At 41.5% G+C, this 144,179-nt stretch overlaps 5 protein-coding genes and 1 pseudogene across 18 annotated transcripts; 2 read left to right on the top strand and 4 right to left on the bottom strand.

The window, feature by feature from the left end:
* Positions 1 to 36,382: 36,382 nt before the first annotated feature.
* On the bottom strand, positions 36,383 to 43,237 carry LOC120557341 (potassium channel subfamily K member 15-like). Its single transcript, XM_039797588.1, has 2 exons — positions 42,710 to 43,237; positions 36,383 to 37,563 (listed from the first exon to the last, which is right to left on the bottom strand). Exons 1-2 carry the CDS (start codon positions 43,092 to 43,094, stop codon positions 36,596 to 36,598), a joined length of 1,353 nt encoding a protein of 450 aa, XP_039653522.1. The 5' UTR covers positions 43,095 to 43,237; the 3' UTR covers positions 36,383 to 36,595.
* An 8,069-nt stretch (positions 43,238 to 51,306) lies between these two features.
* LOC120557343 (opioid growth factor receptor-like) lies at positions 51,307 to 54,646 on the top strand. Its single transcript, XM_039797589.1, has 8 exons — positions 51,307 to 52,123; positions 52,422 to 52,484; positions 52,579 to 52,617; positions 52,714 to 52,768; positions 53,181 to 53,259; positions 53,338 to 53,404; positions 53,487 to 53,635; positions 53,739 to 54,646. Exons 1-8 carry the CDS (start codon positions 51,638 to 51,640, stop codon positions 54,106 to 54,108), a joined length of 1,308 nt encoding a protein of 435 aa, XP_039653523.1. The 5' UTR covers positions 51,307 to 51,637; the 3' UTR covers positions 54,109 to 54,646.
* Positions 54,647 to 55,004: 358 nt separating this feature from the next.
* On the bottom strand, positions 55,005 to 77,976 carry LOC120557338 (death-inducer obliterator 1-like). Of its 5 annotated transcripts, XM_039797574.1 has the most exons (18): positions 77,836 to 77,975; positions 76,247 to 76,341; positions 74,534 to 74,608; positions 73,647 to 73,765; positions 72,266 to 73,349; positions 71,236 to 71,617; positions 69,827 to 70,198; positions 66,911 to 67,139; positions 63,463 to 64,018; positions 63,184 to 63,343; positions 62,899 to 63,015; positions 62,618 to 62,779; positions 62,117 to 62,279; positions 61,566 to 62,031; positions 61,127 to 61,274; positions 60,942 to 61,031; positions 60,652 to 60,847; positions 55,005 to 59,423 (listed from the first exon to the last, which is right to left on the bottom strand). In XM_039797574.1, the coding sequence occupies exons 4-18, from the start codon at positions 73,726 to 73,728 to the stop codon at positions 55,627 to 55,629; spliced, it is 8,004 nt and encodes a 2,667-aa protein (XP_039653508.1). In that variant the 5' UTR covers positions 73,729 to 73,765; positions 74,534 to 74,608; positions 76,247 to 76,341; positions 77,836 to 77,975; the 3' UTR covers positions 55,005 to 55,626. The 5 variants fall into 5 exon arrangements, with proteins under 5 accessions (XP_039653508.1, XP_039653507.1, XP_039653509.1 ...); XM_039797573.1 differs by lacking the exon at positions 74,534 to 74,608 and having other exon boundaries at positions 77,836 to 77,974; XM_039797575.1 differs by lacking the exon at positions 74,534 to 74,608 and having other exon boundaries at positions 62,666 to 62,779; positions 77,836 to 77,974.
* An 830-nt stretch (positions 77,977 to 78,806) lies between these two features.
* Positions 78,807 to 96,159, bottom strand: zmynd8 (zinc finger, MYND-type containing 8). 9 transcript variants are annotated; one of them, XM_039797580.1, is made up of 21 exons: positions 96,029 to 96,159; positions 89,379 to 89,446; positions 88,981 to 89,132; positions 86,133 to 86,354; positions 85,519 to 85,632; positions 85,019 to 85,084; positions 84,733 to 84,825; positions 84,548 to 84,662; positions 84,111 to 84,166; positions 83,915 to 83,992; positions 83,584 to 83,699; positions 82,990 to 83,501; positions 82,784 to 82,885; positions 82,468 to 82,623; positions 81,704 to 82,237; positions 81,039 to 81,554; positions 80,670 to 80,854; positions 80,223 to 80,303; positions 80,060 to 80,138; positions 79,711 to 79,950; positions 78,807 to 79,513 (listed from the first exon to the last, which is right to left on the bottom strand). In XM_039797580.1, the coding sequence occupies exons 1-21, from the start codon at positions 96,040 to 96,042 to the stop codon at positions 79,338 to 79,340; spliced, it is 3,675 nt and encodes a 1,224-aa protein (XP_039653514.1). In that variant the 5' UTR covers positions 96,043 to 96,159; the 3' UTR covers positions 78,807 to 79,337. The 9 variants fall into 9 exon arrangements, with proteins under 9 accessions (XP_039653514.1, XP_039653512.1, XP_039653516.1 ...); XM_039797578.1 differs by having other exon boundaries at positions 82,784 to 82,918; positions 83,002 to 83,501; XM_039797582.1 differs by having other exon boundaries at positions 83,002 to 83,501.
* A 5,520-nt stretch (positions 96,160 to 101,679) lies between these two features.
* Positions 101,680 to 138,144, top strand: LOC120557337 (nuclear receptor coactivator 3-like). 2 transcript variants are annotated; one of them, XM_039797572.1, is made up of 23 exons: positions 101,680 to 101,773; positions 121,907 to 121,974; positions 124,624 to 124,728; positions 124,986 to 125,146; positions 126,403 to 126,503; positions 126,926 to 127,100; positions 127,268 to 127,459; positions 127,789 to 127,875; positions 128,271 to 128,414; positions 129,300 to 129,447; positions 129,572 to 130,116; positions 130,832 to 131,814; positions 131,911 to 132,034; positions 132,432 to 132,671; positions 132,833 to 133,039; positions 133,200 to 133,317; positions 133,473 to 133,644; positions 134,222 to 134,584; positions 134,798 to 135,112; positions 135,230 to 135,455; positions 135,562 to 135,754; positions 135,934 to 136,144; positions 136,300 to 138,144. In XM_039797572.1, exons 3-23 carry the CDS (start codon positions 124,643 to 124,645, stop codon positions 136,309 to 136,311), a joined length of 4,803 nt encoding a protein of 1,600 aa, XP_039653506.1. In that variant the 5' UTR covers positions 101,680 to 101,773; positions 121,907 to 121,974; positions 124,624 to 124,642; the 3' UTR covers positions 136,312 to 138,144. The 2 variants fall into 2 exon arrangements, with proteins under 2 accessions (XP_039653506.1, XP_039653505.1); XM_039797571.1 differs by having other exon boundaries at positions 135,230 to 135,464.
* Positions 138,145 to 142,240: 4,096 nt separating this feature from the next.
* LOC120556656 lies at positions 142,241 to 143,548 on the bottom strand (annotated as a pseudogene).
* Positions 143,549 to 144,179: the final 631 nt, after the last annotated feature.

Genomic DNA, 144,179 nt, shown 5'->3' with positions numbered 1-144,179 from the left:
TTTGGAGGAGGGTCTGGCAAAGCGAGACTATTGTTGGAGTAACCAACAGCATGCTCCAAACAAAACATGTGGTGTGTTGAAAAAGACGATTGAAGTGCTGTTGAATAAAGAGCTGCGAGCAAATTCCAGCATGCTGACTGTGACTCAGACAGAGGAGCTTGGGAGATGTTATGATCAATGACCTGGTTGTTCTTTTAGACATATTGGACTTAATGTAGTCCGCTTCCTGCCCTGTTTGTTGTGATATTGCCATACACTTCCCCATGTTTATTACTCTCACAAACCGAACACAGAATAAGGAATACGGAATAAATTGGGACTCAGCTCATCTGTCAATTGAATTGGTTAAAGGTTATCATATAAGAGTCCCGGCTCACACACTATACCCTCCAGCCATATGTTTTCATTCTCAGTTGAGCGTAATAGACAAATACAGAGAGCTGGGGCAATTATTTATGGTTCTGGGGGCATCACCCAATCTAGGAGTGTATCTTTAGAGTACTCGTAAGTGTAATATGTTTCTGAAACAATTTGTCTCCAGCATCAGAAAACACAAACTCTTAACTAAAAATAGTCACACTTTACATGCAAGCACTGCTCATTATTGCATTTTATCCTTAACTATTGCGCTACTGCTTCCTCAGTCCAAACTAAATGCTGCATCTGAGGTGATGCAAAAACAAGAAAATTAGTAATGAGCTGGCAACTTCAAGTTTGATTTATTTCTGCCCAGGCAGTGGAACAAGATGCTGCCAGCCTGCAGTGGCACCAGTGATCAGACACAACCTGCCTGGGCACTGCCTATGTCTTGTCCGACTTAGCTTTGGCTCTGCCTCTCTGAGTGTGTACTTCATCCACAGCTTAGGCAGAAGGCAAATTGGGAGCATTTTCTTGATCTAATTGAGACACTGTATCATTAACAGGCAGCCCCTTTGGCAGTAACCTCGTGATTTATGTGCCTGAGACAAACAGAGACGTATGCCAAGATATGAGACAGTAACAAAGCAGCTGCAAAGCAAGATGATACAAGAAGCTGGAAATGTTGTAAATATGAACAGTTCATTATGCATGTGTTGTGTGATGTTTTTTTTTTTTTAATTTAGGTACGCAGTGTGGCTGCAGGAATGGCAATGTTGGTCCCCAACTTTGGTTCAGAGATCTCAGCTATATGATGGATTGTCATAACATTCATGAGCCCCAGAGAATAATTTCTAATAACGTCGGTGATCCCTTGAACTTTCCATCTAGTGCCATCATCAAAGTCAAACTTGTGTTCAATACTTTCGTTTGTGACCAAATTCCTCAATTCATGACATTTCCATCAGCGGTATTTTGTGTTTAGTGCTAAGTAGCAAATGATTAACATAGTGGGCATCATTCACGCTAGCCTGACCAGTGGTGGGTAAATGGTGGCCAGTGGGCCAAATTCTGTCCTCAAGCTAAAATATTTGTGCCCCTGACAAAAGCTAGGACTGGCTCCGAATATTCGATGGGTAGGTACTCGATTTTCAATTTGGGGATTTGAAAATGTGTTTTTGAGCAGTCTGACGTTTGTAGAGGTGTCGTTTTAAGGCGATTTGATACAGGGTAAACATTCATTCACAAACACTGCGTCGTCTTCACTCGTCAGACAGTCTGGCAAAAACACAGGTCTTCCCATTTATTTTGAATGCCTGCAGCAATAAGTTAAGTCCGATTCAAGTTTTGCAGAAAAGCAACCTGACGTCACCCTGCAGGGGACAATCACGGAACCGGAGATCAGACTCGTCAGTCCGTATCGCGGCGTGAGAGTCCTGTAACGTTTCTGTAAACAGGAAACATCACTGCCTCTATCGCTGCAACAAAAAGTTTTATAAAACTATGAAGGTAAAAAGACGAAACACAAGCACTGAACTGCCCAGGAGTTGTGTCCTGCAACAACAAAGCAAAGTCGCTTCAACTCTCGCTTTTCTTTTTCTCCGCTGCCTTCACGTGCAGTCGAAAATTTTGACAAGCCCCCTGCCGCTGCCGCCGAAGCTTCAAATATTTGCTGTTGATAAACTGTACCGAAGCTTCGAAGCTTAAAAATGGTATTCGGTACAGCCCTAACAAAAGCTTTCACTTTTCATACTACAGCCTATATGAAAGATGTTACATGGTTTTTAATATAAATACTGAAGACAGCAATGCAAATACAAGGATCATGTGCTGTAAATCCCAATAAATGTGACCTCATAACATCTAATACCGCCCCCATGTGAAGTGTCCAATGCAAACCACAACTACTGTGTCTTGTTCTGCACCAGGCTCTTTGAATAGCACAGGGGCCTGGAATGAAGTCTAATTAAGTTACCAGATGAAAAACGCATAAATAATATAGTCTAATTCATTTAAATAAGATTAGTACCATGTGAATTAAACACAGTTGTAATGCCACAGCTTTGGCATATTTCACCAGGCAGTCTGTGTGCTGTGACTTTTTTTCTCAGACAACTACTACTACTACTACTACAAAAACATCAACAACAACAACAACTACTACTACTACTACTACTACTACTACTACTACTACTACTACTACTACTACAATTAACATAAGCTGCTGTGACTAAGGGGAAAATGACATCTGCTCTGGACACAATCTTAACCCAAACAATTTTATATTGTTTTATTTGCAAGTGAATTAAAAGAAATAAACAAAATCTATTGGAAACATACAGTATAGTGCAGTAAAACGTTAGTCCCTCAATGAAAATTAACTGGTCCCTTGATTTATCTAATTTCTGACCCTTTTGTCTTTCTGTAGACTTTGAATGTTGATTCAGGTAGTCTTCTAACATCAGTGTAGCTTTGCTAAAGCTAAAACCAAGCAAGGTGTTAATGAGTTGGGGGTGGTAGATCTATGAGTTTGAATGCTCATCAGATTCAAAAAACACTGCACAATGGACAATCTCACAGCTCTGGAAAGTTAACCTCCATTTTGGCGAAAGTAACACGGGGGGTTAACCCTAACCCGGATGTGCCTCGTTGGATTGCATGCACTGAAAGCTCTATATTTCAATTCAACTTTTTATTAAAGTGCCCATATTATGAAAAAATCACTTTTTCTGGGATTTGGGGTGTTCTTTTGTGTCTCTGGTGCTTCCACACACATACAAACTTTGAAAAAAATCCATCCATGCTGTTTTGAGTGAGATACGGTTTCTGAATGTGTCCTGCTTTCAGTCTCCTAGTGAGCTGTTCAAAATCGGCTCGGACTGTGACGTCACAGTCCGAAATGAGCTGGCTAACCACAACCATTAGCTCGTTAGCATGCTAACCGTTAGCATTAGCATGCTAACGCTAGCATGCTACGTCGTTCTCAATAGCAAAGCACTGCAACAACACACACAAGTTCACCATAATCTACAAAAGAACTACTTACATGTGTGCCCTCATTTAGAAGTCTCCCAGCTAATCCTGCCTTGTAACTAACCAAAGTTGGAGAAACAGGCTTTCTTTTACTGTCTCTAGAGTTAGCTAGCTGACATGATCTACATCTGAACTACTGAGCATGTGCGAGTGCAATCAAAGATAGTACAGAAGAAGAAGATGAAAAGAGGTCTCACTCTGTAGCTAAAACAGAAACCAGGTGAAAAGGGTTGCACGAAAGAGCCGCAGAGTGTAGTAGAAAGAACCATGGTGTTTGGTGGAAAAATGTATACCATGTAAACCTATTCTGGTACAACCTTAAAATACAGTTATGAACCTGAAAATGAGCATAATATGGGCGCTTTAAGACCTTTTTTTTTACTACAGTGTTATGCCTATTTGTCCACCATTAATAAGCTCAGCAACAAATCATAGGGACGAAAAAGAGACAACCTAGGTGAAAAAGTTTAAATATAAAGGTTTGTATTTCCAACCTGCAAGTGCTTCAGGCTGCTCTGGCAAACCCCAGACACAAGGGCTGCTGCAGGCAGCTCAGAGGGATTCACTCTCTTATCTCTGCTTAAAAGAAATGGTGCAGAGTGAGTGATGCTTTAGGGTTGTTGTGGCTGGCGTGCTGGGAGAATTCATAGAATAAATCTCTAGCTGCTAACATGATTTCAATATGTCATGTATTTCAACCTGTTCATATAGCTAACCCACCAGGTCGCCGGTGACCCGGTTAGTAAGTTTGGAAAGTTTGGACGTGTTTCACATTAAGCATTTAACCTCAAAAGTTCAAAACTTGTGTCAGTATGGACATGCTAAACATCGTTAAATCGGTTAGATTCTCCAAAATTCAATCGTTTGGTTCCTTTTACTGAAATCATAAGCACCAAAGCATGATTCATAATCTTAGTGCTAATGAGCAAAAGAGAAATCATGACAATTCCTTACCTGTGAGCTAGTCCTAAACGCTGAATCTGGCATAACGTTGGGCTAGTTATATTCCTCTAGTCCCTAAGTGTCCACCAATCAAAAGATGTATAAAATATATTCAATATATATATTCAAAAAAATGTATCCAAGTTCTGATTATTGTCCTGTAGACAACTTCATTTGCTGAACTTGTTCTGTCTAAAAGACTTTCTCCTCTTCCTGCAGTGTGTCTGCTATGGAGCCATAACGTGAGGTACAAGGTAATGGAGCCTTTTATACATTGTCGTGTTTCTTTAGAAATAAACAATGGATAAATAAAGTCTTTAAATACTTCAGATGTAAAGTTATTTGCTGTCAAAGTGACGTCAAAATGAATGGGAGTCAATGGAATGCTAACGGCAGGTGAGTGCTTGTTAGCATCAAAATGGCGCCATAGGAGCTACGCTTGCCAGATGCTCGCTTACCCCCTTGGGAACATCAATAAGATGCCTCATGTCTTCTTCTTCTTCTTCTTCTTCTTCTTCTTCTTCTTCTTCTTCTTCTTGTAGGATTCCGGCAGTGTAGACCAAGGGGGTAAGCGTCAGTCAACAACCTGTAGCTCCTATGGCGCCATTTTGATGCTACCAAACGATCACCCGCCGTAAGCATCCCATTGACTGCCATTCATTTTGACGTCACTTTGACAGTGAATAACTTTACATCTGAAGCGTTTAAAAACTCTATTTGTCCATTTTTTATTTCTAAAGAAACACGACAATGTATAAAAGTCTCCATTACCTTGTATCTCATGTTATGACCCCGTAATAGACATTTTTGTAAAAATAGGCTAACGATTGTGTCATAACCACGCAACTTGCTGTCGCGCAGTAGAGGAATTACCGTATAGTACAGGAGAAGCTCGCAGGCAGTTTCTCCTTCCATTAGCTGTTTAAGTTTAATTACTAATGTTAACTAGCATTTTAGTTAGCAATAATTAGCCTGTGCTTATGTTATCTCCTTACATATACCTACGCTCTCCGTCTCTACAAGATTGGGAATGATTGAGATTTCTCTTGGCACAGCTACCAGAAGACTTCACACTTTCAGACAGGTTGCTCACGTCACATATACGTTGTATACCAATTTGAGAAACACTGATGTACATAACAACAATTTGAAAATTACAAATATTATAAGTTGCACATGTACTTGGAGACACTAAATGCTGAATTTGCACAGGGATACACCCAGGGTGTGATTTTCCGGGTGGGGGATGTGTGGGATTTCCCCCTTTCTGGTTTACATATCCGTGCCTCTGCTAAATTATTTGTATCCCCAGTGAAAGTGTTTTGTTTTCGCCGTGAAGTGAACTCCGCTTTGCGGCTTGAAGCGTGTTTTATGTTGACACCACATTGTGCTATTTCATTCTGAGATTATTTTCTATTGGATATTGAAGTTCATAAAAAAAGTGTTTTGGCATGGCTGGTCGAGTGGCATTATATCCACGATATAGATTTAATTTAATTTAATTTTTGCATGTTTTTTTGTTTGTTGTGCATGATCAAAAAGTATCCCCCTCCTCTGCTTTCTTCACAAATCACACCCTGGATGCACCTCTATCCTGTGCCTTGGCTTAATGCATCTGCTCAATCACAAACTGGAAATTGGACCAAAGGGAGCACACTTAGGGAGTTGTAGAGCCTCTTGTGAGCCAAAACTGGGAGGTCTGAGATGAAAGGTCAGCAGATTGCAGGAGGTTGCAGCATGAAAGGAAGAGCTCAAGACTGTTCCTGTTCATTCCACCCACAAAAAGCTTCTACCCCTGTCCATGGAGAGCAGTGCACTGGGGGCAGCTAATCTGGACACGTTATTTTGTCAGTCATGATTTAGTCTATATCCTTCGCGTTCCACTTCCGGGATTGCTTCAGTGCTGCAGGGAATTCCACCGGATGCATCTATTTTACGTTTCCGCTTTCTTTGTTTTGGAATTTTAAATAACTATTTTTTTTTAAATACTATTGTTGATTGCTCCTCAGATCTCTGCATGGTAAATTGAGACAGCTAGCTAGACTATCTGTCCAATCTGAGTTTTCTCTCACTCGACTATTTTCCAGCAGCTCTGCGCAGAGTTTAGCACCGCCCATGACGATTCTGATTGGTTTAAAGAAATGCCATTAAACCAGAGCACGTTTTCCTCCCATCCCGAATGCTATGTGGAGTAGCCAGACCCTCCTTCAGCGCACTTCGGAGGAGGGTTTGGCAAAACGAGACCAGTCATGATAAGGCAATCATTAACATCCTACCTCACTGGGCCACTCCTTGGGACGGCACTTAGTCTGTGTTAATGGCCTCATGGCAGTAGGTCATATTGAATATTACATTGTCATATGTAATTCTGCCATATATTTGACCATCATTAAAGTGATGTGATATTTAGGTTGTAAATGATTTGAATAATTTCTAAATCCTTGATAATTAAAACAAAATCATTAATTTCACATGAATTTGAATGTACATGTTTAGACCCTGTCTCAATCAAGTAAACGTTTAGTCATATAACATTTTTTATACTAAAATATAATCTAAGAACGCAAACCGGTACTTCACTGGTTCAAGTCCCCCATTCAAGTCCCCGTATGGACCGAAGTACGGTGGTGGACTGGTAGCTGGAGAGGTGCCAGTTCACCTCCTGGCTCTTGAGCAAGGCACAGATCCACCAACTGCTAAGGGTGCCTGTCCATCGACAGCTGCAGCCCCCTTACTCTGATATCTCTCCATTTGTGCATGTATAGGTTCTGAGCATGTGTGTGTATTTCAGGCCTGTGTGTTGTACTATCTTACTTCATGAAATACACCATAATATTAACAGGTACACTCACACAGGTGTTTTCACTTATTGTGCCCGATTAGACCTATTCTCAGAGGTGGGCAATAGTTGGGAAAAGCACAGATGTAAATGATTAAAAATGAATGATGGCTGAATTCCATTTAGCTGCTTCTGTATTAGGGACACTGTCCCACTGTCATGACTTATTGTGATACTTGAACCATCATTAATGTTTTTGGTAGCACCTTTAATTTCCTTCTGTTACAGTCATTCTCATTGGTACATTGAGTCCGTTAAATGTGTGTAATTCACAGCATAGCTCCAACCAATTTTAAACTGATTCTAATCAACCAGAATAAAAGAAGGCCTGTCTGCGACTAACAGTAAACATTGGTTTCTTTTAACCATGACGACGAAGGTCCCTGAACCTTAACCAAGACGTTATTGTAACCCAAACCATGATCTTTCCCAAACCCTAATCAATGATACTGAAATTGTGTCATAGGCATCTGTTGTTGCTTAAATATGATCAAAGTGAGTGCAAGCAGACTTAAGGTTACAGAACAAGTTTTTTTTTTTCTGTTAACAAAATGTCTCATGTCATCATTGATACTGTGTCATTTTGATGAGGCCTTTTTTGCTTGGTGTAGTGGGTTGAGAACTAATTAAAGTTACAATCTCAAAGATCCCTGTTACGTTCTCTTTGGCGGCACCTATGGCGATAAGCGGTAAATACAGGTGTATTTTTGGATCTCATTTTCATTTGGCCTTGGCCACGTGACCTTCAGCACTCACTGGATCGGTTCGCAGTTGAGTGTGAAGCGGCTGGGATGAGGATCAGCACCTCTAAATCTGAGGCCATGGGTCTCAGCAGGAAACCGATGGAGTGCCTACCCAGGTAGGGAATGAGTCCTTAACCCAAGTGAAGGAGTTCAAATACCTTGGGGTCTTGTTCGCGAGAGAGGGGACAATGGAGCGGGAGATTGGTCGGAGAATCGGCACAGCGGGGGCGGTATTACATTCAATTTATCGCACCATTGTGACGAAAAGAGAGCTGAGCCAGAAGGGAAAGCTTTCGATCTACCGGTCAGTTTTCGTTCCTACCCTCACCTATGGTCATGAAGGCTGGGTCATGACCGAAAGAACGAGATCCAGGGTACAAGCGGCCGAAATGGGTTTCCTCAGGAGAGTGGCTGGCGTCTTCCATTAAGGCACGTCCGCCTGGGAGGAGGCCTCGGGGAAGACCCAGGACTAGGTGGAGGGATTATATCTCCAACCTGGCCTGGGAACGCCTCGGGATCCCCCAGTCGGAGCTGGTTAATGTGGCTCGGGAAAGGGAAGTTTGGGGTCCCCTGCTGGAGCTGCTACCCCCGCGACCCGACACCTGATAAGCGGACCAAGATGGATGGAATGGGATTTTCAATTGGTTTTTAAGTTCCGTCATAGCTCTCTGCTTTGTTTGTTCGGCCATAGTAACCGTTGACTTGAATGACCGAAAAAAAAAAACAATATGCCGCTTGATGCACAAGTGAGTTGAAGACGAGTGTGTTGCGTTAGCTCCGCCTACCCTCTTTGGCGATCCAACTCATACCTGTGTAAACATTGAATGATCAAGCACTTTCTTGTGACTGTTGGTGAGCATGTTGCAGTTAGCTATTTAAATTAGATTGCTCCATTTCTCACCTAAACAAGCTCAGATAGGAGCTGAAATGTGCCGCAGTACTCCATCTGTCTGAGAGGTCAACCCAACACTTTACTCAGATCAGATATTTGATTGTATTTTATGATGATTATCATGTCTCATTTTTTTTTTTTTTATCATTATCCTTTTCATAATTGATACTGTGTCATTTTTATTATGCCTGCTCTGCTTGGTATAGTGGCTTAACAACTAAATTTCGGAACAAACTGCCGGTAATGCTAAGTAGTAATATTTGGTATTTATTAAATGCATCAATTCAAGCTCATCATTCAGTGATGCATTTAGAAGGGTAGGACTGCTGCCAGTACAGCTCGGAGAAGAAAAACAGACGCTACATCATATGTGCTGTATTATTAATGGGTACGCTCCTCAATACTCAATAGCTATAATACAGGGCCGTTCATGGAATTGCCTCGAGTAAATAATGTTGTCTTCTTTTTACTCTGGTACCATGTTGTGGAACAGCCTTCAATCACTAATCCACTTAACACCCGAGGGACAGTGTTTCTGGTGATCAGCAGGTTGTGCAAGTACTCTTAAGAATTAGGGTTAGTGTGGAGAAGTACCTCCCCCCCAGAATTTAAACAATGGCTGGAACTTGTGTCAGAAATTGCATCATATGAACATATATAACATATGCTATCCAGAATTAATAATGAAAATGAAGGATTTAAGAGGTCATGGGATCACTTTTTGCCTATGGTATTGCTGGTATATAGTAATGATAAGAGATTGCTGGACTCATTCTCTTTTGAATTTATTTTTGTTATTTTTTACTATTATAACTTATTTTGATTCCAAGTGTATGTACGGGACTTTATACATATTATTGTACCACAACAATGCTGTCAGTTCTGTTCTGATTGATTAACACTCAATAAAAGTAAAAACTTGAATTATAAAAAAGAAAAGAAAAAGAATTAGGGTTATGATGTCACCTTATTTGTGTCTTTAAGAACAGCTCTGAGCGCACCAGCCTCTGTCTCCATTTGCAATGTAAACCTTTGACGGTGCAGGGAAGTGATAGTACATTAAGGTCCACCTTTGTGCCTTGAACATTTGTTCGTTGTATTTTTCATCCAATAATATTTGGGTTATCACAATGTCTTTTTGTCTAAAGAAGACAGAGAGAAGTCAGTATCCATACAGTATATTCACTGCTGTGTCTCCCTGTGGTATGTTGTCTCTACGCCGAACCACAGACCCTCAGAGAGTTCAACTGCTTTCAATTCCTACAAAGCCTCCAGACAGGCTTTCGCTTTCCATTTTCTGTCAGTTCTCCCCTGCTCTCTCAGTTGCCCCTGTCTTTCTGTGTGAGCAAATGAATTCCCCCCTGATGGTAGGGGATGTGATGTGAGAGCAGCGATCGGGGCACTTTAATCTCAGAGATCCATCCTGGAGGTTTGTGCCCCGCCTCATCACTCTCTGTTCAAACACTGAACTTCCCCACCAAGACGACAAGGATTACTGTGCAACCGTTCCCCCTCCATCTCCTACCCTTTAATGCTCTTGCTCGTTTTATCTCTCTCTATCTCCCTCGTATCATTACATTTTTAAAACACAGGCACAGGAGAGCATTAAACTTTATGCGAACGACTGAGACTCAGACACAAAGGCCAATAATATAACAAATCTTCACACAGAATTGCCTCTTTCCTGATCTGATGATAGATGATGGCGCTCACACATACGCATCACATACAATCATAATGTGCACAGTTCACTGTGTGCATAAAACAACTGGAGATCTGAATATTAGTATGAAGCACAAAACAACATTTTGATGTCATTTTGAAAAATGAGATCAGTGAGAACCATGACAAACTAGGTTACACGAGTGCAGCACTGAAATAAAACCCCATGAGCTGTGAAATTATCTTTTCAGACATCTAACCATCTAAATGAGACAGATGGAGAAAACTGTTTATGAATAAGTTGCTACAATTCTTGTAAAACTCCTGTGTGAATTTGCGTGTCGATGCATCTGTGTTTTGAACTTAAGGTATGTTAATCGTGAATATGAATATTCACAGATCATTTGGAACGTGTACTCTGACTTTTATAGATAACAATTTAAACACTATCTTATGAGTGTTGGTGAGCATACGGCTGCTAGCTATTTTAAGTGTTAGATTTCACCTTTTCTCACCCAAACAAGCTCAGACAGGAGGTGAAAATGTGCTGCTGTGTCAGTTTGTCTTAGAGGTGCGATGTTAGGCCAACCCAAAACATCACTGCATTATATGATCATGTCTAATGTTTTCTTTTTAGAATCATTATCATTAGGTTTTATCATATTTTAGGCCAGAGAAAGAAGATATTTCTGGCAGGATGGAGAATGCTTTGAAAAAGCAATTTAATACAGTAAGACAATCAGGAAATAAAATATACTGCTACATTAAAACTGCTCAGATTTCCTAAAAAGATAAGAACAGAACAACAAAAACATAGGTAGAATTGAATGAAAGTTGTTACAGACTGTGTTCTGCCCACAACTGGGGTGAACAGTGATGAAGGTGAATACAGAAACATGAAATTATATTTAAAGCAACTCTTCAGGTGCTGAGGGTGATAGGAGTGGGTGGATTCTGTGATTAATGCTGTGGTGAGAGGGGACAGAAAGGGGAAATTTCAAAACAATTTCAATAACTCATTGACAGGCATTAAAAAACCAGCTGTGAGCTGTACGCATCCCCCGGCTCATGCACAGCTTCACTCACCGTCCTCTTAGTCCTGTAGCAGTGGTGTCCTCTGTAGGACAGGAACACCTGATTAATGTGTAGCTGAAATTAACAGCTCTCTTAGTCAAAGAGCTAATAATAAAAACCATCACATCTTCATCTAAAGGTATTATATCTCTTTCTTGGGGGCAAGTATGTTATTAGCGCAGAAGCCATCAATATACTGGATTTGTATTGAGTTAACAGTTGATGCTTTCTGTTTCTGAGTTATCGCTTTTGTTACGTTTATTTCATTTTTTTTTTCGCAACATATTAACATAATCCCAAAATGTACATACAATTAGATAAATCAGCCGTTATGAACCAAGTGAGCAACATTTCAACACCTTTCAGAGGCAGAGAGAGCAGCATTAATTAAAATACACTTAATTATGTCGTGCTTAGCTTCACTTTAACTGCTGCTATGAGTAATGGCAGACAGATTATGAATAAACCCCTCAAAGCACTTTACCTCTCAGAGCACCTCTTATCCGGATATGAGGCCCCAGATCTCTATGTAGCAACCTGTTGACATGGCCTTGTCACAGCAGGAGATGGAGTCATTTGGTTTCACGCTGTATGCGCCATTAGAGAGGGAAACCTGCATGAAATCAAACAGTGTGAAATAGAAGAATAGCAGGAGTCAGACCTCCTTTGCGACAAAAGGCCAAGAGTTAAATTGCACATAGCAAACTTCGCTCAGGTGCCAGTGGTGCTGTAGCGGCCTCTGACAAATCTGACGAGTGAGGGCAGCATTGTGGAAAGATGTGGCGACGTGAAAACACACGACCATTTGGCTGCAGACACATCTGCTGTGTAAGTGGTAATCAGTGGAGGCCACTAGCGACAGTATAATGGGTCCAAGCGCAAGGTTTTTTATGGCAGGACATAACATTGCAAACAAGCTCACGTGCATTTGTTACAGGCCTCAAGCATGAGTTACCTGTAAAGAGATGATGTGTCCGGTTGCATACAGGAAGAAGAGACGGAAGACGTCAGCTGTTTTCAATCAGCAGACTGTTTCTGTTCTTTATTAAACACAACTCATCTCCTCCACGTCCCATTTCTATGTCAAATTTCACATTCAGGTATGAGGAGGGTTCACACTAACTGTAAACAGCTGAGCTAGCTAGCATCTCACAGCTTCTGAATATACCGATCTGTTGTTCAGTTTAACAGTAACACTCAAATCAAGCAACGGCTAAATGTGTATTACAACTCACATTCAGTTAAAGCTACTTTAACCAGCTTGCAGAATATTCTTATTCAGTAGATTTTATACTGTTATTAAGTCAGCCTGTTAACCTATCTACCATTTTACTGCATACATAAACAAAATATTAACAACAGTACATACATTACATAAACACCTTTGGCCATTTAACCTTATGAAAATGTAATTACAACCCATTTTACGGCATTACTGTGGTGCACTGACCTGAATGAGCATGAAACATTAAAATAACTATATGCCAGTCATGGAACTCACTCCACCACACTTTAGCTTGTTGTATTTCACACAAACCTAAGCTAAACAGTTGTGTTGAGGCACAGATGTCATGGAGCCAAAGTGACAGTAAAAAAATAAGTGACAGTAACAGCACCATTTTGCCTCACCTGGTTTCTAACCTGACCAGACGTGATTTTCTACATCAAAGAACAGCAGAAAGGTTTTAAACATCTCTAGAAAATAAGTTTGCGATTGAACAACACACACTACTAACCTGTTTTGTACAGGGAAAGGAAGAGACAGGAGACGCCAGCTGTGTTCATTCAGCAGGCTGTGGAAGAGGAGGAATGCTGTAGAGTGAGAGGCTAACCGGAGAATCAGCCTGGAGGACACAAGAGACTGTTGAGTGGTTTGACTGAGTTTCTCCGTCTCATCATCAGGACAGAGGGTATCCCCTAGTTGTCCATCACATCATGATTACTGAAGAAAAGTGAATAAGAAATAGAGAGAACATGGCTCTGCTATAGAGCAAAATGGGCTCAACCTGATTTAACTGAGCATATAGATGAACATTTCCAGTGGAGATAAGGAGATAAGTGAAGCCTAAAGAGCCCCATTAGAGGGGAATATCAGTGTGAAATAGAACAGTAAAGTGTCTTATTATCCCAATGCATATGAAGTATTGAACATCTTTATCATTTATACATTTATTCCAAGCTAAATCCCACTGTACATGCAGCATGGCCGAGTCACATTATTGCAGTCACAATCTCTGCACGCTCACAATTGATTTAAAACCAAAATCCATTTTTTAGAAGGGGAAAAAAAAACATAATGTTACATCATCTGCATGGTCGGGCTTGTTGGAGGAATCGTTTGATATTTTGGTAAATACACTTATTGCTTTCTTGGAAGAGTTAAATGAGAAGGTCAATCCCACTCTCATGTCTGTGCACTAAATATAAGTCTACAGCTAGCAGACAATTAGCTTAGCTTAGCATAAAAGACTGAAAAACAGGGAGAAACGGCTTGGTCTGTCCAAGGGTACCTTCCAGCATCTAAAATACGTACTAATGAACATGGTATATTTTGCTTGTTCAATCTGTACAAAACGTCTTTTACAGGTTGTTATATGATTATTTCTTGGCAAATGGGCATATTTTGTTGCCTTTCGTCAGAGCCATGCTAGTTGTTTTGCCTCTGTTGCCAGAATTTGTGCTAAGCTAACTGGCCTCTGCTTGTAGCTTCACATTTACCGTACAGACATGAGAACACTATCTTCATCTAACTCTCTGCAAGAAAGCGAATAAGCGAATAAGCAAACCAAAATGTTGATCCATCCCTTTAAGAAAAAATGTGGTTTGTTTATTAATGCTGGTCATTTGTTATGTGATTTGGTGTTTTGTTTGCCACATAATAACTTGTGTAATGTTTTATTTATTTCATGATTTTCTCATTTGGTTCATGAAGTGCAGAGCTCCTCCTGGCCGTAATATTGTGGCAACAACTTTCATCCAATATTGGAGGCAGAATAAATATTCTTTACGAGGCGTATATGAGGCAGATGAAAAAAGGATTTTTTTTCTGTTTTTACAGAACGTCTTTTCATCCAAACTCAATTCCTCCCAATAATGACCAAGTTCATACTATCATGACAGCAGCATCATATTCATCAGATGAGCATCAGTCAGCCAGTTCATCGTTGCAGTGAGTCGAACAGAGGAGGGAGAGAAAAACAATAATGTTTCTGAGCTCTAAATTGTGTTTGCTGATAGCGCTACTGCTTGGCTGCCTGTTGATGGATATTACTTTCCATGCCGTTCCCCAGGCCGCCATGTGAAGCAGTGCCTTTTGAAATGAGCGATTGTATGATGCTCCTCTTAAACTAGTTCAGCATGGCATCATTCATCATCAGCGGCACAGCCAACGGGGAGCAGCAGCGTCCCCATGTCTGCCAGTCACAATGGGGTTACAGAGAGAATTGCTGTCTGCAACCTCACAATGCTGCGTTTTGCACTGGACCACTGAGATAGCACTACTTTTACATTTCAAATACATCTGAAACAGCCGAACCACAGTGGTAGCTATTTTAGGAGCTATTTTAAAAGTACTGCCACCCTGCATCTATCCTGTATTACGGTAACACTAAAGATTTGCCAAAGAAATGGAGAACAGCAACGTATCATCTACGCAAAAACTGGGACTAGAACATCTAGGGGTTGTACTCGATATTCAGAACATTAATATGGTCCCAAATAAATATTTTTAGGATATAGTGGAGTAATGGCATCCTGAGCAGAGAATAAAGTCACACTCCCTCTGTGTGTGTTGTAATCTGAGCTTCTCTGTTCTTTGTTTTGATAGCCGGTCCAGCCGCATGTGCATTGGCGAGTTAGGGAAACGGTGTGTGAGAGCCTTGTGAAAGCAATCCCAGTCCACTTTTTTCTGAATATCAAGAACAGCCCCTTTAGAAACATGAATTGCTGTGTGTGCTTGTGCGTGTGCGTGTGCATGTGCGTGTGTGTAGGTGTATGTGTGTGTGCTTAGACAGAAAACATGTTTTTAGCAGTTAATTTAAGGCTGACTTTGGATCGGTTGCTACTGGGAAGCATTACCCACAGAGTAAAGGGCAAAGCTGACCTCAGCATTTTCCAGGCACATCTGAATTTCTAATATCCAAAAGCATTTTTCAAGTCACTTTTCAACACATAATTGTCTCTGAATTGAATGGACTCAACCTGAAGTGCTTCCGAAGTGCAGCTGCTGCACCGACCACTTTTCTACGTGCTGTATACATGGAGCTACAGCTTTGTGGGGAGATAGAGAGCTGTTGTCGGCCATGAGAGACTGGCAAAAAACCTACATAAAACTGGCTGTCCTTTTAATGTGCTGCAGTTTCAGAGTAGTTAAAAAGGAGCATCCACAGTGTGTGTAAGAGTAGGCTACAAAAGACTTAAAGCCTGGTTACACCAGGATTTAGATTTAATTTCAGTGGAATTGCTGTGACCAGTAAACCACCTTCACAGTGCTGACCTCCGTAAGAATAGAGAGCCTGAGAGAAAGAGAAATGGTTTACAGACTGGAGTCCATTGTACAAAAATGCCTCTTCATTAAATGTGTGAAGTTATTGTCCTGTTCTCAAAATCCCCTCGCTACGGGAAAACAACAACAAACTTCAACCAAGCAAGCTACACGCAAAAATGCCATGTTTTGAAGAAAATTTGGATCGTGCAATAGGGCAGGTCTGCTTTGTTCTTTTCGGGAACTGATTGTAAAGATTTTACAAAGAATGTGTAAACGGCATTTACTATCTAACTGGGAAATTTTGGGATTGCTATGAACGAAGTACAACACGATGATACACTGGTAAGAGCAAATTACGTTTAACCATGTATCTAGCTAATTTAAATAGCTCACATTACTGTATTGTGTGAATGGTTAACTTTATTTATTATTGTATGATGAGTTTTCTTTTGCGGGGTGCAAATGTTCTACCAAAACAAGTTCCTTTCTGAGACCATTCTGCAGAGACCCCGTCGCTGCGTCCGGCGCTTAGAGTTGCCAAAGACAATTGTGATTGATTTAAAGAAATGCAACAACCCAGAGTGTTTTTTTTCTCCTATCCTAGAATGTATCTGTGGTGTAGCCAGAAAGTACTCCACAGCGCTGTGGAGATAGGTCTGGCAATGCAAAAATAGCTGTTTTTAAACCCTAAATTATTAATTGTGTTAAAAAAATAGGGTTAGGTAGCCTACACAAATATAAACATTTGAACATTTCAATGTAAATTGCCCACATTGTATAGTGCATGTTTAGCCTGACAAGCCAGACCCACATCAAGATGTTGGGTCTGGGAACTCACCATTGGCAGGGCTCAATCCGAGGGGCGGGATAAACGGTTGTCTTTCAAATTCCCTCTGCACTCATAGCCAACCAGAGCAACGCTAGTTGATAGATTCCACTTTTGCCGTATCCGGTCGGCAAAACTCCGAACACATCTTCCTTTTTTAAGAATGACTTCAGTGCTTAACTTCGAGTCTTCCAGAGTCGCGGCCAAAGCCGATTCGAAAGACCGCTGTTCGCCAGCAGCAGCAGCAGCCATCTTCTTTGTTTTCAAGTAGCGGGGAATTCACGCGGAACCGTCGCAACTCTGCCGTCCTTATGTTAAGCCCTCCCACCGACTCTATACACGATGTGATTGGCCTGACTAGAGTTTGGTTTTTCCAGCTTGCAAGCCAACGGAGGGTTGCTAGACTAGGGTGACCAAACGTCCTCTTTTGCCCAGACATGTCCATTTTTTACTTGCTGTCCGGGGCGTCCGGGTTTTTTTATAAATTCATTAAAATGTCCGGTTTTCACTGTTTTTCATGGGACCATTAAGCGTGTACTTAAATTGACTGGCGCTTTGCACACAATAGTACGGTACTTTGTTGTGTGACGTAATTCCCGAGAGGCTGCCTTGTGGGCGGCTCTGCGACGCGCACATACACAGGGACCAGAGCAGACAGCGGAGCAGCACTGCACACAAAATGCCGAAGCGTTTCCTGCTAAAGATTTCCCACCGTGGTCAGAAAACAGGGGAGACACTTTGTTTCTCTCACTATGACTCTAGCGTCGTACTCGCTCTCCGTCACTCTCACTTCTCCCTCGCTCTATCACCCACTCCCCACACACACACGTGGAGCCTGCGCACAACCATAAAACAAGACTAGTGCAGCTTCACAGTTGAACAGCAAAATAAACGTCCCACGTACCGTCCCGGTCTGGACCGGACAAGTGGGAGGCCGAGTGAACTGTATGAAAAGCTGGCACATATGTTTCAGTGTCTTTATTATTTATCTTATTACATTGAAAAGGTATTAAGAGATATTTTTTAATTAATTTTGTTGAATCTGGATTTTCTAACACAGAAGAAGTCATATTTAGAACATTATTTCATATTATTTATTTATTTTAAAAGAGAGGTATTATTTTGTTACAGGTTGTTACAGATTTTATTTTATTTTATTACAGAAGTTATTTTTGCACCACTGAGGCATAATAAAGCATGTTCATTAACCTCTGAGAAGCCTGTCTGGATTTGTCTCGAGGCCGGGCCGAGTGTCCCCTTTTTTGGAAATCAAAATATGGTCACCCTATAGACTGACCCTGGCTGTGCATGTTATTTTCTAGGGTGAGAAACAACACAGACCGAGGTAGCTTCCACTTTAAGATAACTGGTATTTCATTTATGATGCATTTACTGGTATTTCCATTTATGAGCCACTGAAAAATATGTTTGTGCAAATAAACGGGGGGCACAGTTTTATTTTAGCAGCATAATGCTTTTTATTTGTTATAAAAAAAGACAAGTTGCTGGCACAGTCCTAGCTTGATTATGGTGCCTTCAGCTTCAGTCATTAGGCACAGATAACCATGATTATGACGATGATTTAAGGTTTATAAAATTGTAATTAATGTCTGACTCACCCTGTGGGCCTTGGATGAACATCTCTCCACATGTAGACTCAGTCACTGGCTTGAAAGACCATCTAGAACATGTTTTTTTCTTTTTTATAGATTTATGACTCAAATTTTTGAAGCTTAGTCATCTTGGAGCCAAAAATCTTGTTTGTTTTACTATTTCTCAAACTGATTAAGTGAAAGAAAAATTAGGATGATTTGAAATTCCAAGTAAGCCCTTTTTACATATACTTTATTGCCAACACTTATTTAAAGTATTTTTTTCTGTAATATAATTCATAATTATATGTAAAATAATATAAATTTGACATAATAAATGAATGATGTGATGGCAGTGGTTTGCCTAAATGTCTCAAACAACCCTATGTTTTTCATAGTGTGTACACACCGTACCGAGGTGCAAAAACTGATTTTTAATTATATGAATATATTTAGAACCTGGTGTAAATCTGTAATATAAATGACTTTTCTCTTTACCTCACAGCTCTGCCACTGAATGCTGTTAGCACACACTCTCACATCCCTCAGCTAGCGCTGGTGAGCAGGAAGCATTTAATGAGAGGATATAATTGGTGTTCAGCATTTCGTTTCATTAAACTATATAAGTAAAGTGTGTCCTTTTTCTGGATGTGCAGTAAAAAACTATGTCTGTGAGATGTAAAAGCAGCAAGAATGGGGCAATGCCATCTCTACCTGCCTGTAAAAATTATTTACAGCTTAGCCTGAATGTATGTGGCCCGCTAATTTTCAGAATGTGATTGTTGATCTGGCTAAAATATAGAAAACTTGGATTTTTTTCTCTTACCACTGCTCTGCATTTTTACTTGCTGTAGATGTGGTGTGAATTCTGACCAAGACACCCCAAAACAAGTATAGCTTGGCATTGATTCTTGTGGGCAGGTACAATGCTATATAGCTCCAGCCCTCAAAGGTCATTTACAGCCGTTCATTATAATTTGCCAGCTATTTTGCATGAGCACAATGACATTAAAATTAATGTTCTTTTCTCCTTTACTCTGGGAGAAAATGCCCCTAAAAATACACGCATACAAACACACTCAGGGGTTATATGTTTGAACATTCAGTGTAATTGACAAACTATATTGCAGAGCCACAGATACAACTTTTATTAAATGTTTAACTGTGTTATGCCATACTGCATTTCATTTCACTACAGCTTCAAATTTCATTACATCAAGTCTGAAGTTCAACTACTTATAAGGGCCATCATCTGACAGTTGTGAAGAAAACAAATACACACACTCTACATAGTTAGGCCATTGATATTTCAGAGCCATGGTCTGGGCCATAGATTTTAACTTGCACAAACCTCAGTCAGAAAAAGGATCAATGAGTCAGGCAGACTAGACTTACATATTCAACTAAACCCTTCTGCCCTTGCACTCTATAGGGGATGGGGAGGGGGGATGGAGCAGGCATTTTGGTCATTTTGCTGACAAGGGGCATAGCATCCCCCCTCGTCCCCCATTAAATCACTTACTTCATATAGCGTAGTAAGACAATGACATTTGAAACAACCGCAAACTACATACTTGAACAAGCTATAAACTTTAACAAAAGCCAGTCTACGTAGGCAGGTTGTAAGCCGTTTTTTGTGTGTCCAGGGGGACTGAGTTCCAAAGTCTGGCAGTTACAACCTCAAAAGAGAGCTTGCCTTTGATGGTCTTAAAGTCTGGTGTGTGATACATGAAACAAGCCCCGGTCAGATGACCTCACTACTGGCGAGATACTGTACACCACCGTAGTTAAGTCAGTATTGTGAGAAGGAGTCAGACCATGTATAGATTCTATGGTGATGACAAGGACTTTGCCGTTGTTGAATTTAATGGTGAGACAGTGTAAGAATATCAATATGTGGGATCGCAAATGTATCTGAGGAAACCATTTGTGAAGCGTGACGCTGACACCATTTGCGACCTCTGTTTAAGCAGTGCTTGCTTTTGTGAGACAAGCCCCGGAACGAAGCCTCCCAGTAGCCCGACCACTCCAGACATCACCTGCAGAGTCAAGTAAACAGAGCTGCAACTTAATATAAGGGTAAGTGAGTTCTCATTTGGAGCGATAATGAGCTTCATGATATTTCTCAGCTGGTAAAAACATAAGCAAATGTCCTATAATTTCACTGTGCTGCAAGTATAAACATGATATTCTAGTAAAGACAGTGAGCCAGTATGTGGGACGTGGGGTTGATATTAAGCAGAACAGTGACATACGTATTCTGCTGGACTCCAACAGAGAGAGACCTCTGGCTCTCAACTCTCTGTTTAATCACCTCTCCAAGGGATACACAGCTCCACTGAGCCAGTTTAGCTGCAGGTGTGACACACACACACACACACACACACACAAACATTTGAACCAAACTACACTGCGGTCAACAAAAATAAAGTGAACCTGACAACTTGAGTTCACCGTTACACTTAGGTGGTATATTCTGAAATTAAGGAACATGGCTCTTACATGGACAAATGAGTGATTGACAGTCATTAGCATTGTTTTTGGAGTTGTGTTGTCATGGCCACCTCCAATATTCACTCTCTTTTCACTCTCTACCAACTCCTGAGGAGAGTATCTGGCTCTTTAGCTGCTAAATGCACCACTGTGTTCACAAGCAGGAGGTGTATGAGAGCGGTGAGAGAATCTGAATTCCCGCTCCATATCGCATCCATCCAGATCTTCAGCCATTTTTCTTCATCCCTTCACCACCTAGACTCCATCGGGAGGATTCCTGTTCAGGTCATGGCATCAACACGCCCTTAAAATAATTAAGTCACGATGGGGTCTAATCGCCAAAGACTCCTATCAAATCTTCAACCTTTCTATTTTGCATGATGCCAAATAAATAAATTAAATTTCTCTTTAAGCCTTTTTTTTCAATTAAGCAAGACACTACAGGCTAAAACTTAGTTTTTTCATGCACTGGTCAATATTGAGATTTTGTCTATTTTGCATTTTCTTTCAAACTAGTGGAACAAAATCATCCAAAATACACATTTAGGGGTTTATTTCACTAAATTTTGTCTTGTTTGTTTGTGTAGATTTCTCCTAAATTCACCACCAATGATCATTAGATGATGCCTAGTTTGCATATTCAATCTAATTTGCATATTTAAACATAATGTTTCAGTAAACACCAGACTGCATGTCTACAGTGAGTGTGAAGTTCAAGTTCCATTATGCAAAACATAAAAAACCTGTATCACTTTCCCACACAGATTTAAAAACACAGTCAGCATCCTCAGTCTAAATTACGAGATCTCAACTTTTTTGTGTATCTTGTGTGTTCGTCCATGTTCTTGTTAGAGAGAGTGAGTGACTTAGAGAATCTCTGCAGGTGGTGGAGCTGTTTGGGGACAATGAGCGATGGTGTGTTATGGGCCCATCTTTAATTCAGATGTCTCGTGGTTCTGTGGTGGAGAGAAAACCAGAGTCTTAAGATTCAAGATTGATGCTCAAGTGGGAGGCATGCACAGCCAGTGTGAGTCACACAGCTGAGGCATCATGCAACAAAACAAGCGGTAGCTTTGCAGTTCCAACGTCATGCTATATATCGATCGACTGGGCTGTCTGGTTTGGTTGTTTTATTCATAAATCACATGAAATGTGCTCAGTAAATTCAATGGCAATCGGCTCACTTTATTATGAGATGTCTTGTGTTTAAAGTTGACATTTTGAACTTATTGTTGGTGATAGAGGAAATCAGGGGTCACCAAAACCAAGCAAGAATCTCATTCAAAAAATCAGTGGGTGGGTATGTGGACACTTACCAACATGGAGTCTTGTATTCAGGTCTTCTATCTGAAGTCTGGCCATCATCCAGCATTGCCTAACAGTCAAAACAAAGACATCCTTCAGAGGATAAAGGGAAGTGTGAGGAGTGGTATGAATGGAGCGGGACTACAGGTGCTTCAATTAATTGTATGGACAGCAGTTCCCATGTTCCCCCTCAGAGACAGCCCACCTCAGAGAATCAAACACAAAGGAAGCACATAAGAAACTCAAATCACAATAAAATGTTTAGTCTCATTTGCTCAACAGATTTCTGCCAGCGTCACATATGTTCACATTTTGGCAATCCCATTTAAATCCTGCTTTTTCCATGTCCATTTAAAAACTATTGTAAAAATGGATTGAACAATAATACAAGGGATATTGTGCCTATTTTAATCCTGAAACACTTCCAAAGCCACCATAAACTGATGTTTTTCTTTCAATAGATTACTGGTTAATCACTTTACCAAGCACTGTGAGGCAGTTTAAGATTCTCTTATGCTGCTGTTTTCTTTGATGCGCCATTGGGCCTATACTAACTACTCGGTTATTCTCTTTTATTGGACGTAAACCACTGTTGCTGCTGTTGCAAAGATAAAAATCTTCCATGAACTGGAATCATTACAATGATAAATTCATGCTATATGATATAAATATGAAGCCATTCATGATGATTATTATATAGTAGAGGAAAAGGGGTAGGATTAAATAAGCTTCCGCTTCTTCCTATTCCTTTTTGGAAATGTTAAATTAATATTTTGTTTTGTTCTCTTAGTTTTTATTGTATTATTTTTTACATGTTCGAAATAAAGCATTCATTCATGCTGGGATATCTTTTGTAGTAATATTCATTTATATAAAGATATAATGGATTCATGATTACCTATTTTGAATCCATAATTGTACATATATATATATATATATATATATATATACACTCACTGGCCACTTTATAATGTACACCTTGCTAGTACCAGGTTGGACTCGCTTTAATTCTTCATGGCATAGATTACACAAGATGCTGGAAACATTCCTCAGAGATTTTGGTCCATATTGACATGATAGCATCACACAGTTGTCACAGATTTGTCGGCCGCACATCAATGATGTGAATCTCCCATTTCACCACATCCCAAAGGTGATCTATTGGATTGAAATGTGGTGACTATGGAGGCCATTTGATTAGTAAACTCAATGCTCAAGAAACCAGTTTAAGATGATTTGAGCTTCTGACACGGCGCGCTGTCCTGCTGGAAGTAGCCATTAGAAGATGGGTACAATGTGGTCATAAAGGGATGGACATGGTCAGCAACAATACTCAGGCTCGTTGTGGCGTTTAAATGGAGTACTGTTGTCTTTCTTTCAGCTCAAACCAGGGCCGTTTCTAGCTTTTTTCCTATGTAAGATGCTGTTTGGGGGCCCCTATTTTGTCATACTACGATGGGAGGGATTCAAACCTTCAAGATGATCTGAGGAGATGCATCAATCTGTTACACTTTAGAAGGAAAACAGGCTAGATTCGTAAAAAAAAAAAAAAAACACTGAAATTCAAATTAAACATCTCAAGTTGAACCCAAGCAATTTAAACCTACAGAAAATGATAATTAAAAAGTTAACAATGAGTCTCCTCTACATCAATAACAGGTTTATTTTGAAATGTTTCGAACAAAGAAGGCTACTTGCTAGTGGCTACAAATAAAGATTGGTAATTTTATTTAAATATTGAATATAATATATTAAAGTGCTCATATTATGCTTTTGGGCTTTTTCCCTTTCCTTTATTGTGTTATAAAAAAAAGCCCAAAGTCCACCCCAAAGGGACTTACCATCTCCAACAGAAAACACTGTTCACAAACTGCTCCAAACACCTCTATTGTAGAGAGCTCAACACACATGAAACCATGTAAACCTGTCCTGGTACAACCTCTAAATACAATTATGAACCTGAAAATGAGGATAATATGAGCACTTTAAGGCTGAACGGGCTGAACTTGCAGCTTAGGGGCCCCGTGGTGGCTCTGGGGGCCCTATGCATCCGCATAGTCCGCCTTTAGGAAGAAACGGCTCTGGATCAAACCGGTCTGGCCATTCTCCTCTGACCTCTGCCATCAACAAGGCATTTTTGCCCAGAGAACTGCCGCTCACTGTGTATTTTTTTTTTTTTAGGTTTAAGACCTATAGTGGGGACATTTTGCAAACCTAATGATTTAAGGTATAGTTTAGATATAGGGAATACCTCTGGTGGATTGTCTTTATAAGTAGAGAAATGCCAGTCTGTATCCACCTTTTTTTTTTTTAGTTAAACTTCTCAGTCCTCAGTACACTCACTATCACATTCCATAAGTTAGGATCGACTGTGATGGCAACACAAACTTCCCTTAGCAAACCAATTTACTCCTGCCACTAGCACTCTTCATAGTTGCCTTGGAAACGAAACTTGTGAAGCCTTTCTGTTTAGTGAAAGTGAAGTAATTGATGCATTATATGCTAATCAGAAATAACAGTGTGGGTAGGATGATGTGGATGTTCACCCAGTTGGCATACCAAGCAGATGCAGATGAGTGTAAAGCTGTCTGTTTCCTGGGCAGACCTTTGATGATGAATGCCAGGCGCAGCTCTGCTGATGGAAACGTCTGCTTCCTGCTCAGCAGACCAGCAAAGACAGTCAATAGAATATTAAAATTATTATATCAGAGAATGGGAAAAATAATAATAAAATATAAAGTATAAGAGGTGGAAAATGGTAGTGCGATAAACAGCAGTGATTGTTCAAAAGGAACCATTTCATCTAACTGAAATTTCTCAGATGCTGCTGTGGTCATCACTGATCTTCCCAGAGCAGGTAAAATGTCTCTATTTATGCTGGACAATGAAACAGTCCACAGAAATTATAACTTTAATTGGTTGTGAGACTGAATAAGGTCTTAAAGTGGCCATATTATGCTCATTTCAGGTTCATAATTGTATTTTGAGGTTGTACCAGAATAGGTTTATCAGGAAATTCTTTTATTAGGAATAACCCATTGAGATGTAGCATCTCGTTTTCAAGGGGGTCCTTACATGGTTTAATTTTCAAAAAACACCATATTTTTGTTGTACTGCACATTGCTGCAGCTCCTCTTTTCACCCTGTGTGTTCAGGTCTCTGTTTTAGCTACAGAGTGAGGCATCGCTAGACAAGCCAGACCCACATCAAGATGTTGGGTCTGGGAACTCACCATTGACAGGGCTCAGTCCGAGGGGCGGGATAAACGGCTGTCTTTCAAATTCCCTCTGCACGCAATAGGATAGCGCTACAACCAGGCAGAGCAACGAAGAAGGAAGAGAAGCTAGTTGATAGATTAAACTTTTGCCGTATCCGGTCGGCAAAACTCCAAACACATCTTTTTAATTTCATCATTTAAGAATGATTTCTGTGCCGTTCTTTGTTCTTTTCTCAAAGAAAAGCTGAACTCCAAGTCTTCCAGAAGACCGCTGTTCCCAGCAGCAGCAGCCATAAGCCCACCCACTGACTATACACGATGTGATTGGCCTGACCAGAGTTTGTTTTTTCCAGCTCGCAAGTCAACGTAGAGTGCCTAGACCCCCCTGGCTGCAAAATAATTTTGCTGCCGCTAGCGTGCGTCTAGATTTCTAGGCTAAGGCACCTCACTTCTATGCCATCTTTGTGGGGAGGCGCACATGCGCAGTAGCTAGGTAAGGATCACATATCAGCTAGCTGTTTGTTTCTACAACTTCAGTTAGTACAAGGCAGGATTAGCCGGGAGACTTCTTCTAAACGAGGGCGCACTTCTAACGTTGCGTGGAATACCTGCAGAACAGGGATATGTAAGTAGTTCTTTTGTAGATTATGGTGAACTAGTGTGTGTTGTAGCAGTGTTTTGCCATTCAGAATGAGTTAGCATGCTAGCGGTAGCATGCTACGGTTAGCCACCTCTTCTCGGCTACTGATGTAGAAAGCCCTGCCGATTTTGAACAGCTCACCCGGAGACTGAAGGCAGGACGCATTCAGAAACCGTATCTCACTCAAAACAGCATGGATGGTTTTTTTTTCAAGTTTGTATACGTGTGGAAGCACCAGAGACACAAAATAACAACCCAAATTCCAGAAAAAGTGATTTTTTCATAATGTGGCCACTTTAATAGAGAAACAATTACAATCATTGTTTCTCTTTGTTGTTATCACCTATTCCCAAAAGGCTGCCCCTAATGAGCACGGCTCCATATCAAAAACAAACTTTATTCTTAATCGTCACACACACAGAGTACAATGTAGTGAAATTCTATTACTGCATTTAACCCACCCTAAGAATTAGGAACAGTGGATAGCTATACATACAGCATCCAGGGAACAACTTGGGGTTCAGTGTCTTGATCAGGGACACTTTGACATGTGGCCAGATGACCTGGGATTGATCCGCCAACCTTTGGTTGTGGGACAACCGTTTTACCTCTTGGTCACACGCCACATATGAATGAAAACAAAATACAGCAGAGTCTCAAAATACAGTATCAATGATTTTGGCTCCTGACAGTTGATAGGTAGAAAAAAAGATGAAAATGGAATAAAACTGAAGTGCAGTATTGTGAATTATTTAGTGCAGGGGCCGTAGCAAAGATCTGACTACTTGCTCATTTATGAAGATTAACAGATGTGGCAAATCACTCTGTTGTCAATCTTTTACAGTTCAGAGCTGAAGAACTATGAATAAATCAGATTTCATATCTCCAATGGGAACTATTCTTTATGAGTCTTTTCCTCTCTTCCCTGCACAGTATGTCTCAAAATAAAAAAGGATGCATTTGTCATCCAACCCGACTAAGTTGCATTTTTTTTCTGTGGCCTTATCTTACTCATTTAAATTCTGCCCTGCCAGCAACTTCTGAATCAGTCTTTACCTACAGGAAGAGAAACATTTGTGCAATTTCTTTATAGAGCTGCACATATTGAGAAAAAGATGACGCTGCTGGGCAGGAGATAAGTGTGACCTGTACGACACTGAGAGGCTACTAGCCACAGATTTTGTAGGATAGACAATGTTTCTTCAAACTCAGCATCTATGCTGAGTACTTTTCCTGTCACGATAAGAGTCCCTCACCTAACTGAGGAGCACAGAGACTCAACTATGGTGCTTTCACACAGACATTAATCTGCCACTGGCCACAGCCTTGATTGGGCGCAGATATACTGGAGAATGAGAACTTCACTGTGCCACCAGTTCCACCTCTCTTTCTCCCATCTCTCACTCCATCTCCAAGCCACTGTTTAGAAAAGAAGCATTGTGCATAGAGAAGCTGTTGTCTTGTTAAATGGTATCTGAGGAGGAAATGGATAACAGCCAACCTTGATCATTTTAAATCCTCTGCCTCAGACAACAGACTGAATCACTGGGAATGATTTGCCTCAAAGGCTATGCTGCTTTATTCGTTAGCACTGTCATGCATTATACAGCTTTAACATTTAGACGACCTCAAAGTCAAAACTCAAAAGAGTCCATAGCCCTGCTAGTGTCTGTGTGACGCTAAATGCTAACATCAGCATGTTAACATTGATAATGCTAATGTGTTTAGCAGGTATAATGTTTACCATGTTCACCATCTTAGGCCACGTCCACACGTACCAAAACAATCTTTTTTTTTACCCGTCTTCCCTGGATTCATTTCAAGAATAGTTGCGTCTGTCACTACCCAAAGTGAGTAGAGTGCAGATTTGAGTAGCGCATGCTCAGATTTAAACGGTTTACGGCATAACGTGTCATACCCGATGTTAGCCGAGTCAGACCGGCTCTGGTCGAGTGCAAATGTGAGTTGCGCATGCTCAGATTTAAACTGTTTACGGCATAACGTGTCTTACTGAAATTTGTGAAATCTGTAAAATAATAAACTTTTCTCTTTACATACAATAACAGAAGATGGAAATCATTTCTAAAAAGTTTTAGCTATCTATGATTATTTGGTTGCTAACGTTAGCTCAAAACGCCATTCAAGTGACAGCCTTTGTTGTGTCTGATTGCTAACTTGTAGCTAGCCGTCATTTCAAAAACGTTTTAGCTATCTATGATTGTTTGATTGCTAACGTTAGCTAAAAACGCCATTCAAGTGACAGCCTTTGTTGTGTCTGATTGCTAACTTGTAGCTAGCCGTCATTTCAAAAACGTTTTAGCTCTCTATTGTTAGATTGCTAACGTTAGCTCAAAACGCCATTCAAGTGACAGCCAATGTTGTTTGATTGCTAACTTGTAGCTAGCCGTCATTTCAAAAAGTTTTAGCTATCTATGATTGTTTGATTGCTAACGTTAGCTAAAAACGCCATTAGCATCTAGTAGGCTACTTGATTGCTAACGTTAGCTCAAAACGCCGTTAGCATCTAGTAGGCTACTTGATTGCTAACGTTAGCTCAAACCGCCGTTAGCATCTTGTAGGTTACTTGCATTGACATATATACTTGTCGCAAAGTGACGCATGCGCAACTCACATCTGCACTTGTCGCAAAGTGACGCACGCGCAACTCAAATCTGCACTCTACTCACTTTGGTTAGTGACCAAGGGGGTAAGCTTCGCTTCAGAACTCAAGCCATCTATGTCGCCATTTTGTGGCTACCTGGCCATCACCTCCTGTTAGCATTCCGCTGACCGCCATTTTTTTTTACGTCACTTGACAGTGAATAACTTTACATCTGAAGCGTTTAAAGACTCTATTTGTCCGTTGTTTATTTCTAAAGAAACACGACAATGTATAAAAGGCTCCATTACCTTGTACCTCACGTTATGGCTCCGTAGCAGACGTTTTTGTAAAAATAGGCTAACGATTGTGTCATAAGACTTACTGTCGCACAGTAGAGGAATTACCGTATAGTACAGGATAAGCTCGCAGGCAGTTTCGACTTACAATAGCTGTTTAGGTTTAATTACTAATGTTAACTAGCATGTTAGTTAGCAATAATTAGCCTGTGCTTATGTTATCTCCTTACATATACCTACGCTCTCCGTATCTGTAAGATTGGGAATGATTGAGATTTCTCTTGGCACAGCTACCAGAAAACTTACAACTTTCAGACAGGTTGCTCACGTCACATTTACGTTGTCTCTCTCAGTTGGAGGCTGCGCAGTAAAGCAAGGGATCACCGGAAAAGTGCTTCTAATATCCTTCACTGGTCTCCGTCCAGAGCAACGGGGTCTATTGGTCCATTATATATATGTCAATGGTAGTGACAGCGTCCAAACGAATCCATTTGTAAATGACTCAACACGCTAATTCATATTCCAGGTCAATAGGCAGCGCTGTTTCTGCTACAGAAATTCACCAACAACGGAGAAGAGCATTGTCACTTCCACTTCCCATCATAACATGACTAGCTAGATTATAACGTTCTCTTCCGTGGACTATAATAACTTTCACCACTGCTCATTTTAATAAGGCCGCCGCAAGAAAACGTCTTTGTTTACATTGTACAATGTGCTGTTGGATTGCTTTTTATTTTACATGATTGCAGCGCGCTAGCAGCGAGCTAACGTTAGCGCTAGCTCTAACTTCGGCAGTCAAACAAACATCAATGATCCATGAATGATGTCTTTTTAATAATCTATACGTTTTTCTTGCAGTAGCCTTTCTACAATAAGCCGTGGTAAAAGTTACTATAATCCGTTAAAGGAGTTGATAAGCAGACAGATTAGCTAGCTAGTTGATAAGTTATCTACTTCCACTTTATAAACAGATAGCCATAGCAGCTAACGTTAACGTTACTTCGCTGCTGGAGCGGTCAGCTACTTTAGCGATGTTTAACATTAGCTGTATAACGTTAGCAATATATCTTGTGTAGAATCCAGAGGGAAGGGTCAGGGAGCAGAGACACAGTATTTAGATGAAGTGAGCTGGTTTGACCATGGAGATGGGATATGCTCGCTTAGCTTCACCGCAGTTGTGTGTCAGTGACCGCAGGTAAGAGAGGGTGTAAAAGGGGGTGTGGCGATGACATCATTGATACGGATTCGTATTCACCGTCCAAACGAAGCCAAACCAGAGCCGTTTTCAGATTTTTTCACCCTGAGACCAGGTTTAAAAAAAGTGCGTTTTCAGGCAGTGCGTTTACAGGATTCGTTTGGACGGTCGGCCCAAACGATGCAAAACATGTGCGTTTGCACAAAAAAACGTTTCCGTGTGGATGGCCCCTTAGTTTAAACTGTTAGCATGATAATGTTTGCTAATTAGAACTTAACACAAAGTACAGATGAGGTTGAGGATGTCATTAGTTTTGAAGGTATTTGGTCGTAAACCAAAGTATTGGACGAATGTCAATTTTGAACCTGATGATCCTGCTGGAGGAAAAGTTAAGGGATCACCAATTCATTACATTTCATCATGAGGGGACCTTGATTATCTGTAGCAGATTTCAAGTCAATCCAACCAATAGTTATAGTAGTAGTGGTCTCGCAGTAGTAGTCTGAGTCAGTAGGCTGACCAAAACAATTGTCAAACATATCTGTAAAACACCTCGGCTTCTATTGCAATAGAACGTATATTCAGTGGGACATTTTGCATTTAAATGGAAGGACGAGGGAATGTTTGACAGTGTCTTGTTTGACCAGTAAAAGTCAAACACCCAGAGCACACTAATTTGGTTACTTGAAGGCTCAGGTCTACTACCCCGGAGGTGATGTGGACATTATGAGCAAACATTCATTTTCATTCATTGTATCATTCATTTTACTTAATTGCCAGTTTATGATTTAAATTATTATTAAATTTTTATTGCAGAGATATAGGCCTGTTGAATAGAATCTGAATCATGTTTATTACCACCATAAGTTTTCACTTGCAAGGAGTTTGCCTTGGTGTATTTAGTGCATACAATAAACATATTAAAAATACACAATAGGGCAAGATACTGCTACAGTCACGGACATAAATACAGAATTACAAGAAAAAGTATGTAAAAAAAAGACACTGTAACAAAATAACAATCATTCACAATATAACTGTTTTAGAAAGGTAATGAAGGAAGGCTGTACGGCTTAGTGCAGGTGTGCCAAAATATTGATCAGGGGATGTGCAAAACTTCCAGTCAACACTGTGGAGTCCATCTGTTTCCTGGGCTCCATTACTGAAGGGTGATTAAAGACTTAATTTAAAGTGCAAGTACAGTGATCTCTTTGACACAAAATGTCAAAGAGACAGAGGTTGTCTAACACAGCTACTGATTGGAGAAGACAACCACGGAGTAAAAACAGCCTTTTCACACTGTTCGACACAAGCCCAGATTGCCTGGAAATTAAAACTAATGAGCAATTACCCCACCAATGAACTTCTATTAATGTCTGTTTTCTCAATGCTCTCCAACTGAATCCGTATTTCTACTTATTTAATCAATCTGAATAAACATGACACTTGTTTTAGGTTCCTTAATCTTTCAATTGTGTTCACTGTGAGCCACAGAGAATGTGCTTTTGCATTCTGATGCACATCCAAGACAATAACTCACAATCTCCGAGCTCCTCCTGAAAGACTGTGAATGCAGTGTACACAGACAAACATATTTCTCCATAATCAAAACCTGGCAACCACTACTGGTTCAGTTTATTTTACATTCAGAATTACTTAATTTGCATGCAGCTTCTATTATGAACCTTTCTGTTCATATTTCTGCCATATAAAATGTATTATAATTTACCCTTTGGAAGGAGAAGAGTTGCACTCTGCGTGAACTGACGGCTTGTTTCCGATTTAATCTGATATCCCCTACCATGCACATGAAAGACCCTTCAACACAGGACAGTAATGACTTAACAGGGTGTGTTCACAGAGAGAAATTTCTAACAATATAATCAATTATTCACCCACTCGCTCAGCCCTGAACAACTATGATACGGCAGAGGATCAGCATGTGTGCATTGCTTTGATGATGGAATTCAACACTGTAATCAATAAACGGTGAGGTAAACTGAAGGTTATTGGGTTTTTTTTATAAACTAAAGCATTGTTGTGTTGGTATTAACATTTTGAATTACAAGTTTATAGATTTGCAGTCATTTTCTCTCCAACAGAGCATAATGTAACCTCAGCAGAGCTTATTGACGAACCTGTGTGGAGATTCATCGTTAAAGAAAACCATCACACCAAAATGACTGCACCTTCCTACAGAACTGCATTTTCGTAAACGTGAAAAGATGCTTGTGTGTGTGCGCGTGGAGACTGGACTCACCTGAAGAATGTGGCTGTTCAAAAAGAACTCTACTACCACCTGTAGCTTGAAGCCTGTAACAACATCCATTATATGAACATAAATTATAATATTTTCTTTCTTATCGTCCTCTTAGAAAACGGCTAAATGATTGCCACTCACTGAGCCACATGGGAAGCTTGAAAAAGTTTGATCTGGGTGGCACTCTTCGCAGCAGTTGTGCATGAGATAACGTAACTGGAAAAAAATCAGCATACAATGGTCTTTGTGTCGGAGAAAAGCTACTAATTCTGTATGTGCATTTCATTTTATATTAGCATTTGCCTCTTCTGTGTTATTGTATTTGTAGATAGGTCTGTGTAGATAGTTTTCAATACTTTCAGGCTCCGAATGCTGGAGCAGCCACAGTCGCAGATATGAGAAGGCATCTGAGGAATCATAACAGAATAAAGTGAACCACCATTTGCAATATTAATGTGGTAATTATGCAAATTAGATACCAGCTTTCATCACTTACAAAATAGAGATCTTTATGTTCATTGTTCAGACTTCTCCTTTCTTGTTCATGATGTCGATATAATGTCTGTACGCTTGACTGGAAAGCTTGCGCTCGCTTATCTAGTATCTGAACATCTTTTTCCACAGAAGTAATCTGTGTCATAGTTCATGCTGACAGATCAAAAAACAAATTCCTGCCGTCATGCTTTAATTCATATACTACGCTGATGGCACGCAGGAGTTAAGCTCCTGTGCTGTGAAACACACACAGATAATATGCGTATATCAGGTGTTTTTACACAAGTGTAATTCTTGAGGTTCCATAAATTCAAATTTTAAAACTTAGCCATACAAAGATTACAGCAAACATGCCTGTGTTGCAGAAGTCATCCTGACGTTTATGTGGACCAATGCTGCTCCCTAGTGTCAGAAATGGAATAAGAGGAAATTAAATGCAAGTCACCGTTGGTTACCACTAGAGGCTCCTGTTAATAATATAATATAATGCAAAACTTGAGTGATCTTTAAATTGACCCTCCACAGGGAGGTCAGAGGACAGGTCAGATACAGGTTACTGAAATATTAACAGGAGGAGATAATAATTGCAAATGAAGCCATCTTGGGGAGCTGGCAGTGGGCAACCTTTTCTGACCTTTAAAATCAGCTACAGAGCAGCACTCCTGGAGCTTTAGTTTAGGGCAGATGTTTCCAATGCATGACCATGGCTCCTCTGGTAAATGTACAGTCCCTAAACCACTGGTTCTTCTTCACAGTTTTTCAAGTACAACATCAAGCGAGGTGTAAATTGGTCGATGATTTGTTTGCTGCAAGCGTAATTGAGGTCAAGAATTTGAAAACGGCTGCTCTCAACACTATGTCACCCTGCTGATACAAGTAGAAATGAGAAGGAATGTGAGGCTACAAAGGAAGATTACTACACAACCTGTTTAAATGTGTTTTACAGATCTGAGATCAAACTATGAACGACATACTCCTCATATTCTGTATGTCTTGTGCCAGATTAAACACTAAACTACAAGTGAAATCATAGATTTAAAGGTGCTCTAAGCGATGTTGGGTGACGTTACTTCTTGTTGACGTTCAAAGTATTTTCAAACAAAACGGAGGCTAGCTCGCCCCTCCCTCCTCCTCATCCCCTCCCCTCCCCCTCCATTCTGTGCTTCTTTGTACTAACCTCCCCCCCAACCCCCACCCCCAAATCCTTCTTGTCGGTTATTGGCTGGAACATTGTGTATGTTTCATGGGTGCAGGTTGGCCAGTATCTTTTTGTTGCCGTTTGTGGAGCCTGGGCTGTCTACAGAGACCGCGTTTTTTTTACAGTGTGATCAGGGGACAGGCAGCTCGCTGTGAGGAGATGTTTTCTGTATGTGACAAAAAATATTGTAGCCTAAAAAACGTGTGACATCGCTTAGAGCACCTTTAAAGGGTCACTCCAACAATTCAAGAAAGTCTGGTAACTCACAAAATTGAAGATGCCAAGATTTCCGATTTCCGAAAGTAATTTGTGCAATCAGCAATTACAACCCATATTTAGGTTTTATTTGTTAGGCGGCGCTGTCCTCTAGTGACCGTAGGTAGCAAAGCAGGGACCGCTAGGGGCACTAATTTATTTAAAGTTCCTGTGGGACATATTAGGGGTAGGAATAAACGACCTCTATTGTCGTATGATTTAGAGGACTTGTTCCAAAAACACCACAGCCTACATTTCCCATATTGCAACCAATAGCAGGCTTTCTGTTATAGGCTTGTTCGGGATGATCCAGATCTGCGCAGATGTTAGTAAATGTCTTATTTTCTACATTAATCAAATAAAAATGTTTTTATTTCAAATATTTAAAAAAGTATTTTTCTTGGTCTCATGGTTAGTATGTAAATCTAATTTAAATAAATGGTGATTTAAAGGTGCTGTAGGTAGGATTGTGAAGATACAGGACTTAGCCAAAGAATTTGAACATCAACAACTTCTCAGTCCCTCCCCCTACAAGGTAAAATGAATGTGTGCATGAGCAGTGATTGACACGCAGTTAGACCCCCCCCCCCCCTCCCTGGTCCTGATTGGTGTAAATGAACAGGGAGCTGTGGATATTTGCAAATCGCAGTAATCATTCGCTAATAATTTTTTTTAAATGAACTGCTTTATGTAGTTCTACTGGAACATAGGGTCAGTTTCAGCAAATATGACTGAATGAATGAAAAGTTAATTTTATAAGTCTTACCTACTGCATCTTTAACCACACATCTTTGAGAAGGCAATTAAACACTCATTTGGAGACATTTCTAATTTGCCACTTTCTGTGCAACTGCTCATTTTCCATTCTTTGTTGACACACTCATTCATCACAGAGAACTTGCAGTGTGGACTAGATGCTGCCGTCAGACAATAACCACTCACTGTACTGTACGTGTCTGTCTCCAGTTTTCCACTGCACTAAGCAATGAGGATGGAAACGTTACCAAGGGAACCAGCCAGAGCCACGGAGTGTACGTTCCTATTAGAAGACACCAATAATTACTGACTGGAAATAACTGAAAGTCACAGTGACCCACAGTAAGTCATTCAAGTAGTTAAATTACTTTCTTGCCATTTTTTGTGTAGTTAACTACAGAAACCTCAAATGGAAGCCATACAATGAAAGGAGTGTTTTTATTTTTATTTTACCATTGCTTCTCTACTGTAATTGAACCCCTTTTGACCAGCACTGCACCTTTTTCTTTCATCCTCACCGCTGTGATGACATGCATTCATCAGACAGCCATTTCTGTTAAGGACAGGTTTAGGTCTCAGGGGTATTTCAGGAAGCTGGGATGTCAGCTCGCCTGTGAAAAACATTTGGCTATAGTTTTTAATGTTATGAATCTGAATGTGGAAAAACTAAACTTGAATATATTAGTTGTTAATTAGTCATACATATTGGTTGCTATTTATTAACCAATGTTGAGATAAATTGCTGCATGATATTTAAGAAGTTACCTGGCTAGTAATCCTGCTTGGTGTACTCACCACACCTGGACTCTAGTTTCTGGAAGGCAGGTGTCTGACCAAAGGTGAAATTCATTGCACATTTCATTTATCTTTTTTTAGTGGCATTTTTTGCTGGCATGTGACTTTTTTGTTTTTATTTTATTATAATTTTCTAGTACAATTTTCAATTTGATTTGTTTTTTACAAAGTAGTTTGAACTACTTGTTCTAAGTAGCTTTACTTAACCAAACTAGATTTCTTTGCTGTATAGTTCAACTTCTTCCAGTGTGAAGTAATTAGTAGCTCGCAAAGCTTTCAAAGTAGCTTCCCTAAAACTGCACATTTTTCACATATTTCCTGTCAATGCCTTTTATATTACATGCAGTACATGCAGTATATTGGGACAGTAATGGTGAATAACATGGGTTTATAGATATCACATACTTTAATTAGTTTTCAACATAATTCTCTTTAGCGGTAATATTTATTGTAGAAAAATACATTATAAACTGTAAAGGATGCTTATGGTATGCTACAATGTTTTCCAGTAGCAAGTATTGCTACATTCATGACAAGGAAAGCACTGAGCAGTTTGTTCCACCAAGAGGAAAATCAGAGGGTTCTGTGGTGTGTACAAAAAGTCCAAAACAAAGGCCACTAGGTCAAAGGTGCAGAGAGTTATAACGACTTCCTCCTGGTGTGAGAATTGTTCTTGCCCAGACAGAGAGCTATGCTGCTGGGGGAGGCCTGTGACGACACGGGGCAGGAGCTGCACGAGGCCTGGTCCACCCTGTAGGAGATGGAGTTGTAAAAGACGGGGTTGCTGTGGCCGCCCGCCTGGTCACGGTGAGGCAGAGAGGAGCTGTCGTAAATGTCCAGGCCACAACACATGCAGGAAAACAAGGCCCTGAGTCTGCTGGGTTCGGAAAGCTTTGAGTGCTCAGATAACACAAGTCTGCGCTCCTCTACAGGAGAGGGGAGGAGATCCATACAGCTGGTGCCCCCCTCCATGGGAAGGCTCAGGTTGCACAGGCTGCTGTGTCCATCTCTGCGCTCTTTAAAGCTATCATCAGCACTTTCTGCTTCTGCCTCCGACACCTCCCTATCCCCCTGCGTGTCCTTAGGCTGCGTTCCCAGCTCCTCTACCCTGGCCTCAGGCCTCAAGTCAGGCTCCTCAGTGCTGACAGTGAGAAACCTCAGGACCACCAGGTTAAGAAAAGCCCCGATGACTGTCAGCCCAACCAAAATGTACATGAAGCTAAATGCCACGTAGGGGGGCCGTTTCTGCAGAGCGTCTGTCTTCTGCAGAGCCACAAAATCCCCAAATCCAATGGTGGTGAGCGTGATGAAGCAGTAGTAGTAGGCATTAAAGAAGGTCCAGTCCTCAAAATGGGAGAAAGCTGCAGCTCCGATACACAGGGTGCTCGTGCACGACAGCAGACCCACCAGCACCATGTTCCACATGGACACCTCCGTCTTCCGTAAACCCAGGCCCTGCTTGGCTCTGCGCAGGAGGCAGCGGACAAAAGTGTTGATCCTCTCGCCCAGGCTCTGGAACATTACCAGTGTCAGAGGAATGCCCAACACAGCGTAAAACATACAGAAGGCCTTGCCAGCATCAGTGCGTGGAGCAGCGTGGCCATAACCTACAAAGTCACAGTATATTGCAGGTCACATAATGTCAAGTTTAATGTCTAGAAAGATTTACAGTCATCAAGATTACTAATGCTTAATGCTCACTAGCACCCACTGCAGAAGTCACGTCTCAAGTCTCTGGTTCTGAGTTTAAATTAGGTCTCAAACATTGGTTAAACCATAACAAAATAGGTTTACTGGTTTCCATGGTTAAACCTATGAATCAATATTTTGACATGATCATTTAATCACATGCCTCTGTTTAAAGTGAAACTGATCATTGTGACAAAATCACTGAGAATTATCACCAAACTCTGGTGCTCTATATATCTATATACATACACTACCGGTCAAAAGTTTGGGGTCACTTAGAAATGTCCATTCCACTCCATTATAGACAGAATACCAGCTGAGATCAGTTGCATTGTTTTTTTAACCAGGGCAGCAGTTTTCAGATGACATTATGTGCTTACATAATTGCAAAAGGGTTCTCCAGTGTTTTCTCAGTTAGCCTTTTAAAATGATATCAGATTAGTAAACAGAATGGGCCTTTGGAACATTGGATGAATGGTTGCTGATAATGGGCAGTGTAGATATTGCTTTAAAGATCAGACACTTCTTTCTACAACAGTTGAGAACCCTCTTTTCCCTTACTTTGGCTAATCCGACCTCTGTTCAGGTTGAAGTTGAGCAGGAATGCTGGAATTGAGGTTACCAAACAACATGAACTAATAAAAATGAACAAATGGTGTAACCTCTCCCACCCTAAAGGTTCAGTCACGTTACACTTCCATCCTACTATTTGCTCTGTCCCCATTCACTTCTGTCAAGGGAACGAGGGACTAATTCAATCAGTCATTTCCAGAGGTCACGTTCTTTTAACTTTTACTGATTGGATGTGGAAGGTTTGCCAATAGAAAAACTGATGCAAAGTGTTTGGAAAAAGTTATTTTTCTAGCATGTTTTATCACCGTGTTTAGTGCATTATCACAATCATTCGCTGTTCAGAGTTAGTGATTAGTGATTAGTTAGCAATTTTGTTGAATGGAAAGTGAAATAGTTGTATTTGGCTCAATTGTGTTGCAAACATACACGTGCCTGCTCTCAAGTTTGAAAGGGTTTTGCATGAAATTTAAGATGGGGAAAGTGTATTTTGCACCATATGCATATGGATGGAAAGCAAAAAAGTGAAATGTATTAATGAAATATATATGAGATGTTTTGAGAAATCTTTTACCCATTTTCATGTAAAAGCTGATCACCATGAGAAATAATTGTAACTGTAACCTGAGTTCCTGTGCACATTTTGGGGTTATATTAATTACTTAAAGGTCCCATGACATGGTGCTCTTTGGATGCTTTTATATAGACCTTAGTGGTTCCCTAATACTGTATCTGAAGTCTCTTTTATATAGACCTTAGTGGTCCCCTAATACTGTATCTGAAGTCTCTTTTATATAGACCTTAGTGGTCCCCTAATACTGTATCTGAAGTCTCTTTCCCGAAATTCAGCCTTGGTGCAGAATTACAGCCACTAGAGCCAGTCCCACAATGAGCTTTCCTTAGGATGTGCCATTTCTGTCTGTAGCTATTGAGGAGGAGAGAGAGGGGGGGCAAGGTGAAGGGTGGGGGTGTGGCCTTGACCAACTGCCACTTTGGTTGTTTGAAAGCCATGATGTCTCTCTCTCATGGGTGGGCCAAATTCTCTGGGCGGGCAAAGCAGAGAAAGGGGAGGTAACCTTGCTCCTTATGACCTCATCACCATTTCTAGCCACTGGGGGACCATAGGCAGGCTGGGGGAACGCATATTAATGTTAAAAAAAACTCATAAAGTGAAATTTTCATGCCATGGGACCTTTAAGTTTACCATACCATACAGACTCCAGGCCCGAGGTTCGGGGGGTTCGAAAGACCCCCTCCCTCACAGCCAGAAGGTCCATAGTTTAAATCAGTTTCTTTTTGTTAACCAAGTTTTTTGTTGTTGTAATAAACAAGTGTCTTTTAAAGTAACAACGGCCAATAATTTGAATCCCCCTCAAATAAAAAAGTATCTAAACCAAGCCAAAGCCCTAATCTTGTTAAAGGGATACTTCACCGATTTAGCATTAAGCTTTGTATCATTAGAAACACGGTAGTATCTTTGAATGACCGTGCTTCCGTCCCTCATGTCCCCCCGAGACGAGAGATCTCTGTATTGTGGGTCTGGAAAAAATCGTTCGATGACGATTTTTGCGTCATCGGAAGATTTTTTGCCCAGAGGCAATGGACTACAGCCAATAGTAGGGGCTACTTCGCATTCTTTCAACCCGCCCATAGGGGGTTGGACTGTCGTCTTTCCCCGAGTATTCCCGAGGCAAAACGAGGGTCAGCCATCTTGAAGCATCGCTAACAGGCTCCGTCTTTTCAACAGAAAACTTTTACAACAATTATGTGCATTCCAACTACCGCACATGTGTACCACCGTGATACATTGGTACAGATCGGAGAATATGCAGGAAACTATATTACAGACGGAATCTGCGGCTGAGTGGGACAAAAAAAATCTACCGGGAAATGTTGTAGACCACCGGCCCTCGGGGGACGGGGGAGAGATGAATGTTCGGAAATAAGAGGTTGCTGCGGCCGGCCGGCCAGGTTAGTTTGATCAGCGGGCAGCAGCGGTGGCCGGAGCGGGCAATCATGGGGGGGCGGGGACATCCTCAGCGGTGAAACGCGGGGGCTGCGTATAACCTAGCTAGGTGGAAAGCTAACGCTAGCCGGCCACCTGTTCCATCAATCCTGCTTGCAAGTGTCCGCTCATTAGACAACAAACTGGACTACATCCAACTTCAACGAAACTCCCAACGCAAATTCAGAGACTGCTGTGTTTTTGTTGTTGTGGAAACATGGCTGAACAACAGTGAACCGGACTATCCAGCTACCAGGCCGGCTGCTCGGTCGCCGGGTAAGACTAGTGGAGGTGGGCTGTGTTAACACGGACTGGTGCAGAAATGAGCTTCTTGTATCCAACTAACTGCTAACTGCTGGTGGACTTTGTGACTATTAAATGCCGACCATTGTACATCCCACGCAAATTTTAGAACTGTGTTTATTAATCGGTGTTTACAGTCCACCAAGCGCTAATGCTAGTATGCGTTAGCTGAACTTTACGGAGCATATGTGTGTGCACTAAATGTAGCCTGTTTCGTAAGTCATTTTTATATAATGTCGTTTTTATATATTTTAAATGTGTAACACCACTTGAGCCACGGTGAAACGTTGTTTCATGTATATGGTTGAAATGACAATAAAACACATTTGAGTTGAGTTGAATGCTGCCTCACTGTCTGTAAACGGTAGGCGTGGCTTGGGAGTGGAGTCTAAAGCAGCGAAGCAAGTGCATTCTGGGATTTGGTGTCTTTCATCCATATGAGCCAAAAACACATTTTCTGCCTAGAAGGCACCAATTTCTATAATTTTTTCACATTTCTACTACATAAGTGACCCAATTTAAAGATATATTAGTCTTTCCAACGGTGAAATATCCCTTTAAAAGCGCCACTTTTGTGAATGTGTTAACTGGCATGCGACAGTTAACGTCTAATTTATCAATAATCCACGTAACTAACTTTATGTACTCATAACTAAATGTTTGAGGCGTGCGTGCATTTGGACTGAAAAAGGTGGCACATGATCTTGGTAAGCAATTTCAAAACATTGTAGTAAATATTTTCGGTGCATCAAAAAGCGTTCTCATTAAGATACCAGCTAATCCAGCACCAATTAGTGCATAAAAGAGTCCCTTCAAGTGGCAGGGTTAGCTCAGTTGGTAGAGCAGGTGCACATACATAGAAGTGTATGCCTCAATGCAGAAGGTCCAGGGTTTGAGTCCAACCTGGACGTTTTCCTACATGTCTTCTCTTTCTCTCAAATCTTTTTATTTTTAAAAGTCACTTAAAAAAATGAAGAATTGTATTCTCATAATTAATTACAAAATGAGGGAAAAACTGCAAAAAGGTCCACGTTTTGAAAACAAGAACCCCCACCACCAGTAAAGCCCGAGACACACCAAGCCGATAATCGGCCATCGGACAGTCTGGCGAGGTTGGTGACTCGAGTCTGTTCGGTGTGTTCCGTGCCGTCGTCCGTCCGAGGGGCCGTCGGCCTTCATTTTGGCCGATTTGACATTTATAATCGGCGGACCTTTGTCGATCTGAAATGAAGACAGATTCAGCAACTGCACGGCCTATTTCTCGCTTAAAATGTTTTCAGAAACATGTTTCGGTGATCTATTTTAGTACAATATGAGATCGTATTCTGAACGAGCCGCCATGACAGTCTGGCTTTGAATTTCCGGAGAAACCAGACCCCACGTGACGCGTTCGTCCAATCAGCTGACGGTTTTCATTTTTTATGGAGACGTATTAGCTATGTCTCGTTGCTTTGGTGTGTTCTGAGGCACTTTTTCGACCAACTCGGGGAGACCGATCAGTCCAACTGCCTTTTTTGCCGAGGGTCGGCCGTCTGGTCGGTGTGTCTGGCCCTTAACGTTGAGTGGGGAGTCTGCTGTGAACCCAGAGAGAGTGAAGTTGGGTGTAGCCTACACTGTCTTGCCGTAGTGGTGTTGATTAGCCTACAGAAGATTATTCAAACACAAAATTGTAGCTCGCTTATTACCCAGACCAGAACACTGGAGAACGCTACCAACCAAGAAAGTCGGGTTACTGTACGTAACCACTACAACGGTTTGTTTTATGGCCAACTGCCAACCCTGCAGGGAATAATGTTTCATATCAAAATATATCAATGAAGGCTTTTGGTGGAATATTCCTTTAAGTGATTGTATGTAGCCTATGTCACATGCCAGTTACTAAGTTGGCGTTTATTGTTTACAAGGTAGTTGAATGACAATGGCAAAGTTCAATTCCCATTTGCAAAATCACACACGATAAGCATTTCCATGCAACACCACACGCTGCACCGCAGCCCTGTAGGAAAGTTCCACCTGTTCCTCTGATAAGTGACCCCAAAAGCTTGGGGGGGGGGGGGCTATCACAGGGCAAAGCACGCCGGAACACATACACACACATGCAGTGACGCAGAATGCTGCTTGCGCCTATGTTTTTTCACATAAGAAGCGGGTATGGAGAAATCATAAAAAGTGTGTAGCCTACTTGCCAATTGTGGTGATAACAGTGATGGCGAAATAAAAAGAGCCGGCGAACTTCCACTGACTCCCGGCGCGGTGCGGCTCCGACTGGAGGACCACGCGCTCAATCTCTCTGTAGTCATCGTCGGTGAAGTCGTACTTGTTCTTCAGCTCGTTCAGCTTCTGCTCCAGCGCCCTTTCCCTTGAATTCTCGCTGTCCGACTCCAGTGCGTCAAAGACGACGGCCCCTATGAGCAGGTAGAAAACAATGGAGAGGATGAGAGAGAGGGTCCTGATGTTCTGCGTCTTCATCCTCAACTCCGGAGTGCGCGCGGAGCGGAGGGAGGGAGGGAGGGTGCCGCCGCCGCCGCCGCCGCCGCCGCTGCTCAGAGGTACGGACGCACACATGATCATCCTCCATCAACTCCATACATCTTTGGTGATGTGTTGAGGCCCCCCTTTTTAGCCTGCTAGGATTACAGCATACGACCAAAATAGGTTGGGTGCTGAAACTGTAGCCCGTTCTGTTGGCTCGTCATCAGGTGAAATGGCACCAAACCCGCGTGTCCGCACTGGTTGTAGGCCTGCCCGAGCTCAGCAGCTGGCAGCATATTGCCTTTCCACGGGATGCTAGTCTGACCTCGTTTACTGGATTTTATTTTAAGTATATCTTCGTTTACTGGATTTTATTTTAAGTATATCTTCGTTTACTGGATTTTATTTTAAGTATATCTTCCAGGCGCACCCCTGTCTGCAGATGCAAATGAACTGAAGTCCCTTTCCTCTCAAAAATGTGGTTCGCTCACTGTTACTTCACTTTGATGTTCCATGATGTGTGTGCACTTTGACACCAGGAGGCTGTTCTTACATGCATCTGCTGAAGAGGGAAGGTTTCTCTGTGCTCACTTTAAATCTGACTTTGCACCAGCGTGATTTTGTGACATCACAACTGCCAGTCGTGATGCAATATCAACTTTACACAAGTGTGATGTCAAAACCTCCAGTGCACATACACTGGTGATGGACTTTTCAGTATTATTTATGTATTCTTTTTTTTTTTTTTCAGGATTTGTCACCGAAGGAGGAGTACGAATTTTGAAAAGGAAATGTATAACTTTTTTTGTGGGGGGGGGGACATAGACACATAGTATTAATTAGTCAGAGTAAATGTGTTAGTTAGCAGTTGTCATTGCTTTTCCTCCCTATTTATTATCCATTTTGTTAAGTATTTATGGTGCACACTTTCTCAGACTTACTCTCTGTTAATAACTGATCGTGTGTTTGGAGAGGTTTGGGATACAAAAGTGTCAGAGTGTGTGTGTGTGTGTGTGTGTGTGTGTGTGTGTGTGTGTGTGTGTGTGTGTGTGTGTGTGTGTGTGTGTGTGTGTGTGTGTTGTGTTGTGTCGTGTCTACCACAGAGCAGCACAGCAGAAACAGCTGTGCTTTCCATACTCTACTCTCTTGATTATTTTGCCCTGTGAAGCGTTCATGTGCAGTCTATTCACAATACGCTCGGCTAAAGTATTACTCTGAGCGATGAAGCATTAGCTGGTGGCGGCGCTGACCTTTATCAAGCACACTTAGTCGCTGAGTGATCCAGCAAGCTTTCGTCATTAACTAAGTCCGCCACACAGTGAGCGAGCGAGAGACAGTAGAGATGATCTGTGCGTCAGTGTAGCAACACAGAGGCCTGGTTCACGGAGCCTCGCTTTGGTTCTCTGTGGCATCTGCTGGGTTGTTTTTTTTTGCTCGATGTCATGCTAATTGGGTTCACAGCGGAGCAACCAGAAAATAGGCTGACTGCTGTATAGCTCCATACTGCAAGTTATTTCACTTTCATATCCTTGCGTGACGTTTCCATCTATTTCAGGAGCCCATTCTAATTTGTGGGACCCATTCATGCACTAAACCAGGGCCATAAAGAGCCTGAGATCTGTCATTTAAATCCACATTTATTGCCTCCATTCCATAAAGAACATATGGCTATCTTTACACCATGTTTTTATCTTCCAGAGACCGTACGGGACCTTATCCCGCTTTAGTAAGCGCAAATAACTCTATTGCTGAGCAGATGTTAACAATGTAACATGCAGACAAGTCTTGATTTTCTCCACTGGCGGTAAGAGCAATTATCTCCTTTTGAAAGGAGTCCCTGAGAGATAATAGCCTTGCCAGAGTCCACCTAATGAGAGCACACAGAGCTTACAGCAGTATTATTCAACATCAGTTCTTTATGTAGATTTCACATTGTATGTATAGGAAACAAATAACCCACAGTGCAAACAGCACTATACTGTGCAATCACTGTGAAGGACAATTGACTTTTTTCACCATGGATCCCAGGGTTTAACAACTCTCCGGCCATGAAATATTGATGCTGTATTATCTGATTTGCTCATCTCATATCTGTCTGCTCTACAGGACGCCTCCGGCATCCCTTTATCTTGCACAGGAAGACATTAAAAGCAGGATGTCCACTGACTGGAGTCGAGACACTCATCTGTCCAAGTGCCATCCCCGTAGAAAATTAGGCGGGGACAGATACTGCAAACATGATGCTATCTTTACACTGATAACAGCGGGTGATGGCAGTGGAGACAAAGATGATGATCACATTACAGAGACACAGTGTATTTTGGTCCTAAAAAACAAAACTTTTCAAAGCTGGTTTAATAAAAAAAAAAAGCTTTATATGAACTTGCAGGCGGGTGTCTCTTTGGGGACCTGTTGTCAGTGTCACAGAGGGAAACAGGCCTGAACTTTACAGCTAATGTGAACAGTCCTTTGAGCCTTATTAGCCAAAAGGGCACGGACGTGGTCTCTAAAATCTGTGTCACCTTCAGGGAGAGGCGCATCATTCTGGTTGACGCACCTGGTGTGAGGATAGAGTGTTGTATTTTTTTTTTGTTATATGGATTACTGCTTTCTCAAATGATGGTAAATTGGAGCTGATTGCGGTCTTTGTTTTTTGAAATGATGGTCATTGTGTCATTTTCTGTGCAAGATCACAGAGCTAAAATAAAAAATGTCTATATTTCGGCACCTAGGTAATTTCCTCCTGTGAATGTCCTGGCGAGTAGACTACCTCGGCTTTGCCGCCCACATGTTATTGTACCAAATGAGTCGGATAGGCAAAGAAAATCAAAATAAAATAAATTCAGATTGAATTCCTTTAACAAAGAACCTTGTTATCGTTATTATTTGGATATTTTGTTGATAATCTTGAAAAGATTAATTTCTGACCAGGGAATTCTTGGATGATGGATGGATGGATGGATGAGAAAAAGGGTACTTTGATGGCTGTCAAATACAATTAGTTACTAATGTCTTTTTACTTTTCATAAACGAGACCCAAGAAGTATAGTTTACATGCACACAAAAAAACATTTAATAATACATAATAGACATATTTTTGAATAACAATCGGAAGGCTTGAGCCCCCCCTAAAAAGGGTCTTAAATCGCCAGTGGCCTACATTAAATTTACAGAATTATTCATGTGTAAATTGAAAGGAGTTTTAAGGTAAAATTATATAATGACAAAGGAATGAGGTCATGGCTGCTCATATTTCCTGAGCTAATTGTGTTTGTTTTATCTCCCACTGTCATAACAACAATGATTTTCCATCAGGAGATGACGGCGCTTTGAAAGGTTGCCCAATAATAGCTAACTCTTAACATCCACTCCTCCTCATGTGCTCCCTGTTTTAAGCCCTATTCGCACGGGATAAGTATTACCTGGGGACCTCTTGTAGTTTATAAATTACCCCCACACGTCTGTATTTCGTCTGGCGCATTCACACGGGATAACTGAAGTCTGTATTTTACTCAAATTTACAGACATTATCCCCCGGATATGATGTCAAAACTTTTCATTTATAATTGACAACGCAGCCAGTTAGACCCCAAATCACAGAGATGCCGATTCGCACGGGACTAATATTATCACAGGACCTCCGTTTTCGGCGAAATATGGTAGGTCATTTGCGGGGGAATTATTACTTTACAAATTACAGACATGACCGATTCGCACGGGATTAAGATCACAGACAACCTCCGCGATTATTACAAATGACTGGAGGTCACCAGGTAATACTTATCCCGTGCGAATAGGGCTTGTAGAAGTGAAAGTTATCGGTTATGTAAGGGCTGTTTTTAGCATTGAAGTAACTACTGCAGTCAAGCCAGCCTCCACTTCAAAATGAGCGGTCAAACTAGCCACCCCTATATTTCGCGGTGCGCGTATACACTTGCTATTACGGTGAGACCGTCAAAACTAAAAACAGGGAATTTTCCGACGAAGGCAATTTCCCATTCATTTATTCTGTCTGCCTGTCTGTCTGTCTGTCTGTCTGTCTGCCTGTCTGTCTGTCTGTCTGTCAGAAAGAGAGAAAGAAAGATTTTAGCACACCTCACAACCTGTCATTGCATGATATGCTGAATTCCAAAATAAGAGCCCCCCCAACACTCATATATATGCTGTTTTGTCTACACATTAAGAAAATCATAAAAATAAAAGTCCTAGCTTCCACAGACCAATTTCACCTCAGATGGAGAGGACACCTTCTCAAGGTGTCAACTACAATGTTTCAGGACATTCTGATGTTGTTTTACAAAATAAGAGCCCCCCAAAACTCATATATATGCTGTTTTGTCTACACATTCAGAAAATCATAAAAATAAAAGTCCTAGCTTCCACAGACCAATTTCACCTCAGATGGAGAGGACACCTTCTCAAGGTGTGATCTACAATGTTTCAGGACATTCTGATTTACAGTTTCAAAATAAAAGCCTGTCAAAGTCAAATATGAGACAAATTAGATATGATTTTGGATTCACTTCAAAAGGAAACGCCCTGTTACCACAGACTAATTCCACTTGAGGGTTATATTACACGACCCCTTGGTGTGACCCATTAAGTATCAAGACATTCTGATGTACAGTTTCAAAAAAAGCCTCTCAAAGTCTGAAATATGAGACTAATTGCATGATGTTGGATTCACTTTAAAAGGAAACGCCCTGTTATCAAAGAATAATTCCACTTGAGGGTTATAGTACACGACCCCATAGTGTGACCCAGTAAGTATCAAGACATTCTGATGTATAGTTTCAAAATAAAAGCCTGTCAAAGTCTCAAATATGAGGCATAGAACATATGATTTTGGATTCAATTTAAAAGGAAGCGCCCCGTTATCACAGACTATTTCCACTTGAGGGTTATAGTACACTACCCCATAGTGTGACCCATTAAGTATCAAGACATTCTGATGTGTAGTTTCAAAATAAAAGCCTGTCAAAATGTCAAATATGAGACTAATTGCATGATGTTGGATTCACTTTAAAAGGGAAACGCCCTGTTATCAAAGAATAATTCCACTTGAGGGTTATAGTATACGACCCCATAGTGTGACCCAGTAAGTATCAAGACATTCTGGAAAGCTGGAAAGCATGAAGACATGCTGGAAAGCATCTTCTGTTGGGGGTAGATTTGCTGCTGACGAATCTCTGGTAGATGCTAATCTGTACCTCAGCACATCCAGGTTGGATGTCCATCCAACTTTTTCTTTTGGCCATACAGAAGGAGGGCATACCTTCTTGCCACAGGGCAAGCCCTCTCCAGGCTACCAGAGAGTCCACATTTAGTAATTGCCTGTAACTTACAAAGATGGGTCTTCAGTCTTGTGAGGGCAGTGGCTTCCCCCAATTCTGTACAAACTGCTTGTGGTGTTACAACCTGTGAGGATGTGTCATGCAGGTAAACAATCACAAAGCACTGCTCTAAGCTTCTGAGCGATCAACTAGGGACAAATCTTTCCTTAAGGCCATGTCCCGAGTGCATAAACACTGCTGAGGATCCAAACATCCCTTTGCTTGAATAGTATAGCAGCAAAACTAGTACATCTGTATCATCACATTCAACAATTAGACAAGAATGTGACTGTGCAAGGTGTATTGCATGTACAGTGCCTTGCAAAAGTATTCACCCCCCTTGGCTTTTTACCTATTTTGTTACATTAGAGGCTTTAGTTCAATGTTGTTTTTTTTATCTGAATGTTATGTGATGAATCAAAACACAATAGTCTAAGTTGGTGAAGTGAAATGAGAAAAATATACATAAAATTATTTTTTAGAAATAAAAAACAGAAAAAGTCAATGTGCATAACTATTCACCCCCCTAAAGTCAATACTTTGTAGAGCCACCTTTTGCGGGAATCACAGCTCTAAGTCGCTTTGGATAAGTCTCTATGAGCTTGCCACATCTACATCATCCCATTCCTCCTTGCAAAACTGCTCCAGCTCCTTCAAGTTGGATGGTTTGCGCTTGTGAACAGCAATCTTTAAGTCTGACCACAGATTTTCTATTGGATTGAGGTGTGTTTGGGGTCATTGTCCTGCTGGAAGGTGAACCTCCGTCCTAGCCTCAAATCACGCACAGTGTTACAGGTTTTGCTCAAGAATATCCCTGTATGTAGCTTTGTCAGCACCTACATCGCCAGTACTGGGCCAACAAGTGCTGAGAGCCTTGTACCAAACAGCAGTGTGGCGTCACAGCCACCTGGTCAAACCTCTTCTCTGGAACCCAGTTGGAGGATGGAGGCTCAAAGAAGATGGGTGCATTGAACCTGTGATGTTACAGAAGACACCAGCACCTAAAGAAGTTAGAGACATCACCCACTATATACTATACGTAAAGCGGAAACTGCAACGATGCTACCAAATGCCAGTGTCTTTCAGTGGGCTTGACCTGCACAGAGTCTTGCTCTTGCCCTTTCCCAGGCTATCCAAATATGACCCACTTTGTCACTGATGACAATGTGGATGAGTGACAGTGGTGTGTTGCAGTGGTAACATCATGGGGAGCTGACCTCCCCAAAGTGGCCACTGGAGATGGCCTAACCCCCAGAATGACTACCAAAAGCAGTTCATGTTCCAAATGGTTGCTGCTAGAAAGAGCTTGAGATTCAGTGATGAGGGGGGTCATTCCCCCTCACAGTGTTTCTTTTGTTAGATTGCGATTTGTTTGTTTAAGACAGTCATTTAATTTGTATTGTGTTAAATTATAGTTTTTCTATTATAATCCCTGGCAAAGTAACCACAAAGTAAATGAAAACATTCTGCATAGATATTAATTTTTTGCATGTTCGCCTATTTTAGGTATGTCTTTATTTATTCCATACATCATGATATTCACATCCAGTCTTTTCTAGTAGGTAAAGCAACTTCCTGACTACAAACATGCTAAGTTTCAAAGCTCTCAGAGCTTGTGTGATTGATCTGCATTAGTTTAGATGCCTTAACTCCCATGGACAGGCTATATTTTAGTCCTTCTTTGGTTTTGGGTTGTGTAACAATATCTGTTAATTTAACAATCTTAGCAGTAAAATATCTTTAGCCAAGAATCAATTTCATATATGGGAGAACCTAGGGATGAGGAAAAACATTGTTGGGTTTAGTTCTACCTCCAGTAGGGGTATCTCAAAAACTAAAGCCCTTTTTGACCATTTGTCACCAGCCTAAATATGCCTCATATTTGAGACTTTAACAGGCTTTTATTTTGAAACTGTACATCAGAATGTCTTGATACTTAATGAGTCACACCACGGGGTCGTGTAATATAACCCTGAAGTGGATTTATTGTTTGATAACAGGGTGTTTCCTTTTAAATTGAATCCAAAATCATATCTAATTTGTCTCATATTCAAGACTTTGACAGGCTTTTATTTTGAAACTGTACATCAGAATGTCCTGAAACATTGTAGATCACACCTTGAGAAGGTGTCCTCTCCATCTGAGGTGAAATTGGTCTGTGGAAGCTAGGACTTTTATTTTTATAACTTTCTGAATGTGTAGACAAAACAGCGTATATATGAGTTTTGGGGGGCTCTTATTTTGGAAAACTACATCAGAATGTCCTGAAACATTGTAGATCACACATTGAGAAGGAGTCCTCTCCATCTGAGGTGAAATTGGTCTGTGGAAGCTAGGACTTTTATTTTTATAACTTTCTGAATGTGGTGTAGACAAACGCCGCGTATATGAGTTTTGGGGGGCTCTTATTTTGGAAAACAACATCAGAATGTCCTGAAACATTGTAGATCACACCTTGAGAAGGAGTCCTCTCCAGCTGAGGTGAAATTGGTCTGTGGAAGCTAGGACTTTTATTTTTATAACTTTCTGAATGTGTAGACAAAACAGCGTATATATGAGTTTTGGGGGGCTCTTATTTTGGAAAACATCAGAATGTCCTGAAACATTGTAGATCACACATTGAGAAGGAGTCCTCTCCAGCTGAGGTGAAATTGGTCTGTGGAAGCTAGGACTTTTATTTTCATGATTTTCTTAATGTGTAGACAAAACAGCTAATATTTGAGTTTTGGGGGGGCTCTTATTTTGGAATTCAGCATATCATGCAGTTGTCACAGAGGTTGTGAGGTGTGCTAAAATCTTTCTTTCCTTCTTTCTTTCTGACAGACAGACAGACAGGCAGGCAGATAGACAGACAGGCAGACAGAATAAATGAATGGGAAATTGCCTTCGTCAGAAAATTCCCTCTTTTTAGTTTCACCGTAATAGCAAGTGAATACGCGCACCGCGAAATATAGGGGTGGCTAGTTTGACCGCTCATTTTGAATTGGAGGCTGGCTTGACCGCAGTAAAGTGGGGTTAAGTTAACTTTTCAACCAAGTTTTGCCACACTTATAACCTGGAAATAACGATAATAAATTACATTGTTAAAATGTCTCTTTCAAACTTAACCCACGAGGGAGACTATAGGCCTAGGTCTACGCATTTCTGTTTATTTCACTTTAGCCACAACATAAGATAGCAGCCTGAACCGGATGATGTAGTTTGTGGGCGTTAGCTGCCGTAGAATAAGTTTCGGTTTTCTGTAAAGAGAAAATCAGAGAAATGAAAGTGAAACAGACGAACATGTAGTCTACAGCACATAAATCGCAGATGAGGACCGTGTTGTATCCCCTCAGACGACTTGTTGTGGGTATCATGGCCTGGTTTAACCGTCGACCTTATTCTTTTGAGTGGCTATGGCGCAATTTAGGTTTTCTATGGTGCTGTATAAGAAGAATATTCGGATTTTTACCTTGGCTTAAGAGCGTCGAGAGCCAAGCTGAGCCTGAAAAAAACGTAGAAGACCAGCAAAATTGCCCAGAGGTGAAGGTGGTCGAGCAGTCTCGCTGTGATGGTCAAAACGAGAATTCCGCCGCCGGTAAGAGGCCCGCAGACTTCAACCGAGATCTCGCCTGCAAGCCGTCGAGACTTGGCGCAGATAGTGATGAGTTTGACAGCGAGGAAGAGGAGTATCGAGTTGAAACCACAGACGAGTTGTACTGTGGCTATGACTCAACCTGGGAGTCCGAGGGGCACAGAGGAGAGGCACAGAGGGGCACATTCATGAGGAACAGGCGACCAGCGGCTTCCAAACATGTGAGTTAAACCAGAGGCCTGCTGCCCGGTCGCCATGGGCCTGCTGCAGGCCTACTGCTGCATTATCACTTTATATGTTTTTAGATTTTAGGTGTGATCTAACAGTAAATTCATTGTTGTTGTAATCTCTATCATCTCATATGGGGAATTACTTTACTGCAATTTTAAGACAGTTTTCAACATTTGTTTTGGCACGGTGACTTGGCAAAAATAATTTTACCTTTTTGAAATTTAGACCTCATAACCATTAAATGTCTTGAGTTTAAATATTGACCTTCATTTATTTTCTGTGTACTAGTACAAGTTCAGCAGATTTGAAAATTCTGCAAGAGACATGCAGAACTACAGGCATAACTACCCTGTAAGTGTCACACACACGCACGCACGCACGCACGCACAGTCCCATGTTTTAAGCGTTAATCAAGCACACATTGTTCTTTTATATTTTGCAACAGAACCAGACCAGGCCGCAACGCTTCATAAATCCAGTATCTGTAAGTACACACATGACTGTGTGTTTATGTGACTTATATGATGTGATTATTATTACCAAAGAAATATCTTATGTGCAATTCTCTTCTTTTGAGTAGGATGAAAAGCCTAATTTGACGTTCTACCTTGGATCAACGCCCTCTTTACCTGACGGTAGGCCTACAGTTACAAGCACATGGACATAAATTAAACAAGCTCTACATTGTTTTGATTTGTCTAATAAGTGTAAATGCAGGATAAATCTGCATCAGAAAAAAAGGTTTTAATTAGATTAAGGATTCATTAAAACAAAGTGATGTCTACATGTCACCCTTCATCACAGGAGGACGATGAGTCCGTGAGCAGGTTGACCAAAGAGTGATTTCTCACATTTCATTTGAATAACTTTTAGAGCCCTGAAGGTGTGAAACAGTTCAGTATTTCACTTGAGAACAGCAATGACTAGAAAAGCAAGAAGAAAAAAAGATAACTCTTATGTAGCAGAAACATCTGGCCTGGATTCATTTTAATCTGTGCAACTGTTTACAAATTGATCTACTTATGGTGTTTTTGTTGTTGTTATCAGGTGTCTACATATACCAATTCCACAGTGAATGGTATGCAAAGTATGATCAACTGGAGTTTGTACACTCCTACATTCAATGGTAAGTAACTATAATCAAAGATGTAATTTAAAATGTTTAGTTCCTGTTTATAACATTAGTCATTCGTTTCTCTCAAAGGCTGTTCCCACTGCAGGAACCAGGGATGAACCATGAGGCCAGTACTCTGACAAAAGAAGAAATAAAGGTAAACGGCTGAAAGCTAAGGCGTTAAAAATCTTGAAAGACATTCTTACATATTGTGACAGAAGTCTTACCTTTCCTTTTAGGAGTTTTGCCAAAACAGCACCGCGAAGGCCAATCTATTGGAGTCGTACAAGCTCATGTTGGACTTCTATGGTATCAGGTTGTGTGATGAAAACACAGGAGAAGTCGAGAGAGCATCAAACTGGAAAGACAGATTTGATAACCTCAACAGGTGATCTCTGAATTTTAATAACGTATTGTTCACTAAAAGTAATAAAAACCATCTGTCTGTTTTATTTTTATTTTTTTGCCTTTTTACTGTTTGTATTTGACAGTCACACTCATAACAACCTGCGCATCACCCGCATCCTGAAGTGCCAGGGAACCCTGGGGTATCCTCACTACCAAGCCCCCCTGGTTCGCTTCTTCCTGGAGGAGACTCTCGTCCGCAAAGAACTCCCAAATGTCAAGGACAGCGTTCTAAACTACTTTGTGTTTGCCGTCCTTGATAAGAAACAACGCAGGAGTCTCCTCAAGTTTGCCTATTTGAACTATGACCGTAAAGATGAGTTTGTGTGGTGCCCGAAGAAAATTCAGATGATGTGGTCACGGCAGTCGGCGTCAAAGCCACAAAATGGCAATAAAGAGGCTTGTGAGTATTTGAGTCTGGATAAGGAAGATGAAGCCAAAGACCAGGCAAATTAAGCTGCCAAAGCATAATTTGTCACTGTGCTCCAAATCCATTCTACATACTAATGGTTACTATACTACACATTATGTAGTACATACTTATCGTCATAGTCAGGAACAGGAGGTGAGTGGTGTGAGGTTAGTTGTCAATCAAACTGCAACTTTGTAATGCCAATGAAACTTCACAGACATCAAAATGGTGTTCCCTAAAATGTTGCACTGAGATTAGTTGGAGCTGGTAAAGCACCATCCACAATTTGTTTACTTTTTTTTTTTTTTTTTACAGCAGTTATTTATGCAAATGTTTGTTTGTGTTCACAGTTCAGTTTCAAAACCTTTATTCTTTTATCCAGTTTGGTTTGACTTTCATAAACAAAGTTGCAATATTTTGAACTGGGTAAATATGTTTAAATCATAAATATGCAATTGTAATGTACTTGTTTTGGTGTGGATACTTTTGGAGATTTTTAAGTATTGCTCATCAGTTTGACAGCCTAAAACAATTGTCTAAAATCTGTGGCTAAAATGTCAAATAGTGTTCATGTACTCCCAAGTTTGGTTTATGTATTAATAAAAAATACTTATTTGGTTCTACAAATTCTTCTTGTCTTTCCCTGATGAGGTTTGTCAACCTTTTGCAAGATGTAAAGCTACATCTTCTAAGGTTTCATTAGTGTGATGATTTGTGTTGAGACCGCACCTGTGCTTATATATGTGGATATGAACTGCAATTAAACATTTTATAGTATGACCCAGGATGCCAAAAAACAGTTAATTATTTGAGTAACAGTGACATCATGGCCATCATGACTCCTTACCACGCAGAATCACTATTACTAAATCAAGCTAAGCATTCCACATTACTTTGGGACCAAGAGTCAAATCACATTTTAATTAACAACGGAAAAACACGCGTCATCAAATGGGTTTAATTTGTTGAGCTGAAACAAAATCAGGACATTTCATTGACAACCATTGATGGGATGTATGCTGTAGATAGTTGGAGTCTTTAAGGTCAATGCTGCTGTACATAACACACATTTGTGTGTAAACAGTGTTTCCTTAACTTTCACATTATCCATCTCAGATATATGGCTTTTATTTTCTCTACTTAGAAAAGTATGATTAAAAACATCAGTATATACACAAATACATTCATATTTACATATTGAAAATGGTGTGTGACTCAGTTACATTATTGTTTTCTTTAAAAAAAACTGCTTGGGCAGGAGATAGGTACATGTAATAGAACTCAGTACCCTACCTAATACATCTTTACACAAGCAACCTACATGGACTTCAGTTTTGTTTTTTCAAATGTGATAAAACAAAGTAAGAAACCTTTAAGTGACAAAAAGAATACAAACATTGTCAAACTTTTTTTCTAGTACGAACACAACTGTGGAAATTTTAACGAAATACTGCTCATCTACATTTACAGTGATACAACTGGATTTCAACTGGTGAAAGATTGAAGTGTCTCTCAAAATCGTAATGTAGTGTCAACAAAACAGAGACTAGGACCTGTTCTTGTCATTTGTCTGCAGTTATATCTCTCTCCTTGGGTGTATCATGTTTACTGTCCTTTTTCTCCTCTCGCTTTTCTCTGCTTCTGCTCCTGTCCCGACGATCCTTGTCTCTATCTCTTTCCCTCTCCCTGTCTCGGTCTTTGCCCCGGTCTTTCCCACGTTCTCTGTCCCTGTCTCGTTCCCTACTTCGGGATCTGTCCCGTCTCCTTTCTCGGTCGCGTTCGCGCTCTCGATCACGGTTTCTCCCCCTGTCGCGGTCGTGGTCCCTCTTGTCAGAATCCCTGCCTTTGTCTTTTTCCCTGTCTCTCTCCCGGTCTCTCCTCTTGTCTGTGTCTTGATCCCTGTGCCGCTCTCCCTCCGTGTCCCTGTGCCTCTCGCCCTCCCTCCCTCTGCTGCGGTCTCTTTCTCGGATACGCTCCGGATCATGTTCTCTTTCTCGGGTACGTTCAGGATCGCGGTCTCTTTCTCGGCCTCGCTCTGGGTGGTGCTCTTTTTCTCGGGTATGTTCAGGATCGCGGTCTCTTTCTCGACCACTCTCCGGATCGCGGTCTCTTTCTCGTCCACGCTCCGGATCGCGGTCTCTTTCTCGACCGCGCTCCGGATCGCGGTCTCTTTCGCGACCGCGCTCTGCATCGCGGTCTCTTTCTCTGCCACGCTCCGGATCGCGGTCTCTTTCTCGGGTACGCTCCGGCTCGCGATCTCTTTCTCGGGTACGCTCCGGATCGCGGTCTCTTTCTCGGGTACGCTCCGGATCGCGGTCTCTTTCTCGGCTGCGCTCTGGATCGTGGTCCCTTTCTCTCGCTCTATCCCACTCTCGCTCTCTGCTCCACTGCTTGCCCTGGCCCCTGTCCCATGAAGGCCTGCCGGCATGGGGGACTTCCCGCTCTCTTTCCCTCCGGCGGTCCTCGGACAGCTCCCTCTGTCTCTCTTCAGAGTGTTGTGAGGGACCAGAAGCAGGTTCTCTTTGTCCTCCTTCAAAGCGACTAAAGCAATCACCACTGCGGGGTTCTGAGTCCTCTCGGGTGGTGCTGCTCCTCCTCCTCATTTCAGGAGAGTGGCGACGCCAGTGGTCGTCCCGGTGCATATCTGGACTGTGGGCTCCCATGCGACTCGGAGGACCTATGGGAGCCTCTGGAGGAGTTGGCAGCAGTGGCCCACTGTGGCGAACCGGTCTAGCCTCATCAGAGTGCCTATCGAAGCGGTACCGCTCTGATCCTCCAAAATGCTGAAAAAGGTGGGGTCTATTCTCCTGAGGGGGAGGACCTCGGTTGTCATCAAAAGATCCTCGATGTGGTGGTGAGGAGTGAGGTCTGGAGCTCCCGTACTGGTTATGTGGATTGAAGTGCTGTCCACTCATCTCGCTATTTGAAGGTGGGCCTCTTCTGTCCTCATACTGGTTAGGTGGAGGTCCCCGGTACGCTGGACCTGGCGGGGGACCCTGATTGTCTTTAAAGACATGGAGATCCACATTTAGCTTGAAAGAATTGGAATTGTCTTTGTTATAATGTTCTGCAGGGCCTCGAGGTTGGTCTACCATCAGGGGTTGAGCCCCATGGTCACCAAACTGAGACGGCAGGGGAACCCTGGGCCCTGGGAAGTGGGACGGAGGAGGAAGTCGGTTTTCAAAGTGACCAGGAGGTGGCCCCGTAAAAGGCGGAGGAGGACCTCTGTTTGCAGGGAAATTAAATGGTGGTGGAAGACCAGTGAATCTTGGTGGAGGTAAACTGTTCTGTCCATCAAAAGTAGGAGGTGGGGGAAGGCCTGTAGGGTGACCTTGCTGTCCAATGTGCTGTGGGGGAATGGAGGGATCAAACATTTGAGGAGCAGGGCCTCTCTGGGCCATTGGAGGGAATGATGGTGGTGGTCCTCTGGGTGGCATTATATTCTGGGGAGGTGGTCCAGGAGGGACCTGCTGCTGCAGTGGCTGGGGGCTTGGCCACTGGTTCTGATAGGGAGGGTATGCCGTCGGAGGAGGACCATATTGCTGGCTGTTGTCACTCTGCATGGGGAGAGGACCACGTACAGGGAGAGGAACATGGATGGGTGGAGGGGGTCCCTGCATAGGAGGACCTGACATTGGAGGAAGACCCTGCATGGGTGGTGGCATAGACATCGGCGGAGGCCTCATTATCAGGCTTTGTCCCTGCATCCGATGGGGCGGAGGGAAGTTGGATGGTGGGGTTATGTCTGCTGGTGGTCTGTACTCGCTGTCAAAGCCTGGTGTTGACATGTAATGCGGCATGTGATGGGACTGAGTGTCAACCTTTGTTGTGCTCTGAGTGAGTACTGGGATTGTCGACGTTATTGTGGAGGTGTTTGCAGGCTCTTTAAAATAACTTGTGGTTGGTGCATCTTGGCTATTCTCCTCATACTCAGGGTCCTCACCAGCTTTTAAAATACTGGCAGCATTTGGCCAAATACTGTACTTGTCCATCTCAGTTTCCGCCTTGATTGGCTCAGCTTCCTCAGTTTTCACTTCTTTCTCATCCATGTAGTTGAACTCCATATCAGGTTCCACCTCCTCTCCTAATAAAGGAATTGCTACATCTGCCTCGTCTGACTGCATGAAGGGCAGCGTTTCGCTTTTCACTTCATTATGAGGCATTGATGTCTCTGAGCCTTGTGAGGAGTCTGGGAGTTCAGTTACATTAGACAGCTGAGGCTCTTGAACCACAGGTTGTGAGGAAGGAGTAGAATCCTCCAACAGAGCAGATGTCTCCTCTTGCTCCTCGGGATCATCAGTCAGCTTCCTGCCAGCCGCAGCCTGGCGAGGATCTCTGCTCTGTCGGGGATCTCTCTTCTGGTTGATCAAGGGAGCAACCGTCGAGGACTTCACTAGTTCCTCAACCTTTTTGCCAAGCTGCAGTAGCTGACTGTTGCCCAAAAGGGATTTGGCAGGTTGAGTTAAGAGTGTGTCTGAAAGTGTCAATGAGGCACCAAGCGTCCCTGTAGATGACATTTGCTGCTCTCCCTTTTTCTGGAATGTCTGATCCCCAATCTGTTTAAGGCTCTCCGGGATCTTTTGTGGATCAGTTACAGATTCATTTGGAACCTTAGCTTTACCTGGTACTACAGTTTTGACCTCTTCAAAAATTGAGTCATCCTCTGGGTCATACGCTACATCATCACCTTCATTCGCAACCACCTCAGGCTGCTTAGAGATTTCAGGTTTGCTTACTACCTCTACAGGCTTCTTAGGCACATTATAGCCCCTACTGGGGTCATACTCTTCTTCTGGATCATACGGTCGGTCATCATCCTCCTCCACCAGTTTCTCTTTAGAGCTCTGTGCAAACTGCTGCACAATGGGGTCTAGCATTGTAGCGGGCGGGACGAGTAGTTCTCCACCCTGATCAGACGGAGAGTTGGAAGCTTCTGAATCATGCTTTTTCTTCCCAAAAAGAGTGTTGAGGATGGTCTGAAGAGGAGTGGCAGCTGCTGCAGAGGAAGCAACAGAGCTAGAGGAGGATGGGGAGTCCTTGCCAGTGGTAGTGGATGTGGCTTTAACAGAGGACAAGAAGGAAAGGACTGAGGAGGGCGCCACAGTGCTGCTTGAGGTCTCAGAGGAGTTGGGCGGAGGTGACCCAGGAGGAGTCGTACTGAAGGGGATTTCAAGACTCTGTCGTGTGACTCTTTCTGCTCTGACTGAAGGAGATGGCTTTGGAAGGCCAGTGTCATCAACATCTTTGGTTTGAGTCTTGGACCGTTTTTCCTCAGATTCCAACGGCGCACCAGTACGCTTTCTGTCCTTCTGGCAGATCAGCAGCCCCAAGAGGAGGTTGGGACGAACTGGTTCAAGACCTGCAAGATGGACAAAACAAGCTTAGAAAACATCTGCACTAACAGAAACAATTTCACAAAATAGACTGCCATTCTTCCTGCTACAGCTAAAACAAAAGATTTGATTATTTCTGACGTATGCAATGGACACAAAAAACGGGTGAAATGAGAGCCTCTAAAAACTGTCTACAATACATGCATAAAAAAACTAGTAGCACAGAAGGCTTTATCAGATAGAAAAACCAAAGTTCTCCCAACTCCAAAGTGTATCTTTTTATTCAACAAATGACGAAGGTAGGAATGACTGTTCAAGTTTAATTGTCTACAGTTTAGTCAGTAGTCATTAAGCTTGTTTTGTGAATTAAACATACTGACATCAGTAATTCACCAACATCACTTGACTGCAGCCAAAAATTGCCAAAACATGACTGCAAGAAAACCGCAACAGATTGTACTTTTGCATTGTAAACTATAATATAATTCTGGTTAATCCACAGTCAGTGCATACATTAGGTCTTACTGAAGTCTGATTTAGGATCATTACCAGCCTGATCACAAAAACATCATACAAATCCAAGAAGTGTAATTTTATTTTTCTGAAGCTACTCAATAAAGGAAACACTTTTAATATCCTCTTTCCGAGGCACAATATGCAGGAATAGATCTCCTGATGCTTAAAACCCTCCAAGATGTACAACCTTTATACTTCTGGAAGTTCAACTACTTCTATACTTGAAGCAATGTGGGTATTGTTAACAGTGTTGTGCAATCACTGTAAAGTTACATAAAGTACTGTCAGTTACCATATAAACACCAGTGTGGTATACAATGGTTTTTTCATAGCAATTTATTGATTATACAGTTGTTCAATTATGTTTATATACGAGCCAAGTTTTAACAAACAACAGGCTGAGACTGGACTCAAATGGCACCAACCTGTGATGCAAACTTCTTCCTTTATTAGAAATGTGTGATACAAAGTCAAATACACAGCAGAGAGCACATTAGCTGTTATTGTATATGTACAGAAGTGTGTTCTGGGGGAGATTCATCAAGGAGTGTGACTGCCCTCTACAGTACAAACCCATGAATCCACAAGCTCTAATTAAATAAGTCCCAAGATGACACTAAATATACTCACCATAGGTACAATGACAAAAAAACAACTTTACAGCAAAAACATTACAATAAATGTAACTACATTTATGTCACCACAAAGGTATATTTGTGTATCCCTGTAAATGCTTACCTGGCCCATCAAACGGTAAAAGTTTGGAGGGTAATGGGTCCTTTGAGCCCAGTGGGATGAGATAGAGGTCTTTGATACGACGGTTGTTGTTAGCCACCACACCAAATCGTTCCCTGCTGCTAAAGTAAGAAAAGAGAGAGACATATGCCACCTCCTCTTCCTCTGTGGCTGGGTGGAAACGGATCAGACACAGTTCCTGCAAACACAGAGCAAAAAACTGTATGTGATGAAAGGCCTTAAAATAAAGATGTTAAACACTTTGATACAAATTAATTTTTCTCCAAACCAACCTTGGAAAGCGAGGTTTTCAGTTTCCCGACGTAGTCCCACACAGTGTTTGGAGATATCCGTCCTCCAACATGAATGGTGTCTGGCAAATCCTGCACAACATTGACAACACTAAGTATGATGCTCTTGTTTATATGTATGCCCAAAGGTTTTGCATTCAGCTTAATCACCAGGCAAAATTGCTAACCTCCTTGAGGTGTTCAAAGGATCCTGACACCAAATAAGCCTTGGTCACAAACTTGGCCACAGCCTGCATGTTGATAAATCCTTTCCAAATCTTCTCTTGACCATGGAGAAAGATAGCAGTCTCACCCTCAGGAGGAGGCTCGGATGTACTGTAAAAACCAAACAGTCTTTCGTTTAGAGAAAACCCAATATCCAAGTCCCAAGCCCATACAGTTTATCATGTACACGGCATTTCTTAAAAAGAATAGAACAATGACACGGCCCCATCATACTCTACTGTAGAACCACCAATCCTGTTAAAAAATTTAATTTTACATATATGTTTTCTCATGCAATTTTAGCACATAACAAAAATATATTGCTAACAAATGATAGTCCAGGACAAAAACCCAGCAAGTCCGGGAAGAGCTAATTTATAAAATCGTAATGAGATTGAGCACCTTGTTTTCACTGGTTTGGACGTGGCTACTGCAGATGGTGGAGCTGGGGGCATCGGCAGTGGTGCTTTGGGTGCAATGTCTACTGGAGCACTAACAGGAGCTGGGAGTGTTTCTGCTGGGTTGCTGATGGGTTTTTCTGGAGCAGTGTAGGTGACAGTCACACTGGAGCTGTGCCTGGCCATGCGTGGGTCTCTGCGGGTGATGCTGACAGAGGATACAGTGGGAGTGATAGGTGCTGGGGCCTGGGCTGGAGGTGCCAGAATATTGAGTTCCAGCTGTGGCTGTGATTCTGGGACAGCTGACTCCACGTTAGACTGGTAGGATGGAGGCATTGCGTGTTTGTAGGCTAAGGGGTCTTGGTGCTGGTAAGCTGTGGGGTCCTGTGTTTGGCTGACAGGGGAGACAGTTTCAGGCTTCTTGGTCAGTTTGGCTCTCTTAGCTGCAGGCTCGTCTTCTGTCTTCTGACCTAGAGAGCAAGATTAAAAGATTATTTGTTGTATAACAAATCATGTTAAATTTGCTGGATGAATATCCTTCTGTGTCTCATTTACCTGTGCATATTTTACAGTTGAGGTCAAATAGATGAGTCCTGTGTTCAGAAGTTGTGTCTTTGAGCATGGTACTAAAAATGTCTGGCATGCTGCTGCCACTGTTCCCCTCCACAGCAGAGGGCTGAGCCGAAACTGAAGGAGTAGCACTAGACTCATCTTGGTCCTGTGGACACAGAAAAGAGGACCTCCATCAACTCTTAGTTGAAAAGGAACAGTTGATGGTCATTCACATCAACACCCAGAATATTGGATTACTATGATGTCTAACACTATACTTTTTGCAAAGTATATGCGAGTAGGTTTAATGCTCAACAATGATGAAGAAAGACAAAGCTTTAGAAATAAAGAAATAACATTGAAGGACAGTTGGCAAAATAACTAACCAGAAATATCTTTGCTACAGTATTTGCCAGATTTGCAACACTTTGTTAATAAGCACTCCATGCACAGGTGAAAAGGAAAAGTGTGAAAGCTTAAGAAAGACAGCATGCCACCACTTACTGCAGCAGAAGCCATGCGAGTAGACGAAGTGGTGGCAGAGATACATACATCTGTATCGGATGTTGGCGGAGCATCCTCCATATCCATGCTATGTAAGCCAGAGTCATGCCTGCTGCCTAGTTTGGAATGCTCCGAAAGGACCCTTGCACTGGGAGTCTGGGCCTGCAGGAAACAACAAGACAAAGTATGTTGTAGCAATTTATGTATAACAGTTCCAAACTCTCAACAGGGAATTCGTTGACCATGTGCTTGGCGTTTAGTTAAAGATAAGTAACATTTACCTCAGGAGCAATGGGCTTCTTCCACTCCGATATCTCTTTGGAAAGCAACTCTTCAGCACTTAGTCTCACCAGTCTGAAGGGACTAACCTCACCACCCACCACCCTGTAGAACAAGCCCTGAGACAAACATAACAGCAATTTAACACCTCAATATGAGGGACATCAAGTAAGCTCAGAAAACCAAAGCTTTTCAGGCTGTAGATACACATCTCTGTAAACACAAGGTGTACTAAAAATATATATAAATATAAAAAAATAAGTGCATGCATGTTTACGTTGACTCACTTTGTTTTTGGGATCCTTCAGGTTGAACATAAGGGACCTGTATTTGTTCTTGTACTTGCTGTCAGTGCTAAGGCAGAGGTTGAACATTTCCTTTTCGATGGCAACTGCCAGCCTTGCCACCTCACTCTCAGTCATTTTCAGATCATCACTGTCGCTCACCCTGGTGGTAAGGAACACAACAGATATTAGCGTTTGATGTTTAAATGGACTTAGCCAAAGATTTACAGAAAGTAGCTCAGAAACTTAAGTACTCTGAACTGGGTTCTGCAGGACTCTTACCTCTTATAGAGGATGTCCGTCAACGAGCGGCGAATGTTCGTTCTCATCTGGTTGTTGGGGGGCGGCGACATGGGGGACATAGGGGGCGCTGAAGCAGCTGGATGTGGAGGTCTGGAGGATAAGGAGTGGCTGGAGGGAGCTGAAGAAACTGGAGATGACGGCACTCTGGAGGATGAGGATAAGTTGCTATGGGATGGAGCATCCTTCTGTTGTGGCTGCTTCTTAGGAATGGTAAAGTTGGACTTGGTGACTCTCAGTGCTCCTGTGACGTGGATCGGACCTGGAGGGAAGCGGGACGGGGTATGGACGGGCGTCGAACCTGGTTTCTTGGACTTTGCTGCAGTTTTACTCGGAGGCGTCGCAGGTTTCTTGGATGCCTTTGAGCTGGTAGCCTGAAGAGAAGGCTTCTTGCCCTTCGGGGAAACCTTGGCCGCTTTAGTAGCTGGGGACTTCTTGTTTCCTTTGACTGGTGTTGCGGTAGCTCGAGAAGGTTTCTCAGGAGCCACGGGTGGTTCCTTCGCTTTCTTCTCACTCGGCTTCTCTTCTTTAGGGGGAGCTGGAAACCAAGAAAAAGATCAAACATTTTAAAACATGCCATAATTTACAATATCAGCAGATATGACATGTAGGGTGTATTTTACCAACACGGCAGATAATCATGATTAAGGTCTATAATTCAGACTTCATTGTGCCTGAAAAAGCTCTGCATTGTTTCAATATGACAATTATCAACTTCACAGCTTTAAGGAGGTTAATAAAAATAAATGTCATTCAGAGTTATTAGTTTGCACACTGAATACATTACAATAAACATTCTGAAATAAACACAAAGTTCACAACTGGGCAGTTAAAAAGCCCCTCTTTATTTGTGGCAGTGGATGGTAGATACATTGTGTTGTTTATGCAGGTCCACTTGAGGAAGAAGTTTTTCTTCTCAAACATTTAGTGGCAATGGTCTTCGTACTCCCTTATAAGGCAGCTTGATTCTCAGTATCCACAGATCCAAACAGGAAAAAGGGAACTGACACACAAGTCTTGTGCAAACTCTTACAGTAAACTTACTATAAAGCAGTTAATGAAAAGAAAGGACTGCAGCTACCTGATTCTCTTACTTGAATGTGAGAGACTAGCAAGATTAACAGGTTATTCACTGGCTAAAATGTTTCACTGCCTACTAAAGCATAAATCCTCCATCACATGGCATGAATGGGATATGTTAATTAGAACTAAAAGGAAATTATTGCAAATTAAGTTCATAACTTAACTGTTAATTTGAACATGCAGTCTTATGAGATCAGCTACACACCTTAACCACTAACACCAGCTTATAAATCAATGAGCTCAGACACCACAAGTAACTAGACCCAAGTCTTGTTAATGGTTCGGTCATTTGAATAAGTTATTCAGGTATACATGAAAAATACATTTCTTTAAAAAATATTCACATATAAAAGCTATATAAAGAAAAAGTAATATATCAACCACTTTGCACCAAGACTTATACACTTCTCAAACCTCTCCTCATGGTCAACTGCAGACGCTAGCGCATCATCTATTATGGCCAAGATGCATGTTAAACTACATTAGTATAAGCATGAACCCTACTTTAACATTCAAACTATACACCCACTAAAACATAAACCACAGAAATACTGTGCAGAGTAATTGTATTGAGACCCAAAGCAACCAGTCAACCATCTTTTGAAGAGAGATTGTCATACCAATCTAAATATCACTCAGAAAAATATGCACTATGAAAGAACAAATCAATGAGCCATATCTTCCTCCTGTTAATCACAACAATCACAGGTCCTACTGATCTCCTAACCTGAGAAGATGCATTTACTTAACATTAACACTTGCTCTCTTATAAGATCCTTATGCCTTCAACGATCCCTTATAAAAGGAGAGATGAAACAAACTGTCCACATTTCATTGCAAACAAACGTTGCTGTCAATATATATCAGATCTCATCAGGTGCAAAATGTGTGGAAAAACTTGAGCATGGATCTCCCTCTTCTTAATCTTTGAACTCAGCCCAGGTCTTCAGCTTCTGTCTTCTGCTGTGGGCCTTCTGAACTTCACTGTAGTACCTCCAGGTGGTCTGGTCTCTGCGGTAGAGCTTCCTTCTTTTCCGGCTGGTCACCATTTGGGGGCTCTTGACTGTCACGTCTCCATAGCCATAGTGTGTGTAGATTTATCAGTTGTATATGCTTGTCTGAGCTGAACTGGTCAGGATATCCTACAGCAAGCCAACACTGCTCACATAATCAATCAAGGCATCCTAAAATCTGTTATATCACCTTTTATTTCAAAGCCAGTTTCCCAGGAGTAGTGATGCATCATATTCAATATGAATAAAAAACAAACTTGAGTCAGCCTGTTACCCACAAACTGAAGGGTAGAAAACAATCACAACGTTGTGCGTAACAGTTGATATTATCAGCTCAATATGAGTTATGTTAGCTTCAATGGTCCACATTAACATGGGGGAATTCTTAAGACACCTACCTGCTGGAGAAAGGGGGAAGGACCTTTTTTATGGGTTAACAGCTGAGGTGATGAACCCAGGAGGCAGCGAGACTTGTGCAGGTCATTTGAAATCTCATATAATAGCACCAGTCCATTCATCACACCCATACATCTCATGGTAAAGGTTAAGACCTCTGATTTTGAGATTGCCCTCCTTTTATCGCTACCATATGATCCTTTCTACGTTTTCATCTACAGCCCTGCATTTTAACTATGCAGTATTCAAAAGAGGTACTCCAGCGATTGAGTATTGCACTAGCAAAAAGTTGGACTCAAGAAAGTCCTAATAAAAAAAATTAATTTGATGCCGCAGAGGCCTATGTTTCCTGACTTTTAGTCCATAGCATGGGCCAAGACCCAAAAAAGAAAAGAAAAAAAGCTGGATCCTACATTTCCCATAACACATGGGCATAATTTGTTAGACCCTCCCTGCCTGGTAAATGCCTACATTTTTTTAAATCCTGCCTTCAGTTTATAACGCAGGCTTTCTGTTAAGAATTTAAAGTCTCCCAAGCTAAGATAACCCTGGTGACATCAATGCCAAAGACAACTTTATATAATTGTGTTCACAGGCTAAGTACTTACTAAAATCATCTTGCTGAGTGCAACCTGTGGAGTGCCCCTTTCAAAAACGTTCTGGGTTATTGAATACTTACCCATAGCCACAAATAGCACTTACCTTTTTCACAGCTCCAAACATTTCATTGAGTAACAAAACCTTATCATTATCAAAATCACAACACTTTGCAAATGTTTTAGTCTAGCAATACAGCGGAGTTCATCTCCAGAGCACTCATGTTCATCCCCATATGTACGGATCATTCCTAAATGTTAGCACCACAGGAACCACATTTAAAATGGAAAAATAACAACGTGGTTTTAACAACAGCCCAAGACCTTCAAAGAGATACATACACTTTTTGTTTAACACTGTTGGTGATATGGGTGTAGTCTTTTCTGGTGTTACTGCAATGTAATTATGGTCGCTGGACCAGGATGCAGTGGCCGGCGGGGGCGGGTGTTCCTCAGCATGCTCATCTTCGTCGTCCTCATCATCATCATCCAGATCAGCACTATGGTCTTCTTCGCTGTCCGACTCCTCCCGGGTATTATTTGGCTTCCTTTTCCCACCAGCCATGTTCCTCTGGGGGGACGGAAAGAAACACATTCAGTAAAAGCACTCATTTTTGACAATATTACAGTTAAAATACAAAAATGTTTGACTTGAGCCATGTTGGCTGTTAAAAGAGATTCCCTCTATGAAGTACTGCCAAATGCCAGGAAAATATGTGCATGGTAAACCGAATAATTAACTCTTACGTTCTTCAGTCTCCCTGCTCTCGGTTTTAGTCCTTTCTAACACACAGTGTGCATAGTACAATTCAAAAGGAAATTAATAGCATTTCTGCATACACTGAACTCTGCATTGGCAGCCTTTTACATTGCTCTGCATGTAACATCTAAACTTCGGTAAACCTGGACATTATTCCATCAAAAGATGTGCATTGCATATTAAAGCATTCTTGGCAGGTCCATTTTAGTCTAGGCTACTGAGCCAAAAAGATAATTTCAGACATTGCCTTGAGGAACCTGTATTCCAAAGCAAGATCAACGATATGAAGACATTTTTCCCCAAAGTACACATCACTCACAAAATTGCAATGCATGAAGGCTTTAAAAAAGCCATTGCTTTTACGTCATTGTTTACTTGCTTTCGTAGCTGGTGAAGGTTCAATCTCAAAAAAAGTCTATTTAGGTTTTCAAAGTTATGAGACCGCAGGATCTTTGAATAACGTGCACCTGAAATAGGCAGGGTTTCTAACAAATGGCCAACCACTTTAATAGCAGCATATGAAGTATTTAACACAAGAGCAGGACTGATGACTGTGGGGATTTGTTGTTGTTGCAGAGGCAAAATTACTACAATATTAGGCTAATAAAAGATAGAGCATTAGCAAAAATTTAGACTATACAAAACAGTAAAAGCAAAAATACTGTGCAGTTATTTTTTATATATATATATATATATATATATATATATATATATATATATATATATATATATATATATATATATATATATATATATATATATATATATATATATATATATGGGAAAAAATATATATCCTTTATATCAGTAAAGGGGGAATATATATATATATATATATATATATATATATATATATATATATATATATATAAATATAAGATATATTTTTCCCCCCTTACTGTCACATACATGTCCGCACACAGCACATGTAGGGAGAATCAGACCACACATTTAACACAGGAGCAGGTGCAGGCAGTGCGAGTGAGTAAAAAAGCTTGAAATGCATAACGACAGTCTATAACCAAAACATAGCGTTAAGTATTAGGAGCCATATTCCTTATATATCCTTTTGTTAAATAAAACAGGCTTATCACCCACCATCTTAAAAAGTGCCCTGGGAAACTGATTAACTTCTCTAGAAAACAATTTTCACTTCATGAAGTAACCACATTTTCTCTAGGACTGGGGAACATCAGCAAACCTATTGGGCTACAACTTAGCATCTTATCACCGATACATGACATAAATGACCTTGTAAAGTAAAGCGCACGGTGTTCAAACACATTGCTTGATGCCTTAAAATACTTTAATATGCATGCACTGCTTTTGTCCATTTCACGATCCAGTCGGAATGATGATTCCATTGTTCACATGAGCTAAGTGGTCAGTAGACAGGCCATTTGTTCACTTTGATCTGATCCGTAGAACTCAACCTGCTCCACTGCTGGTTACCAATTAAGGCATAGATACCATTCAACATTTTTAACAGCTTATTAACGTGCACTTGTTGCCCTGTGTGTGCTGATGCGCTCCTCTGTTGACATTTACAAATGCCTTCCTACAGTTGCTTAATAAAACAGGGTGTTTCACATAAAAAAATAGCCTACATGTGTCATTATTATGAGAGAAAAAAAAAAAAATAGAATTAATACTTGGCCCGATCTGGACTCTATTACCAATACAGGATACATGATCACAAAGTTGTTGAGCAATTTCTCTTCCATGTAGTATTTTAGAGTAATAGCAAAGCTTTCTGAACCATTTTAGTCAGGCTAAGACATGACCTCTTGTGACATTATTAAAATGCAGAGGGTGCAGCCACAGCAAGGAAACTAGTCGAAGACATGGTTGCAGCAGTATACTGCTTTCACGGTATGCCATGGTATTAAAGAAAGACTTAAAATTAATTTTCAAAAGGTAGACTTTTTACACATACTTCCATAACAAATGTTTCAAGTAGGGCTGTGCAATTAACTGAAATTGTAATCATGATTTTGGCTCCTAATGATCACAAAAACAGATTTAGAAAAACAATTATTTTGCATTTAACATTTTGCAAGTAAACTCCTATTTTGTCTCGTGTTCTGAATGGAAGAAAAAAAAAAACTTAAACCGCAAAAGTTGAGAAGAAGTTTTTTAACTTCAATAAATGCAACATCTTTCCAAAAGACAATAGTAATCGTGTTAAATAATTGTGAGTTCAATATTGACCAAAAATAATCGTGATTATGATTTTTATAAGTTATATTAAAACCCTTCACTTTCCATTCCTAATACTAATCATATAATAAGACTGTAATAATACTTGGGTGTGTTAATATTAGGCAACAATTGACAAATGTTTTCTGTAATGCTAATCAACAGTGAAACAAAAGAGACAGGATAGAAAAGTTATTGTGCCCAACAATGCTTACACATTTTTTAGGAAATAGTTTCTCAAATGTGATAAAGACATTAGATCTAAAGTCTAAATCTAAGTCTCAAATGGTCCAAGTTACCTTTGGTGTAGACTTGGTTTTTTGGGCCTTTGCCTTGTCCTTCTGCTTGGGATCTTTAACATCAGTGATGGACTTCATGGCCGCAGCAGCATGTTCCAGAATACAGTCGTTGCCACAGTACACAGAATCTGGCTGGGCATTATTTTCACAGCCAGGCCCGATACATTTGGGAAGGGAAGACTCTTCCTCAGCCTTTGGCCCGGCCTTCTCCTCTGGCACCTCCACTGTTGCGGTTGTTTTCACCTCCACGTTTGAAGCCACTTTCTGCTCTGCGTCTGGTAGTGCTTTCTGCTCTGCTGTGGGTACTGCCTTCTTTTCCATGGTTGGTGCCGATTTTGGGCCTGCTTTTGGTTGGGCTGGCTGCTGTATGGCCTGCTCCAAGTCAGTACATAATAAAATAAAAAAAAATAATGGTGTCTAAGTGAATAATGTGAACAGAAATCTTTGAAATTGGTCCAGTTTTAAGCAAGAACGTTGTAACCGGCAGCCGTGAACCGGACTGCAGTGTAATTCTATGGGCCAAACACACCAAATGCACGCCAATTTCCATTTTTGCCACTGACAGGCTCAGACTGTTAGTCGTGTTGACAACATTATGGAAAGGATCCCTACTTGGATAGACCTTTTTGTTAAAAAGTAAGATTTGTTTGTTAATCACCCCTGAAATGACAATGGCCAAATTCACAAGATTCAATTTAAATAAACAATATTTTTAGGGTGTATAGACCAGTCAGTATATTTTTGCATGTAAATGGAAGAATTAAGGGTTTATTTTTAACCAAACCAGAGTGGTGAGTGTTGGAACAGTGGAAAGCATGACGGCTTTTTATGGTTTTACTTTATTTTACGATGATAAAATTACTGTTTATTTAAATGGAGACTGGTGGGTTTGCCAATAGCCATTTCGGGGCAGTTTTCGGTTAAACAAAAAGGATCTTGCTCTTGGGGGCCAGGTTGGAAAAATACCGAAGTTACCCTTTAACAATTTGTTTGTCCACTTAGAGATTCATTATCTGGAGCTACTTTTTGGGGTCCTAATCTGCATTCTCTAAACACCGCAACACTACCCATGCAGACTCAAATCACACTAATAGTTTGAGTCATGCAGCGCTGTACTCTAAACCACAGATTGGGGGATCCATAATTCAAATTTACATTTCAACCACACATTAAAGCCCTTTGACAGTAGTTACGGTAAAATGGACTTTTGAAATGGAATTTGGTCTATGTATAAACTTGGCCATGGCATCATAGTTACTTTGAAAGTTACATATTAAGACACTTGACATGCACTATGAAGTACTGAATGGCGGAACAATAGGCACAGCGAATCAGACAATGACTTGATAGCTGGACTCATAATTACACAGTAATTCAAAGCCTTTAAGTTGAGATCAGTTAAAACCTACCGGCTGAAAGATCTTTATCTTCTTTTTCCCAGTTGGATTTGTAGCTTTCTCTATCCTGCCTTTGATGCCCATGTCCTCTGCCCCCTTCTCTTCGGTTCCAGCGGATGGAAGTGCCGTGACAGCGTTAACCCCACTGGTGTTAGTTTTCTCTTCAGAGGTCGCAGAAAAAGCGAGAGCAGAAGCCGGAGCCCTGGGCTTCCCAATATCTGTACTTGTAGCGAGAATAGATGTAGCAGGTCTGACGACCTGATTTTTCTTAGCGGTGCAATTGGGGCAGATGTAGTCTTCCCCATTTCTCTCCATCAGGCGCCCGCGGGCCTCAGTGATGCCCACGCAGTCTCCATGGAACCACTCCTCGCAGCGGTCACAACAGATCATGAACCTAGTGAGCACAGAACATTTATAGTGCCACATTTCTTCAAATTAATGCTCAACAAATGATTTAGATGCAGCCTGACAACAAGGAGGGGACATAAAATGTAACTTAAAATGCAGAGTTTAAAGCGCAATCAAGAGCAAATGGTAATACATGGGTTTCCCTGGGTTTTTAAGAGGCTTAGGTGTAATTGACATTATACACTCATTTGCCTATTGGTGATGTCATCTCAAGTATTACTACTGCTCTACTACTCTTAACTTGTGGGCTGAAGCCGCCGGTGTGTGTGCAACATGCATGGTGTGTGGCTGTGAGACTGTACTTGTCTTCTGCACATGGCTTGTCAAGATGCTTTCAACGTTTTTACGCTCATACGCTTAGGCGGTGTGCAAAAACAAGCCGTATAATGGCAGGGAAAACTCTGTAATATGTTCATAAACAGCACTCCAGACTAACCTTTACACTGATCAATAGTGGTCTTCATTTGCATACCCTAGTTTTGCATTGATGTCTGACCCAGACAAAAAATGATTGCATACACACGTGAATAGTCTGTAGCCCTGCATTAAAATGTACTGCATTATTAACACTTTGAATAGACACGACAGTTGTGATAACAATAACACCAATAATGGATAAAAACAATAAAGATACCTTTTGTTGTGTTTCTGGCGACAGATGCAGTAAAGTGCATTGGGATCATAACCGCCCTCGTCAGAATCAATGGAGGATGATGATGAAGACGAAGACATTGAAGAGTCATTCTCATCATCATTGTCCACTTGTGTCTGAGCCTTGTGTGTCATTCCAGAACCTTGGGTAGCTTTAGGTTTGGCCTCCCTCTTGACAGTAGTGATCTTGTTGGCAGGAGCAGGACCTTTAACAGGGGTAGTGTTCTTACTGGCTGCCCTCTTTTTATTGATGTATGTTCTTATTGGTCCACGTTTTACCAACATTGCTGCAGGCTTGTCTGACTCTGTGCTGTCCTCGTCAGTCTCTTCAGTCTCCTTCTCCGATTCCACCTTGTCATTTTCATCTCCATGTTTATTCTTCTCATCAAGAACTTCTTTCCTCTCCGAGTCCTGCTCTGGCTGAGGCTGTACTGTATTAGTGCAAGCTACATCTTCAGGACGGGGATAACTCTCTTCATCTTTTTTCTCCTCATTTTTATCCGGTAACTGGTCCTTCTTGGCAGCGTCTCTGCTGTCCTCCTCGTTCTCAGAGCTTCCCTCATCTTTAACTGTCACACCACCGCGTCCTCGAGCCTGTCGGCCACCTCGACTTTTCCTTTGGGTCGGTTTCCTTGCACCACTTCTAGTCCTTCTCTCCGGGGACTCGACCTTGTCCTCCACGGCCTTGGTGTCGGCGTTACCATCAAAGCTGGCCTCTGAGGCAGTCTCATCAGTTGGGGTTTGGGAAGGAGGATCGCCACTTTCCAGACTAGGTGGGGCGCTCTTTCTTGACCCTCTTTTGGCAGTCAAGAGGAATTCTTCTAGTTTGTCAGTACGCTTAGATTGCCTGCCACTGCGACGCACAGGACAGCGGTTATCAGGACTGTCGGTTGCTGCCTCCACTGGCATCTCTCTCTTTGCAACAGTGGACCGTCGAAAACTCCAAGTCTTTTTAACTTCACTGTTGGCCTTGGAAGATGTATCTGGCTCCTCTAGTGTCTCTTCGGCCACATTCTCGCTTTCGGTTTGAAACTGTTCTTTCTGCTCTGTATTCCCTTCTCCAAAACCTGTGAACAAACAATCAAAGAAGGCTGTGGGCAAAAAAAAAAAAAAAAAAAGATGGCATGCAATCACCAGAGTGCAAAATAACAATATAGCCAAGAAACTACAAATTGTTTTGTGTTAAAGCGACATTAATCAAAACAAATTTAAAAAAATTATTGTTGTTTGACCTGGATTTGACCCTTACTTACCCTCACCCAAATTTAAAATGATTTTAAGATCATAGAACCACAATGTGCCCAGCATTACTACAACGTTCCCACCCCTTTATTGTGTGGGGAAAAGAAGCTCAGCCAAGGTACCTTGAGAGCAGCTATCCATACGGTCCTGGCTCTGCTCTGGCTCAGGAGCTAGAGAGAGCTCAGGGCTTGCATTCTCCTCCATAGATGATGGAGTCAATCACTACTTTCAAACAGAATGTCTACAATTAGGAGAAGAGCACAAGAGATCAGCTATGAGTCACTCTTTTCAATTCATAATATGGCAAATACTGATGGCTGCCAGGTTTTTAATAACTAGGCACTGCTGGGATTGCTCCATGTCTTAATTTTTATTTATTTTTTTAGAAATAAATTAAGTTCTCGCTCCAAAATAGTGGGACAAATATAAACAATAAACCTTTATTTGCACCATACAGTAACTCGTTACCCAGCTCTATTGAAGGCATGCAATGATGCCACCATTTTCGCATGATACAACTATCATCACCGAGTAGCTGAAAAACCTTGTTATGACTGCTATGAATGGGGAGTGACGCAATAATTGTGAGGGGAACACAAACTCATATCTTGAGAAACCATGAGGGCCATCAGTACATAAATCACCTGGCATGCTAGATTAGTTTATTGCGGATGATTTGAATAAGTGCACTTGTTGGCCGATAAGTAACAAGAATTGCAGGACAGAAATGCCAAGCTAGGGCTGTGTTACTTTCAAAACAGTCTCCATTACATAGTATGTCCAACAGAGAGCTCTGACAAGTTGATTTTTCAACTGTAAAATGTTCTGCTTAGTATCTTAGTCACAATTCTTTAAAATTAAAAATATCTAAGGGATCCATATTAAGATAGTCGTTTAAGTAGGTTTTAAAAAATGATCGGCTGATAATGAATAGGATTAAATTTCAGTATTGGTTGGACCTCAATCTAGACTATAAAATGTGGGCGAGTTTCCTGACACAAATACATACCGTATGCGTGTCAAGAACCAGAAGAGCATGTCTCATCCCACTATGCCCAGGTCACATTTTTCAGCCTAATCAAATCTGCAAGCCGTTAAGGATAGGACATTAAAAACATGTAAGGGGTACATTTACCAATTTTTTGGGGCACGTTAAAAAAACAAATAGTAATTAATGCATAAACTTGCATTTTTTTTGTCATGTGAAATAAGCCCAGATTAAAATACATACAGTAATCACCACCTTGTGCCAACATGAGTAAATAAAAACCATCCTATTGCTGTTCTCTGCTGTGCATTTATAAGCAACAGCGCCGTTTGTGCGATTGCATGTTAGAGACGGAAATGGAAATAAAATGAAAATAAAAGTATGGCTTAACGTAGGATTAGGACATTGGCTTAAACTGGCAAATATATTGCTTCAAAATCTTGGGGGCAATTTTGCCCCTAGATCGTATTTTTAATCAATTATTTTTTGTCACATGAGGTACCATTCCAGTGAAATGTTATACCATCAGCTCTTTAAACTTGTGTTGCATGATTCTTCTTAAAGCAGAACGTGGCAGTCAGATTGACACACAGAAAGAGTAGTATTTCAGCTTTTTAGGGGCATTCTGAGATTTCTTGGGGCATTTTTGACCTATGAAAAACACTACGTTACATATGTTGTGTGTGGTATTGTATTTTGAGAGGCTTGACGATAGTGTGTGGCATGTGTGTAAAGTAGCTGAAAAATAAAAATTACCATAACGTGTAATGTTAAAATGGATTTTATAAAACTGGTATTGAAAAAAGTATTGTTCAGAAACTGGTATTAAAGTCAAGGTATCGAAAATATTTCAACAATACCCAGCCCTAATTACAGATGTTAATTTTGGCTGTTTGAATAATTTTAATTTATATGCCGAAAATTGGGACGAGAATTAGTCAGGAATTCACTAAAACCAAGTCTAAAACCATATTTATTGTGGGCCAACACAAGTAAGAAATTGTTAGTGTTCGCGATTGGTGAATTCTAGGGGTGTGACGAGACACAAGATTGGGTTCACGAGTAAGAGACGAGATTTTAACACTATTTTAAAGAAAACTTAAATGATGAAATACGACTGGGAAAATTCAATCGAAAGTCACAAAATGAAAAATGAGCACTGTTAAAGGCTTTGCCACAAAATGAAATGGCTTCTCTCCTGTAACCTCTTCAAACAACATGTCCACAGATAGAAGTTGGACAGGACTGTGTGTACAACTGATTTAGTGAGACACACATAAGACACAAGTGCTAATAACTGTATGTTACTACAGCTTTCACAACTGTTGATGCACGGGGCATCCATGTTGGATTTTGAGCTTGGGGTACTCAGATGTTGTCCGAGTTCCAAGCTCAGAAATCCGAGGTCAGGGGGCATTTTGACCTCGGAAAATCCAACAACTGAGTACAAATGGGATGCACTATGAGCCCCGGTCTCTGTAAAACATGCAGAGGAGAGGACAGAGACGCTTGCGCTTACATGCTCTCAGGTAATGAAATTTGAGAGATTGATTTAACGTGAATTGGTCTTCGGTAGTACCGACCTAATTGTGCTCGTGTACAGATATCGCGAGACTTTTAACCTTGACGAGAAATATAACGTTTTAATCTCGTCACACCCCTAGTGAATTATTTCTGAGAATGAGAATAATTCTTTAATTTAAGGGCATATAACAATAAAGCCAATGTTTGTACCTGCACTTCAGCAGTGATGAGTAAGAGAGTTGGTCTTCAAACAAAACAAAGGCCTTGCACCAGTAATCATCTGTCTTGATACAAGGTTAAAGGATCTGCCAGATAGAGGAAAATACAAGTTAGGATCAAAGTGCTCCGCTTCAGCTAAGATGCAACAATAAGGACTTGTTTAGATGATAAAAATAAACCATGTTGATTTTCTGGAAATTTAAGATGTTTAGTAACTGGGGTATTTAGCAATTCAACAACTGCTCAATGGAAGTTTGGACTTAATATGATCAACATGAAAATACAAATATAAGTGAAGTTTGAATTAATGTGCCACAATGATGACTTTGCAGTAGTTATTCAAAACTGCAAATGGATAAAATATCCAAATGTATGTGGGGCAACAATTTGTTGACAATTGACAGTAAATAAGAACATTTGGTGAATAATCTAAATCTTTTGATATTTGAAAGCATTTCTAATTATGTCTAAATGAATGCATAATAAAGATATCTGCTTTAAAATTGAGGCATTGGTCTAAAGACTAATAGTGAAACAGGATTCCTCCAATGCTGTGCCTGTGGTCACGACACCTTGCCACGTGAATTGCAGGACAACTGTTGCCATGAGAGGTGGGAGGGCCCCGGGACGAAGATAAAATGTAACAATAGCGGGCAAAGCGACGAAACCAACTTTATAATAGGTTCAGATACAGCGATATGACATACTGACACAGAGATGCTAGGTTAGTAATTGCCGTGTGGCTGCTCGACACCGAAAGAGGGAAGCTGCATAGGGCCTTGGTGCGCATAATATAGTAACTCCTACATTCCAGTCACAACCGTGCTTCATTATCGCATGTGACCTGTAAATATGTATTAAACAAGCAGGGCTATATCGGAGGAGTCCGAGAACAAACTACGACAACAGACTAACGATACCTGCTGCACAGCCGACTCATGCCATAGACATGGGACACAGCCAATGATGGCCGCAAAGCAAACGTTTTGCCAAACCACTGAACAACGATCTACCGTTAGCATTAGCAAACGTTTACCAAAGCACAGTGGCACAAATTGTGTTGCATTATTGGGCGGGGCACACTCAGCAACTCCATGTATAACGTTAAGCATGCCTTTACATATTAAGGCTCTTCTTTTCGTTCCGAAACGAAGAACTGAGCGTTGTAAAGCGTGCACTTGTAGCGAACATGCCTGGCTAACGGGTATTAACGTTAGCCACCACGAGCATGGGCAAGCTAACGGCAAATTCAGCCTGTAGCTATTAGGCATTTATCGAACACTCCAAATTAATGCACATAGCTAACGTTAACTATCAAAAACTGAACGTGGAGAGACATTCTTACAGTAGCAAGAGCCAATGCGAATGACATAGCTAGCTAGCTAGAATAGCGTAGTTTGGCTGTAACGTTAACGTTACACAAATTAACGTTACAGCTAGCTAGCTAGCTAATGTCAGGCGCATCAAATAGCCTAACGTTAAAACATGAGCAGGAACAAAACTGAGACACGGACGTACTTCAAACGTGTTAAACACCTCACTAACATTGCTAAAATATTAAATTGTTGCATTCTACCCACCTACACGCTAGAAATACCAACGATTTGCCCTCGCATGTCGGTCAGTCCTCCATTTTCCATTCCCGCTGGAGCTAGCTAACTGACTGACTGCGGCAGATGGCTGACGGTTTAGATGATACGCCCAATGTGTCTACAGCGCCCCCACTGGTCAGGAGGGACACGGAGCAGGCCCGGGCAGCAGTGAAACGTTTGTTTAGCTTGAATGCGTAGATAAATGCACAGCCTTTCAGCTGCATTTGCAGCTCTACCATTTTGTGTCCAATCTCAAGCTATAGACTTTAAATACCCTAAAAAAGCAAATATAAAGATTTACCAACTGAAAAGTTTGTGATTTATTTTATTGTAAACAACCTTGAACTGAACTGGAATTTGTCTGAATTGTGATAAATTCAATTAGTCACCTGTAGTAGACAATATACTGAACAATATCTAATTTTTAGATACTATTATACTATGGCTCAGGTCAATTATTTTTTAAATGTGTCTTTCAGGTAACCATTCATTTGAATTTGTGAGCTGAAACTTGCCAAATTCATAAAACTCTGAATTATTGACTTCTATCTGTGACTGTTCTGATATTTGATACATAACTGCAGAACTTTAACCTCTAACAAGTCTGTATTTAATGTCATCAAAAACCTCTTCTTCAGGGCTCCTGACATACGATGTCCTGAAATTTCAAAATGTGCTACAGCTGTTAAGAGTTAAGAATACATTGTCAGTGTAGAGCTGACAATATATACATTTATATATAGCAAAAATCAATCGAACACATGAACAGGTTTCTCTATGACAACTATACGATAAAACTGTTTGTGACCAACAAGTTTTCAAGATTTCATTATCTGAACTTGAGTTTTAGAAATGTTCTGTTTAAAACCAACTTACCTACACAACCTAGGGTTGTTGAAACTATGCTTATTTATTGCAGACTGCTTCATAACTAATTCGACCACAGTGTAACCATAGAATCAGCTTGTTTAAAATGTTTGTATTTGTTTTTTTGCAGTATACAGCAGGCAACATTAGAATAACAAATAAATTAACATATAATACAAAATAAGGAATTTACAGTCATTTCTGTCAACCGTCTAACCAAAACTGGGTGGTCCATTAGCATGGGTTACATTTTTGCAGTCTTAAACTGTTTAACTGTTGTCCTTTACACTATGTGTATGTTTTGTGACACTCAGGCATGCTCTTAAGATCTGTATACTGACAGCTATAGACTGCAATGGAGTGCATGAATATGCAGTATACATTTTTTTAAACTGCCCCCTCTAGTGGTTACTAACTATCTGCTGTCAGTCTTGTTTCCACATTTAAAATGTAAAGACCACTGGGGGCAGTATGTGAGCCCTGAAAAGCAAACAAAATATATAAATTAAAATAATTTAGATTGCTCCCTTAACAGCTGCTGTGATGCAGCTAACAGAAAAATGTACATAGACATATCCTTATAGTGGAATTTTTTTTTACATTTTCAAGTATGGTAAGCTCGTTTAGGACAAAGTCACAGCAACATTGTCAGTGCTCTTCTCCATCTCACAGTCTTTGTCTGATGGTGCAGAGACCGGCGTGTCTCTCAGAGAGTTCGGGCCACTGCTAGTCTGCCCTAAACCTTTGTGTGGGAGGTCTGCTGTCGACTCAGCCTCAGGTTCTTGCTGCGGGGCTGTGGCTACAAATAGAACAAAAGTGAAAAATATACATTACATCTATGAACATGTCAAGTGTAATGTGGATGATGATTATGCGGGCAAGCACAGGACTGGAGACTTCCAGTCAGGACTGCGAGCTGCTGTGAGAAAAAAATAAATGTTATCAATTTGTGAATAGATCAATGTGAGAATGCCATCAACTGGACGGTGCCGTTACCTGATTGAGTGCAGGACTTCATGTGTTCTGGCCAGTGGGCTTGCTGACAGGGGTAATCACAGTAGCTGGTGTTCCAGCAGCAGTAGAAGATGGCCTCTTTCCTGCAGTTAGCACACCACTGTTTCTTCTTTGTCTCATCCACTGCTTGCTGCTTCTCCAGCTCCATCTGTTTCTTCACCTCAGTCACCAACCTCTCTCTCTCCTGTTCCAGACTTTGCCTCATCTCTGCCATTGTCAGCTCTACATTGAAGTATGCATACACACGATCAAACACAAGTAAAACTCATTACACAGTTTGGGGGAATGAAGACTACATGCATAGTACTTTGCTGATCGATGAAGTGCTCACCAAGATTGTGCTTCATTTCTGACAACTCTTGTTGATGCAGCCACTGTAATTTTTCTATTTCGATTCTCAGTCGTCTTATCTGAATTAAAAACCCATGGGTAAGTTAAGGGTCACATGCAAAGCCAATGTTATGATCTGAATAGCATTCAGTCGCCACACCTACCTCTGCTATTGTATTTCCTGAAGTACTCTTAGAAAGGTCATTGTAAATTTCAGTCATTGTACCTTTGATTGCATCCATTATCTGAAAAAAGAATATACCATAATATTATGATGTCTTATTCAAGAAGAAATATTCATGGATGGATATACAGTAATTGACATATGAACTACCAATACTAATCTGGTTTCTTTATCTTTTCATCTTCAAGTCCCATTTTATGTACAAGTCAAACATATGTAGTTTGAAAGCTATCCAGGACTGGTATTTACTGTATCTAAGTGTATTAGACACCAGAAATGTGTACATTTCACCCCCAGAGAAATAAAACAAATTGCTCTCAGTGCTTGTTTTCATCTAGGTTATTTAGCCAAGGAATGCCCAGTCAGTGCTGAAGTCCAGTGGATTTGGCACCTTACAAAACAAACGTAAATGAAAAATTATACTAACTTTATTTGTGTACTTGGCAATGTCTGCAGCTGCATCCGCTGAGGCAGTGGGGATATACAGGTCGGTTGCCACTGGTGAAGATGTAGCAGCTGTGCCTAAACTTGATGCTGCAATCATGGCAACAGAAGCAGGACTACTGGATACCAGGGTGACAGCCGACGTGGATGTGTCTTTTTGTTGAACAGCTAGAATTAGAAAAAAACTATTAGCCTATTCAGAAACATCATTATGGACAAACTGAATTTGTGAAATATTTAGCACATTTGTTGCTGTAAAGGGTAAATTGTAATATTTTCGAAACACTATTATATGAAGGAATTTTGATATATACTGGCCCACACTGTTAAGTCTTGAATACTTGTCATCTACCTTTAACAGCCTGTCTGGTCTGATAGCGTGTGCTTTGTGAAGACTGCTGTGATGACGATGAGGATCCTGCTGTCGAGCCATTCCCAGTGGCTTGTGTCTGGGTCAGCGCTTGACCCTGGCCTTGCCTGGGCGACGACACCTGCACCTGCGTGGTTGCCACAGGTTGCTGGTTCTGTTGCTGACGCTGCACCTTCTGCATGTGCCACTTCTGAGAGGAGGTCTGAAACTTGGCAGTGGGATTCCACACCACAGCTCTCTGCACCACCGGCACCGTCTCTCTGGGCAGCAGAGGACGCTGTTTTTTCAAAGCTGGTGTGGTGGAGGCTGAGGAGGATGAAGAGGGGGGTGTTGCGGTGGCACTGGACACAGTTGCAAGGCTTATGGTTGCGGGTGAGGGAGTAGTGAAGGAGACCATGGTGACAGGAATGGCCATAGGGGACTGTGTGGAAACACTAGAGGGTGTGGACGGAGCTGTACTGTTTTGAGACGGGATTGTTGATGGGGTCAGGGCTTTACCTACAAGGCAAAGTACCTACATTATTTTTCAGTTCCGCCTGTAAAGTTGATGATGTTTTCACATGTTACATATGCTAAAAATGGGCATTGCATGCAGTGGGTGTTTGATTATTTCTTGTGGGATCAGCAGAGAAAAGTTCAACACTCACCTTCAGGTTTACCAGCAGATGACTCTTTAACAGTGGTGTTGTCTTTCCTGCTCCTCCTCCTGTTCTTGCCTCCCTGTTCCTCTCCGAGGTCAATAACCAGCTCTCTCTCTGAGTCAGAGTCCTCCACTGGCACAGGCTGCTTTGCCTCTTCTTTCACTTGAGCCTTCTCCCTGAGACCAGGTGATGATGGAGGTGCTTTGGTCTGCTCTGGACTCTCTTTTTCCGAATCTGTGCTCATTTTCCCTTTAGGTGAAGCATTTGATGCTGTTGCAGTGGCGTCGCCTGCTGCAGTCTCGGATGCCACGAGCGAATCAGCTTTACCCTCCTTATCTTGGCTCACGGAAGGTTGGTCTTTGACTTTACTTTTGGTAGGCTCCTTCTGGGCTTCATCATTGGGTGCTGCATCCCGGCCATCCTTGGTCTTTTGCTCCTCATCACTGGCATACTCACTGTCACTGGAGTCAGATTTATCAGAGTCTTCTGAGTCACTGTGTTCCACACCTTTATACACATCAACAGAGATCTCATCTATACCTGCAAAACAAAGTAATAGGATGGATATATCAAACCACCATTCAATATGTTATAGGGTTCAGCTAGTAAGGAGCAAGCAAAACTAAGCAAGTACCTGGATCAAAATTATTCAATACCTCGCCACAATACCACATCCCATCCCCAAAATGTGTTATGGCAATGATTCTGTTGACAATCGACAATAGCAATACTTCAGAAATTGCTATTTTTTCTATGCATACTCTACTGACCCAACTGTGCCTTGCAACTCTCAATGGTTTTGTCCAAGTTCAGCTGGAAACGGCTCTTGATCTGTCTTTTTGGAGAGGTGAGGACTGGTGTGGCTCCTTGTTTCTGCTGAACCGTTTCACTAAGCTCCTTAAGGTCCATTTCTGCTTTACTCCGATCTGGAAGCAAACAACGTAAAATAATTCCAAACAGCAAAATGTGCACCAAAAAAAGACAATTATTCCTAGCAGAATCATGTCCACTGGTGACCTGTATTTGCTCACACAGAATGTATTAAACACTTTAATGCATATTACATAATTGCCATAAAAGATTCACCTAGATTGAGGTTCAGAATGCTTCCTGTCGGTGGTGTCTTCTCCTGCTTGTGGGAACCAGGAGCTTGAGAGTGGAATGGTTTAGGGCTCTCCAAGGAACTGCCTGCAGGACAAGGTCGAGGATGGGCAGGCGATGCTGTTAAGAGATACTTACTGTTAAATTAAGTCTTTAAATTAAGACATACTTGTTCCTACACTTAAATGCACCTGGTGAAATACCTGTACAGTCCATGGACTCCTCTCCTGTACTGTACTGGCTGTTTGGAGCTTTTGTCTGGGACTTGTCAGCTGTGTCATGTTCCCCATCCGAACCAGTATGGGCAGAGGAGTTGGTGCTCATGGGGGAGCGAGGCATTTCACTGAGAGGGAGCCGTCGGCCTGCTGTGCTCCCTCCCACCCCAGCCCCAGACAGCATGGTCCTGGTCAAAGGGATCTTGGGTGATGCAGTCATATCAAAGCTCAGCTTAATCTTCTCCTGTTTCTCAGGTTTGATCAGGGTGGAAGAGGGGTTGGAGGGATCCAGCAGCATCTGGAAGTTGTTGTCAGGAGTGTAGGGGGTCCTGAAGGGGGCATAGTTAAATACTCCAAACTTCTTTCTCATGTTCTCCACATAGACCTCCATCTCTTGCATGGCACTGTTGAAGATGCTCTTGGTCTTCTTCACAGAGAAAGGAATCTCTTTGGACATGAGGTAGCAATTGTTTAAAGGAACCCAAGCCCTACATGATAAAGATTGACATCATAAATAAAGATTGACACGTGCCTAAGTAACTGAGTAACTGAAGCATAAAGGGCTGTTACCTGTCATGCTGACCAAAAAAGCGAGCATCCACTTGTCCATCTTTGTCCCGCAGAGCTTTAGCAGGCCAGAATGGAAATCCTTTCAGTTTGGCCCACACTAGAGGGTGTGGGTTACTCTGCAGACATACAGAAAAACACTGAAACTAAGGGCGCTTTCACACCTATCGTTCGGTGGACTCAGTGCAATTCGGGGGTGAAGTTGCAACATTGTTGCATTTTTCATTTGGTTCGGTTTTGCATTTGTCAACCGCACCAAACACTGTAAACAAATGTCATGCGAACAACTTGGTGGAATTATCAACAGAAACTTCAAGTTACTCAACTAGCTTACACAAGGCTCACAGAACCAGTTGTCTCTCTTTTGGCAAGCAGACAGATAACACTCTGGACAAACTTCAATCTCGTTCATCTGCAATTAAAGAATCAGAAGACATATAAAATCAAGTTTCAGTTGCCACGTTTAGCGTTTTAAATCAATCAACAAATCAAAATCCCAAAATCTTTTGTTACCCAAACCACATACCCACCTCATGTTCACAGATTTTTACTATCACTTTAGCAGTAGCTGTGAGTTTGTGATTGCCTGAAACAAGGACATACATTTATGATAAACAATTTTAATACACACTAGACAGGGTGATAATTAAATATCATTGTTATTGTAACATTATTGATAACATCATGTTATCGTTTTACAAATCCTGTTTCCCAAATCAATTATTCTGAGCAAATTGTAATTAAAAACTAATAAAATGAGTAATTGACATCTGACAATCAACAGTGGAACACGGTTGATTTAAACGAACATCAATTAGACTATTTAAGGAAATAGTATATTTATATTTGAGTCCATGAAAAGCGCTATATAAATTCAATTTATTATTATTATTATTATTAATAGCATGATATTGATTTAATCTGCTAGATTATTCTTAAATAAAAACTTCCACACAATGAAACATACCTCCATTGTATATAATACAGTTGTGCAAAATCCATTTTGCATCTGCCAAGAAGGCCTCTGTGCAGCCATACATTTTCTTTTTAATATTCTGCGGTGCAAAAAGAAAACATGGTGCCTGACTGACAAACTTTTTAACGTTGCTACATTCATGTTATCCAAGAAAAATGTGACAGATTATGGTTTACCTTCTCAAGTGTGCAAAGATCCATAGGGTGAAATATGTACTCTGCATAATCTGGATGCTGTTCAAGAGAGACAGGTTTCTGGAAGGGTTCGGTCTATAAAAGTGAGTAGACAGAAAAGAGAGTGAAGGAAAACAAACTCTCTGCACGACCTTCCCCTCTACTACACGTGAACATGCTACCACCATGCTATTACTAAAACAAATCTAAAAGCCGCTTCAAACAAAAGGAGGAAAATCAGTGGAGGAAGAAATCATGACGGGGTCTTGTTAGTGGTGTAATTGATTACCCAATTAAAAGTCTTTCTCTGCGTGGAAGCTGCATGGGGGGAGCGAGATGACAAGCGGGGATGATCCTGAAAGAGAGTGAGAGGGGCAGCTGTATCCTCACCACCAGCTAGCATGTTTACCTTCATGGTTTCCAGCCATGACAGGCCCATTATAGTACAATGACTATGATTGTTAGTTATGTTATTAGAAATAATTTGCACATGCAAATCAATAATATATCATGCTTGACTGATATGTGGACAGGTAGTACTTCAGGGTGCAGATCTTAACATCTGGCACGACTGATGAGAATATGATGGTTGCATAAGCCATCCAAAACTTAAGGCCAGAAAAGAACACATGCCAATATCCAAGTGATAAATCTGAATGTACAAGTAGAAAAGGCAGAAATGAGAATATACAGTGTACCCCATCTGTAATTAGACTGTCTGCATCAAAACGATATAATCAGTTTGGTAGCATGAATTCCGTAGAAAGACAGAGGGACCAGAGTACTTACACCTGGCTGTTTCATCTTCTGAAGGGCAAACTTTAGTAGGTAAGACAGCTGCTCTATAGTTAGCATCATCATGGCTTTGCTCTGAGTCTCTATACACTCAGCAACTGTTATTTTCTGAAAGACATCAAGAGGAAAATAGTTGAAAACTTTTTTTTTTATCCCATCATTGCACAGAATGTATGTAGGCTCAACGTCAACATGTATTGAAAGGTCCTCTGTACATTAAACAAATATTAAAACAGGTTTTGACTAAAGGCTTTGAAATATGGCTTACAACGTCCTTAAGGGGCTTTCACACCGGCGCACGATAACTCACTGCCTCCAGTCATTTCAATGAGGGGACTGCAGCAGATGGGAAGCGGTTTTGATCACGGCGGTAGGGGTATGAAGCGGTCGCCGCCCACATGAACCTGCACAGATTATCCTCTGCTGCCCAGAGTTTACCGTGCTAAACTTCTGGCTGTACTTCGGGCAGCAGGAATCGCTTTTAAAAACGCGTTGCTTTTTTTGGGAAACGCTCTTGCAGGTAGGCGGTTGTCAGGGCGGTTGTCAGGGCGGTTTCCGCGCGGCGGTGTGAAACCAGCTTTACACTATACACATTCCTGGGTGAGTACCTCACACTCCGGACAGAACCAGTCGCCCTCGGGCTCGGCTGGTAGTTTGAGGCACTTGGCGTGGTATACCCTGGGGCAGAGCTCACAGCAGAGCACCTGGCCCTCGCGGTGGCACAGCCAGCAGTAGAAGTCATTCCTGCCGTCCTGCGGTACAACATCAACAGGGTCTGTGGTGAGTGCTGGCTGCTTCACATAGTAAAAGGGACCATGTCTTAGTTCTGACTGGAATGCGGGCAAAAGAAAGACAAAGTTGGGGAATGTCAAAATCAGCTTAGATTAGAGTAGCCAAGCAGACATGCACAGCATAAAAAAGGCACACTAAAATCACTAAAGTCCAAAACACAGACTGCTGTGAGCCCTGGTAAGTACAAGTGTTAGACACTAACTGCTGGTGGATGAATTTAAAAGTCACATTTTTTCATTGTGATGGAAATGACATCAAAAGATGACAGGTCTTGTTATTTATTCTAAGTTTTGTGACTTGCTCAGTTCTCTGGTTTAAATCTGTGTTAAAGGACAAAACCATCACCAATGTGCAGAAGGGTAAACAGTGTGGCCAGCCTTGATTAAACCGGCAAAGGCACAGATAGTTACAGTGGCTACTAGTAATCATTTACAAAGGTCAACTTAATGTGCCAAGTGTAAGATACTAGCAATCATTTACCTACTGTGCATTTGTTAAATACTTTAAACCCAAAGGAAGCAAAGAACGCACTTTGCACTTTCTCAGACTGCAGAGAAAGCATTTGTTGAATTTAGAGGTGCACAGATAGCAATTGATCATACCTCAGAACACTTATTAAATTACTATTACCAGTAGTATCCAATGAGATTAAACTATTACGTAAAAGTGCCATCAATTTATTTTCATTTGGCACACAATCTTAAACATAACACTGTAAAACACAGGGACATAACACGCTAATAGGCTATAGTGCATGACATACTGTTCCTAAAATACTTAAATATTTTGATCTCAGTGGAGCAGACAAGAGTTGGAAATTGCAGGTTTATTTATGATATAATAATATCACAATATGTAGCCCCTGATGGAATCAGATATCAGACTTATAACGGCTGATGTTAAACAGCATGTATCAAAGTGCAAAGTTTCAGTTACATGGAAACGTGCCATTATTCAGATGTCAACTAGCCACAATCTCGCAAACAACCAAGATACAGAACAGTTAAGAATGTCTGCAAAAAGGAAAGAAATTCCTCTGCCTCAGAATCACAAGAGAATGTACCATGCCACTGATGCCAGTTTAGCAATAATATAAAGCAGGACACACTATCACTTTATCCCAACCCTAGAGCAAACTGTAGAGTGCTGGTGAAAGTTAATAGCAGAAGGGGCTCATTTAAGAGGAAATGAGTACATACACAACATCCCACTTATTTTTTCTTTTTCTTTTTTTTTTGAAGAGAGACAGGAAAGAGGAGAGAGAGGGGGGGATGCAAAGGGCCTCAGGTCGGATTCAAACCCAGGCCGCTGGCAAGGACTTAGCCTACATGGGGCGCGCGCTCTATCAGTTGAGCTAGAGGCCACCACAACATCTCACTTTTTACAAGAAATTAAATTAACTTAAATGAAAGAAGTTCACCCCTATCTGCTCCAACGGAGCTGCTAATTGGCCAAGAGTTTAGATTGTGATCATACTGGGGAGCTCCCAGGTGTGTATAAGTGTAACTGTGCCTAATGTGTGTTGATGTGGAGCAGGGCAATCCCGCAAAAGAGCATTGAGTAGTGAACCTACCCTAAATAAAACCGGCCTTCACATATCGACAGAATATGAATAACTGATCACAACCAACCACTTCTTTCCCACAGCAAAAAGATTGTCATCAAAAGTATCTGATCTATCGCAGGAGGTTCTTAAATTCTTTTCAGCCAAGGACCCCTTACAAAACAATTAACTGGGGAAATAAATACAAATTAATATGAGGGGCTAATGGGGCAGCTTGTGATAGTTTGATTTTATTTCTGAATATTGCAGTTATATTAATAACAATAGAAAAGCATGTTTTTAGCAGTATTTTATATCCTCATGCGTCCAAAATGTTCGCTGAAACAATTCAGTATTCACTGTAGTTTACAGTAAAGAAAGATGTTATCTGGCAACTACAGCTAAGAAAACACAACTAAAATTTAAAGAAAATGAAAACTAGCAGCAGACTATGCAAAAATGTCCTGCAAAGTAAGTAAAAATATAGAGCTGCAAATGTTTTCTTGAGTACGATTTCCACACAGATATTTGTGTTATTGATGTTTTGTCAGATTTTCACAAATTGAATGTGAAAATTAACCTTACAAACAAATATATACAGGTAAACTAAAACGTATTTGTAAAATGCAAAACCTAATGTCAATTTGAATTTGGTGCAAAATTCATCTGGAGTTAAACCAACCCCCAAATAACAACAAATAATGTTAACTATTTCACAGTACTTGACATTATTCCGTTGTAATCACCGAAAATAGCACTGACATCCTCACCAACAATATAAATATCTCATTTGAATTGAATCTTTTTGGATGATTTGAGCATCACAAAGTTGCATGTTTGATGGTGGCAACAGAAGTCTCGGTTGCAGACATCTCAGACCTTCGGCAGGTAAAACCACAACTATCCACATTGGGGGTAAGAGGCAAAATATGTTTTTATTGATTTGGACAATTGTGTAATGTATACATTGTATCCATGTATGTCATTAAGGTGCTTGACCTCTTGATTATAAAAAAAAGTTGTTGTCTAGTGTAAGTCTGAATATCAATAGACAGACAATCAATCAATCAATCAGGTTGGGAGTAATAGCAGTTTAAATCCTGTTTTGTTGTGTTTGTTACCTGGTCTTTGCTGCTGCTAACAGCACCTGGTTTCTTCTTCTTTTTCACTGGGCAGGGGGACGTTTCAGCAGAGGAGTGACCATTAGATGAGTGAGAGGGACTTGGTATCTTTCGTTTTTGGGTCATCCGTTCTGTCGACCCCGTGTCTGAAACTACAGACAAAAGGTCAAAGATTACACAAACCGAGAAGGGTACACTGATGGCCTACTTGATGGAGGAAAAGAATTCCAGAAATGACGCACCACAGTTTTCCTGCACTCTTACAGCCGGGTGAGGCCAGTAAGCATGGTGAGTTATATAATAATAAACCAAGACAACCAAAACCATTTCACTGCATAATTTCGCAAATATAGAAACAGAGCTTTGCCATCCTATCCAAAAACAAAGTATGTTCTTACCTTTGGATCGTGTTGAGATCTCCATTCCTTCTGTTGTAATCTCAGTTGTCTCCGCTTCCTCTGCCACACTAATGCAGAAAAGTCAAAGGTTTACCAGTCTAACATAAGCTCTGTACAAGATTCATATACAAATGTTCAAACCACTACTTCTGACAAAGTACTATGCTTATGAAATAGGTTTCAAAGGCTTATAATGAGAAGAATGATTAGGCATAAATCGGAAAATTATAAAACCACCAGTAATGGGTTGCTAGATTATGTCTGTGACGGGTTTGCATTGTTGTCTGGGATGGTGAAATACCGGAAAATGACTTGTATATTCTAATTCCACCAGGTGACAGTGACAAAAACATTGTTTTCAATGTTTTCTACTCTGATGAAGGTTACTTGATTTCAATAAACAAATTGAAAAATGATACAAAATAGATTAACTGCGCTGCATGAGAACATCTGGAAAGAGTCTCAATAATGCCTAATGCCAGACATATACGTATATGCCAGACATGATAATAATAATAATAAATTTTATTTAAAGGCGCCTTTCTCGGCACTCAAGGACACCGTACAGGGATACATAAGACATTAAAAGCAGCAAAAAAATAAAGAATACAACAATAGAAACAACAATGATAAAACGTCTGTACAGTACCTGTACTGTACAGACTGTACAGACAGTACCTGTACTGTACAGACTTTATACCAAAAATGAACTGCAACTACTTTCAAGACCCTTCATAACTGACAATACTGATAACATAGCAATTATATCACTCAAACCATTTATCGATAGTAAAGATAATGTTAATAAGGTCTAAAGTAGAAATAGTACGACGGCGTATCGGGGCCATTGTAGGTAAAAAATAATAATAATTAAGGAGCCGGGGCAAGGTGGATAATATTCTGAGAAAAAAACTTTCCGAGATTAAAGGCGTAAATTAACAAGAAAATGCATTCATTTATGATAAATAAACGTACGTACGATAATTACATAAGTTACGTAAGTAATCCCAGAGATCGCCTCGCGTTTCTTTTCATTACGCGGTCGCCTGTTCAGAAGTCAGAGACGATGTAAGTTTGTACTCTTTCTATTTAGCTGTTGTTGCAGCAGATGAAGCTATTCCTGAGTTGTTTCAGTCTGAAATGAGTCCTGAATGTTAACCGTTTGACCCTGTGATGTGAAGCTGCTAGTTTATCTGTATTTTGCTAGCTTGCTAACATTCCACTACAACAGTATTTGTTAATAAGTGATTAATAACCCACTGTTGTATTAGATAAGAGTAGTTATAACAGCTGTGACATTAATGTACCTTTTTGGGTTTATTTCAGAAACTTCTTTCATATCTAGCAATGTACAGCTTGTGACTGCCTGTAATGCACCGTCTTCATACCAAGTAAAAAGTTAAACTCCAACAATATGATATTCAAAATTTGACTGCTTTCTTTAATAACTACATAACACAATACTTGTACTTTTACTTTTAGAAATAAAATAAACTTCTTGCAATACTTAAGTACAAAAAATGTTGAATACTTTACTACTTCCACTTAAGTGTGGTGCTTAAAGAGCACTTCAACTTCTGCTCAAGTCACTTTTTTGATAGAGCACTTGTACTTTTACTCAAGTCTGGGTCTCTAGTACTTTATACACCTCTGTTTATTAACCAGCAGCACGGCCAGATCGCAGTCAGATGCGCCCTGCCATGTGCGTCCGGAGCATGCCAACACTTGGCAGGGCGCACCTGACTGCGATCTGGCTGCACCACTGGTCATTTCGTGGCCAGGCTTCCTTGGTGCACCTGTGGGGCACTTAGGCATGGGGAGGGATCAGAAAGAAGGCATTAATATATGTGAATCAGAGGCTGCGGCAATCATGGCTTATCACATTCACTGCTTTCAGCCCCTTTAATCACAGAGATATCCCGTCATGGCGTGCTGACAGTTCTGAACCCGAACAATCTCTATCACAATTGAAAAACGTGGAGCTCAAGGCAACATTTTGGCCAGCCTCGTTTACCCGACATTTAGGATGGAGACACCAAGTCCACCTGTCCACCTGTCCATTTTAACACGTCTGACAGCGCATATCACATAACCATTCACATACATTGGGCATGTGCATGCCGGTGTAAACAGAAAGAAGATGTCTGATGTTGCTCTGTGGTTGAAAATCATGAATGTATAAGTTGAAAATACAGAAAATACTAAGATAAGAACAACAATGGTGAAAAGTAAGACCAGGTATTTATTTGGTTGGACCAACAACGAGGTGATCAAGCTGTTACTGAAAGGTATGTAAGATTACACCTAACCGATAAGACTGACTGACATGCGTCGTCGTTTCCAACGGTCTCCGTTTCTGCCCGTCCAGAATACAAAGCAACCCCGGAGTTTTCAAACCTAAACGGGGTCAGCAGGGTTTCCAAACGTCTCAGTTTTAGGGCCTCGGAAACGCCAGAGTAGTGCGGGCGCGAGGCGTAAACGTAGCAAAAGATATTTGTTTTTAAACAAAAACCTAGCCTTCAGATGGCTGTAAAGAGAGTCACCAGTGTAAAGGAAAGGCCTTAAAAATAGTAATAAGGCACACTACAGTGTTACAAAATTACACGTTGAAAAGAACCCTTCCCAGCATCTGCAAAGCTAAAACTACCAAAAACAGCCCAAACTTAGATGGAGCACGCAGAATCTCCTCACGACATGACGTCATCATCCTAACCCCCCCACTCCCAATGTTTAATGGAAGTCGGCGCCTTTATTGATGCACAGAAGCTATCACCTCATCCAAATCAGTATGATGTTTTCTTCTGAAAAGGCCCAATTCACAGCAATGTATCTTCAAAGCCCGGATGCTACAAATTAATTTAATTATAATTAATTACAGGCAAAATATAAGGCAAGCAGCGTTGTCTGTGGTATGATGAGGTTGATACAACCTTGCAAAGTGAAGCGATGTGGTTGCTTGACAACAACAAAAAACTTGAATCTCTGAGAATTTCTGAATTTTCTCTTGCAAATTTATGACTTCATAATCTCAGAAAATATAAATGTTACTTTTCATGAATTAACCACTTTAATCTCAGAAAATATACAAGTTGTGTTCTCGTAAATGTATGACTTTAATCTTGGAAAATCTGAGTTTTTTCTCTGAATATTACCCCCCTCGCCCGGCTCCGTAAACATTTTTTTTTTTTTTACCTACAATGGCCCTAATCCACTGTCGTGAAATAAACCTCAACTCTGTGACTCAGACATCTTCTAAATGTTAAAAAGATTTTAGACTCAATTAAAGTTTAAGTTAACCATACTGTAGCAATGGCAGCTCAATGTGTATGGCCATTCTCCAATCACAAATACCAGGCACCTTTCTCCACTGACTGCAGATCTATGATTAGTGAACATGAAAACACAGAACAGTGAATCTGCATTGTTTGAACCTTCTGACATCAAGTGAAAAGCATGCAAATAAGACTTGCATGCTGTTTTAAAACAACCATGTAATTTTCATTGATCAAGTGACCTAATAACAAGACAGCATATCATAACAGATTACACAATCACAGGCCCAGTTCTGTTGAGAAACACTGCCTTTTAATGCTGTGATCCACCTTCTATTCAAAATCTGCCCAACAGGTTTTTCTCAGAGTCAGTTCAACATGATTCACCTTGGTCTGCAGGCGCCCAGTTGTCGATCCTATTATTGTTGCCTTTTTCTCTGACGCGAAAGCGGATGCCCATTTTTATTTCACATACTCCCGAGGTAAGCACCATTTGAATGTTTTGTGTGAAAAATACACACGCGCACAAAATGCTTTCATTTCAATTGTCTTGTTCACCAACCTCCTACACCTCCTGCTCCTCCATCACTATAGAAGGATGAAATAGCAGAGAGGAACACAGCACATCTGCAGTGACAGACAGAAGTGCAGTGAAATGGCTTTACTGGCCTCCTCATCTAACCTGTCTGGACAGCCTCAGACAATCTAGCCAAGCAACATCCTGTCCAGGGCAGGAAATACAGCAACAAAAGAAAAAGAGAAAGACAGGGAGAGGGACAGATCCAAGAACGGAAATCAATGCTGCCCATCCTGACAAAAACATATTTAAAACAAACCCTAACCACAGAGCACACACCTACTGGTACAATCCTTTCCACACCCCACTGCCACAACATCCATGCTTTAATGTAGGAAATCAACAGCATACCTTTTTTCCTTACTCACACACAGATTCTTCTGCCTATTCTTTAATCTTTTTCAATTATTGAAGGCGTTGGGGGATGAGGGAAAAGATGGGTCCAGGTTTCCCAGAAGGCCTTCTCTCCCTGCTGCTGTCTCCTGCAATTGTCAATCTTTAACCTCGGCTGCAGGCTGCCGATTGGCTTGAGCACCACACGGAGAAGCCTGATTGGGTGCTCAGCTCGGTGTGCCACACAGGCTCTCTTCTCCCCGCTCTCCCCAGCTACAGTGCTGCAATGCAGAGAGGACTGCTCCACACTGTTGCCAAAAACCTCCTGAAAACCAAGTCTCTCATTCCCTTTAAACACCATACAGACATATACCAGCCGTGTGCCTTTTACCAGACATGTAAAATGCAGCTCTACAAAAGCATGACAGGCAGAGAATCAGATTCTCTCCCTCGATGTGTTCTCAGCCAGTGTATGTGTATGGCATCCATTTTGAACACTCTCTCTCTCTCTCTCTCGCTCTCTCTCTCTCTCTCTCTCTCTTTCTCTCTCTGACCACTGTGCGCACCGCACACACAGCACGTACACACGACACCAGTGAAATCTGCTGTAAAAGACCACATGCAGCTTATTATGTGCCCCAGCATGTTGATATGCAGCACTGGCCTGATACTGGACACAAAGACAGGACTGAAAATGTCACAGGCCTCCCAGACAGCATGGAAGGCATAACTCCTTCCCTCCCTCTCTCTTTCTCTCTGCAATGCTTCTTCAACATTTACTGTCTCATAATTAACGTCTGCCTAGATAGTTTGAGTGTGAGCAACAGGAAGCCAAAAACAACACAAATAAACAACTGAGAGCAACGCTATACATTTTCTATGTTTCTGTAAAAGGTATTTGTGTTTGATCAAATGTATGCATTTAATCAATACAGAACTTGAAAGCATGAATACAAAAATGCACAAATTTCTACAGTCAGTACAACACAAGTACAAACCATCCTTCAAAACAGAAACACATCCGGGACAAAATGTCAAGGCCAACCACATCATCTACGCAGGTCCAAGAAGATCAACCGGTGGATATTTCAAAGACAGACACCAAACTAAATAGGCTGTGTGGGTCGGTGTAATGCAGATTTAAGTGTGCCTACAACAATTTTCACACCATAGTGGAATGAAGGGATTAAACGAATTACCAAGCACCATTCACAAAACACTGAGTGGGGGATTTTCTGTTTCAGTCAATGCAGACTGCTCCTGAACCCTGGTCAAGCAACATCATATGCGCCATTATATCCAGGCCAAAGTTCCCCTGGTTATATTTAAAACAGAGCCTTTGTCAGATATCATCCACTTATAATGACAAAACAAATATCACATATTCCACCTGGAATATATTAAATGACCAATAATAAAATAACAACATTGATAAACTGGCAAAAAATAGATACAATCAATAACTGAATTGAATGTTATTTTATCTGATTCATGCATACAGAAAACCAACATCATTATATATGAACAGAATCAATCTAACCTGGTCGACTTCAAACTGTTTTTCAAGCCTCTCTGGATGAGATGAGGTTTCTATGCAGAGCCTTTTCAGAGGAAGTCCTTCCCTTCTTCCTTCCTTCTCTCTTACATACAAATACTCAGTGTGCTTGGAGCAGAGGGACAGAAAGGGGAAGCTCTTTAAAATGGCTGACACTCGGCAGCAGAGAACACTGGGAGGCAGTGCACACCATTAGGCTAAGGCAATTTCTCCAACCCTGTGATAAATAAACTGCTAAAGGCATATTTAGTCCGTCAACTGAACACTGGTGAGCAGCTTACAGGATTAGGCCTGTTTATTCACCAAGTAAAAAAGGGAATTATGGTGAGGTGAACTAGGTTTTGGGTGACGTGTAGAAATATTAAACAACTACACAATTTACAGTTCTTCATTGCCATGTTAGTCTGGCAAACAATTAACAACAGCCTTGCTCTCATGCCAGTTTGAGGCCTAAATTAAACTTGCTGTGCTGTCAGTTTACCATCTGTTAATTCCTCTGGGGATTCCCCTCTGCACTGCTCCCTGTCTCTCCCATCCTGCCTGGATCCCTCACCAGGCCTGCAATCTTGTCAGCATAGGCCAGGGGTAGCCACACAAAAATCCTCTTTTGATCTTGACAAAAGAAACCAGGTTTTCTCAGTCAGTATGAATATACAATGACCTCACACTTGACCTGTGACCCTGTACTGTATGTGTCCAGATAGCCACCCAGTAAACAGAGGCAGTATGCTGTACTGTACCATGCTATGCTCACCTTCCAAGCTCCACTCCTATGCTGTGGGGTGACAAATGCTCTTTCCCCTCCCCCAGTCTGTCAGATAAACCTGTATTATTACTCAGGCACGGATCACACACAGTGGCTGGTGCCTTATCAACAGTGTTGTATATGTAAAAGAATGAAAATAAGGCTTACCTCTGTGGATGCATGGCTACAAACTCTGTGTGATATGTCAATGCTTATTAAAACATGGAGGACAGCCCTGTCAGCCCTCACCCTGCTCAGAGCACAGCCACGGCTCTCAAAGCTGTCCGACTCACTGCTCTGATATAAGGCACACTAAGACTGGCCATGCATGCCGACAGAATGTAAGGCAGCTGCTGATTGGCTAGCGCATTTCCTGGCTGCTTGTCTTTTGTTTAGCACAGGCAAGCTGAAACACAGCACTCAGAGCAAGAGGAGCTAGGCCCAGATCAAAATAGTCAGTTTCTGCACACCTATCAGCTACCAAGAAGACTGCATACAGCAGTTGTTGTTTTATAAACTTGCTATAACGTAGGACTTTGGTGTAGCTGCGAGGGCTAGTCAGCAGATGTGTACACAAAGAACAGGCCTATGGCTGTATTCCGAAGGAGGAATTTGTCTCACTGTTCCCACCCTCAAGTACATGGGAAAGATAAAAACTGCTATATCAATAAAAGCAATGTGTAAACACGCACTCAATTTCTTTGGCTCAATGATAAAAATGCAGACTAATATACAGTCACTGGCTTTTGAAGTTCAAGTTCAAGTGGTGTCCTTACACACATAGGCCACGATTATTCTGTTAAAAAACACTGACTTTCGGTTTCTGTTACATTATTCCACCTTGGAGCATGATTCAAGAAGATTTTCAATGACTTACAAGAAAGTGTATGGTACCTCAAAAGACATAGCACAGTTCTCCTGCGTTTGCAATTTTAGGAGCTTCTTGTTTTCTTTTTTGTTTGCCTAATGTTTGCTATCTTTAGAAACACGTGATCTCATATTTACATTATTACAGCTTATGACTTTGCTTTTGTAAATTAATTTCACATAAGTCAAGGGGATCACCATGGTGGGCAGCAAGCTTGGGAACCATAGGGATGCCAGTTCAAGCTAGCAGCAGGGAGGGATTTAGTGTCTTGCTAAAAAGACAGACATGTATGCTAAATGTGTGAGGCAGTAAATCAAAGATAATGGGATTATTCAAACTTTATAAACATAACTTTGTAATTCATGTAATATTACATGTAAATTATGTTAAGAACAGATTGGACATAAACTTTGTTAAAAAGTAGGAAAACAAATTAGATGGCAATAGCAGTTTACATCTATTTTGCACTCCTTTTTGCACACTGTATGCATTCAGTGTGGTTCGTTCTTGTACTGCTAATGGGACATGATCATTTCCCCCCGGGGGATAAATAAAGATTCTTTCTTCTCTAAATATAAATCTGAGAAGTGCTTATCAAAGTCATTTGGATGACGCTACCTGTAAGCATATTAGCCACTGATCTGTTTCATATTTCTAAAAGCGTTAAGATGATCCACAATATATTGGGTTAATGTGTTTTAGAGGTAAAACAAATTATCGCTTTTATGTAGGTAAAATTTTATATGTACGAATATACTGTATGAAGAATCTGCCTGCTGTTAAGTTTCCTATGGCCTCTCCTTCTACAGCAGGGGTGTCAAAGTCAATTTCACTAAGGCCCACACTGGAAATGACGATGACAATAAGGGCCAGACATGTTGAGTTTATTGACATGCTTTTATTTAACAAAAAAAGTCAATTAACTTTGTATTATTGCATGCCTCATATAGCTTTCTCCCATACAGTTTTGGTTGACATAAAACCCTAAAGAAGTCAGCAAAAAAGTTTCTTAGCCATCGTAGACTTTAGCAAGTCATGAAAAACAAACATTATATTTTTAAAAGCAGCTGCCACCCAGCCGACTCACAACAACCTGTTTCACAGCTTGAATATTAAAAAACTCTCTGCTTCTGGGGGGAATTCTGAGTCTCAAAGTCAGCAAATCTGTCAAATTCTGCACGGCAGTGTCGCATAATTACAGTATGAAAAACAGTTTCCTCATTTTTTGGATTATTGCAAAACTAGTCGGGCCAAAATTTGCTGTGAACCTAAATTGATATGCGGGCCGGATCAAAATTTGCAAGGTGCCGGATTTGGCCCCCAGGCCTTGAGTTTGACACATGTGTTCTACAGGAAGAAAGACAGGAGCGACCTCTTGTGGGAAAACTTTATATAGTTATATAATATATAGTTCAGTACACACTAGCCCAGAGATTCTCAAACATATTCATGAACCACCAAATACGTAAATAAGTTAATCAAGGAGCCCATTCGACAACTTGAGTCACAAAGTGTATCTTAATCATATGTGCCTTGTTTAAGCTGCATACTAGTACATTGAGAGCAATGAAAAAGTTAAATTCCTTGTATGTGTATAGTATGTGGCCAATAAATCTGATTCTAATTCTGATTATTTAGAAAAATACCACATGTAAGCACAATGTCAACAAGACATAAGAATATCTTAAAACTAGATATTGCAACAGGATGTGTCAGGGAGAGTTCCTGTCTAAATCCAGCTTTGCTTTGGGCATCACTGCTGGGGTTTAACAGACTGGCCTTTCCTTTATAGTATCAGTGCAGGCCAGAAGAGATTGCTTACACAGTGACACATGACAGCTTAATACAGATGGTGGATTGACGTTAAGGCATTTAACGTTACAGTCTGTTTGGCATTAAGATAAACTGAAAAAAATGGAAGTGGTGGGAAATGGCCAGTGTGGGTTTTCAGCAAAGTAAGGATACCAAGTACAATGTCTAAATGTTAGAAAAAAGTTAAGCTAGACTTATTTGGTTTAACTTGTCTCTCCGCTGCAAGTTAACCAGCTAACGTTAAATTGCAAAGTGATTTTAATAATAATGCAAGGTTAAGTTACTTGAGACAAAATAAACTAGTAATAACTTAGCGTTTCTATAACTGACTTGTAATAACCTTAATTAGCTAACGTTAGTGAGTTAGCTTAAGATAATGTTAACTAATTAGCCATGAGCTTCTGCCCAAAACAAACTCAGGATATCTCAGCTATGGATGTGTGAAAACAAACACTTCGCCGGCCTATTTTCCAGATGATTTAACAATAAAACGTTATTACTCTGGTTACTCCGCACATAAAAATGTAGCTATAGGTTGTATATAATCTGTCACCTTTGTCAGTCTCCACTGTTTACCGCTTGGAGTCCAGTCGGCAGACCCGTGAGCTTTTCAAGTAGCCGACCATATGGTGGCCTACTAGTAACGAGCCCTGCAGTCCCCAAGATGGCGCGCTAGCTAGATTCATAGACAGTATATAAGAAGGCTAGACTTCACTGACTCTGGTCAGTGCTTGAATAGCCTTGGATTGCATGTTATATTTAAGGCCTTGAATATAACATGCAAATCTGGTTTTAGGAAAGTCCTATCATCTTTTTTTGTTTTGTATGACTAGTGCACACGCTCTAAATCTTGTCACTTGATGAGCTGTAATTGTGATTCATCAGTAGGCTATCATTATTTACGTATTTCTCATGAAAAGCCTCGACATTTATCTGAACTGCCGTTGAAAAGGGAATTAAGTTAACCTGCAGAAAGTTATGTAACGTAGCCTATACCAATAATTACACATGGGCCTATAACTTGTGGCTTTTGAGGTAATGTTAATGTTGCCATTTAAGGAGAAGTGAAGTGAGAAGTGTCAAATGTCACAATCAAACAATCAAACTATTGATTATATATCATTGATCAGTTACCGACAAGAGAAAAAAAATACTTGCAGATCTAACTCTGTATTTTCACTGTGTTTTAGCGACTTGATCTGATCAGTCTTTTAAGGTTAAATAGACGAATTATATCAATGATTTTCCTATTAATTACTGCTTTCCAGCACTTTATGGAAGAAAAAAAAATCAGATCTCCCTAGCAACTGAAAAGACAATCAATGTGTTTTACTGAACTTTAAACTTGTAAACTTTTATAGACCAACAATATTATTAGCCTGCATGTAGGCCTACACATTGTTAACCTGGATTTTATATTTTAAACTCTTCATTGTCATCTTGTTTAGTTATATTTGTATTATAGCTGATAATGGATATGCAAGATCTTTTTTTTGTGCATAGTGTTAAGAAGTTGCGGAATGGGAGTTGGGTTGGAGCAAAGAAAGGCATGCTGTTAGCTGTTTGCAGGTAAACTGATCTGAATACATGAATGATTATGGGGCTATCTCCTGTCCTTTCAAAGTAGAGAAGCTGAGTAGGGACGGGGGATGGGATAAAGTGGCTCATGCTCATTGAGGGGGGAGGTCATTTTGACATGTATGGGGGAAGGGGAACAAACAGAGGGCCACTGGGCCCCTCTTTGGGTCTCCATGGAATGTAGGTTCTCACTCAGGCAAACATGCAAACAGACCAAAATACACACAACAAAAATGCACAAGTTTTTGTTTTAATTTAATTACATTTTTTTACTGTTGGTGATTTCATCATGTTATGAGCCAATTTAAAAATCTGTAAACATTAGCAAACAATCCACCTAGATTTGGATTAATCTATATGTATGTATGCATTGCATCAATACTGTGAATGATGTATGGGTGACTTGATCCTTCTTTTCTAGTTGTGTAACCCTTCAGCCAGTAACGATAGCTTTGTCTGAGTAAATTTTGTGAATTGGTAGCACAACATAGAATGCTGTGACTTTGGCAATGAACCTTCTCCTCAGCTAAGCTTTAACCAAATAAACTGTGTGAAAGTTTCCATCCTGCATACACACCCTTTAATTTTTTTCACCTCAAAGTTTTTAAGCTGATTGCAGAATTATGTTTCGACAGGATAGAGCAAGTAGGGAGTAAGGGGCTAATTAACACTGCCTCTTCTCTTCTTTACTTCCCCCACCCTGTTGCCCTCCCTCCATCTTTGGCCCTTACTCCCTTCTTAGTACAGTTTCATAACTATTGTTGTACTACTACTCTGTTTTTCTATCATCTGTGGCTACTCAGGGGCCATGGTGGCTACCCACTCCCTCCAATTAATATAACTGACACTGGACTTAGCATCTGTGGGGTATCGGGCTGCACATGTTCAGAATCAGAATACTTTATTGATCCCCTCAGGGAAATTATTTAGTTGCAGTTCTCACAGTCACATTCAAGGTAAAGCTAAGAGTAAGAAAAGAGCATAACGTTGGCATGTATTTGAGTGGCAGTCACTTTATAACTGACATAACTAAAAGGCCAAATGTGATGCAGTGGATGGAGTTTTCTGTTTAACAAAATAGAGACCATAAATCATGACTGCAAATTAATATTTTGCAATTATATTTATTCCTGCTGTATTCAAGCCACATGTCATACATCCTATGTATTTGTAAAGTCCAAGAGAAACAATATTGGAAAAATGTCCAGCTTTTTACACTGTTCTGCTTCATTAGAAGTCAATCCTCATTCAATGTGTTTTCCTTAAAGTAATTCCAAATGCCTGCTTGTACTCTATTTAAAAATAATGTAATACTCTACGGGTATGATAAGTCATTTGCATAAAGCTGCTTTTCTGCCAGCCTATAAATAAGTTTTTTTTAAATCTCTCCCCTAATAATATCAGTGACTGCTGCTCATGTAGCCTGTGGGTATTGGTGTACGTTGTAGTTCGTTTGCAGAACGTGTCAGATTGTTTGATGCGGCTTGCAAAAGAAAGCAACTGCATTACCCAGAAGTCCTGTCGCTTCGCTACAAGCTGGCTCCCTCCGCTCTGGGAGTGTTTCGCATTTAAACAAACACGGTCCTGCCGAAGATGGCGGAGAGTTTGTAGAGGCGTAAAAGAAACTGCTCTATTCAATAAAAGCGTCGAAGCCGGTGAGTTTTCTACAATTAGTTTATGAATCGAGTATACCCAAGTTTTGAACACTGACGGTTGTGTGTGTTATAACGTGCACATTTGTCACAGAGACAGTTTGTGTTGCTCCGCTTCCGAGCAGGCTGTGGTTTTTAAGCTACCGTGATACAACGAACCACCTTGCCACTGTCTATTTGTTATGGAATGTCTGTTGTGATATTTTTGACTCCTAAACTGTCAATACGATGGTAATTTACGTTAAGCCTGGTTTGTTAATGTGCCATTTGTATCGGTTACGGTGTTTGTTGGTGTTTTCATTATACGTTAGCTACAAAGTTTACGAGATACAGGCTCTCTGATTCGCCGGGGTGCAATAGCCTAACGGTAGCTGTTAATACTCCACACTGCTTATGACTAAAGTCGTTTGTGTTTCCAAACCTTTGTAGAGCCACTAGGCTGTGTTAGTTGTCCACAACACAGCGAAATAGCTTCGGCCACACTAACGTTATATTGTTTTTATCAGACGTCTGACTTGCTCAGTTTCGGTTTAAACGGGGCTTTGTGCACAGCTAACGTTAGTTTACGTTACACCGCAGTAGTTGTCTTGGGTAACAAAGTGAAAATAAAATGGTCTATTGCTCGTTTGTTACGGTGGTCTAGCCTCCACCATGAATGCATTGGAGGGTAAACCCACTTAAACACGGTGTATTGTACGTGCATTTTGTTTGTGGAATTGTTTTCTTACCTTTTTAATTTATATAAATAAAAACATCATCTAAACAAATGGCAACAAACTAATTTAGTCAAGTCATATAAAATGAGAGACGCAGCATTTGCTCGCTTTCCAGAAAATAAGTCTTATTTTCTTGGTTAATGATACATTTATGATGTTAACTAGCCTGCACGTAATTAAACACCTTGTTTTTCACTGTCCTCTGCTCTGCTGACAAACCAAACTTGAACTGACTAAGTCAGTGTGGCTGCTCTGGAGAATCCACAGCATCTGTTATATATTTGCATGGCTGTAGTGCGATTACGTATCCGTGATTGTAATAGTTGGTATAATGGCCCATCACAATATGATACATGTTGGTTTTCACTGCTGATAAATCATATTTATGTGCATGCACAGAGAGAGGGAGAGAGAGATTGCGGGGGAGGATGATCGCTCACTGGGTTCAGGTAGAGTCCAGGTTTGCTTTCTCTGTGCTCCACAAGGTGTATGCTGAGCACAGTTCGTGAGGTGGTAAGAGGACATTCTTGAAGAGTGTGCTCATGTGTAAGCAGACAATGAGGAGGTAGGTAGTCATTCCACTAAAACAGTTGAGGTCTAGGTGTGCTGTCGCTCTCTTCGCCTGGGGCCATCCCTGCCAATACTTGCAGGTATTACAGCTCAATGCTTATTTCCTTGGAGAGTTTCTGAACAAATGTAGGTGTTTTTGTCATAATACTACATGGTCTAGCTACTAGGATTCCGCTTACTGATGAATGTTCCTGCTTATATGATTTCATACAGGCCACTCATTAAATGTAGCTGGGAATAAACAAGCGGGAATGGTGCCATCAGATGAGCTAACTTGTCTTTATTTTGAGTCCGATGGAATGCCATTACTCAAGTCCATGTATGTGGTATTTTTCTAAGTGTTAGAACGACCACTGTGGGAACCTGTCCAATGAACTGCTTCTGCTCATATTCTTGGCAAATGGAGCCCCCTGTCCCCCATTCTCTGTCCCTTTATCTACCATTTTCTTTCTCCCTCACACAGGGTGTCAGGCTGCGTTAACAATGAATCAATCTTTGGGGGGATTCTTTGACTGCAGATGGGGTAAAGAAGTGACTGGGATGCATGGCTTTCGCTCTTTGTCTGCCGGCCCCTGTGCTCTCAATAATTCATTAACTTATCACTTTTTCTCATGGGACTGGGAGAAGTCTCTCTCTCTCTTGTGGCAGATTCTGTGGTTACATCATATTGCCTGATTTGATGATTATTATTGATTATATTATTATTGAATGAGCATACATTTAGTTTTTTTAGTGATATTTAGTTATTACTCATAGAGGGTAATCTGATATTGAATATTTTAGCACCCTGTCAACAGTACAAAAAAAAAAATTGTTTTTTGTGAGCTGGTTACCAAACAGACTTCGTAAACTTATAAATCTGGGGATCAGCTATGTCAGATAATACATCTGTGTAAAAATACACTACATTTTGGCTGTTCCAATTTATTCAGTGACATCTGAAGCTTCCTGGTAAGGTTGGGAATGTTTGAATTTGACTGATTCCAGTTCTCCTTTGAGCACTATCTCCGGCCCACTGTATTGTAAACAACACCATACAGTATGTGTAATTGTAGATGTATGTGGAAGCACAGTACGTTAAAACTGCATTTCTGAAGCCAGGACGCTGAATTAGAATCCCGTTTCTCAATGAAGTTCTTATAAAGTTCTTACTGGATCTGTGTTCAAAATGTAAAGGTAGCCTATACTATGCAGGTTTTTTGTATCTACTCTCTACAGGCTTGCCGCGGTAGTCAGTGTTTACGGTGTTACATGGTGGTTGGGCATACCGGCGCACAAGGCCCCCTTTAGTGTCCGTATGATACAAAGCGGCGGTGTTTGACGACCTGGGATGAAAACAGGTTGTTACATCACTGTGGGTTTTTTATGTGCGTCAGTGTTTCCTCTGCTCCTCGTTTCTCTCCTCTGCTGTGTGCAGAGTGCTGCTCTGTGCTGTCCGTGTGTCTGTTTGACCAATGGCAATTTCACGCAGGGTTGTGCGGAGGTGAGGGTGTCTTTATTTGTGCTTTGGAATGTAACCGCTGTGAAACAATCAGAAAATAGGCTAACATTTTGTTTCTCTGATTCACTGCTTTGTTCTCGCTAAAAAGTGGGGCATACTCGCCGCAGCCGACCTGTCGAGCGCCGTAACTGTTAATACTTGTGCGTGGTGGTCGCGACACTAGTTGCAGTCTTCTCCTGAACAGAGGTGGCGCTAATGAGGAAAGGCTACCGACGTTGCTCTTTCTACAGACTAGAAGAAGAAAAAGGTCAACAACGGCAGAACTGGCAGCAGCATTGACGTCGATGCTTCGATTTGATTAGATGACCTACTTGGTCAGACCAAGCCCTTCATTTGCCGTAAAAGAACTCCTCTTAACCCAGTAAGTTTTTACCTTGCAGTCACTCTGAGAGTCCTGGCATCCGGTTACCCTCGAGCTCGTTCATGCTTCCTGTTTCTGCTTTGTAGCGCACCGCTGAAAAAAATGGAGTGGTGCACGCCCTCTCGCCAGCGAGATCTACGTCATTTTGACGCGTGCCAGCTCGGCGACTGTAAAACGGCCTTAACTCTGCTCTCTCTCTTTGGTTTGTTGAGCTAGGAAGGAGGGGCCAACTTTGAATGTTGTGTGTTTATGAACACCAACCAACAAAAGTTACATAATACCTTCTTTAATGTTTTTAAATAATTAAACTTTAGGACTCTAATTTAATTTTGCTACATGATGTCCCTTTTTTAAAGGGCTTTGGTAAATATTTCTTCTGTGTGGTTGCATTAAATTCTAAATACTGGCTGTTATCATAAAAAATAGCTTGCCACGTTTTGATAACTGTCTCTAATCTGTCGTTTTCAAGCTGCATTTTTGCATCACTGATGTCTGAATAGAAAGCATTCTTTTAGTGTTTCGTCAGTCTGTCCGCCTAAGAGAGGCCGAAAGACGGAGTTATACGATTTGTTTGGAGTAACTGCCGATCGGTAATGTGGTATGTGCTCAGTTTAAGATCAGCTGTGTTTGTGAGCAGTGGCTTGGAGTGGACTCTTGATGACATGCAGAGCTGAAAGGAAAGCCCGATTGTTTCCCCTAATTGAAATATGACTCCATGGTCTTAGTTCCTTTTGTTAGGCAGCAGTACAGGTAGTGTAGGGTTAGTCAAGAAAAATACCAGAGTTCCTGCCTCTGACGGATGACTTGCAACTAGTACTTGTTATTCAGGGAGAGAGTACATAATTCCATTTTCCAGTAATCATTTTTCTTTAATGTCAAGTTCAACATTTAGCCCACCTTTGTTCAGTACCGTTTAGACTTGACGCTGACTTGTTATCAGAGGCCATTTTACAACCAACGTTTAAGAAAGTTTCCTGTGGTCCGTTTAAGCTGTGTAAAACATACTTTTTGTCCCCACATCTCAAGCTCACTCACGCAGTGACCGTGATCTGTCTTTGTGTTTGTTAAAGTGGTGTGGTAGTACTCGACCGGTAGGTCTTCCCGCCATTGTAGAGCTAAATATAGAAAACACTGCTCAACAAGACAGTTGTGTTTCCACTGCTAAAATATTTACAGCTACTTTACCCTAACAAGTGAGAGTGAGAATATGAGATGGGAGCTGCTGAAACCAGATTGTTACACACTAGTCAGAAGAAGCCAGCCCACAGAGTCCAAAGTCAAGCGGTGCAGTTTGCACTCTGACTCTATTTGAAGTCCCATCTCATTCATCCCCTCTGTCCCCTCTTCTGAGGTAATACCCAAGTGTTAGGCTAGCTGAGCCATATGTGAGCCATGCACACTTCTAAAAGCCAAACGGGCATCCTGAAGCAATCATTGCACCCAATTCCAGTTTATAACCAGCAAGGATTTGGAACAGTTCACTCTCTGTAGTCCTCGTTGATTGGACGAAGGCAAAAGTTTATTAGGGAAGGGGGTGCCAAGAGCTTTGTCCCCCTCCCCCCCCCTCCTTACCCTTCCTCTTTAACTTCAACTCCCCCTTTAACTTTCGCTCCCCCAGCTGAAGAATGCTCGTAAAACGTGTTCACCTGAACAAGCCAGTGGGAGGGTAGCTCCCTGGCCTAGTTTTGTTACCATTGTAAAAAGTTAGCAAGACCTTGTTTGTGTTTTGTTTAGGGCCCCCTTTTATAAAAAAAAAAATGCTTTGGGGGAGAGACAGCAAGGGTGAAAAAAAGTTTGGTTTGTGAGATAACTGCTACCAGATGCTCTCTCTCTCTGTCTGTTATTCTGCATAAAGAGAAGGAGAAAGAGAGGCTGGTGAAGAGGGGGAGAGAAAAGAAACACTGTCATTTCTATATGAATTTCTCAAATACTACATGGAGACTCTCCATCTTCTCCCTGTCTACAATTTTCTCATCCCATGTATACTCTACCTAAAATGCACAAAAGTTGAAAAAGGTGTGTTAGCACAGTCAAAATAGTTATTTTGCAACCAAAACAACTAGGGGCTTTGGCCAATTTTGACCGCTGCAAAGTGCACAGGTTCTCTGTCCCAAATTTTCACAAACCTCAGCTTTACTGCCACAAATGAACAGTGTCAAATGGTTGGCGTTGTTTACATGTGTTCCTCTCTGTACATCTTCAGTATGAATGGTTTGATTTTGGACTTATGTGGCAGTGGGGTGTGGTTTCTGGGTCTGTCTGGATTGAGAGGCAGCTGTGGCTGGCACTGCAGTTGCAAGAGGATATGTACACGTATGTGACCATGCAAGAAGCGACTGTTATGGGCACTGTGTGCCTCTTATAGTTTACCTGCAATTCAAAAGCTCCTCTTTTTCATTAAAAGAAATTACCACAAACTGCAGTTAGTGTGCAGACATTTGCTCACAGCACTGTGCCAGCATTGACAGCATTTCAATTTTCCACAAGTGTGATTTCTACTTTATTGCAGCTTTGAGTTCAAAGAAAAGTCAAGTTGTGAATGACAGAGTTCCACACCATCTTTAAAGGCTCCAGACTTACTACAGCATGTCAACACTGGCAAGGCATGTGTCAGATAATTTATTACTATCCATTTTTTCTACAACACTCATTTCGTAATTGGACTGATTTTCTATTTTTCTGTCCTTCCTGATTAAGGTGAAAAATGTTCCTTTCACCATTACTGTTTTTCGCTCTGCCTGGTGACGTCACTCCTGTGTATGTGGCTTGTCGTTAAAGTTTGACATTAGTCCGATCCAGAATTTTATATGGAGGTGGTTCTACTTTTGGCAAGGGATCACTATGTTTCCATTCGGCTTGTGCTCTTGTGCTGCTCATATGTGCTCATCTCATTACTACTGCCATACTGGAACAAGTGATTTTATATGACTGTGGTGTGATTAAAATAGGAGAAGTAAAGGTCCCTGTTCAATTAGCACCACGAATCAATATATTAGTGGTGCTATCAATATATAGCACCACTCAGTACTACTCTGATACTACCCTGTTCCATGTGGCCACCCTTGGAAATTGGATTAAAGCTATAAAGAAGAAATCTATAAATTTGGGTTTAAGTAGAGATGGCAGAGTTTTGACAGTTGTAGGGGTCAAAAACACAGTTGATGGGGGAAGTTCAGAATAAATGTGTATTGGCACAATGTGGATGAAATCAACCCGCACGATTTTTATAAGCTTAAAACAATTTCCTTTGACAGAGAAGCACATATAGTAATTGCAAGTAGTGTAACAAGACAGTCAGTACGGGATAAAAGGTTTACAGGTCTATACTTACTTTTTTTTTTTTTTTTTATAATCAGAAGATGCCTTACTCATTCTTCAATAGGCAAATTGTACATAGCTGTTGTCTTTACGTTTTGCCACTTCTTAAAATGCAAAATGTATTAAATCTAATAATTGGAATATCTTAAACATTTGACCAATTACTGACTAAATTCATGTTTCAAATTGCAAGTAGATTTACAGTGTTGCGTATCGATGTCTAGTTGTTAGTACTATTTGGGCAGTACAGCCTACATACAGTATTACTTGCTTCACAGATAAGCAGGATGTAGCTCCCGTGCAACTGTCTTACACTATCAACTGTAAAAAGTCCATCATCATGGTAAACTTCAGACATGAGCTATAACATACAGGATACTGTATTTTTCTTGTCCTGCAGATGTGATTGCAAATTTAGTGTTATGAAGGCTGCACAATTAGTTTTGTAACAGTGGTCAACAATAAGGATGGCCCGGGGCAAGTAAAACACCACATCGGGCAAGTACAACAACCCACTCGGGCAAGTGGGTTTAAGTGTGCTCCACTGAACTCAAGCGCTCTCTCCCCTCTGAGTGTGAGCAACTGGAACAGTGACAGGACGACCTGTCGAAGTCATAACAACAAAATAAACAACAGCGCAAGTGACGTTAACAGCATTTTCTCCTCAGGCAGTGTGACAAACGGTGATGAATGACTCGGTGGCTGATTTCCGTAAAATATGACCTCTATGACTCACCGCTGCACCAGACGTGTTCCCCCGACACAATGTAACGTCTTTAATTTACTGTTTTTTTTTTTTTCTAACGTTTTTCAGGTTAATGGGGATGCATACCGCTCCAAACCATGTTCTCTCAGCATTTTGTTTTGTTGCTAAACTGTATGTAAAATGAGCGGTGGCGTTAAGTCACCTCTTTCACGTAATTTTATCTTGAGCTGCCGTCTATGTGCTGGATTTTTCCTTAGGTTTACTAGCAATTAAGCCCACTGACGGCAATGTTATTGTTATATTTTGGCACAGTGTTTAGTTATGACAGAAGTAGTAGTCACAGTGAGTGAAAAGGTGATCTGAGATGCACATTGCAAAATGTGTTCTGTATCTGGAATAGTTAATTAGCTGTGTGTGAGATCTGTAACGCTAAATGGACTCACAGTAGTAAAACAGATTTTTTTTTTTTATGTGAGAGAAAGGACACTATATCCTGAAATGTGACGCTTTTGAGAAACAATTATTTGAAAATAAAGCTAACTGTTAACACTTAAGTAATGTTACTGTTGACAACCTTTTCCAGCTGTTTCAGCATAACTGTGACCACGCAGGACCCATAACACCTACAATATTTTTCATCACTGTTGCCGACCTGCAGTGTAGCTACTTGTACTAGAGCTATAGTACAAATGAGTGGTTTATACATATATAAACCACTGTCTCTCTGGTAGGTTATTTATTGCAATTAGATTGGATAGGTTTTTTCAATTAATAGAATCCACTTTCAGTATGAACTTTAACTCATCTATGACACTATTTGTGATGTGTTTATACATTGTAAATTAAGATCAAATATAACAATTTACTGAGTTTATTTATAACCACTAATAAAAAAATGTATAGGGGCCAGTAAAAATTTACTTTGGGCAAGTTTCCCTTGCCCGACTGGGCACTATAGGCTACTATGCTCGGTACAGTATTGCTGCTTTGTGTTTAGTACATATTAGGGTTCAATTTAACAGCTTTAACTGTAAATGGTAAAGTGAATACAGCGTGTCGTGTGAATACATCTCCTGCAGTGGGGAGTGAGGTAGACAGACCGCAAGGAGATTCGGCAATACTGCTGTAAAGAAGATCCGTGTTATGCTGGCTTTGCTTTTTTTTATTATTATTACATTTTCAAGCATTAATCATTAACAAAAAAACAGCATGTTCAATTTCTCTGGCTTGAGTCAGACCAGGTTGTTTGGAGTTATGGCAACAAGTGACAACTGCCGCTAGCATAGCTTGAGCTCAACAGTCTGCCCAATAATCACTTATATAACTACAATTTGGCACATCTAAAGAAAATCAACAATTACATCAACAGTCATGCCCCTCAGGACCTTAGCTAATGTTGGCAGACACGTTGTAATTTACAGATTAGAAAAATCAGAGCCCAAATCCCTGGGGAACTACGCTAGCATAATGTTAAGGAATGACGGCCATTTCCACCACAGCAGCGTCATTTACGGTAACGTTACTAATTTAACAAAGCACAACTGTAGATTAAACACAAGAGACAGACTAACTACATTACTAAAACATGTGTAATGGTGACCGCTTACGTTAGGTGGTGTAAAGTGTGACTTTATTTCCCTGTGGAGGATTCCAACAACAACTGTCGTCAGAAAAACAACACAGACGGTGCATTTACTTGAAACTCACCAGCCTTGTGGTGCATTCAAAGTTATTGTAAAATACCCTTTTCCCATCTGGTGCTTGTTTTTGTCGTTTACCAGCAATTTACTGATGAAATAAGTTATTGTTATTACATTATTAATCAATTATTTAATTTTGACCATAATTAACATTAGCAATAAATAAGCCGTTCTTTAATGTCGGTTTAGGCACCGTTTTAAAAGTATCGTTTTAGCACCAGTATCGGAAAAAACCCATACTATTCCCAACCCTAATAGCTACTCTTCAGTGACGCAACAGCGTGCACGTGGGTATTGGAAACGTGTTTGATGGATCCATACAAAAATGTGACCCATCTCATTTAAAAAAAAATGCTTTTTGACATTATGAAGTAATTGTTACAGGCCTACATTATGCTGACCCAGTGTGTCATTTTAGATAGCATGTTGGCATTCTGGAGCAAAAGAGGCATGACGTCACTGTTTACTATTGATTTATTTGTGGCAGCCCGCCAACAATATCAACGTGATTCACTCAGCATCTCCTTGTCCCTCTCTCTCTGTACACATCCCCATCCCAATCCGTCTGTGAATAGCCCCGCGGCCTCCTCCTCTCTGTGCACGACTGCTTGACCCCAGCCTCTGGCTTTACAGCATATCTACGGCAATGGCTTTCAAGAGTTCACCCGGAACTCCCAAACTTCAAGTGTGTTTCTCTCTGCAGTTATTTTTTCACATAGAATGTTAGCTATGATAGCTGACATTAGCTAACGCTAGGGGTGTCGCAATTCTCCAAATCCTCGATTTGATTACATTTTTGATTCTAAGGTCACGGTTGGATTCGATTCTCGATTTTTACATATGTTTTTATTTTTTAAAGCACAGGTTGCTATGCCATTATTTGAATAATATTCGAAGATTTAATGCTCAAATGCTGCCTGTTATTAATATGTACTACACTACTCAGGCTTATGCATTGTCAATGCCGCTATAAGGATGTGGTTGTTGTTACATATTCTGTCCACTAGAGGGACTTCCAACATTAGCCTAGCCTTGACGGGGACCTACGTCACAGTGCATTGCATTCCCGACACGCTTGACAAGCCGACCGGACGTGACATGGGGTTGTGGCAGCATCGACGATTCCATTTTTTTATTCGAAATTGGAGATTGTGAATTGTGAATTAAAATTGAAATCGTGACACGGACCTCTGCCCAGCATCATGTCAGTAAAGTTAACTTTAACCAGTCCGGTTTTATGTGAAAAAACAGCAGAGAGAACCAACTTAACATACTTGCTGTTTTTGAGTTCCATGTGAACTCAAAAAAGACATTACCATATGCTTGCTGTTCGGTGATGCCAGACTTTGGAGTGGGCTGTAGATCCAGAAGACTGACGTTTTCTCCATATTACAAGTAAATTCCGCTCTCCTTGCCCCCTCCCCTCTAAGCCCTCAACAGAGACAGACATTAAATTTGAAACTGAAAAGTAAAAAAAAAAAGAAAATAAACTCACTTGACACTGAAAGAGTGTCATGAAGAAAAAAAATCAGAAGATCACACATCAGAATGATAAAAATATCAAAATTCAATAATTTTTTTTAATGCCAACCTCCCCCACCCCTCTTTAGCCGCAACCACAAATGGACTAATTCTGTGGAAAACACTGGACGTGTACAACAGCATCGTGCGTGTGTGCGTGTAGTCCCGCCCTGCCGGCTGTGCCTTTCTCACAGACGTCAATTTGACACTGTTACTACATCTGCTGCCGGCTTAACGTCAGAACAACTCTGTCCCCCCATTCCGTGTCCGTACCTTTTTATACAGAATTGCGAGGCAGAATAGCGGCGCAACATTCCCTCCTTGAACAGGCTGTATATATAAAGGGCTACAGTGTGAGGGATTAGCAGTGCAGGTTTAATCACTCAGCAGATGGGAACAGAGTGCAGTGTCACCAAGACAAAAACAAACTGTGTGTGTGTGTGTGTGTGTGTGTGTGTGTGTGTGTGTGTGTGTGTGTGTGTGTGTGTGTGTGTGTGTGTGTGTGTGTGTGTGTGTGTGTGTGTGTGTGTGTGTGTGTGTGTGTGTGTGTGTGTGTGTGTGTGTGTGTGTGTGTGTGTGTGTGTCCAGTGTTAGACTGAGCAAATCTGATTTGATTCCTCGGTTCTTTTTCACCCATTTGCCTTCGCTGTCTGTCTTTCAACACTTGGCCCTGTATCCAGCCTGTCCTCATAAGTCATTTTTAACACATTTAATTGTGTTTACCTGCAACTGAACGGCATGTGGTGGATGATGGAAAGTGAAGAAGGAAAACCAAAGAGTAGAGCACTACACCTTATCAAATGCACAAGAATAAGGTTTATGTTCTATCTTTTTTTTTGTAATCGATAATTCTGTGGGTTTTATTGCACTGGAATTGAAACAACACCAACTAAAATGGTCCCTACTTGTGTGTCAGACTGTAAAACGATCTTTGTGATTCTCTGATTTTTAGATAAATTGTGTTTAGTTTTTTTAATTTTGCCATGGTTAGATCACCCTGGGAGATTAAAGAAAGTGAATTTTTATAGTTTTCATGGCTGCAAAGATTAAAAGCCCTAGTTCTGCTCCTGCTCTCTGTTACCCCTTGTACCTCATTTTTGGAATCTTTTTCACCTAGGCTCTGTCAACACATGAAACGGGCCAGTTAAAAGAAAGGAAAAGGAGTAGTAAAGGAAAAAATGGGAGTTGGGAGGGGGTGCAGTTGTGAAACTGGCGTCAGACCATCTTTGAGTGGAATTCTTTGCAGGGGTCAGAGTTCAGGCGCTGCAGTGTGGCGCTGTGATTGGCTGAGGAAAGGTGAAATGAAAACCACAGTAAACTTTTGACCCCGGCGCTGGAGCTCTGCTGGAACGCCCAGCCCCAGTTCTGGCGTGGTGGAACAGAGCCTGCTCTCTTCCTGTGTTTACTCCACCAATCCAACAGGGACGGTGGGGAGGGGGGAGGGAGTGGTGGGGAGAGGGGCGGGAGCACAGAGAGGGAGGAGAGAAAGACGAGAGCAAGAGGGAGGGAGGAAGGGAAGAGAGAAAATCGTCAGAGCTGCGGCTTGAAAATGAGTGGCACAGTTGAAACGTGTACAACACACACACTGCTTATGAAAAGCAAAGTTAAAACCAAGCACAGTTTTTTCTTCTTTTTTTTTTTTTTTTATATCAACGTGAGGTCATTTAGAAAATATTGCCAAAAGTAATTACAATGGCTGACATATTTTCACACTGAATTATCTGAGGCTACATGAGATTTTTCTTCTCACTGCATCTCCATTAGCTGCTAGTGAAGATGTGTGTGTTATCAGAATGGACAGCATGGCGGTTGATCAGGCCCTGGTGCTCTGGCTCTCCAGATAAAAGGCTGTTTAGTCATTGATTAATGAACTCATTTCCATAATATTAGCCTTGTGTGATCACAGCCGCCTGCATTTTGTTTGGTCAGTGTAATCTTCTCTGGACGATGCCGTGTCCTCACTCTTATCATCTTGCTATATACACCAACATGTCACGCTTATAGAAAATGAAGGGGTTGTTAAAGATTTAGCTGGTTGGACCTGTGCCCATGTGCGCCCTTTCCTGGTTCTTTCTATTCTTTGTCCATATTAATGATGGATCGTTGTAAGAGATGCATGTGTGACACACACACACACACACACACACACACACACACACACACACACAGTAGAACATGCCATCTCTTTGTTTCCACCTTCATTTATTTTCCCTATTTTTTTTTACACAGTTTGCGTGAGAAAAATGGGGAGATTCACACACTGACTGAGATCTGTGTGTGTTGTGTGCCCTGGGCACGGGTGGGGGATATTTTTTTTTCTAGGGGAAAAAGCAATCCTATGGCGGCAGTTTCTCTGTACGTTGGACTATCTTTTCTCTATCACGACATTAATTAATGGGCATCATGTATATTACAAGTTTAAGGCAAAAGCCACTAGGGCTGTTGGAACGAATACCGAAAGTCGAATATAATTTCAATAGTAAAAAAAATCAATACTATTTGAATGCTGAAATTACTATTCAAATGTGACTTTTTTTATAAATATTCTGGCTAACGTTAGCTAATCTCCCTCTTCTCGCCTTGACCAACCCACGTGTCACTCACGTCACATTTTATGAACAATAAGTTAGCGGGAGTGAGATACACAAGGCGTGGTGAGGTCTAAGCTAACGTTAACTACATACCGAGTAACGTTAGTACAACATCACGGCTGCAACTGGAAACATGACTTTAAAATCGACATCCACCGAGCCAAAGTGCTTATGTTAACATTAGTTAGCTCATTCTTGTTTCCTAACTGCGTCGCAAGTTATAGTAACGTTAGCTTAGCTGGGTGCATCATGGAGACAGCTAAAGTTTATGTTGGCTGCCCTACAGCTGTCATAGTTAGCTTCGACTTCATATATTACGTTCTTATAGCTGTATTCTCAGTAACCTGACAATCTGCAAGAAACAGATTGCTTATAAATCACTAAAATAGTACGTTACTAACAGCATCCTTTGGCTTAGTTATTAATGCCGTTGGCGTCGTAGCTAACACTATTGTTACTTAGCTAGTTTATGACAAATCGTTTCGGCTGTGCTTTCTGACATGATGTAATTGTGCTAACTGAGCACCGTTAGCCTTTACAACCGAGCCGCTTCACTACACTTGTTAGATAATGTTTCATTAGAGTTCTCTGTTGATTTGTGTTTGTAGCTGAGTGCTCGTGGTGGAAAATGAATGTAAACAAACACTAACGTTAACGTGAGTTGGCTAATTCCACCTGGCACTGGGCAACCCTGGTTAAAGATATAAGTAATAAGCCAAACAAAGTTGTCAGTCATCTGGCGAGAGCACTGTGCTTTCCTACGCTGTGACAATAATTGTTTTTGACATAGGTCAGTCGGAAGAAAAAGCTAGTTGTAGAGTTACTCCCGTCATTCTTCCCATTCTTCCCCGCTCATGTATACGGGAAGAACTAGCATAACCCGTTATTCACTTAACCTGGGTAAGACCATACCCTGGTTACCACTGTGCATGTAAATGCACTGACTACCATGGTTTTGAAAGGTGTGCTTTATTCCACTGTGAACTGCTCCTTGTGTGACTTTAACTCTAAATCAGTCAAGCTTGTTGAGGCTTTCCATTTGAAAAAAATTATCTAAGTGAGTGATTTTTGGGCAAACAGAAATTAAACAAATTTGTGTTTGTTTTATTTTTTGGCAGTGTTCGTTCGCAACTCAGACATGGTTTGAATGGATCATAAAGGTATGCAGAGGAAAGAAGAGACAATTGTTTTGTTCTACCACCCAGACACACTACAGAAAAACGCAGAGACAAAGCCTGTGTTTTCATTCTGGTTTTTAAGCCTTACTTACTGGATTTTCACAGCTGCCTCGGCACCTAAATGGAGGCCTTCTATGAACAATTTACAGCCTCACTTTTTTAAAATCTAAAACACTTGTACGCACATGCTTGACATTTGTCCTCCTCATCCCCATCCCTGAATCTCATTGTGTGGTGGCACTCTCCATCTTTCCATCAAACCCTCTGGCTCCAATTTAGTCCCAACAGCCTAAAATCATGTGTAATGTTGACAGGAAAATGGCTAATAAGCAATCTTTACCACCAAGGGTAAATTTGTGCAAAATGTTTGCTTCTGGATGTTATCTTTACTCAAAATTAAGGGGGAATCCCCAAAATGTCTAGATAATGGATGGCTCCTAAAGAAAGTGAAATATTGTTCTAAATTATTTGAAGCAAGAGCAGAATTGTCATTCAATGGTTTGCTTTTTCTGCCATCTGCATCTCGCAAGGATGCCTTCAGTATTGTACTTTTGGTAGGCCTACATGCAGATCTCTCACATAGCTCACCATTAAGGGGCTCACTGAAGTAAAGACATAAAAAAAGACAATTTGCTAATGATACTTTGCTAAACCTCTCCCCTGAACATTGCTTGTACAATCATAGCTTATTGTATGCCTCTCTGAAAGCTTTAACAGTGAGTTTGCCTACTCTAAATTAAGCTGCTTAGTATCAGCATGCAAAGCTTACTAGCTTGTGATTGTTTGATTTCTCATTACAATTGTGTTTAGTTCCCTTTCTGTGTCGTGGCCTTTGAGCTGGGTCGTGGCAGCTTGATACCTACTTCCAAAGCCAAACGGGGAGCATAACATTAATGTGCCCCTTACATATTACACAATATGCCACATCCTCATAAATCCATCGTGAAAATGTTGGGATTTATTATGGTTCAAACCCTGAAGGGGTAGATTGGTGCATGTGGGCGTGGCCTTTTTAGTATTATATGCTTAATGATGCCTTTTCTCAAGTTTCTGTGAAGTGCCAAGGCTTCCAATAAAATATGATGCCATTTGGCCTGATGGTGGCACTATAACTTAAGGCCAAAACTTTGAAAGACCACGCCCCTCACACAATGAGTCTGATTAACTTGACAGTGGCCATAACTCAAGTTCTTCTTGTGCATCCTTCTAAAACTCAATGGAGACATCTGGCATTAAGACCTGAACGTATGTACCAATTTTTGTTAAATTGCAATAAGGGGGCAAATGGCGGGACTTATTGAAATGCATTGTAGTGATGAAACAGGTGTGTGCTTGGTCTTACCCCTTTTACTACAGAATTAAACCAGCTGGGGGTGCCTGGGTAGCTCACCTGGTTGAGCGTGCACCCCATGTACTAAGGCGTAGGCTCAATCCCAAGTCTTACCCCTTCCCCTTAGTTTTGCGCGTTTACATGATTTACAATTTACAAAATTCTCATTTTGATTGAGGGGTAGGGCTAAGGGGAAGGGGTAGATAACCCTTAAACCAAGCACTTTCGCGAGCTTACTTGAAACCAAGGGGTACCCAGAATACACTGTGCAACCGGCAACAGTGGCGCAGTCCTTACCGCAGCGGATCGATTCCAACCTGCAGCCCTTTGCTGCATGTCATTCCCCCTCTCTCTCCCTTTCCTGTCCTAAGCTGTAATGTCAATAAAGGCTTAAAAAAAGGGTTCCTATCTTTCAGGTTTGACAAAAACATTTTACCAATATGTAAATTCTCTGAGATTTATCTCATCACGTTTCTTTGGAAGTGAGACAATTCACACTTGTCGTCCACATACAGTATACTAATAAACTAAAACATTTTTATTTTTTTATTTTTGTTTTCATTGTTATTTAGTTGTATTCATGACTGAAGTCCGTGAGGGCCCAGTTTGCAAGACTAAAGGCTTGACAATTGGATTCAGCAAACCATGGCTTCGTAATTACCCATTTGATCTTGAACAAAACCATTGAGCCTGGGGTTTGTGCGATCTCCAGTTGCACTTAACCCAGTAGCTGGTTGTATGCTCAGCAGGAGGTGAAGAAGCTCTTTGAAGAAAAACAGGAAGTCAGTCTTTTTGTTTCTTTTTTTGCTCTTGATGTCCCAAACCAAGGGGGTAAGCCTCTCGGCACAACCCGTACCTCCTATGGCGCCATTTCGATGCTAACAAGCACTCACCCGCTGTTAGCATCCCATTGACTCCCATTCATTTTGACGTCACTTTGACAGCGAATAACTTTACATCTGAAGCGTTTAAAAACTCTATTTGTCCATTTTTTATTTCTAAAGAAACACGACAATGTATATAAGTCTCCATTACCTTGTATCTCATGTTATGACCCCGTAGTAGACATTTTTGTAAAAATAGGCTAATGATTGTGTCATAACCACGCGACTTACGGTCGCATAGCAGAGGAATTACCGTATAGTACAGGAGAAGAGCTGTTTAAATTTAATTACTAATGTTAACAAGCATTTTAGTTAGCAATAATTAGCCTGTGCCCATGTTATCTCCTTACATATGCCTACGCTCTCCGTCTCTGCAAGATTCAGAATGATTGATGGAGATTTCTCTTGGCACAGCTACCAGAAGACGTACAACTTTCAGACAGGTTGCTCGGGTGCGTGCGTGCGTGCGTGCATGTTTAATTCTTGGTCTGTGTAACCCCTCTCTTTTTGATACATTTATAATAAAGACGGTTTGTGCTTTAGGTGTGTTTTTGGGGGTCTGTAATTGCGTGCTCCACTTTGTCTGATCTTTGTTTTGGGTGTTTATTGTTGGCCCTGCCACTCATTGTCTCAGGGAGCTCGGATTGCAGGCTTTATTTCAGGCAGAGCAGGAATGTCCTCCTTACTATTCTGGTCCTGACTGACTGACACTGCTGCTATTCTGGCCTCTAGCCAAAACGCCTGTGTATCGAAATAATGTACTTTTATAATACTAATTAAAATCCTTTTAATATTACAAAAAATGACTACACAACTTGCTGTCTTGTAATCGGGAGTCTTGAAGTCGCTGTTGCCGGTCAGTCACACTACAATGTTCATGTCTGGTTTCCAATCAATGTGAGAAGTGACACAGGATATGACGTAATACCATGTGAGAGACAGTTTGGATGTCCGCCAGAAACATACTCCAACTTTTTGGTTTGCTGATTTGCAGCAATTCAAAAGAAATGAATGGTAAGGGGGTGTCTTTGTTGACGCACATGTTCACAAAATAGCTTGCCGTATTGTACAGACTTAAGATAAAATCTTTGTTTGGTACAGATCCTCGCAAAAATCACACCATGATCAGTATATTCTTCAATGAAAATGAGAATAATGATGCAAAAATCATTCCTTCTAATATCGTGAATCATATCGCAATTGCAATATTTATCAAAATAAATCACAAATAAATATTTTCCTCATATCATGCAGCCCTACTTTGGGGCAACCACCTTCACTTTAATCAGCAGGTAGCAAGCAAGACATGGCTTGGGTCTTGAGGAGTTGTAGCATTTATTCACCGACAAATAGCCTAAACTGTACACACACTGCACTGCTACGTTTACAGCTATAACTTTACTTAAACTGCATACTCACAATCACATACTCTCTCTCTCTCTCTCTCTCTCTCTCTCTCTCTCTCTCTCTCTCTCTCTCTCTCTCTCTCTCTCTCTCTCTCTCTCTCTCTCTCTCTCTCTCTCTCTCTCTCTCTACCACACACTTGCTAACAGAGTTAATGCTAATGGAGTTCACCATTTGTATAACACATTTTAGTTTAAAACGCATGTCAAAAATACATTTAAAATATTCCCAGATACTTAGGCCTGGCGGGGAGTCAACTTAAGCCCGGCAGGCTGCCAGGATTGCTATCCACCATGGAAGCCCTGTATTTAAAAGCAGATTTTTCTATTTTAAAGTTGTCAATGACATGCTTTCTGTTTTATAAACAATACAAATAGCAAATGGGTTTAGTTTAGGAACTGCTTCAATGTCAAATACCCAGTTTTGCTATCAGTATGGATTCCCAGCACTATTTATGTCAGTGAACTGTGTCCCCTCTCTTCTCCCCTCCCTGTTCTTCCGCCTCCTCCCCCTCTTTATTCTACTCAATCTGCCTTGACTCCTCCTCTTGCTGCGGTCGAGATTCATAACCGTGCTTCTCCTGGTTTGAATTGCATTTCACAACCAGAAGTTACTCGTGCATGTGTGATGTGTGTGCGTGTGTTTGTACCTGTTCCAATAAACAAGGACAGAAAGCACAGGGATTAAAGGGGTGATAGAATGCAAAAACATACATAGAATCTCAAAATCCCATTGACACCTCTTTCCTCTGCAAATCTCACTATTTGAAACTGCCGCTGAAAACTGGCAAATGTCAACGAACCAGGAGAGTCAATTCGGCGAGAAATCAACTATGTAGAGGTCAAATATGGGTCGTTTTACGAAAATGTATGGCTAATTGCAAATTTTGTCCGACTGTATGTCGGAGTTCAGCAGCCGGTGCTGCCTGTGTTGCTGCTTGGCCGCCCGGCCTCCCTGGCCCACTGTGAGCTAGATGGATACATGGTGCTCATTGCCCGCGCAAAGTCACCGTTTCTGAGTTACTGGACTACCAAACGCTGTTGCCCTGACAGAGCTCCAGGGCCTGCAGCTCACTGCTCTCCCTCCTCTTCCTGCTGTCTCGTCTCAAATGTTTGTTTATGTGGTTTGCTCAACCAATCAGTGCACAGCTCATCTAAATATTCATGAGCATTCCATGTTTGGAAGAAAAGCTCTTGTTTCAAATAGCCATATTCACAGGGTAGTTTAGGACCCATAGAATAGCACTCGGGCCATTTTCAGCCCAACCAATGTTACATACCCTATTAGGAGACCTTAAGGAACCGTGTGAAATACCCTATATAATCATTCTATCACCCCTTTAACAAAGTTTAACAATAATAGGGGACATGAATGAGAGTTGAGGATACAACACAACTATAACTAAAAGATGTTCAAACATATTCACACGTTGCTTTCTTACTCTAGTTTCTGTGAATTGTTGATTTGTTGTTTTGGTGTTTTGTAAACTTGACTCAGAATTATTAAACCGTTTGGACAGTTGAAATAAAGGGGCACCTTTCTCTATTTCTCTGTGTTAAATTATTCAGATGCAGCGTTAGCTCAGTAGCAGCCCTGCCTTTAGGACTGATGTGATCAGTGGTCTGTAGTGGAGGATCACACACACACACACACACACACGCACCGTACCGTAATGAAGGTTATAAAAGCTTTAACAGAACGGTTGCTAGCACATGTGTAATTTCTGACAAATTCTTCTCAAAGGTTAAAGAATTTTGTATATAAAAGAAATGGTAGAAAAGAAAGGTGACGTAGCATCTTGGTTACCATAAATAATGACGTAGCAACAAATAAAAACACTACCTGCTTAGTTATGTGCACATTGATGAAAGCTTTTTGACCAACCAGTTTAAATTTAGTATTAGCAACCATCTGATCATTTTGCATGATTTTTGACCTTTGTTCGTATGGTTTAATTTCCACACGTCTTGTTGTCTTAATGCTGAGTTTTTGGAAAGCCTCTGATGGCCAGTAGCAATCCTACAAGGTGTGAGTAGGAATCAGGACGACCGGGGTCCAGCCTGATAAACAGAATATGTAAATAGGGTGGATTAGTGGCCACATTTCCAGGAAAGGGAAGTGATGACGCAGTGGAACGGGCTGAGGGGAGGATGCAAACAGGATGCTATCTGCTGTGGCTTCCTGTGCAATTTTAGAAATCATTTTTTCCCCATGAATTTCTGTGAAAGCAAAACCTATAAAGAGCTCATACTATTTTCATAGGGAGCATTGCCACTATGAAGTCATGTTGAGACATCTAGACATTCAGAGGACACCACAGTTTATGACCTTTTTGTTTTTCTCTTTCTGTTTTCAGGAGATGTTAAGACATTGAAACGGCACTAGACCCTGAATGGAGCTTGACTGGGGCTTGTACTGGTCAAGGTGAGCATGTGGTGTATGTAGAAAAAACACACACACCCACACCCCAGGTGGACAATCTGTTAAGGATTCAGACCCATCTTATGTTTAGCTATAAGATGTTGTATTTCTCACACTGGCAGGTGCTTTTTGTTTACTTGATGGTCTGTGCAACATATCTCATCTTTTCCCTTGAGGAAGTTCCACATTCTCAAAAAATGAAGCTGATTTAGGTCAGTGGCATACTGCCAAGCCTGTTGAGACTCATCAGTGGTTTTGGTGGGCTGCTGCTCACAGTCTCTCACTCTGCTGTAGAAGTATTGTGTATTTCGGTTGTCAGTTTCCAGATTTCAGTCATGTCAAAACTTTTAGGAAAGTTCAAAATGTCAACATTAGTGAACTTGTGATACATACTATTATGAACATAGAAATCACTGTAAATTGTGTCATGCAGTTTAAATCCCATGACAACATTGTTGTTTTGGTGAAGTTTTATTTAACAAAGAGACTCAGAAGCTCAAAAGTTTTCAACTTGGTGTCCCCATGACCAAATTAGAAACTGTGCTACGCCGCCATGCATTCCCTGTTCTCAGAGAGACCCCCAGCAGCCCCCAGCTCTGTTGTTTGTCCGATTCAGGATATGAGGCTGACTGAGGGCTGATGTCATCTTTCTCCACTGCTGCAGAGGTGAGCCTTAGGACAGAAACCAGGGAGGAAGGAAGAGAGAGAGAAGGGACAGCAGTGAGAGTCACAGCCGGAGCAGGACAGGCAGATTTGGAGAGGGGTGGTGAAAGGTAGACAGACAAGAAGCATGCAATGCAGATTTATGGCGCTGAGTGCGTGTCTGAGACTTAGTTCTCCAGTAGGAGTAGTGGTGGTGGGGGACTGGGCTGCATGTCCTAGCATGCAGTTTCGAAGCAGGAGTTGCATAATGGCTCCCATCCGTTCTATACTTTTCCACTCTGGAATGAGCTCACTCTGTGTTTAAGAGTTGTGTTTGTGCACATACACATATGCAGACACAGAGTCGAGGATAGAGTAGTAGAACAATCTGGTTGTGCAGCCGCACGCTACGGCTTTGTGTGTGTGTTTCTGGGTGGGAATAGGAAAGAGCAGTGACCTTAGGGGCTGGCTACAGAGGTTTCCTCTAACATGAACTCTAAGGGGGTCAGACACAGGGCAATGTCAGACCAAGAAAACAAGTCCACAGCCCAGTACTGCTACACCCATGGTGGGAGGGAAAGAAGGGAGGAGTTTTCTGAAGATGGCATGGGGGAAAACAACAGTTAAAACCTATTGAAAGAAAGAGGATGTAGCCCAGTATGGAGAATGCAGAGTAAAGAGAATGTGGAAGGATTATTCTTAATAGTCCTTAATGGCAGTTACACACCAACCAGACGGCCAACCATCGGCAGAAAAGCCAGTCGGACTGATCAGTCTCCCCGAGTTGGTCCAAAAAATTCCTCCGAACACACCGAAGAGATGAGACGTAATACGTCTCCATAACAGCAGGCGGCACTAATCTGTATTGTTGCCCAAAAAATGAAAACTGGCAGCTGATTGGACGAACGCGTCACATCATGGGTTTGTTTTCTCCAGAAATTCAAAGCCAGACTGTCATGGCGGCTTGTTCAGAATACGATCTCATATTGTACTAAAATAGTTCACTGAAACATGTTTCTGAAAACATTTTAAGCGAGAAATAGGCCATGCAGTTGCTGAATCTGTCTTCATTTCAGATCAACAAAGTTCAGTTTAAAAGATTTTCGTCAGATTTTGAGAGACTCTAGTCATGTTCATTCCACTCCCCATTTCTGGGTGAGTCCCGACTGCCCTGTCTCCAACTGAACATGTCAGGTCGGCCAAAATGAAGGCCGAACGATGGCACGGAACACACTGAACAGACTCGAGTCACCGACCTCGCCAGACTGTCCAACGGCCGATTATCGGGTTAGTGTGTCAGCGCCTTTTAAAAAGCACTGTGGAACCTTGACTGGATTGTTTCTGGGCTCGAGAGGCAGGCTGGTGAATACGTGCCTTGCTGGGACAGTAGCTACTAGCTCCGATCTCTCTTACAGACTGTGCTGCGACATGCCTAAACATGCAAGTGTTCTGGAAACAGTTTGTATTGGCAGTGTGTATGTGTGTTGCCGCTGCTAGCAGAGTGGTATCATTCTAGCGGGCAGCCTGGCTGAACGCAGGATGACCCATCTCCCCCGGGGCTCCATATCACTACATCATCATCAGTCGCTCCTCGCAGTGGAACAGATGAGATTTCACTCCCATCAAGCACTAAGCAGGAACCAAGGCTGCTTTACTGAATGGATAGTCTACCCTCATAAATCTGTAGGAATCTACAACCTGCTTTATCCTTTCGAAGCCACTTCATTTATAACCTAAATAGCTTAAGGATTTTGTTGATTTTTTTTCTGCATAACTAAACACTAAGCTTTCAAGGTTTGCCTGAATTTGGCATAATTTCTGAGTGAACTTTGCAAAGAAACGACAGCTGATGGCACTTTCCAATCAGCACTTATCCTTTGATTAGATTGTACCACACACATGAGCATATAAAACCCCACACTCGGTTTATTCCCTCTGATTATGTTGCACCGCCTGTTGCTGTGTGTGTGTGTATACATGTATATATGATGTGCAATTATATGCTTTCAGGGGCTGATATGCGCTGAAGATGAGTGGCGTAGGAGACAACTCGTTGGAGCCGCTGTGCTCCGACCGCAAACGTAAACTGTCCACCTGTGACACACCAGGTTTGGGGTGAGTGCTGTAACTTCTTTTAAGTGTCAATTACATATCAATCCAGTTTGTCCGTGTCTGCTGCTGTTTTTGGTGTGAATGTCAGCAAGTGCACAAGGTCGCTTCCTTCCCCCTGGCCTCCTGCAAACAAGATTGTGTCTGTTGCTGGCAAAATGACTGAAGCATCTGAGCCAAAGCCGTATGGCCTGCATATGAACAGGGCATAGGGAGGTGGGGTTGTCATGACAACATGTCTAATCCCCTTGGCGCCCCGGCAGGTGTGACAAGCGTCGGAGGGAACAGGAAAGCAAGTACATCGAGGAGCTAGCTGAACTCATCTCTGCCAACCTCTCCAACATTGACAGCTTCAACGTCAAGCCTGACAAATGTGCCATCCTCAAGGAGACCGTGAGACAGATCAGACAAATCAAAGAGCAAGGTACGACCACTGTGCAAAGTACACACATACATTCCTGGTCTTGATGAACAAAGCACCATATAATTACTGTTATAATAATAACAACAATAATATTAGTAATAACTTGTTATTATAAATAGAATATATTTTTTTCTTTTTTCTGTATTTGTTATGGGGAGTAAACCGTGAATTAAGTTGGACTGAATCTTGTCAAGTACCCTGCTGCAGGACAGATGATGCCAGTGATGAAGTGGTGTGTTTGGTTCATGGCCAGGCTGCTTCAGCCTGACAGCCAGTTTGGCTGTTTGTATTGCTGGGGGGAAAACGAACACCAGTAATTGAGACCAATACTTGGTGGTCATGGCTCAAGGCTGTCAGTGACAGTGTGTATTTGTTAGTGCCAAACCGTGCTTCTCTCTGGGAGACAAATGATACTGGTGACTCAGAAATCGGACCTTAGGCCACTTTCCAATCGTTTTGCAGATTTTATATGATTGGATATGCAAAAGAGGATATTTTCTTCCTCCTGTTTAAGATTGGTTGAGATTAGATCTGGGAGGTTAAGTGGGTAAGGAAAAGAGAAAGCAATCATATTGGAATCTACCCAGAGGGTCACAGCTGGCTACTGCTGGCCCCAGTGTTATGCAGCCAGGTTTCCATAGTTACAGGATGGGAATGATTGATTTGTTTTTTCTCTTTTCTGTCTGTTGTCCATTTAAACACCTTTTCCCTCCCCCTGTTTACACATCTTTGCTCTTTGCAATCGCTTTCTCTGGTGTCTCCTTTTTTATGTCAATTACTTCTGCTCATGAGGCTAGTTTGGTTAGAAATTTAATTAAATCCAGTGTCGTACTATTTGTCATCTTGCTTAGTGTCTCAGACACATGCTGCTTTTAAAAATAGAAAGGCATGCAAATTATTCATCCGTGACTCATGCTGCCACCTGCTGGCCAGAAATAACTATTTCGTTGTATTAAGGAAGCAGCTCTCACAGCTAACTGGACATCATAGAATGGTTGCTGTGAAATTCTGACAGTATGATCAGGAAAAATATCTATTATACTGTAGCCGAAATAACATACAGGTCGTGTGTACTTCTCAAATTAAGTTCACTGGCATCACATGTTGCCTTCTGAACAACAGCTGTTCTAGTTTGAGTTACAGCATGGAAATGATTTGCAATATGTAAAGTACCAAATAAAAAGATCCAGAGGCATCGATACCTATGACAATTCTCACACTTCATCAGTAGTGCAATGTGCTTTATTTGTCCTCAGGTAAGAGGTCATGCAGTGATGACGATGTCCAGAAGGCGGATGTATCTTCCACTGGTCAAGGGGTCATTGACAAGGACCATCTGGGACCGCTGCTCCTACAGGTCAGCTTTGGGAAAATCACTATGGGGCAAAAGAACAACACTAATTAGCTGCCGTTCCATATGCTGGACCAGTGCTTTGCTGTCACTGTCCACTTAAAGTCGATAAAAATGTTTTTTAGAGGGGCAAAAATACTAACTAAACAAGGTGTGTGTGTGTGTGTGTGTGTGTGTGTGTGTGTATATATATATGTATGTGTGTATGTATGTATGTATGTATGTATGTATGTATGTATGTATATATATATATATATATATATATATATATATATATATATATATATATATATATATATATATATATATATATATATATATATATATATATATATATATATATATATATATATATATATAAATGTCATTTTCATTGATCAAGTCTCCCTCCATTTAACTCTTCATTTTTGTGGCCCTGCTGTTCTCAGGCCTTGGATGGCTTTCTGTTTGTGGTTAACCGAGAGGGCAGCATTGTATTTGTGTCGGACAACGTGACGCAGTACCTGCAGTACAAGCAGGAGGAGCTAATCAACACGAGTGTGTACAACATAATCCATGACGATGACAGGGAGGAGTTTCACAAGAACCTACCTAAGTCTAATGGTGAGAGGGTTTATACATGATTATTCAAGATCACACAAACTTAAATGTACGCTCAAACACAGTCACTTACTCAAACACGTGTATAACTGATTGGACATCTGAATGCTCTTGGACACACATGTAGAGTCATGGTCATCTGTTCACCGGTTGCCTATTTCTCTTCATAGCACTAAATGGGGCATCGTGGGGTGGAGAGGCACCCCGGCAGAAGAGCCACACCTTCAACTGCCGCATGCTGGTGAACTTTGTTCACGGTCAGAGTCACGGGTTGTCAGAAGAGAGGCCTGGGGGCCATCGCTATGAGACCATGCAGTGTTTTGCCCTCACTCAGCCCCGGGCCATGATGGAGGAGGGAGAAGGTAAAAGTCATTGTTTGCTTTGAATATATATTTTTTTTAATTTTCAGATTAAAGCAATGGGAAAATACAACAGTTAAACATGTGACAACAGTTAACATTTACACTTATTCATGCAGAGGATATGATTTAACTAGCAGCCACAAAGTAGGATTTGTTTACCCAGCCTCTTTCTTGGCTTACACGTAGTGTGTAGCTACGCCTTCTATCGTATTTATTGGTCAATCTGCTTAAATGTTGCAAATAATACTATAGCCACAAGATTTGAATCTCCAGTTTCTCCTCCGGTGATGTCAAATGAGGACTTAACATTGCGCTGTCTCTTTATTAAGATTTGCAGTCATGTATGATCTGTGTGGCACGACGCATCATTGCAGTAGAGAGGACTGAGAGGTTTAGCACACGCCATGAACTGTCAGGTAAGTTACCACTGTGTTATTTCTGATAGTGTATATACTATGTAGTATATACCAATGCAAGTTCATTCCCCAAGTGTATTCATTTTGTACACATGTGACATGACCTTTGGAAATGTTTTTGTTAGGCACACCAATTTACAAAGGCCTTAGTCAAACTAAGTTAGGTTATACATACTGTGTTAGATGGCATTAATTGATGCGGTGTACTTTTTTTTTTTTTTAGATACCCCACTTATATTTATTACTTGTACTGCTATGACAATAACCTTTCAAGCCATGTCATTCTAGATATTTAGAGATGTACACCGTACTGTATTAGGCATATAAACTACATGTAAACTTCATCACCAGCCATTATCCTTTGTGTAATCCCAATGGTGCATCCTCTATTGCAGGTAAACTGATTGAAATTGAACAGCAGGCCTCTCTTCACACCACTATGCGTCCAGGCTGGGAGGACCTGGTGAGGCGCTGCATGCAGATGTTCCTCCATCGAAGTGAGGGACAACCTTGGTCCTACAAACGGCACTATCAAGATGGTATATAACACTGCACCTCCCTACAAGTTAACCTCCCTTGTCACAATCACTCAGTCGCTTCCACAAAAAGTCTAGCATTTGTGCATCTGGTGCTACATTTGTAGGTGTATGCAATAGACTGGATTACTTAGAATGACAACATGGTCACAGACATTGGCAAAGAAATGAGCCATTATTATTGGCAATTATTGCCAATAATTGGCATCAGGAAGCCAGGTTTGAGCATTGGCATGAAGGCTGCAAAAGTATACAAGGAATGTACCGTTCATCTCATTAAAATGTTTGGTATGTGGGACACGGCCCTTGCTAGATAAATAAGAGGCTAAAATCACGAATGACTCATCTCCAGTACAACACTCTTGACTTTATGGGGTGGTAGGAATTTTTTAAATCTCTGTATTGAATTTTCAGTACCGTTGTTACTCCTTCGTAATGTCTCTGTGGTTTGGAGTTTTGTTCCACTCTTTCTTTTTCTTACTAATCTAACAGACCGCAGCCTCCGATCCTCTTCGACGAACTATCACAGCTAAGCTGTAATTGCTGTTAATTCAGTCGGCTTCACATTAAAAGCAGTAATCACTGGAATGCTTTTAATTGTGGAGCAGCTACATGGCAGTTTGATTTGTTACCAGTGTTAGTGACTGATTGTTGAGCAAAATGGTTTACCGTGCCTTTGTGTCGTGTGGAAAAAAACATCTGTGTACAGATCAATACTCACAGTACAGAACAGCAAGCGTATATTAACTATATGGACATTTTATCTTAAGTCCCTGCCACAACCTGTGACAAGTGTTTATTAGCGTTTTCTTTTCACGTTGGTGTGTGCATGTTTTGTCCCGTTGTCAGCTATTGCGGGGGGTGTTAATTCTCCTTTTTCTACTCTAGCTTTCCATAATGGCCATGCGGAGACCCCACTCTACCGCTTCTCACTCGCTGATGGCACCCCAGTCACAGCCCAGACCAGGAGTGACCTCTGCAGGAATCCCAACACCAATGAGCCACACTCTTTCCTCTCCACACACTTGCTACAAAGGTGCAAATGCTCTAACATTTGGAACTAGCAAGAATTATTTCTTCCAAATTTGGACGAATGTCTCACTATGTTTTATGTGCTTTGTTCTGTTTTAAATTTTTGTTATTTACTGTATTCCCTTTAGGGAGCAAAATAGTTATCGTGGAAACCAGGGTGGAGGTATGAGGCCTCAACACATGGGTGTGAACAACCCCAACCAACAGATGAACATGGGCCCAGGAGGGAGCATGGGCATGAACAGGGGCTACGGCATGGCTGAACAGGGCAACATGCCACAAAGGGGAGTGCCTCCATACACTGGGGGCAACCGCATAAATCCCATGCATCAGATGAATCCCATGCATCAGATGAATCCCATGCATCAGATGAACAACATGGGGCAAATTAATCCAGTGAATCAAATGAATTCCATGCATCCAATGAACTCCTCCATGAACCAAATGGGTCCCATGAATCAGATGGGCCACCATGGCATGCATCAGCATCAGCACCAACATCAGCAGATGAGTCAGTTCCATGGAGGTGGACCTGGAGGTGGAGGATATGGGATGGGAATGACCAGTCCCCCCCAGGCCAGTCCAGGGATTAATGGCCCCCCACACAACGTCATGGGTTCACCCAGAGTCAGAGGAAGCCCCAAGATGGGTGCGAGTCCTTTCTCTCCCGGAGGTATGAACCAAACCTTTGTAGAACTCTTGAGAACTTAAATGAAAAATCACAACTTCTTAACTCACATTTTGTTACACTTGTGTTATTAACTTCATGGCAGGTGCCCTTGAGCAAGGCACCTAATCCCCAACTGCTCGGGAGGCCATCCTGTGAGTAGAGATGTTCCGATACTGCCTAAAACGTTGGTATCGGGAAGTACTGGAGTTTATGCACCGATCCGATACCACGTAATAAAGAGTAAAAGAAAGTTCTGTGGCATTCGTTGTTTGTGTTTGTTCATGTTTCACAAAGAGTTTAACCTGAGCCAGACCGACAACAAATATAGAAATAGAATAGAAATAATATCACATCCATACAGGGATAGTAGTATACAGTTGTTAAAACATAATAAAATATATGACACACTGGGATCGGTACTCGGTATCGGCCGATACGCAAGTTCAGGTATCAGAATTGGTATCGGGAAGCAAAAAATTGTATCGGGCCATCTCTACCTGTGAGCCACCTCACTCTGACATCCTTCCATACATAATGCATGTGTTTATTATATATGTACACATAAGATTTTTTTATATATATATATATATATATGACACACACACACACAGTGTGAGTGAAAATATATATACAATAGAGTGAAAAATATGTATTTTCCCTTGCAGGATTAATAAATCTTCTTCTTCTGATAACCTGTCTCTGGTTGTGTCCTCTGCAGGTATGATCTCTCCCATAAGCTCCAGTCACCCTGGTAACTCTGGAGGCGGAGGAGGAGGGACTACCTTCTCCAGCAGCTCCTTGAATGCCCTCCAAGCCATTAGTGAGGGAGTGGGTAATCCGATGCCATCCCCCCTCACCTCTCCTCACCCTCACAAGCCTGACAGCTCCCCGAGCATCAATTCCACAAACCAGGCAGCAGGGGGACCCTGTAAACTAAGCCTCCCAGCCTACTCTGACTCTAAGAGCCCAGGGAGCTCACTGGGGGCTGGAGGAGAGCAGCAGTCTCAGCAGCATCCACACACCCCCACCAGCGAGGGCCCTCCTGACAAGCCAGACAGCCAGGCCGGCAGAGAGGCGGGTCCAGCCGGGGGAGAATCCAGCCGACGGGTCCCTGACACCAAGTGCCACAAGAAGCTTCTGCAGCTCCTCACCTCCCCTACAGATGAGCTGGTGCCACCTAGTCAAACACCTAGCTCTGGGCCCAGCTCCACACCTGAGGCTAAAGACGGAACAGCCGGCGTCACCAGCCCCTCCTCAACAGGAGTGTCCTCCTCCACGGGCGGGAATCACAGCGCTGTGTCCTCTTCAGGCGGCGCAGGACATTTAACAAGTCAGTCGCTGCAGGAGAAGCACAAGATCCTCCACAAGCTTCTGCAGAATGGGCACACACCCGACGAGGTGGCTCGCATCACAGCCGAGGCCACTGGGAAGAGCAGCCTGGATTCGGGGGCATCGGAGCCTGAACCTGCAGCCGCTGGAGGGGTTAGGGGATCAGAATCAAAGCAGGAGCAGCACAGCCCTAAGAAGGAGAAACCCCATGCCCTCCTTCACTACCTCCTCAATAAGGATGACTCTAAAGAATGTGGTGATATCAAGCCAAAACTCGAGGAGCTTGAGGGGAGAGGAGCTCATGGGACAGGGGTCACCAGCTCTGACCCCCACTGCATGGATGGGAAGGTCAAGTTGGAGCCATCTGATGAGGTAAGGGTTTTGCCCAGGATAACAATTTGTTAGATGTAGTTTAAAATACCAAGTAGAGCATTGTTGTCTAATCATTCTTGTGTCTCGATGGTTCAGGCGGAGACCCTGGAGACCATTCTGGGTGTCCCAAGGAACAACTCTGGCTTCTACCCTGAACCAGAAACCAGAGCAGGGAAGGAAGTGGGAAACAAACTGGGAAATATGCCTGATAGTTTACATGGTAAGTCAGTCAGTATTGAGTATTTTGATCAAATGTAACACTGGACAGCAAAAAGATTCTTGCTCTATGGAAAACACAAAATAGTATGCATGGCTGAGATTCTACAGCCATAGAAGCCTTGGCATATAGCATGTCACTTACGTTTTTAAGTCTTTCATGAGGTATCACAGTGTAGCTGCTTCCTCGTCAGTGGTAGTCTTAATCTTAGAATCTTGGAATCTCCTAAAATGTGTGAGGGTATGTAATCTAACTCTAGTATTGTGTGTGTGTGTGTGTGTGTGTGTGTGTGTGTGTGTGTGTGTGTGTGTGTGTGTGTGTGTGTGTGTGTGTGTGTGTGTGTGTGTGTGTGTGTGTGTGTGTGTGTGTGTGTGTGTGTGTGTGTGTGTGTGTGTTTCAGATGGGGAGAGAGGTCCCATGCCTTCAGCTCAGCGTAGTGCCTATCAAAGAGCCTTGTCCATGGATGCCAAGCCCATGGGTGGAGAGGGAACAGTAGGAGGCGGGCTAGCCGGGAGACGGAACGTGCCATGTCCCACATTGGTCAAACAGGAGAAGATAGATGCTCCGATTCGACCTGGGCCCATTCCCAATGGTTTTCCAGGAGGCATGGGTGTGTGTCCACCGCGGGGCAATCCAACAAGTAACTTCAACATTTATTTCTTAGCATACCCAAGACAGCCCTGCTTTCTATGAAGAACTGGGTCCCACAGAGTAGACCGCATGGGGATATTTATTTTCTCAATACTACTTTTTTATTTTATTTTGCTAACACTCGATGTTTGTGGTCCGTGTGTTGATCAGGAGGTATGGGCAGAGGAATGGGAATGCCTCAGCGGCCTCCCATTTCAGGTGACTGGGGGATGGCGAGGTCCAGCAGCAGCCCTGTGACCGGACCAGGACACCCTGGCATGGGTCGCTCTGGTCCAATGGGAGGACCCATGATCAACCGGTCCAACAGTGTACCTGGAAAAACCAGGTCTATGCTGCAGCAGCAACTCATGGATATGGGTATGTCGCATGTTGTGTGTGTTAAACTGTAACTAGGGAATGTTTGGTGCTTGTACTTAATTGGTACGTACTTAATTGGCAATATGATAAAGTAATGTAAATGTCTGTGTTGTGTTTCCACTCTATATTAACCATACACTACCCATTTTTACCTCTGCAGGCACCAATGAAGCCAATATGGGTATGAGCCCATTTGGTGGACATGGGCCCCCTCCTCGGTCCCCCTCCTGGCCAGACTCTGCTATGGGACTGGAAAGACCACAGAATAACACAAACCGGTAAAGCTTTTGCACTGGTTCACACGCTATCCCTCTGAATCTTTTCCAAATTAGACCTTAAGCTAAATTCAGAAGGTGGTGTTAATGGTGTCTGTGATTGCAGTCTCCTTTTCTTAAAGTGATTGACATTCATTTCCTGTCATTTGTTGTGTTAGGGAGCAGTTTGGGCACCCCCTGGAGCAGCTGCTGGGGCCCCTGGCCAACAGCGAGGGCCCGAGTGATGAACGGGCACTTCTTGACCAGTTGGACTCTCTGCTCAATACCACTGATGTCATTGCTCTGCAGGAGATAGACCGAGCCCTAGGCATCCCTGAAATAGTAGGCCAGGTACAGGACTCACTACAGTATACTGTATATAATATACTGCATATACTCTATACTCTATTTTTTTAACAGGAAATTTTGGCACCAATGGGGCGTGGACCCAAATTAACTTATGTTCTAAAAGTAATTCTAATTTATAAAGTGATTATTGAATAAAGCAGAAAGTGTTTAGTTCATTGTAATTAAGAATAGGAATGAATTAGTGCAATCAATGCATATTTTAAATTAATAGTTGTCCATTAAATGTGATGGCATGAAGTGGACAACTTGTTGCATGAATTTTATATTGTCCTCTCTGCTGTTCTAATTAGACAATTGAATGTGGGGTCTCAATCCTCAACCTAATGCTAGCTTGCAGTAAATGTTATTAAGTTCCCAATGTTTTGTAGCTTCTGGTTGAGCAGGCCATCTTTAACCTGTTGTGATACTTGTGATTGTTATGCAGTTGTTTGATGAACATGTGTTTTTATGTCTGTGCTCTGTAAGTAGTTTAATCACATAAATACCCATATCCAGCTTTGTGTTGATATTGCAGAAAAGTTCGCAAACTAGAATGACATGCTACGTCCCTTTTCCACAGACCCACGGACCTGAAGGCCACCAGCAGGGCCAGAATCGAGGCCAGGGTCGGTGCCCGCCGTCAGAGCCTTTCCCAGGGCCAGCCTCCTCCTTAGGCATGGACCAAAAACCCATGTATAACCAAGGCTACGCTGGGCCCCCAGGGCCCTCCTCTATGGGCATGCAGTCTGGTTATGGTGGCAATACAATGCAAGGCCAGTCTCCTGGAGGCTTCAACCCCATGATGAATCAAGTGGGCCAGACAGGGAGCTTCCCTGGCATGGCGGGTATGGGCAACCCCCGTGCAAACATGATGCGACCTCGCATGATGACTGCCCCCAAGCCTCTCCGACTGCAGCTGCAGCAGAGACTGCAAGGACAGCAGGTGATCTCACACACACACACACACACACACACACACACACACACACACACACACACACACACACACACAAACATATATCATATTAAAGATACAGCAGGTCAACTTGTGTCTTATGAGAAATTGGTGGCTTCTTGGCTGCTATGTTAATAGTGAACATAAAAAAGCAAACAAACAGGCCTATTTAACTTGTCTTTGTCTTGTCTCATCTGGCAGTTTATGAACCAGACCCGACAGGGCATGAAGATGGAGCATGCCCCTGGAGGAACCCCTCCCATGCATTCAGGCATGCAGCCTGGTATGCAGCCTGGCATCCAGCCAGCCATGCAGCCTGGCATGCAACCTGGCATGCAGCCTGGCATCCAGCCTGGCATCCAGCCTGGCATGCAACCTGGCATCCAGCCTGGCATGCAACCTGGCATCCAGCCTGGCATGCAACCTGGCATCCAGCCTGGCATGCAACCTGGCATCCAGCCTGGCATGCAACCTGGCATCCAGCCTGGCATGCAACCTGCAAGCATGGGTAGTCAGGTATGTAGTCAGCACTTCCTCACATCTAATGTAGTGTGCATTCACTTGCCACTTTTTAAACATCAGGCAAGTCACCATTTGTAGAATTAAGGTCAAAGTATTGATGTTTGTCTGCAGCCTGGTTTCCTGAACGCCCAGATGATGGCCCAGCGCAGCAGGGAGATGATGACCTTGCAGATTAGGAGGCAGCGGATGCTGTTGCTGATGCAGCAACAGCAGCAGGGGCAGGGGGCAGCAAGAGGCTTCAGCCCTCCTCCAAATGTCACAGCACCAGGAGGCATGGACAGCCCCATCGGAGCCTCCCCTATGAACCAGCCTGGACAGCAGGGCTTTAACTATGGAGGTAACTATGGTGAGTTGACTGAGACAGAGCTCTGCATCATTTCCTCCTGGATATTCAAGTTTCACACTGATGACTCTCTCGGTTTTTTTTGTTGCTGTACTTGCAGGGATAAACCAGCAGGGGGACCCATCATTCATGAGTCCAGGTAGCAGCCCACCAGCAAACATGATGCAAGGACGAATGGGAGGTCCTCCTCAGAACACCATGATGCCAGGGATGCAGGGCAATCCACAGGGAGGGCCCATGTACCAGTCTGGAGACATGAAAGGCTGGCCACAGGCTGGCATGTCACGCAGCAAGTATGTAGCATTAGGCTCCCTTCATCAAAATGATTTAGTCACCAATTATTCAAGTGTTTGTAGTTAATTATCACCATTTAAGCACCATACCGAAAAGGCTTTTCCTTGGGTAATGCTTCTATAAGTTGCAGAGGTCAATTACTTGTGTCAAAACTTATTTTATTTTTCTGGTTTTCCAGCACATACCCCCAGCAACAGTTTCCCCAGCAGGGCAACCAGAGCCAGTTTGGACCCATGATGATGAACACCTCAATGGGTGGACCTGGGCCAGTCAGTGGGGCCAGTACAGGACAGATGGGCCAAATACCAGGACAGAGGCAGGGCCAGATGCAGGGCCAAATAGGCATGAACCCCATGGGAATGGGCAGAATGCCAATGGGACCTGATCAGGTAGGTAATACATTGACACATTCAGAGTACAGTGGCCTTACATGAAGGTCAGCTGATGCTTTAAAACACAGTTGAGATATCAGACATGTAAAGGGAAATTCTCTATTTTCAACCCCTAGAAAAGTTTGCACATCTCACTGTTTCTCTCTCTGCAGAAGTATTGCTGAGGACCTGTGGTTGATAGCAGAATCTGGAGCCTTTCAGCTGTGGCAGAGCGATCTGAGCCCCGAGAGCTGGACCTACACAAAAACACACACAAACACACACATAGTAGAAGTTCTCCAGCATAAAACATGATGCAGTAGACTTGGCACAACACACTGCTACTCCTGGAGGAAGTGGGCTACAAGGACAAACATTGGGCTTCATCCCCAACTGAAGCCTCACATCCTGTAACCCTGTTAAAGTGATGCACAAACACAAAATATCAGTGCATGTGGGTGAGCTAATGTTTGTGTGTGTTGACGTGAACGACCTGGAGCTGTCGGGCAGTATTCAGGGTCAGAGCCATGCAGCCAGAACAAGACTATGGTACAACTAGCTGTGGCTGCACTTTACCTGGAAGCTTCTGTGTAACAAAGATTGATGCAATATTTTTTCATCATTACAGCCTTACTAGAGATTTAATGCCTTCACAACCAAGGGTTTCTTTTTTTTCTTCTTATCCTTTGGATGCGCCTCATTCTTGAAGTCATCGGAAGCTATAAGCACAGTTAACTGTTATGCAGATTGGAGCAATAACTCTATGCTTTAGACTGTAACTGAGCATCATAACACCTGTTATAAGCAAACAAATGGTACTGCAGTATTAGATGTCTCAAATGTCCTCTGTGAATATGAATTGTAAATATTCTACAAAATATATCAAACTTTTTAAAGGCCCATTATTGCACAAAGTATGAGACCTGGTTGTATTTTTGTGTCCCATAGGTCAATTCTGATTTGGTTAATTTGCTTTTTTTTTTTTTTTTTACGCCCTTGCAAATATTGCAGGCGTGTTTGGGGTTTCTTCCCCTTGTTTGTCATTTTCTGAATGCTGTATTTTTTATTTTTTTCCGAAAAGTCATGTATTCCATGTTTTAGCAAAGCACTTTTACTTGTGATGAGTATCTGATGAGTTGAAGGTTTGAGCTTTCACACTGTCAGAGGTTTTATTGGAAGGTGGGGGGGGGTGAATTCTGTCAGGACAGTCGATTACATGAAACGATGTGATTTTGTTGGGTTCTGTGTGAGGTGAGCTGTATAGATTTTGTCTGCAGTACAATGAAGACCTGAAACACGCACTCCTCCATGTACCAACAAGCCTGGTTCTTGCGATGTTCTCCCCCCTCCCACCAGCTCTGTCTGTCAAGTGTATTTTTATTCACACCATCTTCTTTTGACTGTTATTCTCAACTTGCTCAATCTACCTTTTTAACATGCGCAATCCAAAGATATTTTTCCACATCTCTGTATAGTTTCTGAAATTTCTGGTGTAAATTTTTTTTTATGATATGCGTTATATTAGTCTGATAGTAAATGGGTACACATCATGGATCTGTAAAAGCAATTGATGGTTTTGTACTGTAAGCATAAGGAGCATGGAGCTAAGTTGTTCCTTTGTGGCGGGGGCCGGGGGCGGGGGGGCTGGCTGGCTATCGGTGCAGTGCGAAGAGGACTGGAAACTCTCAACCCCACAGCAGAAAGTTTTTACATCCAGAAAAAAAAAGCATGTTTTGCTGTGAAAGAGAAATACCAATGGAATGAAATCCACTTCAAGACATATCAATATCTCTTCTATCTTTCAGGAAACAACTTCATTTTATGTCCAGATTTTGTTACTTCAGGAAAAAAAAGAACTTTGTAGAGTTTGAATGAAGTGCAAAAAAAGAAGCAAGAGATCATTTGGTTTTTTTGTTCTTTATTTGGAGGTAAGATAAGCTGTCATCTTACAGGATGTATATTACAGATTTTTTTTCTGTTGTTGATATTGATGTAAATACAAATTTATATTTAAACACTCTTGACTCTGGTTCTCTGATCATCTACTGACTGCAATTTACTAAATCTGACTCTAGTAACCGTAATTAGCAGCCAATTTATTGCATTGGCAAACGAAGCTGAGGGCTGCCACTGTCGGGTTATTGCAAATTTTTAATGAAGAATTTATCCATTCCCAGGTTTATATGTAATATTCTTCTGTCAGAAAAAAACTTTGAATTTCAATATTACACTCTGCCTAGTATTGTAATGTGGAAAACTTGCCTACTCAGCCTATTATAAAGCCTATACAGTGTAATGCACTAACCTCCAAACAGCGTACACACAGTGGTGGAAGAAGCAAATAAAACTAATGATAGTTGGAATGGAAATTGATTTATTTGAAACGGGGACAATGCACAAATAAACATTAAACTTGTTAAACAAGAGAATATGTCTTGGGCCAGGTTATAGCAACAATTGCTAATTTCCACCTGTAGTCCCTGGGCTAGATAGAGCCGTATATAAATAGAAGAGATGTGATAGACTGAGGCAGAGTGGTGGAAAAAGTATTGGGATCTTTTATTAAGTAAAAGTAGCAATACCACATTGTAAAAAATACTCCATTACAAGTAAGAGTCCTGTATTTATTGCCAAGTAGTTTTTTCACTTAGTAGGAATTTGCCTCTGTGTTTGGTGCATGCATAAATTAATTAATTAATTATTAAAAGGAAATAAACAATAAAGCAAAGTACTGCAACAGATAAGAACATAAATATAGACTAGAAATATTATAATAAACAATATGTAAAAGACACTTTAACAAGTGAAAGGGAAAATACAGAAGTATTATTGGACAACAGACTAAAATAGAAGTAGTCAATCTGCAGAAAAATGCCTCCTGTGACTGATAGGACATTATTAGATTGTTAATGCTAATCACCATCAGTAGCATTTTATTTTTTTTTAGATACATTTTTTATTATTTTTATATTTTTGAACATACAAACACAGTTGAACAAGATCAAACGCTACTGCCGTCGGGGGAAAACAAAAACAAACCAATAAGCAGCAGATAGCTGGTTGAGGTGGAGCTAGTTTGTCAATTTAATCTGGTAATTCCCAAAGGTCGGCCAGTATACATATCCCAGGATGCATTTGGGGGTCGTGAGATGATTATCAGTGGAGTTGGAAAGAAGATTAAACAAAGTGCTGACACGTTTAGAGGGGAAATCTTTCTTAGGTGGAACTGCTAACAACTCATTTGAAATATTAATTAATTTATAAGCACTATATATAAATACTCAAGAAACGCCCCGCATTGTAGTTAAGTATAGTACTTAAATAGACATTTTAATCACATTTTTAATATTAAATTATCAAGAAATATTTTTACGTCAGCAGGAAGACACCAGCACCATATTACAGTTTTTTTCCAACTGCTTACACACGTTTTCAAAACTGTCTCCTCTGCACACAATTCCCAAAACTGCACACACAAAATGCCAAATGCCTCACATCTCCTTCACAACGAAACACTGCATTCAAAATGCCATAAACACATCTCAACATGAAGCATTTGCATCAAAAGGCAAACTTTAAATTTTCTTTTCATTTTAAACATCAGAACAGACACACACACACTTGAACAGGAACAACCACCCTCTCACAGAAAATACACCAACCACTGTTTTATACAAAGTGAGTGGGCAGGGGGGGGGGACGACATTTTTGGATATACCATGTACACACTGTTGTTCTAAATCTAAAGTTCTTTTGTCTATCATAGGCTCATATCTACATCTGGCCCTGATCTCATCAGAGATGGCTCTCCTCCTCCTCCTCCTCCTCCTCCTCCTCCTCCTCCTCCTCCTCCTCCTCCTCCTCCCTGTTGTCGTCCCCTATCTCTCCCTCCTCCTCCCTTTGCTCTCTGTCTATTGTTGGCATCCATTGTTCAAAACAGGTAATCTGACCTTTGACCTTTTGTATAGGCCTATACTAAAGCAGTGAAGCAGTGATTGGTTAGTGTTCAGTTAAGCATAATGTGTTTGCACATGTAAGGAGTGTGTGTGTGTGTGTGTGTGTGTGTGTGTGTGTGTGTGTGTGTGTGTGTGTGTGTGTGTGTGTGTGTGTGTGTGTGTGTGTGCGCGCGCGCGCGCGCCCTGGTAAATAAGTGTAGCATTTTGATTGGTTGTGTTTGGAAAAGGAAAGCAAGTCACTGTTTTTTTTGTCTCAGGTAGAGAATTGTGTGTAGATTTTTTTTTAAAGTGGCTGAGAACTATCTTATGGTTTTGGTGTGTAGTTTTGCACTTTGAGAGAGAGGTATCAAAAAGCGTGTGACATGAAAAGATTTTGTGTGGAAGCAGTTGGAAAATAAAAACTGTAACAGAGCTTTTCACGTCACAGTTGCCAGAAGGGGGCGCTGCTGTCTACTAATGTCCTCTCCAACTCTCTGCTGCCACACACAGCAGCTCAGTACCAGTACAGGCTTTTTTATAATATCCTGCAATTCATTCCATGCTCGCCAGAGGGCGCTAACTAGAGAGGAGCGTTGAAGGAAGGGACATGAGGTTTGATTCATGTTTATAGACTGACGTATTAAAATAATAATAAGAATTAAGAATTAAGCCCATATAAAAGCCAACACACGGGCCTAATTGGATTTAATGTAATGAAAGATTGAGTATACACACGTATTATGGGGACCACAACAGCCTGGTCTTTATTTTCTCCACAGCTCAACCAGATTACGTAAAAGGGATTTGTATGTAATGTAGATAATTATATGTGGTTACTGATTAGAAATTCAGAGCTATACATGTTTCAGTATATAAAAAAATAAAAACATTAAAGAATTGTATATGTTAAACAATTCTGTTCAACTACTTGTGGACACTTCTCTAACAGCCCAAGCAGTGTATGTTTAAAAAAAAAAAGTGTATATATTAATAGCAAATTTAGAACATATGACTGTGCTGTGGGAATCTCTCTCTCTCTCTCTCTCTCTCTCTCTCTCTCTCTCTCTCTCTCTCTCTCTCTCTCTCTCTCTCTCTCTCTCTCTCTCTCTCTCTCTCTCTGTTGGCTTGGTTCCCGGCCCATCTGCGGCCTGGCCCGTGGATTACTGTTTGTTAATGTTTCAATCAGCTGTGTGTTGAGGAATGTGGAGCTATTTAACCTGAACTTCCCCAGGTGTGCCGAGGCGCCGCTCAGTCTGGGCCCCGCCGCCCTCCCCTGCCCTTGGCACAAAGCTATCACACAAACACAATCACACACTGGCCACGCCGGGGCTGCAGCTGTGCGCATCGCACCGCAGGGAAATGGGAAAAACATTGCACCAGGGAGACAGAATAAATCTTATAACAAATCGCCTCGCCAAAGCCATTTTAACCCCTGCAGTGCCGAGAGCGACTAAAAAACTGCTGATTTACACGATAACATCTTGAAACACCACATTTAAATGGATGTTTTATGGAGTCAGACAAACTTTAACCTTATTTATTCGTTTGTTTCGTTCTTAATAAACCACCTTACATCGCTTGATATTTGTCAGGGAGTTTGTCAAATACGTGTTGAATCTTAAATCATCTTGGGGGGGGGGGATACATTTGTCATGACTGCGATGATTTTATTCAATACTAAACTTCAAACTGCCTCAATATGTCAAGATGTTTAGACTTGACGATTTAACATGATACTTCCTCTTGTAATGTGATACGGTAATGACCCATAGAGAGGCAAATTACCAATTTAACTGGCTATGAGCCATTATGTTGACCACCAGTTTAGTTTTATGTTACCTGATTGACTTAACAGCCTCTTCTAGGTGTAGCATTTTTTCTTTTTTCATTGACAACCACTTTACACCCCCTAGTACTCAGATCAGCAACGAGATAAGCTGTTCAGATGAATGTGAGTAGGCCTGCTATTAATCACAACGATAATAAGGCTATAACAGCACACAATAATCACCAGAGTGTCATATTTCACAACTATGGTTCTAGTTTTTTGCAAAGAAAGATAATGAAACTCTCCAGGTGGGTCTGTATGATATGATGTAGCACCTAATATACTGTTCTTTCTCTCTCTCTCACACACACACACACACACACACTCACACACAATGACACAGAAGAATTCTTGTTCAAAAATAATTGTCTTGTTTTAATAAAAACACAAATAAGGTACATTGTAAGAAAACAATATCTGCACATAGTGTGGCATTGTAATATACAATACAGTTTGTCGCTCAGTAATCTGAGAAATGTATTTTTTTCCTTTTACAAAATGTTGAATATCTCTATAAAGTTTACACAAGATACAAAGAGCGTAACAGAAACATTAGCTTTCTTTAGAAACTCTACAAGCAACGAGCGATGCTGGTTGCACTGAACTGGTCTTGGTCCCCCGGCTAACCCAGTCTATCTGGACACCACCGGTCTTCTTCTTCTCTCAGGGCCCTCTGATCAATCGAGAGCCTTGAGTGACAGAGATCCTCGCCATCGGAGGATGTCCACGCAACGTTATTTTTCTAGCACTGGGAGTTTTAAACGTCCCTACACAGTTTAAGGTTTTTTTTTATAGATGTGGTCGAGAAGTCACATCAGATAGCCTTGTTTGTTCTTCGCGGTGCTCGCTGTGGGGTGATGGTGCGAAGCTCCACGAGCTCTTAACGACACATAATCCTGTCATCTGAGCATCCATTCTGCGGGGAAAGAGAAAAGAAGGTTGATTAGTACATCTGCGTGACATGGATATAAAGCAATCGCAAGCAAATCTTGTGCGCAAAAGAGACTTTTACGCACGGATTTCGCAACTTTACGCACGCGTACTGACGTTTTAAAAACATATGTTACAGTGGTGCAGGGAGCTCTGTGGGACACCGAGCCCTTCTCAGATTAATTCTGCGGTATATGTGATGAGATATTTACCTCCACTGCTATGCTAGCGATCTCTGCGTTCAGGGTGGTCAGCGGTGTGCGGGTGACGCTGTTGGCGGAGTGCTGGCGGCTCTTCTCCGGCTCGTCCAGCTCGACCTGCAGGTCCCAGATGTAGTCGATTACGTGCTGCAGGATTTGCCCCTCCACTTTGCGGCCTTTTTGTTGGGGGGCGGGGGGGGCCCCGCCCCCTTTACCCCCCCGGCGCCGCCGTTCTTGCCGCGAAAAAAAACCCCCCCCCCCCCCCCCCCCCCCCCCCCCTGTCCTCCCCCACGGGCACCCCCCACCAAAAAAAAACAAAAAAACACCAGAATACTTGATATACACCTTGCTCTTCAGGGCGCAGGTAGATCCGACAACCTTCATCTTGATTAGTGTAGGAGGTGTAGTTTCCAAAAAAATGACGAGGGATTAAGGTAAAGTAGTTGAGCAATGAGGCTTCTCCTCCTCTCAGAGATCTTGGCAATGCTATGTTGACAGTTTGCAACATCCACATGGGCAAACCTCCTCGGCTTTATAGTCGAGAAGGAGCCGGGGGCGTGCCAGAGCCGTCCTGTTTGAAGACAGTAAACCAATGAGACGGCTGCGTTTGTATTGATGGGTCGGTCCACAACAGCACTTTCAGCCAATGACTACTCTTGCCTGGTTATCCGATTTACAATCTGTTTGAGGGATGGCGTTACAAATGGAAACAAATGTGTGTCTTTTATGGGTAATATGTGGGAATCCAGCTGTCCATGGCTTGGGGACTCTGCAGGTGTAGATTGCCTGGGGACAGTTAAGGGGTGGTGAATGCCTGGGTATGCACTGTGAGAATGTGTGTGGGATGGGACAGGATGAATACGATGAATGGCTAATGATAATTAGGCTACCACAGTGCCCTAGATTTGCCTCTCACAATTGCTGATGGCACTGCAGATGTGGATGACAATAGTACAGTAAAATAAGACAATGGATGGCACAGAGTGGCCAAACAATTCTGGGAAAAGATTTCACTTATTGTTCACTTTAATTAGTTCAGGATAATGAAGACAGTTCGAGTGTGGAATGCAGTCACTAAAGAGATTAGCCGTTTATTGAATTTATCTGATTAGTTAAATAACATTACTAATTTTGCGCACAACTTGTTTTCGAAAATCTAC

Source organism: Perca fluviatilis, chromosome 4 (assembly GCF_010015445.1).
Source record: "Perca fluviatilis chromosome 4, GENO_Pfluv_1.0, whole genome shotgun sequence".
Taxonomy (NCBI): Eukaryota; Metazoa; Chordata; class Actinopteri; order Perciformes; family Percidae; genus Perca; species Perca fluviatilis.
Note: the sequence above shows the minus strand (reverse complement) of the source record. Positions and strands in the feature narration are given on the sequence as shown.

Coding starts and splice junctions, on each gene's coding strand:
- LOC120557337 (XM_039797571.1), top strand. CDS start 124,643: ATGAGTGGCGTAGGAGACAACTCGTTGGAGCCGCTGTGCTCCGACCGC. Junction 124,729..124,985: donor TGTGACACACCAGGTTTGGG/GTGAGTGCTGTA, acceptor GCGCCCCGGCAG/GTGTGACAAGCGTCGGAGGG. Junction 135,465..135,561: donor TAACTATGGAGGTAACTATG/GTGAGTTGACTG, acceptor CTGTACTTGCAG/GGATAAACCAGCAGGGGGAC.
- LOC120557343 (XM_039797589.1), top strand. CDS start 51,638: ATGAGGACCGTGTTGTATCCCCTCAGACGACTTGTTGTGGGTATCATG. Junction 52,618..52,713: donor GCTTCATAAATCCAGTATCT/GTAAGTACACAC, acceptor TCTTTTGAGTAG/GATGAAAAGCCTAATTTGAC. Junction 52,769..53,180: donor AACGCCCTCTTTACCTGACG/GTAGGCCTACAG, acceptor TGTTGTTATCAG/GTGTCTACATATACCAATTC.
- zmynd8 (XM_039797578.1), bottom strand. Junction 85,633..86,132: donor GGTTCTGTCCGGAGTGTGAG/GTACTCACCCAG, acceptor GATGTCTTTCAG/AAAATAACAGTTGCTGAGTG. Junction 80,855..81,038: donor GACCAGACAGGCTGTTAAAG/GTAGATGACAAG, acceptor TTCTAATTCTAG/CTGTTCAACAAAAAGACACA.
- LOC120557338 (XM_039797574.1), bottom strand. CDS start 73,728: ATGGAGGAGAATGCAAGCCCTGAGCTCTCTCTAGCTCCTGAGCCAGAG. Junction 62,032..62,116: donor CAACTGTAAAATATGCACAG/GTAAATGAGACA, acceptor CTTGCTCTCTAG/GTCAGAAGACAGAAGACGAG. Junction 60,848..60,941: donor TGAAAACCTCGCTTTCCAAG/GTTGGTTTGGAG, acceptor CTGTGTTTGCAG/GAACTGTGTCTGATCCGTTT.
- LOC120557341 (XM_039797588.1), bottom strand. CDS start 43,094: ATGATCATGTGTGCGTCCGTACCTCTGAGCAGCGGCGGCGGCGGCGGC. Junction 37,564..42,709: donor CACTGTTATCACCACAATTG/GCAAGTAGGCTA, acceptor GTGACTTTGTAG/GTTATGGCCACGCTGCTCCA.